The 139,483-nt window shown below is 45.3% G+C and overlaps 1 protein-coding gene across 1 annotated transcript; it reads right to left on the bottom strand.

The window, feature by feature from the left end:
* Window positions 1-62,020: 62,020 nt before the first annotated feature.
* LOC138766399 (ras-related protein Rab-38-like) lies at window positions 62,021-99,625 on the bottom strand. Its single transcript, XM_069943981.1, has 4 exons — window positions 99,424-99,625; window positions 97,308-97,582; window positions 62,958-63,065; window positions 62,021-62,065 (listed from the first exon to the last, which is right to left on the bottom strand). The coding sequence occupies exons 1-4, from the start codon at window positions 99,623-99,625 to the stop codon at window positions 62,021-62,023; spliced, it is 630 nt and encodes a 209-aa protein (XP_069800082.1).
* Between the last annotated feature and the right edge of the window lie 39,858 nt (window positions 99,626-139,483).

Consider the following 139,483-nt stretch of genomic DNA (forward strand, 5'->3'; position numbering starts at 1 on the left):
TTCTTTTAATCTCTCCTCATAACTAAGATGCTCCATTCCGATTATTAGTTTAGTTGCCCGTCTTTGTACCTTTTACAGTTCTAGAACATCCCTTCTATGAATCGGTGCCCAGAACTGAACAGCATACTCCAAATGAAGCCGCACTAAAGATTTATAAAGCGGTAATATTATATACCTGTCCTGAGAGTCCATGCCTGTTTTAATGCATGACAATATCTTTCTGGCCTTACAAGCAGCTGATTGACATTGCGTGTTGTTCTGTAGTCTATTATCTACTGTCCCTCTAGGACATATGATGCATGTGGGTTATTGGTACTAGTGATGAGCGAGTACTAAAATGCTCAAGTGCTCGTTACTCGAGACGAATATCTCCTGATACTCGAGTGCTCGTTTCAAGTAACGAATCCCATTGAAGTCAATAGGAAACTCAAGCATTTTTGCAGGGGACCCAAGTTCGGTCGAGGGAAGGTCGTGTGAAAACCTGTCAACCTCAGAAAATGATGTAAGCACCACGAAAAAGGACAGGAAACAGCAGGGCCAGCATGTATGGATGCCTAATTGTACCATTATGCCAAATTCTGGGCAACAGCCTGGTTAAAACAGAGGTAGGCATATGAACCACCCAAAAACTCAGCCTGACACAGCATGGCAGTGAGAAAACAGGAAACCATTTAAAACAGAGGTAGCATATGATAAACCACCCAAAAACTTTGCCTGGCAAAGCGTGGTGGTGAGGACACAGAGAACCATTAAAAACAGAGGTAGCATATGAACCACCCCAAAATTTAGCCTGAGACAGCATGGCGGTGAGGACACAGAGAACCATTAAAAACAGAAGTAGCATATGGACCACCCCAAAATTTAGCCTGACACAGCATGGCGGTGAGGACACAGGGAACAATTCAAACACAGGTAGCATATGAACCACCCAAAAACTTAGCCTGACACCACAGACCCAGACCAGGATGGACAATACAATCATCCAATAAAAATAGCCAGATTATGGCAAGATTTAGCCTCACACCCTCATGCAATTGTGCATAGGAGGCATATATTTGCAGGTAGGGACGAAGAATAACAATACAGTCTTCTTAAGAGGCCCCGGAATTTGATTTGATCGAATGAATACACTTTCAATCCTTTAAAGAGTCTCTAAGAGAGGGCAAGTGCGGTAGCCTGTCTATTAAAAAGACCTGGTCAATCCTGCCTTCAAAAAGGCTACAACATCCAAGGAAGGTAGATTGTACTGGTGAAATGCCTGGTCAATCCTGCCTTCAAAAAGGCTAATACAACATCCAAGGAAGGATAGAAGCTACTGTTAAAAGGCCTGGTCAATCCTGCCTTCAAAAAGGCTAATACAACATCCAAGGAAGGATAGAAGCTACTGGTGAAAGGCCTGGTAAATCCTGCCTTCAAAAAGGCTACAACAACATCCAAGGAAGGATAGAAGCTACTGGTGAAAGGCCTGGTCAATCCTGCCTTCAAAAAGGCTACAACAACATCCAAGGAAGGATAGAAGCAACTGGTGAAACGCCTGGTCAATCCTGCCTTCAAAAAGGCTACAACAACATCCAAGGAAGGATAGAAGCTACTCGTGAAAGGCCTGGTCAATCCTGCCTTCAAAACGGCTACAACATCGAAAAAAGGTAGAAGGTACTGGTGAAAGGAAGGCAGAGGACACCTGTAAGATGACATCCACAGATAATATGGTTCGAAATGGACAAGACAAGGATGCTAAATTGAATTTGACTATGAATTTGACTGTAGCAGTTGGGGTAACATTCCCTGCATTATGTGACTCCCCACTTCTCCCCCCACCGCTGTTTCGACTTTAAATTTGACTGTAGCAGTTGGGGTAACATTCCCTGCATAATGTGACTCCCCGCTTCCCCCCCCCCCCCACCGACTTTTAATTTGACTGTAGCAGTTGGGGTAACATTCCCGGCATCATGTGACTCCCCACTTCTCCCCCCACCGCTGTTTTGAGTTTGAATTTGAGTTTGAATTTGACTGTAGCAGTTGGTGTAACTTTCCCTGGTTGACTTGCGGAAATGCGCACAAATGCGGTGCACCTTGATGAGCAAGTCAGCCAAATCGGGGTAGGTTTTAAGGAACGGCAGCAACACTAGGTTGAAGACGTAGGCCAGGCATGGTACATGCGTGAGGCTGCCGAGTTGCAGAGCCACCACCAGGTTCTGCTTCTTGTCACACGCAACCAAGCTCACTGCTAATTACACAGAGTAATTAGCAGTGAGCTTGGATATGGCTTCAATAAGACATAAAGAAAAAAATTAATAAATGTCAGCCTGTCAGCGCTGTCAGTTGAAGGGCAGGTGCGCTTATTAGTGCACTGCATGTCCCAGCCAGCAGTCTGGAGTTTGACTTTGAGCATAGTAGAGGTGAAGGGGTGGGTGTAGGGTGGGAGGCGCTTGTGCCTGGGGCCTGGGCGGGGGGACTGACAGAGCCAGCATGTGACACAGGGGAAGGAGCACTAACTAAGTGAACGGCCTTGGTTCCACTAAGTGGGGTGTTTAGTACTCATATGCCTACGCATGCTGGTAGTGGTTAGCCTGGTAGTGGGGGCTCCTTTGCTGATCCTGGCGTGGCACAGGTTGCACACTACAGTCCATTACATGATTTAAGAACAGGCACTTTTACTTAAATAAAACGTTGCAATTAATATAAAAAATTTTAAAAGCAGACTTAGAAATCATGGCAGATGCCAGGCACATTTCTTAAATGGTACTGTAAACATTTTTTACACTGTAGTCCTTGAGCTACATGTAACTTGGGCAGTCCTGCCACTAAGTGGCATAACAGTATCTCAACTAACTCAGCCCAACTGCCTCTGGTAGAGGACCAAGATGGCGGCTCTGCCCTTGGCACTGGACAATGGTTGTCAGTCTTCACTTGGTGGGAGTGGTGGAAAGGCTGGAAGCCATGCCGCTGCTGCTGCTCCTGATGGTGCTGGGGTGGAGGACTCAGCCGAAACCTCCACAGGCGTTGTGGACACAGCTTTATCCACTCTGGTGGCAGTGCCGGAATGGCTGAGCAGGTTCACTCCCGGCACGAGGTGCAGATGCCAGGGGGCATTCGCCTCCGCAACAGTGGTGGTGGCGACATCCCGGACTCCTGGAGGGTTGGTGGACCAGGACACAGTGCACACTGCAGGCTCTGGCTTCTCAACCATCAGGGTGGCCTCTGCTGGTGCGGTTGGTACCTCGATGGCCGCCTCTGGAACGGCTGTGGGAACCGCTGGAACTGGTGGAGCCGCTGGGAATGGAACCGTTGGAGCTGCTTCTGCAGCTGCTGTTTGAGCCAGAGGGGAGAGAGGCACTGGGACCGGAACCGTTTGAGTTGCTTCTGCAGCTGCTTCTGGAGCCAAAGGGGACAGAGGTGCTGGTTCAGCTGTGCTGGACACAGAGGATCTCTTGTCAGAGTGGGAGGGTGGCAGTAGTAGCAAGTGCAGCCCTTCCGGAGTCTCGCAGAGGGCTACGGAGGGCCTTTATGGATCCTCAGACCAGTCGTCCTCCATACTGCTGTAAGGAGGGAGCGGTATTCTGGTCACACCCGCTGCCCACCAACCTCGCGGCCGCAGCATGGGGCTAAACTCTACTTGCTCTCCCAGGAACAGGGTATGAAGAGGCTCTGGCAGCTCACAACGCTTCACCGAGGCCCCGTTAACAAAGTACATTTTGGGTCCATTGTTGACCACTATGATACCATACCATCTGAACTCTCGTACAGTCCCCTGCAGCCGCAAGGGACAAGCGTCCTTCTCAGTGGGCTCACTTAGTCTCTTGCGGATTTCCCGCTCACGGTCCATCCGCTCTTTGTAAAATTGCTGATACTGGAACGGGTCTCCTGTACCTTACAGGCTCTGTGGATCTCCTGGAGGACCTGCTGCAGACAGTCCTCGTCCCAGAAGAAATACTGTGGTAACACAGGCCCTTCGGGGCTCGGTGGCCTGCTGTCCATCAGTCGGGCTGTATCACTGCCCCTTCCTCCCAGGGGATTACAGGGACCATTTGAGTCTCTAGCGCCCCTGCCACTTTTGGGTCAGGAGCCACAAGTGCTTCATCCCGAGGCATGCTGATGCAGACGTGCTCAGAGGAGGTGGAGACAGGCTGCGGTTTGGGCATGTCCTCTGGCTTGTCGATAATGGCAGCTGCGGGCGCTTGGGACTCATGGTGCTGCTGCCTCGCCATGCTGCCGACGTCTTAACCACCTCCTTTTCCCTGCAGTCCACGTTCCGCCCACTAACTGTGTGGGATGGAGGCACTGTTTCTCCTATCTCCAGCCACAGTGCCGTCTGCTTCAACAGGCGGCCACTTGGGGAGGGGCAGAAACTACACAGAGCTGCTGAATAGCGATTTTTACCTTATTCTATGGGAGAAAGGGGTTATTAAGAATCCCTTTCTCCCATAGAGTAAACCTATCACTGTATAGCAACATGAACAGCCGCAATCACGGCCGCCATGTTTGGCGAATTTTTGAAGCAAATCGGGTGAAATTCACTTCGCAATGCAAAACGAATTTATCCCCGGATTCGCTGCGAATCTGGCTTCTCCTGAATCGCTTCGCTCATCCCTACTGGGAATGTTACACCAACTGCGAAGAATAGTGATGGTGGAGGGGTTCATGCTGTAGTCCTGCTCAGTTTAGTAACTAAATAAAGACGCAAGTAATTGCATTATCTGCGGCTCACAGGATTAAGTCAATTCCCCTCTTCTGCTCCATCCTCTCCTACCTGGCTCGATCAATGGCGTTTCGGCATATTCAATTTTTAACCAAAAATTATAACCCTGTGTTGAGTCTTCAATAAGTCAAATTTGAGTCCCTTTAGGTTGAGTCATGTTGTTTCACCTTAATTTTTTTTTTAATAATGACCCATTAAGCCGGTGCTTGAGGAGGGGGAAATGAGCTGAACCATGTACTTTGTTGTGTTGATAGAGGTCCATTGGAATTGTCTGTCAGAGATTGAGAACACATATGGCACTTCATGTTTTGCTGCTTTCCACCCTTACAGATACAAAGTCTGGGCAAATACAGTGGCTGTTAATTTTGATAAACATCAACAGTGCCATCAACATCGGCACTGTGAGTTGACAGGTGGATGAGCTTATCCGTGATAATGCCTCCGGCTGCGCTGAATCCCGTCTCAGAGAGAGCACTGGCATCAGGGTAGGCCAGAACTTCCTAGGTGTAGAGGAACAGTTCCAGCCACGTGTCCCCCACCAAAAGGATGACTCTCCATCTCCTCCATCGCCTCTTTGCTCAATCCGTGCTGAACCAATTAAAGGGACTGATTGGAGTGATACCCTCAATAGTTTTAGATTATATAAATTTTTTGGGAAGTTCAGTTAATTTTTTTTCAAATTGTTAATTGTTTCTGTTTCTGTCTTTTTCAGGTCATTTGTGCTTGGACTCCCTTCAAAATTTTGCATGTTTGCAGCACTGGGATTTAACCAGATTACAATAGCGTCATCGCAGCTGACCACCTTGGTGCAGGCCCGCTTCTGCCATGAGGCGGAATGAGCCTTCCGCCTCAGGCGGCAGAATTTGCGGTCCGGCAGGGGGCGGCATTATGTCCCTCCTACTGTCATTTTTGTTAAGTATCACTTAACAAAAATGACAGCGGCCGCTCACCTGTCCCGTCGCCCGCGCTCTCCACATCCCGTCAGGTCCCGCGATGTCACCCTGCAGCTGTCACGGACCTCCAGGCTGTGGTGAGTGCCCGGGGTCGGTGGGGGACGCGCTGGGGTGATCGGGTCGCACGGGGCCGCCCTGCGCGACCCGATCACCCCACTCACTCACCACAGCCTGGAGGTCCGTGACAGCTGCAGGGTGACATCACGGGACCTGACGGGATGTGGAGACAGCGGAGAGCGCGCGGGGGACAGGTGAGCGGCTGTCTGGGGGGGGGGGGGGGGGTTTGCGGGGGGGATGCCGGCCATCACTCGGGGCGGCCGCCTGAGGTTTGCCTCAGGCGGCAGAAACCCCAGAATCGGCCCTGCCTTGGTGGACTCCTCAAATATGCGCAACACATTGCATATGTTCTCAAGCATAGCCAACTGCGGAAGCTGAGCAGGAGGCACACGGGGGTTTCTGAGCCAATACTCCATTAACGCTCTCTGCTGCTTGCAAATCCTGTCTAAGGGTATAAACCCACACACCGTATACACAGCGTATTTACTGCTGCGATACGCAGCGAATACGCAGCAAAAACGCAACAAATACGCAACAAAAACGCAGCAGATTAGATCTAAATAACTGAACTCAGCATTAAATCTTCACCATCAAACTGCTGCGTATTTGTTGCGTATTTGCTGCGTATTTGCTGCGTATACGGTGTGTGGGTTTGTACCCTAATATAAACTTTCTTCAGGCTAGCAGCGGCTACAGTTGACTTATAAAAGGGTGTGCACTTTTAACAGTAGCTCTGTCTGCCTGGAGGAAGTTTTATAAAGACACGGTTTAATACCAAGTTACAAAACGTGGGCCGGGCATGGTACGTGTGGGAGTTCGCAAAGCATCAGAGGCGCTAACAGGTCTGCTGCATAGCGTGCAGCACCTCAAAGGCACTATGCTTGAGTTCATTGGTTTCCATCCTGATAATTGTTTCTGTTTGTCTTTTTCAGGTCATTCCTGCTTGGACTGAATTAGAAATCTGGCATCTTGCCAGCCCAGGGATTTTAGAAGACCACAACACCACAAGGAGGAGGAGGGGTTCTCAGAGCTGTCTGTAAGGGGTTACGGAAATCCTGACAGAACTAGGGCCACCAATCTTGGGTAGGTGTTGCAGGTAGCCTTTCTCTGGGCCATTCGGTCCCACCTCCACAACATTGACCCAGTGTGCCATAAGGAAGATGTAGCATCCCTGGCCACAAGCGCTTGTCCGCGTTTTGGTGGTCAAGTGGACATGGCTAGGGCCTTTTCACTATGGACTGTCCTCTGCCTCTGGCCACACCACTGCCTCTTTTTCTGCCTTTTGCAGTGCTATGCATGCCTCAACATCTCCACAGCTTTAACCAGGTCGGGTCCCTCACTTCGACAATTTTAAAGAGGACGTGTCTGACCACATCTCACTCACACAAACACAATGACAGTTGCTGTGGGTGCTGTTTGATTACCCCCTTGCCTATGCCATCTGTGGTTGTCATAGGCAATGTGATAAAAAGGGTTGCAGGAAAGAAGGCTTCCTGATGTTTTTTCAACTTTACATAGAGGTTATATTGTGTTTAAAGTATATTGTTGAGAGGCTGTGATAGTGGGGTAATGCTGTGACTTTGGTGTGTTAGATGCACCTAGGTATGCGTCCCCTACTGTCCCTGTTGCATTCCAGAGGTATTTCATCATTTTTCAGATGTCATGGTCGACTTGGAAACCTAAATTCGACCACTCGCAGTTTACCAAGTCACGAACATTTTTTCCCATAGACTTTAATGAAATTCGATATTTGATTGAATAGTCAAACTTTGCGGTCTCCTTGAATCGAATTTTGAACTTTCTAATATTTCTCTACTCGCTCATCTCTAGTCGCAATGAAATTTAACCTAGTAAAGAACGAAGATCAATGTGCTTGATGTGGGTTTTCATCTCTTAGCTTTGTCTAAATACAGGAGATTTTTGTAGTCCATGAGAACCATTACTTGGTGCCGAGCTCCCTCCAGGAAGTGTCTCCACTCCTCAAAGGCTAACAACTCTCGATTCCCAATGTCGTAATTGGCTTTCAAAGTGGAGAACCTCCCGGAGAAGATTGCCACAGGTCTCAAATTAGTGTAGGGTTCCTTACCTTTGGACAGAATTGCCCCTTCACCAGACTCGGAGGCATATACCTCTAGCACTAATGGCATTTCTAGATCAGGGTGTACCAGCTGAGAGGCTGAGGAGAAACTCTTTTTTAAAACCTCAAATGCTTGTTCAGCTTCTGGCATCCAAGAGGAGGAGTCAGACCCTTTTTTGGGTAACTCGGTAAGGGGTTAGAGAGAAAATTTTTAATAAACTTTCTGTAAAAAATTGGCAAAACCTAGGAATCTATGGATTTCTTTCAGGGTAGTGGTTCTTGCCCACTCTATTACTGCTGAGACCTTCTTAGGGTCCATCTGCACAGAATCAGGGATTAGGATGTAATGAGAAATACCACCTCTTGAACACCAAACACAGAAAATTTTGCACATGAAGAATTTTTCCATCACCTAGACAACACTTCATGTACATGCTCTTGATGTGACCTGTATGTCAGATAAGTATGTCGACAATATACACTACCGTTCAAAAGTTTGGGGTCACCCAAACAATTTTGTGTTTTCCATGAAAAGTCACACTTCTTCACTACCATACGTTGTGAAATGAATAGAAAATAGAGTAAAGACATTGACAAGGTTAGAAATAATGATTTGTATTTGAAATAACATTGTTTTTACATCAAACTTTGATTTCGTCAAAGAATACTCCTTTTGCAGCAATTATAGCATTGCACACCTTTGGCATTCTAGCTATTAATCTGTTGAGGTAAGCTGGAGAAATTGCACCCCACGCTTCTAGAAGCAGCCCCCACAAGTTGGATTGGTTGGATGGGCACTTCTGGCGTACCATACGGTCAAGCTGCTCCCACAACAGCTCAATAGGGTTCAGATCTGGTGACTGTGCTGGCCACTCCATTACCAATAGAATACCAGCTGCCTGCTTCTGCTGTAAATAGTTCTTGCACAATTTGGAGGTGTGTTTAACGTCATTGTGATGCCTCTAGCATCTGCTGTCTACTGTACAGACTCCATCTAGTGGCTGACTTTGCCTTTATGTATTTTGACCCTCCACTTTCACCATCCCTCCTCAGTAGAAGTGATGCACCCTGGGAAAAAGAACTTCATTACCTCACAAAGCTGAAGTGAAAAGACTTATGTGTTTATCCTCCCATGTGGCAGCATTGCTGGTAAGCTCAGGGAGTCACCTGTACCATCTCCTCACAGACTTCCATGTGTAGTTGCAGCCAGCTGCACTTTGATGTAGTTTTTACCTCAGACTGGCTCCCTCATGTTATGTACATATGTGTACATGTAGTTATGTGTCAGCCATTTTGTCATTTACTGTTTTGTGTTTCTTCTTAGAAGCAAATGTTTATTCATATTTTCTCACTGTTATTTCACAGTTTCACCATTTCCTATGATTCAATAAATACTTCATCATACAGACTAGACTCATACAGTCTCATACAGTCTCCATCATTGAAGAATAGGTGATTTACCTGTATGTCAAACTGCACATAAGCCACAAGGGCAGCGTGTAGCCAGGACAGAACAGTGAAACAGCAGCTACCCAGCCAATGGGATTAGATACACAGACTACACAGAGACCTGTTACATCTTCCTGCTACAGATATACAGCAATTTCTGCATAGTCTTAAAGGTACCATGTCTCAGAAATCTTACAAAACCAGATCTGTGGCTTCAGTCTCTAGCAAGTCCTCATCCATTAGCAGTGCCGCTGCTATGGCCCGTGCAAAGGCTGAAGCAGCAAAAACACGAGCTGCCTTTGCTGAACAAGAAATGCAGCTGAAAATTGAGAAAGCACATTTAGAAGCAAAAATGGAGAAACTAGCAGTGGAAAAGGAGGCTGCAGCTGCCATAACCAAAGCAGAAGCATTGGAGATAGTCGCATCTCCTGATAGTGAGCATAGTAGACATGGCAGTATGCTTGGCTTGGATCAAGTCCCTCATAATTCACTGCAGCGCACTGCAGAATACTGTATGTCTGTGAACCCTCCATCAGCGATCATCACCCTGAACAAGAAAAAAGAGATATTGTAGAGCCAGGTGAAACACATACCTTGTCCCAGGTAGCTGACCCCAGAACACAGTTATGTAAGCAAAAGAACAGAGCTCAAGTTAACTTCCCTGCTCATCAAACCACTCAGGTTCCCTGCCATCATACTAAAAGTCTATTCATCCCAAAACAGTATGATACTAGTGGATTAAAAGAAGAGACTCTTAACAGGTATGGCTACACATCACACTCTCACCATGACAATGCTCTACAAATGGGCATCAATACTAATCAAGCTACTATAGACTTTGCCAAGTTCTTTACTCGACGTGAGCTAGTCGCTAAAGGGCTTGTAAAGTTCACTGATCGTCCTGAGAACTATAGAGCCTGGCGATCTTCCTTTTAGAATGTTATAAGAGACTTTGACTTGTCTTGCAGTGAAGAGCTGGATCTGCTAGTAAAATGGCTTGGAAATGAATCTGCTGAGCATGCTAAGAGGATCAGGGCAATTAACATACACTATCCAGAAACAGGCCTTAAAATGATCTGGGATAGACTTGATGAATGTTATGGCTCGCCAGAAGTTATAGAAAGTACTTTATTTCAAACAATTGCTGACTGCCCTAAAATAGCTGGTAGGGGCTACCAAAAATTTAGAGAACTAAGTGATCTGTTAATGGAACTACAGGTTGCAAAATCAGAAGGAGATTTGTTGGGACTTGCATTCCTAGACACAGCTAGAGGTGTCACTCCTATAGTACAAAAGCTCCCCTACAACCTGCAGGAGAAATGGGTCACACATGGCTCTACATACAAACAAATCCACAATGTACCATTTCCTCCATTCAATGTGTTTGTAGATTTTATTACTCAGCAAGCAAAGGTTAGGAATGACCCCAGCTTTGATTTTACATTGTCATGTGCTCCTTCTCCTGGTCTCAAACACCATAAAGCATCAGTAGCAGTTCACAAAACTTATGTTTCTCCTAAAGGTTATCCTTACAGGTCTGCAAACGCTTCTCAACAAGAGGATCCAAGTAAAGTGTTCCCTCTATACAGGAAGCCACATTCCCTACTGAAATGCAGAGCCTTCAGAGAGAAGTCCATAGTAGACCGCAGAGCTTTTCTCAGAGAAAACAACATCTGCTACAAATGCTGTCTATCAACATCACACTCTTCGCCAAGGACTGTAAGGTTAGTGCAAAATGTACAGAATGTGGCAGTACAGATCACAACACAGCCTTTCACCCTGAACCACCCACAAGGACTCTACCACATGTGGAAGATGTTCAAGAGCAAGGCGGGGAGGAGATAAACACTAGTACACCAGCATTTACTTCACAGTGTACTGAAGTCTGCAAAGGAGTCAGTGGTAGGTCCTGCTCAAAAATCTGCCTTGTCAAAATCTACCCAATAGACCGCAGAGACAAAGCTCTCAAAGTCTATGCCATTCTAGATGACCAAAGTAACAGGTCTCTAGCCAAATCTACCTTCTTTGAAATGTTCAATATTGAAGGGCCCAGCTGTCCTTACTCCCTAAAGACTTGTGCAGGCACCGTTGAGACGGCGGGGAGGAGAGCTATTGGTTACCAAGTAGAGTCCATAGATGGTCACACATGCTTGCCTTTACCAACTATAATTGAATGTAACCAAATTCCAGATAATAGACCTGAAATTCCTACACCTGATGCTGCAAGGTACCACCCTCATTTAAGGCATATAGCTCATCGAATACCAAAACTGGATCCTCAGGCTCAGATAATCTTGCTCCTTGGGAGAGACATCTTAAGAGTTCACAAAGCTAGAGATCAAATTAACCCCTTAACGACATCGGGCGTAAATGTACGCCCCCGCGCCCTGGTACTTAGCGCAAACGAACGTACATTTACGCCCGATGTTTCCCCGATCGCTTTGTGTCCACACACAGCGATAGGGGAAAATGGCCTGCTATAATGTATAGCAGGCCATCCCTGTTTGTCAGCACAGGGGGTGATTAACCCCCCCGTGGTGACGATCGCTGCTATATGCTGATCAATACAGATCAGCATATAGCAGCTTAATTCAGGTTTCCAGGTCCGAGACAGCACCAATCGCCATTAGTAACCTCCGAAAAGATGGCGCCGGTGCCACCCCCACGATTGCTGTGATAGGCCAGCCAGTACCGGCCGGCCCATCACGGCAATCATACTGTAAAAAAAACAGTGATGCCAGGTTCTGCACCCCTCAGCTAGGTAGTAAGTGCACTATACTCACCTGATCCCGGTGTCTGGAGCGACGATCGGCGGTCCGCAGCATCCTCGTGTCTTCGGTCGGCGCTTCTTCCGGGTTAGTTCGGGTCTTCGGAAATCCTCGGAAATGTTCGGCTCTTCGGGCTTTGGCGGGCTTCGGCGGACTCTTGCAATCTCCTCTCTACTGCCCCTAGCGGCTGATCAGTGAATATTATTCACTGATCAGTTGCTTTGGGTTAAAAAAAAAAATTTATGCGCCCTAACGCCGATGAGTACTGATCAGCTTTGCATGTAAGTGCGCCGCTGATCAGCAACTCCTCCTTTTTGGCATAGGGGCGTTTTTTCCGCCTATATCCTACCGCCACTGGCTGCTAATAAGTGCCGCACATAAGTGCAGCATTTATCAGCAGCTCCTTTCTTGGCGTAGGTTTTTTCTTCCCCTTACTGTTAAAGAAAAACTTAAAAAACACTACACTACACAAAATAAAGTTTTACACGACACCATTACACATTTACATACCCCATATGCCAATCCCCAAATAAAGTTGGCCCCCAGGGTGTTTTCGGCGTCGGACGCATACATTATTATTGCCTCCGACACCGAAACAGCCAGTGAGAATGAATGGGGGGATCCTTCTTTCCTCCATTCATCCTCATCATCATCATCATCCAGTGACGTGTCTGGGGGTAGCGTAGCGTACGCTGCCCCCCAGACACGTCTTTTCCGCCAGTATTACCCCAATAAGAGATGACGGTATGGCGTGGAATTCTACAAACTCTGTGAGAGTACACTTACAGATTTAGGGTACGTGCACACTGCGGAATGGCGAAGGATAACCCTTTGTGCACTCTGCAGCTGGCACCCGCCGGCGGACTGATGCAGGCGCGCGTCTCCACCCGTGTCACTTTCCATTCTATGCACGGGCAGATTCCGTCGTCCCTCCAAAGAATGAAGACGTTCATTCTTTGGACAGAGGGCGGAATCCGTCCGTGCATAGAATGGAGTGTGACACGAGCAGAGATGCGCGCATGCATCGGTCTGCCGGCGGGTGCCAGCTGCAGAATGCACAAAGGGTTATCTTTTGCCATTCCACAGTGTGCACGTACCCTTAGAGTGTATGAAGGAAGAGACACCTGAATTCAGCACCCAGATGCCCCCCCCTCATCCTCGGAGTTAGTGGGAAGATTGTTTGGGAACTGATCTTCCCACTGCTGGATAAAGGTTACCACCTGTACGCGGATAACTTTTATACCAACATCCCCCTCTTCCGGTTCCTCACTGCCCGAGATACTGTAGCTTGCGGCACAATCCGAACATATCAAAATCAGTAATAGAGCCCTAATATTCGGCAACCATGGAGTGGACCCAGCCAGGGCCGTATTTGTCACTAGGCACCCGTGGTCCGGTGCCTAGGGCGGCGCCCTGGGGGGGGCGGCACCCGCAGGGAAGACTTTTTTTATTATTTAAAAAAAAAAAAAAAAAAAACGTCCGTAGGCACCGGCCCACGGGTGCCTAGTCCGCGCCGGGGGGGGGGGGGAGGTGTGACGGGGCGGCCGGGAGCAGGCTGGTGGGCAGGCTGGTTCCCTCCCCCCATGCAGCGCCGAGGTCCGGGGTCCGGGGTGCGATGCAGGTGTTGAGCTTCCGGCACACACAGTGTGACAGAGGCCGGAAGCTCACAGCTGCAGCCCCGCGGTCCCTGATCTTCTCTCCTGCTCGGCGGCGCTCACGTGATGTGACGTCATCGCCTAGCAGGAGAGAAGATCCAGGAACGCGGGGCTGCAGCTGTGAGCTTCCGGCCTCTGTCACACTGTGTGTGCCGGAAGCTCAACACCTGCCTCGTACCCCGGACCCCGGACCTCGGCGCTGCATGGGGGGAGGGAACCAGCCTGCCCACCAGCCTGCTCCCGGCCGCCCCGTCTCCCCCCAGCCCCACAGCGTCTGCCCGCCCCCCGGCCCCCCTGCATCCTCAGCTGCCCCCCTGCTGGGGGGCAGCCTCTCCCCTGCCCCCCCCAGCCTCTCACCTGCCCCCCCCAGCCTCTCACCTGCCCCCCCAGCCTCTCCCCTGCCCCCCCCAGCCTCTCACCTGCCCCCCCCAGCCTCTCACCTGCCCCCCCAGCCTCTCACCTGCCCCCCCCCAGCCTCTCACCTGCCCCTCAGCCTCTCACCTGCCCCACAGCCTCTCACCTGCCCCTCAGCCTCTCCCCTGCCCCCCAGCCTCTCACCTGCCCCACAGCCTCTCACCTGCCCCTCAGCCTCTCCCCTGCCCCCCAGCCTCTCACCTGCCCCTCAGCCTCTCACCTGCCCCTCAGCCTCTCACTTGCCCCACAGCCTCTCACCTGCCCCTCAGCCTCTCCCCTGCCCCCCCAGCCTCTCACCTGCCCCTCAGCCTCTCACCTGCCCCCCAGCCTCTCACCTGCCCCCCCAGACTCTCCCCTGCCCCCCCCCAGCCTCTCACCTGCCCCCCCCAGCCTCTCCCCTGCCCCCCCAGCCTCTCACCTGCCCCCCCAGCCTCTCACCTGCCCCCCCAGCCTCTCCCCTGCCCCCCCCAGCCTCTCACCTGCCCCCCCAGCCTCTCACCTGCCCCCCCCCCCAGCCTCTCCCCTGCCCCTCAGCCTCTCACCTGCCCCCCAGCCTCTCACCTGCCCCACAGCCTCTCACCTGCCCCTCAGCCTCTCCCCTGCCCCCCAGCCTCTCACCTGCCCCACAGCCTCTCACCTGCCCCTCAGCCTCTCCCCTGCCCCCCAGCCTCTCACCTGCCCCTCAGCCTCTCACCTGCCCCTCAGCCTCTCACCTGCCCCACAGCCTCTCACCTGCCCCTCAGCCTCTCCCCTGCCCCCCCAGCCTCTCACCTGCCCCTCAGCCTCTCACCTGCCCCCCAGCCTCTCACCTGCCCCCCAGCCTCTCCCCTGCTCCCCCCAGCCTCTCCACCTAACCATCAGCCTCTCCCCCCAAACCTCAGCCTCTCCCACTGCCTCTCAGCCTCTCCCCTGCCCCCCCCAGCCTCTCCACCTAACCCTCAGCCTCTCCCCTGCCCCCCAGCCTCTCCCCTGCCCCCCAGCCTCTCCCCTGCCCCCCCCAGCCTCTCCCCTGCCCCCAGCCTTTCCCCTGCCCCCCAGCCTCTCCCCTAACCCCCCAGCCTCTCCCCTGCCCCCCCCCCCCAGACTCTCCCCCTAACCCTCAGCCTCTCCCCTGGTCCCCAGCCTCTCCCCCCTGCATTCTCAGCCTCTTCCCTGACCCCAGCCTCTCTCCCCTGGTCCCCAACCTCTCCCCCCTGCATTCTCAGCCTCTCCCCTGCCCCCCAGCCTCTCACCTGCCCCCCCAGCCTCTCACCTGCCCCTCAGCCTCTCACCTGCCCCCCAGCCTCTCACCTGCCCCTCAGCCTCTCACCTGCCCCTCAGCCTCTCACCTGCCCCTCAGCCTCTCCCCTGCCCCCCAGCCTCTCCCCTGCTCCCCCAGCCTCTCCACCTAACCCCTTAGCCTCTCCACCTAACCCTCAGCCTCTCCCCTGCCCCCCCAGCCTCTCCCCTGCCCCCAGCCTTTCCCCTGCCCCCCAGCCTCTCCCCTGACCCCCCAGCCTCTCCCCTGCCCCTCAGCCTCTCACCTGCCCCCCAGCCTCTCACCTGCCCCTCAGCCTATCACCTGCCCCCCAGCCTCTTACCTGCCCCTCAGCCTCTCACCTGCCCCCAAGCCTCTCACCTGCCCCTCAGCCTCTCACCTGCCCCCCAGCCTCTCACCTGCCCCTCAGCCTCTCACCTGCCCCCCAGCCTCTCACCTGCCCCTCAGCCTCTCCCCTGCCCCCCAGCCTCTCCCCTGCTCCCCCCAGCCTCTCCACCTAACCATCAGCCTCTCCCCCCAAACCTCAGCCTCTCCCACTGCCCCCCAGCCTCTCCCCTGCCACCCCCCCCAGCCTCTCCACCTAACCCCTTAGCCTCTCCACCTAACCCTCAGCCTCTCCCCTGCCCCCCAGCCTCTCCCCTGCCCCCCCCCAGCCTCTCCCCTGCCCCCCATTCTTTCCCCTGCCCCCCCCAGACTCTCCCCCTAACCCTCAGCCTCTCCCCTGGTCCCCGGCCTCTCCCCCCTGCATTCTCAGCCTCTTCCCTGACCCCAGCCTCTCTCCCCTGCATTCTCAGCCTCTCCCCTGCCCCCAGCCTCTCTCCCCTGCATTCTCAGCTGCTCCCCAGCCTCCCAGCCTCTCACCTGCCCCTCAGCCTCTCACCTGCCCCTCAGCCTCTCACCTGCCCCACAGCCTCTCACCTGCCCCTCAGCCTCTCACCTGCCCCCCCAGCCTCTCACCTGCCCCTCAGCCTCTCACCTGCCCCTCAGCCTCTCACCTGCCCCCCAGCCTCTCACCTGCCCCTCAGCCTCTCCCCTGCCCCCCAGCCTCTCCCCTGCTCCCCCCAGCCTCTCCACCTAACCATCGGCCTCTCCCCCCAAACCTCAGCCTCTCCCACTGCCCCCCAGCCTCTCCCCCTAACCCTCAGCCTCTCCCCTGCCCCCAGCCTCTCCCCTGCCCCCCCCCCAGCCTCTCCACCTAACCCCTTAGCCTCTCCACCTAACCCTCAGCCTCTCCCCTGCTCCCCAGCCTCTCCCCTGCCCCCCCAGCCTCTCCCCTGCCCCCCATTCTTTCCCCTGCCCCCCCCCCAGACTCTCCCCCTAACCCTCAGCCTCTCCCCTGGTCCCCAGCCTCTCCCCCCTGCATTCTCAGCCTCTTCCCTGACCCCAGCCTCTCTACGCTGGTCCCCAACCTCTCCCCCCTGCATTCTCAGCCTCTCCCCTGCCCCCAGCCTCTCTCCCCTGCATTCTCAGCTGCTCCCCAGCCTCCCAGCCCCTCCCCCTGACCCACAGCTTCTCCCTCTGACCCCCAGCCTCTCCCCCTGAATCCCAGCTTCTTCCCTGCCCCCCTACCGCTCCCCCTGACCCCCAGCCTCTCCCCCTGAGCCCCAGCCCCCCCTGAACCCCAGCTTCTCCCCTGCCACCCTAGCTGCCCCTCCCTGCTGGTCCCCTGCCCCCCAGCTGCTCTTCCTTTCCCCCAGCTGCTCTCCCTTTCCCCCAGCTGCTCTCCCTTTCCCCCAGTTGCCTCCCTTCCCCAGTCACCCCCAGTTGCCTCCCTTCCTCAGTCCCCCCCCCAGCTGCCTCCCTTGCCCTGTCACCCCTAGCTGCCTCCCTTCCCCTGTCACCCCCAGCTGCCCCCCTTCCCCAGTCCCCCTGTCGCCCCAGCTGCCTCCCTTTCCCAGTCACCCCCAGCTGCCCCTGCAGACAAGTTGTGGTCGGAGAAGTCTTCATGATGCTGCGCCAGATGGAGAAGAAAGCAAAAAGTTAGCGACGGCAATCGGAGAAGACGTCACCTGTGAGTCATTAGTAACTGCACTGTAATTACTTCTATAGTGTGCAGAGCCTGTGTACCATTGGGGTCTATAAGGGTCAGTTTATTGTTTGCGGTAGTGTACTGACACAGCCCTGCGGTCACTACAGTACACTAGTGCAAACTTTTTAACTAGGACCCAACTACAAGAGCTGCAGGCACTACAACTCCCAGCATATCCTGAGGGCTGCAGACTGTCAGTACTTGCTGGGAGTTGTAGTGCCTACAGCTGTTGTAGTTGGGTCCTAGGTGCATTATACACTGTATTCTTTGTGGCATATAAGAATACATAGATCTGTGGGGGCTCAGTGCAGGGAAGTGACCGCAGAACATCACTAATAGGGGATAGAACAAAAATATCTCCCCCTATCCCTATTAGTGATGTTCTGGGGTCACTTCCCTACACTGAGCCCCCACAGATCTATGTATTCTGATCTCCCGCAACGCCTCCAGGACCCAACTACAACAGCTGCAGGCACTACAACTCCCAGAACAGTCTGCAGCCCTCAGGATATGCTGGGAGTTGTAGTGCCTGCAGCTGCTGTAGTTGGGTCCTAGGTGCATCATACACTGGATGCTTTGTGGCATATAAGAATACATAGATCTGTGGAGGCTCAGTGTAGGGAAGTGACCCCAGAACATCACTAATAGGGATAGGGGGAGATGTTTTTGTTCTTTCCCCTATTAGTGATGTTCTGGGGTCACTTCCCTACACTGAGCCCCCACAGATCTATGTATTCTTATATGCCACAAAGCATCCAGTGTATAGGACCCAACTACAACAGCTGCAGGCACCACAACTCCCAGCATGTACTGACAGTCTGCAGCCCTCAGGATATGCTGGGAGTTGTAGTACAGTAGTACAATCCTATGATAACTGCCGCTGTAGACAGATGTATTACTGGACCTTCAGGGCTGATGGTTGTCACCCACAGATTGCAGCCACCAGGAGCCTCTGCACACAGTGATTTATTACAGGGTTGTCCTCTCAGAGACTACAACTCCCAGCATACCCTGAGAGCTGTATAAATGGAGGTTGTTCTGAGATTTGTCACAGATACAGATGAATTCAGGAAAGGAGCGGGGTCAGCATGTCGTGTCTCACTGGTTGTATATTGGTGGCTCCAGGTACCCCAGTCCGACACTGGACAGAACCAGTCCCCCGGCCTCCTTCCTTCCTCCATCACGTCTGTTTGATGAGAACAGCGGGCATCAAGCAGAGCGGCACCCAAGTGCCAGGGTATATACCATGCATGTACAGTAACGGCGCGGCGGGGGGGGGGGTGGTGGTGAGGGGGGGCGCCTCTGCGTGCAAAGTGCCTAGGGCAGCATGAACTCTAAATACAGGCCTGGACCCAGCGCTTCTGGATATGAAGGACCCCGTATTGCACCAGGGCAACATTTTCCAGGTGACGTCCCCCACACTGGAAAACAGGAGACCCCAGAAGAAGTGCAGTGTGACGTAACAGGGGGATCAGGAAGGACACCATTTTCCAGTGTGACACCTGTCCTGATCACCCCGGCCTCTGCATACTGGATTGCTTCTAGGCGTACCACACGTCATCGGAGTTCTACATTTTCTAAATCCTTTCCCTTATTCCTATTTCAGGGGTCACGTTGATCTAGGGATTATTCTGATTGCCATTTTGGAGTCGGGAAGGAATTTTTTCCCTGTGATGAGGCTACTGTCGTCTGCCTCACAAGGGTTTTTTGCCTTCCTCTGGACCAACACAGGTTGAATTTGAAGGACACCTGTCCTTTTCAACCTTATAAACTAATAATTGGCCTAATACCCCCAAATAAATAAAAAATTGTCCCTTTTCCCCAACTTAATAGGCATGGCCGCCATTCCCATTAGAGGATGCCATGATGCAATTACAAAGCCTCTGTGCGGCCAGGACAGAAGAAACCCCCCACAAGTGACCCCATTCTGGAAACTACACCCCATAAGGAATCTAACGAGGGAGGCAGCGGGGATATGCCCCCCGCCACCCCCCGCCCCCACCTCCCCGGTGACGGGCACATTTGTGCCGTGAAAATGAAAAAAAAAATTTTTTTTATTTTCACACCACATGTTCTACATATGTGCCCATCACCAGTGGGGTCCATATGCTCTCTGCACCCCTTGTTAGATTCCTTATGGGGTGTATTATCCAGAATGGGGTCACTTGTGGGGGGTTTCTACTGTCCTGGCAGCACAGGAGCTTTGTAATTGCGTCATGGCCTCCATCCTCCATTCCAGCCTCTAAATGGCGCTCTGTCCCTTTGGTGGCTTGCCCTGTGCCCATATGGCACATTATGTCCACATGTGGGGTATTTTTGTGCTTAGGGGAAACTACCCTACACGTTTTGCGTTCATTTTCTTTTTTAACCCCTTGCGGAAATGAAATAAATCAAGCCTAGACTAACATTTAGTGTAAAAAATGTTTAATTTTTACACTAAATCATTGATCTTGTCTTGATTTTTTCATTTTCACAAGGGGTTAAAAGATAAAAAAAAAACACAAAATGTGTAGAGCAATTTACCCTGAGTACGAAAATACCCCACAAGTGGACATAAAGTGCCAGGCGGGTGCAGGGTAAGCCTCCAAAGGGCCTTTCGAGGGCCTTGTTGCATTTGAAAGGCCTCTGTGTTGTCAAGACCCCCACAAGTGACCCCATTATGGAAACTACAGCCATTAGGGAATGTAACAAGGGGTGTAGTGAGCATATGGACCCCACTGGTGATGAGCACAAATGTGAAACAATGTGGCGTGAAAATGAAATATTACATTTTTTACACTATAATGTTGGTTTAGCCTTAAATTTTTCATTTTCACAAGGAGTTAAAAGATAAAAAAAACACACAAAATGTGTAGAGCAATTCCCCCTGAGTCCGTAAATACCCCACATGTGGACATAAAGTGCCATGTGGGCGCAGGGCAAGCCTCTGAAGGGAAGGAGTGCCATTTGGATTTTGGAGGCTGGATTTGGCCAAAATGGATGATGAACGCCATGTCGCATTTACAGAGCCCTCGTGCTGCCAAGACAGTGAGAACCCCCCACAAGTGACCCCATTCTGGAAACTACACCCCTCAAGGAACCTAACAAGGAGTGCAATGAGGATATGAACCCCTTGATGACGGGCACATTTGTACCGTGAAAGTGGAAAAATGAAAATTGTCCCTTTCACGTCACATTGTTCCACATTTGTGCCCGTCACCAGTGGGGTCCATATGCTCACTGCACCCCTTGTTAGATTCCTTGAGGGGTGTAGTTTCCAGAATGGGGTCACTTGTGGGGGGTTTCCAGTGTCTTGGCAGCACAAGGGCTCTGTAAATGCAACGTGGCCCTTGAAATCCTTTCCAGTGAAATCCAGCTTCCAAAAGCTAATTGACGCTCCTTTCCTTTGGAGGCTCGTCCTGCGCCCGCTTGGCACTTTATGTCCACATGTGAGGTATTTCCGTACTCGGGAGAAACTGCGCTTCACATTTGGTGTTTTTTTTTCTTTTATCCCCTTGTTAAAATGAAAAATGAAGCCTAGAACAACGTTTTAGTGTAAAAAAATAGAATTTTTCCTTTTTTACACCACATTATTCTGAAAATCTTTGAAGCACCTGTGGGGTCCAGATGCTCACCGCACCCCTTGTTACATTCCTTGAGGGGTGTAGTTTTCTAAATGATGTCCCTTTAGGGGTGTTTTTTAGGTTTTGGCACCCCAGAGCCTCTGCCAACCTGAAGTGGTACGGTCAAAAATGACCAAATATAACGGAGGCGTTGAAATTCACTAGGCGCTCCTTTATATCTGAGGCTTGTGGTTGCATCAAATAGCGCAAAAGGGCCACAAATGGGGTATTTCTATAAACTGCAGAAACGGAGCAATCAATATTGGGGTGCATTTCTATGGGAATAGGTTAAGAATTATGAAAAATATTGTCTTACAATAAAATCTCTGTCTTTTTTACACACTTTGATTTTATTTCTGTGACTCCCCTAAAGGGTTAAAAAACTTTCTGCATGTGCTTTTGCAGAGTTTGGGGGGTGCAGTTTCTGAAATGGGGTTCTTTGTGGGTCTTTTTAACATACAGTCCCCTCAAATACACTTTTGGGCCAGGTTCAGACTATATAAGTGTGCGGCTGTATTTGCGGCTGTAATTGTGCGGCGGTATTTTTGGTGGTTTATGCGAACGCTGGAAAGTATAGGATATACGGCTGCACAGTGCACACTATCTATGAATCTACGGCCCGATCGTAAACGGACCCGTAAAAAATGAACAAGACCATTGTTTGCGGCTGGACATGCGGCCGTAGATTGACAGGCGGTCCGTACGGAGTACTTCAAAAATAGCCGGCAATGATGCCGAATGCCGATGCCTCTAATAGTTAATATATTAAATTAATCAAACACATTTTCTTTGTAATAAAGACACTTTCATTGGTCAATAATTTATTTCTAACGAATCCATCATTTTGCAATTAAATATACTGTTAAAATAAATAGATATATAAATAAATGTATATTTATCTATATATTTATTTTTTGACAGTATATTTCATTGCACAATGATGGATTCGTTAGAATTAAATTATTGAACAACGAAACTGAATTTATTTCCACGAAAATGTGTTTTATTAATAAATATTAATTAGTACAGGAAGCTCCATAAACCGTTAATTCATATTCCCGGCAATAGAGCATTCTCTCCTAATCATCACTTTACATTAATTAAAACATCAAATGTTTCTTCTAATTATGTTATGACAATAGCATTATTAGAAGAAACATTTAGAATTATATGTGCGTTCAGCTGATTGGCTGATCGGCTGAGCGCACATATAATTAGCCGGTCCGCAGTACAGTCACTTCATTGTGCTGCGGACCAGCGAAGAGGATACATCGGGGTGAGTATAGAGCTCTCCCCACCCCCTCCCCAGCACTGCACCCCTCCCAGCAAGGAAGAGGGGTCACTTAACCCCTTCCTTGCTGGGATGGGTGCAGTCTGACATCAGTCTGGCCCCCAAGGGGTTAAGGGGGATGCAATACATTTTCCCTTAACCCCTTGGGGGCCAGACTGTAAGCAGCGATCTGTAAAGATGCTGCATACTGTAAGGAGCACAACACCGCTCACAATGATGGGTGTTGTGCTCCTGTTTGTGGGTTTTTTGTGTGTTTCTCCCTTTTTTTTTATAGATATTGGTATCCTGGGGATTACGTCGGATTCCGTGGACTACGTCGATGACCAGCGGTTGTGGTTTTTTTTGTTAATAAAATGGTCAATGAGGGGTGTGGGGGTGTTTTTATTTGAATAAAAACATTTTTTAACTTGTGTCTTGTCTTTATTTCTTTACTTTATAAACTTAGTAGTGGAAGCCGTCTAATAGACGGAATCCATTACTAAGTTAGGGCCTAGTGTTAGCCGGTATAAAATGGCTAACACTAACCCCCTATTATTACCCCAGTACCCAATGCCACCAGGGGTACTGGGAAAAGCCGGGTGCCAGTGGTCCCGGAGCGTCAAAATTGGCGCTCCTGGACCGGGCGGCAGCAGGCTGGTAAGATTTAGGCTGGGGAGGGCCTAAACCAATGGCTCTTCCCACCCTGGTGTTACCAGGCTGCTGTCGTTTGGTTTTCAACCCGGCTGGTTATAAAAATAGGGGGGACCCTATGCGGTTTTTTTCTTTTTTAAATAAATAAATAATTTTAAAAAACGCATAGGGTCCCCCCTATTTTTATAACCAGCCGGGTTAAAAACCAAGCGACAGCAGCCTGGTAACACCAGGGTGGGAAGAGCCATTGGTTTAGGCCCTCCCCAGCCTAAATATTACCAGCCTGCTGCCGCCCGGTCCAGGAGCGCCAATTTTGACGCTCCGAGACCACTGGCACCCGACTCTTCCCAGTACCCCTGGTGGCATTGGGTACTGGGGTAATAATAGGGGGTTAGTGTTAGCCATTTTATACCGGCTAACACTAGGCCCCAACTTAGTAATGGATTCCGTCTATTAGACGGCTTCCACTACTAAGTCTATAAAGTAAAGAAATAAAGACAAGGCACAAGTTAAAAAATGTTTTTATTCAAATAAAAACACCCCCACACCCCTCATTGACCATTTTATTGACAAAAAAAACCACAACCGCTGGTCATCGACGTAGTCCACGGAATCCGACGTAATCCCCAGGATACCGATATCTGAAAAACAAAAAGGGAGAAACACACAAAAAAACACACAAACAGGAGCACAACACCCATCATTGTGAGCGGTGTTGTGCTCCTTACAGTATGCAGCATCTTTACAGATCGCTGCTTACAGTCTGGCCCCCAAGGGGTTAAGGGAGGTTGTATTGCATCCCCCTTAACCCCTTGGGGGCCAGACTGATGTCAGACTGCACCCATCCCAGCAAGGAAGGGGTTAAGTGACCCCCCTTCCTTGCTGGGAGGGGTGCAGTGCTGGGGAGGGGGTGGGGAGAGCTCTATACTCACCCCGATGTTGTCTCTTCGCTGGTCCGCAGCACAATGAAGTGACTGTACTGCGGACTGGCTAATTATATGTGCGCTCAGCCGATCAGCCAATCAGCTGAACGCACATATAATTCTAAATGTTTCTTCTAATAATGCTATTGTCATAACATAATTAGAAGAAACATTTGATGTTTTAACCCTTTGAGTACCAGGCCCAAAATGACCCAGTGGACCGCGCAAATTTTGATCTTAGTGCTTTCGTTTTTCCCTCCTCCCCTTCTAAGAGCTCTAGCACTCTCAGTTTTCTATCTACAGGCCATGTAAGTGCTTGTTTTTTACAGGAATAGTTGTACTGTGTAATGGCGTCATTCATTTTACCATAACATGTATGATGGAATTCCAAATATATTATTTATGAAGATATAAATTGGTGAAATCGCAAAAAAGAATGCAATATGGTAACGTTTGGGGGGTTCCTGTGTCTACGTAATGCACTATATGGTAACAGCGACATGACACTATTATTCTATAGGTCAGCCCGAACACAACCATATGCAGGTTACACAGATTCTCTAATGTTATATATTTTTTTTTTAATGAAATCCGTTTTTTTGCCAATTAAATATTAATAAAATGGGCCTATTGTGACGCTTATAACGGTTTTATTTTTTCACCTATGGGGCTGTATGGGGTGTCATTTTTTCCGCCATGATCTCTAGTTTTTATTAATACCATATCTGTGAAGATCGGACGTTTTGATCACTTTTTATTGATTTTTTTTAATATATAATGTAACATAAAATCGGTAATCTGCGCACTTTTTCCCCTCTTTTCGTGTACGCCGTTTACCGGTCGCAATGACGCTTGTTATATTTTAATAGATCGGACAATTACGCACGCTACGGTATATTATATGTTTATCTATTTATTCATTTTTATATGTTTTATTTATATAATGGGAAAGGGGGGTGATTTAGACTTTTATTGGGGGAGGGGTTTTGGGGTAGTGTGTTAGTGTTTTGAACTTTTTTTTTTTTACACTTTTGAAGTCCCTTTGGGGGACTTCTACATTCACTAGTTTGATTTTTACACTGATGAATGCTATGCCATAGGCATAGCATTGATCAGTGTTATCGGCGCTCTGCTCATTGAGCCTGCCTGTGCAGGCTCAGTGTAGCAGATCGCCGATCGGACCGCATGGAGACAGGTAAGAGACCTCCAGCAGTCCGTTTTACCGATCGGGACCCCCGCAGTCACACTGCGGGGGTCCCGATCGGTAAGTGACAGGGGACTCCCCCTGTCACTTACACTTAAACGCTGCGGTCGCGCCGCGATCGCGGCGTTTAAGGGGTTAATGACACGCGGCAGCGCGATCGCTGTAGCGTGTCATTACTGGTGAGGTCCCGGCTGCTCACTGCAGCCGGCCCCCACCTCCTATGAAGCGCGCTCCGCTCCGGAGCGCGCTTCATAGCGGGAATAACACCCATGACGTAAGGTTACGTCATGGGTCGTCTGGGGACAGACTTCCATGACGTAACCCTACGTCCAGGGTCGTCTAGGGGTTAATTAAAGTAAAATGATGATTAGTACAGAATGCTCTATTGCCGGGAATATGAATTAACGGCTTATGGAGCTTCCTGTACTAATTAATATTTAATTAATAAAACACATTTTATATGCACAAGCCAAAAAGACAGAAATGGCTGCACATCGCACCCATGGCTGACACGAAAGCTTGTTCAGCTGCATTTAAAACCAACATCAGAAGTTAGTATATAATTTGGCCAAACCATATTGCCTCATGTACCACGTGCAGGTCTTCTGATACACATGAGTCCCTAACCAACCCTCATCACTGTGCCGGTCAGCGACCACAATCCCCGCAAAACGTGCGCAAGCAGAGAAGAGGGGCCACGGAATGGCCCTGCAACCCTATTGTCACAGGACCAGACCCAAAAGGGCACCCCAAACCCCGCAGGCGCTGACCGACACGGTGTGGAGTTAGCGTAGGGACCCGTGTGGACCAGAGGACCTGCGCGGTGGTACACGGGGCAATATGGTTTGATCAATTCATATACAGACACTCTGGTGTTGATTTTTAATATAGGCCTGGCGGCATTAGTATCAGCCATAGATGGGATGTGCAGCCGTTCCATTCTCTCCAGTTCGTGTTTTGCAATTCTCCCTCTCTGAACAGCTAGCACTCCTTTATAAGACCCACATGACCAAATTTAGCAGGATATGTCTGTGCTCACATGTCTGGACCCTATGTCTTCCCCATTCTGTGAGAGCAGCAATGGTAAGTGTAATACCATATCCATACTTGTGTCGTTTGGGGGCAGCCTTCCCCGCCGGTGGTGCTGGCTGGGTTTTGGTGGGGCTTTTTGGGTCTGGTCCTGTGACATTGGGGTTGCAGGGCCGTTCCATGGCCTCCCTTCCCTGCACGTGCACGCTTTGCGGGGTTGGCGGTCGCTGACCGACACGGTGTGGAGTTAGCGTAGGGACCCGTGTGGACCAGAGGACCTGCGCGGTGGTACACGGGGCAATATGGTTTGATCAATTCATATACAGACACTCTGGTGTTGATTTTTAATATAGGCCTGGCGGCATTAGTATCAGCCATAGATGGGATGTGCAGCCGTTCCATTCTCTCCAGTTCGTGTTTTGCAATTCTCCCTCTCTGAACAGCTAGCACTCCTTTATAAGACCCACATGACCAAATTTAGCAGGATATGTCTGTGCTCACATGTCTGGACCCTATGTCTTCCCCATTCTGTGAGAGCAGCAATGGTAAGTGTAATACCATATCCATACTTGTGTCGTTTGGGGGCAGCCTTCCCCGCCGGTGGTGCTGGCTGGGTTTTGGTGGGGCTTTTTGGGTCTGGTCCTGTGACATTGGGGTTGCAGGGCCGTTCCATGGCCTCCCTTCCCTGCACGTGCACGCTTTGCGGGGTTGGCGGTCGCTGACCGACACGGTGTGGAGTTAGCGTAGGGACCCGTGTGGACCAGAGGACCTGCGCGGTGGTACACGGGGCAATATGGTTTGATCAATTCATATACAGACACTCTGGTGTTGATTTTTAATATAGGCCTGGCGGCATTAGTATCAGCCATAGATGGGATGTGCAGCCGTTCCATTCTCTCCAGTTCGTGTTTTGCAATTCTCCCTCTCTGAACAGCTAGCACTCCTTTATAAGACCCACATGACCAAATTTAGCAGGATATGTCTGTGCTCACATGTCTGGACCCTATGTCTTCCCCATTCTGTGAGAGCAGCAATGGTAAGTGTAATACCATATCCATACTTGTGTCGTTTGGGGGCAGCCTTCCCCGCCGGTGGTGCTGGCTGGGTTTTGGTGGGGCTTTTTGGGTCTGGTCCTGTGACATTGGGGTTGCAGGGCCGTTCCATGGCCTCCCTTCCCTGCACGTGCACGCTTTGCGGGGTTGGCGGTCGCTGACCGACACGGTGTGGAGTTAGCGTAGGGACCCGTGTGGACCAGAGGACCTGCGCGGTGGTACACGGGGCAATATGGTTTGATCAATTCATATACAGACACTCTGGTGTTGATTTTTAATATAGGCCTGGCGGCATTAGTATCAGCCATAGATGGGATGTGCAGCCGTTCCATTCTCTCCAGTTCGTGTTTAATAAAACACATTTTGGTTGAAATAAAATCAGTTTCGTTGTTCTATAATTTAATTCTAATGAATCCATCATTATGCAATTAAATATACTGTCAAAAAATAAATATATATATAAATATACATTTATTTATATATATATATATATATATATATATTTATTTTAACAGTATATTCAATTGCAAAATGATGGAATCGTTTAAATTTAATTATTGAACAATGAAAGGGAATTTATTACAACGAAAATGTGTTTTATTAATTCAATATATTAACCATGAGAGACATCGGCATTCGGCATACTGCAGAGGATCGCAAACCCCGGTAATAGCGATTCATGTAAACTGTTTCCCTGCTTTCCCAGATGCATCCAGAGGTGTTTGCATCACTTTCTTAAGATTTTATTAGTTATTTTTAGTTGAACCAGATTTCCAAGTAAATGACCGTATGTTTTGAGCCGCATGTCTATTTTTTCCCACGGCCGCAATTTCACCCACACATTTACAGCCCCATAAAAATTACAGCCGCACACATACAGAGTGTGAACCTAGCCTAAGGCTAGGTTCACACTATGTATGTGTGCGGCTGTATTTTTTATGCGACTGGAAATGTGTGGCTAAAACTACGGCCGAGGGAAAAAATAGACATGCGGCTGAAAACATACGGTCATTTACTTGGAAATCTGGTTCAACTAAAAATAACAAATAAAATCTTTAGAAAGTGATGCAAACACCTCTGGATGCATCTGGGAAAGCAGGGAACACAGTTTACATGAGTCGCTTTTACCGGGGTTTGCGATCCTCTGCAGTAATGCCGATGCCTCTCATGGTTAATATATTTAATTAATAAAACACATTTTCTTTGTAATAAAGTCCCTTTCGTTGTTCAATAATTAAATTTAAACGAATCCATCATTTTGCAATTAAATATACTGTTAAAATAAATATATATATAAATAAATGTATATTTATATATATATTTATTTTTTGACAGTGTATTTAATTGCACAATGATGGATTCGTTTAAATTAAATTATTGAACAACAAAACTGATTTTATTACAACGAAAATGTGTTTTATTAATTAAATATTAATTAGTACAGGAAGCTCCATTAAGCCGTTAATTGATATTGCCGGCAATAGAGCATTCTGTACTAATCATCACTTTACTTTAATGAAAACATCAAATGTTTCTTCTAATTATGTTATCACAATAGCATTATTAGAAGAAACATTTTGAATTATATGTGCGCTCAGCTGATTGGCTAATCGGCTGAGCGCACATATAAAGAGCCGATCCGCAGTACAGTGACTTCATTGTGCTGCGGACCAGCGAAGAGGCAATATCAGGGTGAGTATACAGCTCTCCTCACCCCCTCCTCTGCACTGCACCCCTCCCAGCAAGGAAGGGGGGTCACTTAACCCCTTCCTTGCTGGAATGGGTGCAGTCTGACATCAGTCTGGCCCCCAAGGGGTTAAGGGGGATGCAATACATCCTCCCTTAACCCCTTGGGGGCAAGACTGTAAGCAACAATCTGTAAAGATGCTGCATACTGTAAGGTGCACAACACCGCTCACAATGATGGATGTTCTGCTCCTGTTTGTGTGTTTTTTGTGTGTTTCTCCCTTTTTGTTTTTCAGATATCGGTATCCTGGGGATTACGTCGGTGGACTACGTCGTCGATGACCAGCGGTTGTTTGGTGTTTTTTTTTTTATTAAAATGGTCAATGAGTGGTGTGGGGGTGTTTTTTTTTTTGAATAAAAATTTTTTTGCACTTGTGTGTTGTCTTTATTTCTTTACTTTATCGACTTAGTAGTGGAAGCCGTCTAATAGGCGGAATGCATTAATAAGTCGGGGCCTAGTGTTAGCCGGTATAAAATGGCTAACACTAACCCCCCATTATTACCCCAGTACCCAATGCCACCAGGGGTACTGTGAAGAGCCGGGTGCCAGTGGTCCTGGAGCATCAAAATTGGCGCTCCTGGACTGAACGGCAGCAGGCTGGTAAGATTTAGGCTGGGGAGGGCCTAAACCAATGGCTCTTCCCACCCTGGTGTTACCAGGCTGCTGTCGTTTGGTTTTTAACCCGGCTGGTTATAAAAATAGGGGGGACCCTATGCGTTTTTTTTTTTATTATTTATTTATTTCAGGCTCTGTCCTTAAACCTTTTCAGGCTCTGTCCTTAAGGGGTTAATGGTCCTTACAATGCACCATATGCCCAAAGACTTGATCTAGGATGGGTGATCATAGGGGATTTATGTCTAGGAAATGTGCACAAACCAGACTTAGTTAACAGCATGTTGACTAGCACACTAGAAAATGGACGCCCCTCTCTATTCCAACCATGTCAGAGCAAAATCCTCATCAAAGAGCTGCCTCACAGAATCCATCTACCCTGTGCCTCCATGAGCCCTCCCTGTGACAACCAAGCCTATGACAGTGACCATGACCATTTAGGATGCACAGTCTTTCATAGAACAAAGGAAGACAATCAGGTAGCAATGTCTCTTGAAGATAGACTTTTCTTAGAGATAATGGAGCAGGAAATATTCAAAGATAAATCAAATAGCTGGGTTGCGCCCCTTCCTTTAAGACCCAAAAGACAACGCTTGCCTAACAACAGGGAACAAGTTTACAAACGCTTTGTTGCCTTGAGATGCAATTTGCAGAAAAAGCCAGTTATGAGAGATCACTTTGTTACATTCATGGAGAAAATACTAGAGAATGGTCATGCAGAGATAGCCCCTACTCTTGAAGGAGTGCTGGTATCTACCCTTATTTGGGGTATACCACCCCAAAAAAACAGGTCAGCTAAGAGTGGTGTTTGACTCCAGTGCCAAACATGAAGGTGTGTCTTTAAATGATGTACTTCTGTCGGGTCCAGATCTTAATAACCGGCTCCTACGAGTACTACTTCGCTTTCGCAAGGACTCTGTTGCATTTATGGCTGACATCCAGCATATGTTCCATTGTTTCCTTGTTAAGAAAGAACACAGGAACTTCCTAAGATCTCTTTGGTTCAGAGACAACGATCCCTCCAAAGCAGTGGCGGAACTATTACCGTAGCAGCAGTAGCTGCTGCTACGGGGCCTGGCTTATCAAGGGGCCCCGCATTGGGGACTGCGGGCAGGGCCGCTTCAACCAGAGGGCACATGGTGCACATGCACCGGGCCCACTGGTTAAAGGCCCCCCCAGACGCCCTGCTTCGCTCTGGATTGTGGGACTTGCTGCTTGCCTCCATTGGCTGTACTCCTTCTGGCTCCTAGACTTGGAGATCAGCTGAGACTTCCTATCCCCCTCTTTCTGGCTCCCAGTTCAGGTCCTGGTGCGCAGTTAAGGGCATTTTTTGGTCAAGGCTATTGCTGTGACTTGGGAGAGGAATGCCGCCGAAACCAGCCCAGAGAAAAAGAGGTGGCTCGCTTACGCCTAAGACTAAATCTACCAAGCTTGACAAATTTCTGCACTCTCCCTGCTCAAGCCCTATACCTGAGCCTTCCCCCTCTCAGTCTAATGGGACTCTGTCTGGATCTCGTTTTGCAGCATTGCGGAAGGAGGGGGTGGAGGAGAAGAGAGAAGAAGGTGCAGCTGGCTCTACCAGCAAACTAGATACTATTCTTGCTGAACTTTTGATCTGCAGAAGGTCCTTAGCGGATCTGACAACGAATATGGTCTCTCTCTCATCTGATGTTAGTCTTATAAGAGCAGATTTGGGCAAAACGAGAGAGAGACTGGGCTTGCTGGAAACTACAGTACCTAAACTTGAGCTGGAGATGTCTGAGCTGAGGGGGAAGGTTAAGACACATGATACACAGCTAAATACTATGAAGGAGAAACTTGCGGACCTAGAGGACCACTCCAGGAGGTCCAATGTCAGGATTGTGGGTCTCCCGGAAGGTGTGGAGGAAGGGGATGCCCCAAAGTTCTGTCAAGCATGGATTCTGGAATTATTTGACAGGACCTCGTTCTCTACTATGTTTGGCCTGGAACGTGCTCACAGGGTCCCTCTGCGGCCGCTTCCCCCGGGGAGAAACCCCAGGGTCATGCTGCTTAAGACGATATGCTCAGGAGATCGTGACGCCATCCTGATATTGGCAAGGACTAGGAACGATATAGTTTACAATGGCTTAACACAAGCCACATCAGCTGGGTTAACACTTGCCGAACTGAAAGATCAGTGCCATTTAAATTATGAGTCAATGCTAGAAAAGCTTAAAAAGAAGGAGGTTAGTGAATCATTACATGCCTCCACATTGACCGAATATCTGAAGATACAAAGAATCCCGAGAGGGTTGAGAAGTAATCTCACCCCAATATTATTGCATGATGACCCCGTGTATCATCAAACTTGGTACGCAATGAATAATAGACACTCACTAGACCTCATGTTGTTGACTGTTAAACATCTCCAGTTGTCACTCAAAAAAACAAGAGAGACAATTAGAGACAAAAATAAATGAAAGTTTCAGCACTGAGGAATGTGAGAAAATTCAGAGTGCATTGATGGCTAGTATGGAAAAACTGAAAGCCACAATACTGCAGAATAAACTACAAAAATTTGAAAGAGATAATAAAGATTATTTGTTTAACAGAGTCTACACGTGGGCAGAGGAGAGACGCACGCGTGTGAATTACAGAGGAGATAATTTGTCTACACCTGTAGCCACTTCAACAGACGAAGACAAACCAACTAAACAAAGACAACAGAAAGGTTTTTTAGGCAACATCAAAGACAAGAAGGACAAATGGAAAAATACCAACAAAGAAGGAACAAGCTCGGAAATAAGCAGCAATGCAGAGGAAGAAAAACCACAAGCAAAGAAAAAGGATGTAAAGAAGAAAAAATAGAAGATTTGGTAGTTAACATTTTGCAACGACCTCTTACAACAATAGAACGAAGAGTACTGAATAAAGGATTAGGCTTTGTCCCATCGTATGAATTATCCAAATTCGATTTTGAAGTGGACTTTTTCAGATTCTGCAGATCGATTAGATTAAAGATGCACTTTTTTTGATGTAAAATGGAAAAATAATAAATCCCTTTCATTTATAGATAAAATACCATCTAAATTGCGAACTAAAAGCACTTTTGATCCAGCAATGGACAATGACACCCTTAACGTATTCACACAATCAGTTATAGCTGAAATTGACCAAAAATGGGACAATTATAAAAATGACAAACCAAACTTGACTAAGTCTGAACACAGAGCATTGCGACAACTGGCCAATGACCCCTCCCTTGTCATTAAGAGAGCGGACAAGGGAGGGGGGGCATTGTAGTGATGAATAAAAGTGATTATATGCTAGAAGCAAGGAGACAGCTTGCGGATCCGGTGGTGTACAAATTGCTCAGAGGAGATCCCACAGATACATTTAAGACCGAAGTAGAAGAGTATATAAACGAAGCTGTAAGAGGGGGACTGATTAGTGAAAAAAACGCTGAGTCTTTATTGATAAAGGAACCGAGGACCCCTATATTGTACCTAGCCCCAAAGATCCATAAGAGCCTGACTACACCACCCGGCCGTCCTATAGTGTCCCTGACAGGGTCACTACTCCAACCACTTGCAATATACGTGGACAGTTTTTTGCAGGACATTATCAGGACATTCCCCAGATGTTTACGTGAAACACAAGATTTTTTGGACAAAGTCCGCACATTACCTACACACAATGTGAAATTCTTATGTACGTTTAATGTGCAAAACCTATACACGAACATACCCCACGATGAGGGGATGTCGTGTATAGGAGAATTGCTCAACCAAGATCAGCACATGGACAATGCCATGATTGCCTTCATAATGGGTTTACTGGATATTACTTTATCTAAGAATTATTTTAGGTTTGACACAGAATATTTTCTCCAAACATATGGAGTTTCGATGGGGTCGTCTGTTGCCCCTAGTGTGGCAAACATCTTCATGGAAATTTTTGAGAGAATACACGTCGTGAGTCGCCCCGCCATGGACACGTCGTTCACCTGGTTCAGGTTTGTGGACGACGTGTTCATGCTGTGGTATGACTCAGAGGATAGCTTACTACAGTTTATACAAGATTTAAATCAATGCCACAATACTATTAAATTCACTATGGAATACCATCCAACTACTATACATTATTTAGATGTACAAATAACGATTCATGAAGGGAAACTACATACTACACTCTACACTAAGTCAACAGATAGAAATAACTATTTACATAAACAGAGCCATCACCCACCACAAGTATTCAGAAGCATAGTTAAAAGTCAGCTAAGAAGAGTAGAGAGAATAGTTAGTGAAGATAAAGAAAAACAAAATAACAAGGATAGGATCATACAGAAATTTATACAAAGAGGATATAACTATAAACAAATTAAACGGATACAACAGGAACCCACACAGGAGAGACAAAAAACTGGAGATAGATTGATTTTTGTCACAAAATATGATTGTCATACTAACTTGGTTAAAAGAACTGTTACTAAATATTGGGGACTGTTACAAAAAGATCCCAAGTTTGGAAAGATTTTTAAGGAGCCACCCACATTCGCCTTGAAGAAAGGTAGAACCATAGCTAATCACCTAGTGAGGGGTGACATAAGGAAAAACAGGTCAGCACACAGAGATTTCTACGTACCCGGAAAAAAGGCACATTTGCATGCTTAAATTGCCAAAATTGCTCTGCTATCATAAAGGGGGAAATTTACAACACCCCACAAGAGGACATACAATTCTACACAAGGGATATTATACATGCAATAGTCAGAACGTCATATACATGTTAAAGTGCCCCTGCTGTAAATGTTATGTAGGTCAAACGAGTAGACAAATTAAAATTAGACTAAATGAACATAGAGCATTGATAAGGAAATATGCAAAAAAAGATATTAAAGAAGATGAAAAAACATACGGAGAAACAACAGTAGCTCGGCATTTTAAACTAATGGGACATCATGTATATGAGTTTAAATGGGTGATTTTGGAACAGATTAATATGATTGGCACACAGACAGAAGTGAGGAAAAAGTTGTTACAGCGAGAATGTTATTGGATCAAGACCCTAAATAGCCTTGAACCGCAAGGCTTAAATGAAATATGCAGCTTTAAATCTTTCCTGTAACACACATGAAGATCGAGTCCCGGCAGGGCCGTTTCTAGAGGCGTGCCCCTGGACTGCCTGGACCTCCGTCTCTGGACAGCCAGTAGCTCCGCCCCCGGACCTCCCGTAGCTCCGCCCCCGGACCGCGCCGACCCAGCCGAGCACTCTGCACCTGCAGACATCTCCCTCCAGCAGCGCAATGACGTCATTTCACTGCGTTTGCTGGAGAGAGATGTGTGCAGGGGCGACAGCGGCCTGCTCCTCGCAGGCTGGAGAAGATAAGAAGAGGAGAGAGGGACCCCTATGCCAGAATAAGGTGAGTATAATGTTTTTTTTTGTTTTTTTTTTGTGTGTGTTTGGCAATGCAGGGGGAGCAGAGGGGATTATTACTATTTGGGGGGGGGGGGCAGCACAGGGAGGGGAGGGGTATGACAATGGGGACAGCAGAAGGGGGATTATTACAATGGGGGCAGCACAGGGGGGATTACAGGGGGTGGTCACCCAGCTTTCCCAGCATCCTGTATGTCAGTGTGTAATGGAGGTCACACAGCTTTCCCAGTATCCTGTATGTCAGTGTGATAGAGATCACCCAGCTTTCCCAGCATCCTGTATGTCAGTGTGTAATGGAGGTCACACAGCTTTCCCAGTATCCTGTATGTCAGTGTGATGGAGGTCACCCAGCTTTCCCAGCATCCTGTATGTCAGTGTAATGGAGGTCACACAGCTCTCCCAGCATCCTGTATGTCAGTGTAATGGAGGTCACACAGCTTTCCCAGCATCCTGTATGTCAGTGTAATGGAGGTCATCCAGCTCTCCCAGTATCCTGTATGTCAGTGTATAATGGTGGTCACCCAGCTTTCCCAGTATCCTGTATGTCAGTGTAATGGAGGTCACACAGCTCTCCCAGCATCCTGTATGTCAGTGTGATGGAGGTCATCCAGCTCTTCCAGTATCCTGTATGTCAGTGTGATGGAGGTCATCCAGCTCTCCCAGTATCCTGTATGTCAGTGTGATGGAGGTCACCCAGCTCTCCCAGTATCCTGTATGTCAGTGTAATGGAGGTCACACAGCTCTCCCAGCATCCTGTATGTCAGTGTGATGGAGGTCATCCAGCTCTCCCAGTATCCTGTATGTCAGTGTGATGGAGGTCACTCAGCTCTCCCAGTATCCTGTATGTCAGTGTGATGGAGGTCATCCAGCTCTCCCAGTATCCTGTATGTCAGTGTGATGGAGGTCACTCAGCTCTCCCAGTATCCTGTATGTCAGTGTGATGGAGGTCACACAGCTCTCCCAGCATCCTGTATGTCAGTGAGATGGAGGTCATCAAGCTCTCCCAGCATCCTGTATGTCAGTGTGATGGAAGTAACACAGCTCTCCCAGTATCCTGTATGTCAGTGTAATGGAGGTCACACAGCTTTCCCAGTATCCTGTATGTCAGTGTAATGGAGGTCATCAAGCTCTCCCAGTATCCTGTATGTCAGTGTGTAATGGAGGTCATCCAGCTCTCCCAGCATCCTGTATGTCAGTGTGATGGAGGTCACCCAGCTTTCCCAGCATCCTGTATGTCAGTGTGATGGAGGCCACACAGCTCTCCCAGTATCCTGTATGTCAGTGTAATGGAGGTCACACAGCTTTCCCAGTATCCTGTATGTCAGTGTAATGGAGGTCATCAAGCTCTCCCAGCATCCTGTATGTCAGTGTGATGGAGGTCATCCAGCTCTCCCAGTATCCTGTATGTAAGTGTAATGAAGGTCACACAGCTTTCCCAGCATCCTGTATGTCAGTGTGTAATGGAGGTCACACAGCTTTCCCAGCATCCTGTATGTCAGTGTGATGGAGGTCATCCAGCTCTCCCAGTATCCTGTATGTCAGTGTGATGGAGGTCATCCAGCTTTCCCAGCATCCTGTATGTCAGTGTGTAATGGAGGTCACACAGCTCTCCCAGTATCCTGTATGTCAGTGTAATGGAGGTCACCCAGCTCTCCCAGCATCCTGTATGTCAGTGTAATGGAGGTCACACCTTGCAGACTTTACTGCACCAAGCAGCAGAATTACTACAGTTTAGGAGCCTATAGGAGGGAAAAGGGAAGGAAGTTGCTGGATAAGTGCAGAGCCTGAGATGTTTGTCTGGAGACGAATTGTAGCTGCAAGAAATCATCATGGTGGTCCGGTTGGAGAGGAAAAGGAAAATGGTGCCGCAGATCGAAGAAAACAGCACCTGTGAGTCCCTGTATGGTGATTTTGTATTCGGCTGAACATTATCTCTTAGGGGTGCAACACCGATCTATGCCATAATTCACATACTGCTTCTTCCTAATAACCCGATTCCTGATAAAAGCCCCCCTTCCTTCTCCAGGGCTGAATTGAGTGATGTTGAGGGGGGGGGGGGGGGGCGCTTTTATCAAGATTCGCCCTGTTTCCAAAATGATCTAGAAACTGCCCTGAGTCCCGGCTTACTTTTTATATCTTAGGCATGGCCGATGTATTATAAAAAGGGTTATTGTTTACATAACTGAATGAATTTTTATTAAGCATTATGTGTATGCAATATAGTACTGTATTATTGGATAACTTAAATTGTATTACAGTCTGAATGACGACATGTAAAGGGTCGGGCTAAAGTGAATAAGAAGGAGCACGTCCCACTAGCCAGTAGGCATGAGTAAGGGGTCCGCCCCGAAACGTCGCGTCACGGCAGTAAGGAACGCCCACTCCGTTCTATGCACACCCGAGAGAGCCCACAAGCTACCGGTATGAATCCATCATGCGAATACTCTTGAAATAAAACTGATAAACTTCAGCAACTGAAACGTGAGTCTACCTCTCTTCTATTTTGAAAAGACAAGGAATTGTAAACAGTATTTTACGTGCTAATACGGCACTCCAGCACCTTTATACCTTATATTGATGTCTTTTTTCCCCGACTTCTCTAAGGCCACCCAGGTCAAAAGGCTGCAATTCAGGGACATTAAGAAAAGACTGGCGCAGGCCCAGATCTCTTTTTCACTAATTTTTCCTGCAAAATTGCGTGTTGTTTATAAGGACAATCAGCTCCATCCTGTCCTTAGACGCCACTAAGGCGTTCGACAGGGTGGAGTGGGGATTCCTCTGGAGGGTTCTGGAGAAGTTTGACTTGGGGGAGAACCTCATTGCATGGATTAAGTTGTTATATTCATCTCCCCGGGCTAGGGTGGTGGTTATGGTGGTGGTGGAGGACACTACGAACTGGTTCCCTTTATCCAGGGGCACCCGTCAAGGGTGCCCGCTTTCTCCCCTTCTTTTCATTTTTTACATAGAACCTCTGGCTGCCTGTCTCCGATCCTCAGCCAAGGTTAGGGGCTTTGGTCTGAAGGGGCTCGACGATAAGTGTCTTCTCTATGCGGACGACGTTCTCCTTTTTTACGTGGCCATGAGGAGGCGATTCATGGTGCTATGACTATTGTAAAGAGGTTCATTACTGTCTCGGGTTTTGAGGTAAATTGGGGCAAATCTTGCCTATTGCCTTTATATGACAACTTCACTGTGGAGGCACTAGGAGGATTGCCCATCCGGGTGGTAGATTCGATAGAACCTAAAATCCGTGAAGAGCTCAAGACTTTTTGGGAGGTGAATAAAGGCTCCACCCAAGCTCAGTTTGTGTGGGACGCTCTGAAGGCCTTCCTAAGGGGGTGCCTTTGCAGGGAGGTCATTTATAAGAAAAGATCCTTCCTGGCCCAAGAAAATAAATTGAGACAGGAAGTGGAGGGTGCCGAGGGGACTTTCAGCACTGATCCGTCTAGGACTAATGGGGACGCTCTTAAGGCTGCTCAGGATAAATATGCCGAATTTTCTATCTATAAGGCTTAACAGAAGATCTTTTTACAGGGCCAAAAAAGATTCACAGAGGGCGGGAGGCCTGGCAAATATATGGCCAATATTGTAAGAGCTCAGGAAGCTAGGAGGTGTATAGTTTCTTTGTACGATGGCCCACTTTGTGCTGACCCACGATGCTAAAGGGATCAAAACATTAATAGGCGAATACTTCCAGGAAGTGTATACCTCTAGTGGGAGAGGGGACAGAGGGGAAACCCAAGCATTCCTCGAGGGTCTGGATTTACCTAGAATTAATCCTGATAAGAAAGCTTTGTTGAACAGGCCACTCGGGGTGGGGGACCTCCTCAGAGCCCTTAACCCTTAGACGACCCAGGGCGTATAGTTACGCCATGGAAGTCTGTCCCCAGACGACCTAGGGCGTAACTGTACGCCCTGGGTGTTATTCCCGCTATGAAGCGCGCTCCGGAGCGGAGCGCGCTTCATAGGAGGTGGGGGCCGGCTGCAGTGAGCAGCCGGGACCTCACCGGCAATGACACGCTGCAGCGATCGCGCTGCCGCGTGTCATTAACCCCTTAAACGCCGCGATCGCGGCGCGACCGCGGCGTTTAAGTGTAAGTGACAGGGGGAGTCCCCTGTCACTTACCGATCGGGACCCCCGCAGTGTGACTGCGGGGGTCCCGATCGGTAAAACGGACTGCTGGAGGTCTCTCACCTGCCTCCATGCGGTCCGATCGGCGCTCTGCTACTCTAAGCCTGCACAGGCAGGCTCAATGAGCAGATCGCCGATAACACTGATCAATGCTATGCCTATGGCATAGCATTCATCAGTGTGGAAATCCAAGTAATGTATGTAAAAGTCCCCCAAAGGGACTTCAAATGTGTAAAAAAAAAAAAGTTAAAAACACTAACACACTACCCCAAAACCCCTCCCCCAATAAAAGTTGAAATCACCCCCCTATCCTATTATATAAATAAAACATATAAAAATAAATAAATAGATAAACATATAATATACCGTAGCGTGCGTAATTGTCCGATCTATTAAAATATAACAAGCGTCATTGCGAACGGTGAACGGCGTACACGAAAAGAGGGGAAAAAGTGCGCAGATTACCGATTTTATGTTACATTATATATATAAAAAAATTAATAAAAAGTGATCAAAACGTCCGATCTTCACAAATATGGTATTAATAAAAACTAGAGATCATGGCGGAAAAAATGACACCCCATACAGCCCCGTAGGTGAAAAAATAAAACTGTTATAAGCGTCACAATAGTCCCATTTTATTTATAATTAATTGCCAAAAAAAAGGATTTCATTAAAAAATACATATATAACATTAGAGAATCTGTGTAAACCTGCATATGGTTGTGTTCGGACTGACCTATAGAATAATTGTATCATGTCGCTGTTACCATATAGTGCATAACGTAGACACAGGAACCCCCCAAACGTTACCATATTGCATTCTTTTTTGCGATTTCACCAATTTATATCTTCATAAATAATATATTTGGAATTCCATCATACATGTTATGGTAAAATGAATGACGCCATTACAAAGTACAACTATTCCTGTAACAAATAAGCCCTTACATGGCCTGTAGATAAAAAACTGAAAGTGCTAGAGCTCTTAGAAGGGGAGGAGGGAAAAACGGAAACACTAAGATCAAAATTTGCGCGGTCCACTGGGTCATTTTGGGCCTGGTCCTCAAAGGGTTAAAAGTTTCCGGGGAGAATCAGCCCTGGGGACCGATGGGCTCCCCTTTGAGCTTTATAAGGAGTATTCTGACATCCTACTTCCATGGCTTCTGGAGACTTTCCGGGCCTCTCTCTTGGAGGGCTTTCTTCCTCCCTCCATGAGAGAGGCCTGCATTGTTCTCATTGTCAAGAAAAATAAAGATCTTGACAGAATTGAGTCATACCGCCCTATATCATTATTGAATACAGATGGTAAGATTATCGCAAAGGCTATTGCTTTGCGTCTGGCGGAGGTAGTGACGGACCTTATCGGAGAGGAGCAGACAGGGTTTGTACCCGGTAGGATCATACACGATAACATCACTAGGGTTTTTGCCAATATTCAGCTGGATCGGGAGGCTCCCCGCTCCATCCTGTCCTTAGACGCCACTAAGGCGTTCGACAGGGTGGAGTGGGGATTCCTCTGGAGGGTTCTGGAGAAGTTTGACTTGGGGGAGAACCTCATTGCATGGATTAAGTTGTTATATTCATCTCCCCGGGCTAGGATGGTGGTTAATGAGGACACTACGAACTGGTTCCCTTTATCCAGGGGCACCCGTCAAGGGTGCCCGCTTTCTCCCCTTCTTTTCATTTTTTACATAGAACCTCTGGCTGCCTGTCTCCGATCCTCAGCCAAGGTTAGGGGCTTTGGTCTGAAGGGGCTCGACGATAAGTGTCTTCTCTATGCGGACGACGTTCTCCTTTTTTTACGTGGCCATGAGGAGGCGATTCATGGTGCTATGACTATTGTAAAGAGGTTCGTTACTGTCTCGGGTTTTTAGGTAAATTGGGGCAAATCTTGCCTGTTGCCTTTATATGACAACTTCACTGTGGAGGCACTAGGAGGATTGCCCATCCGGGTGGTGGATTCGATAGAATATCTGGGTATCCATATCTCCCCCTCTATCGGTAGATTTGCCGAACTTAAACTTACTCCTTTATTAAACAAGATTCAGAAGAAAGTGGACTTCTGGTCCAGACTCCCTATAGATATGTCAGATAAAATGGCTATTATAAAAATGATTATTCTCCCTCAGGTGCTGTACCTTCTTTTCTCCTCTCCGATGTGGATCTCCGACCAATGGTTCGGGAAGTTAACTTCTCTCATCAACTCCTTCATTTGGGGGGGATATTTCCTGACAATGGGAGCCCAGGACCTTAAGCGATGGCGGACCTCTCAGGTGCTCAAATATATTATGGATTACTGTGGTTGAAAATATGCAGACGCCCTGGTTGGGGTGGACGCTGGATTTGGGGGTTACAGGTTAATAAATATGTGAAAATGTGGCGGAAGATGAAAAAAATTTTTAACTGTAAGGGATGTTTTGGATTTTCTTCACTTTGGAGGAATCAACTATTAGAGGCATTTCTTAAAATTCAAGATTTTCATTTTTGGTCTAATACCTCACGTATATACATCAGTTGGTCACAGATGGAAACATCATTAGTTTTGAGGAATGTAAGGCCATATTTAGCCTCACAAATGCACAAGTATTATGGTATGCACAGATTAAAGGGGCTTTTAAAGACACACATAATAAGGAGATTTGGCACTATGAATCTCACTCCTTCTTTGAGCACCTGGGAGGCCCTCCACAGGGTAAGAAATTGCTGTCAGGCATCTATAGATGCCTTGTTCAGGCCTGGGATAATCCATATGTTGAGAAAGTCAGGCAAAAGTGGGGACTTAGAATTGGGGTAATTCCACAGGATAGATGGGAGGCAGCGCTTCATAACAATAAAGTTGTGGCTCTGAATCCACCCCATAGACTTACCCAACTAAAAATTTTATATCGGGTTTATTACTCCCCACAGAAACTTTGTATGATGGGTTGCTGGAAGTCCTCTCGGTGCCCTAAGTGCAATTCTGAAAATGCCAATTTCTTCCACCTGATTTGGGACTGTTCCAAGAAACAGGAATTCTGGAGGGAGATTGGGGAGTATATGACAAATTGCCTCTCCCTTGCGGTTCGGGAGGACCCCTTTTTGATTTTGTTTGCTGGGCATGATAATGATGGTTCAGATGGCTCTTTGCTGAATAAACTTTGGACACTGGGTAGGGTTGTAGTGTCCCGTATATGGCTGGGGGAAGCCCCTCCAACCTTGGCAGAATGGAGAGCTTTAGTGGATAGAACATGCAGCTATGAGAGGTGCCTCGCTAGAACCAATTCCAATAAAGCCTTGCGAAAGTACGACAGATTATGGTTTAAATGGATCAGTAACCGAATGTGAAGAAAGGTTTGGTGTTCCCCCCTCCCCCCCTTCTTTTTTTTTTTTTTATCTCTCTCTCTCTGCCTTGGTCTTTCTTCCTTTCGCCTGGTTGGGTTGGGTGGGTCTGGTTGGGTTGGGTGGGTTGGGTGGGTCTGGTTGGGTTGGGTGGGTTGGGTGGGTCGGGTGGGTCGGGTGGGTCAGGTGGGGTGGGTGGGGGGGAGGGGAATTATTGCTTTATTGGTTGTTTTTTATCGATTTGTGTTTAGAGCTAGCTATTGGAGGGGTAGGTGGAGGAATTTTTTTTATGGCTTCCACTGATCCTACTTGTGCTGATTCTATTTTTTCAATGTTGTTGATTTGTGATATAAATTAAAAGAATTAAAAAAAAAAAAAGCCCCCCCCCCCCAGCAGTGACTGACAGGGAGGGAGCCAATGGCTTTCTCTCTGTCAGTATCGCTGCTGCTGAAGTGCCGCAGCAGCGGGAAAGCGGGGGCAGCGGCGGACGAGGGGGGGGGGGGGGCCCTGCTGGGGGCGCCATGGAGGGGTAAGTAGATTATCCATGGCGCTCCCCCCTGACAGGCTGGTGGCTGGAGCCCTGTGCGACCGCACTGGTTGCACATAGCAACGGCCGGCCTGCTCGGGGGGGCCACAGTGCGGCCACAAGAGGGAAGAGAAGAGGAACGCGTGGACCTAGGTGAGTAAAAGTGTTTGTTTTTTTCAATGTTATATGGGAGGGGAAGCGCATATGCTATTGGGGAGCACAGGGGGCTATATACTATGGGGGAGCACAGGGGGCTATATACTATGGGGGAGCACAGGGGAGCTATATACTATGGGGGAGCACAGGGGGGCTATATACTATGGGGGAGCACAGGGGGCTATATACTATGGGGGAGCACAGGGGGCTATATACTACTGGGGAGCACAGGGGAGCTATATACTATGGGGGAGCACAGGGGGCTATATACTATTGGGGAGCACAGTGGGCTATATACTATTGGGGAGCACAGGGGGCTATATACTATGGGGGGCACAGGGGGCTATATACTATGGGGGAGCACAGGGCAGCTATATACTATGGGGGAGCACAGGGGGCTATATACTATGCGGGAGCACAGGGGGCTATATACTATGGGGGAGCACAGGGGAGCTATATACTATTGGGGAGCACAGGGGCTATATACTATTGGGGAGCACAATGGGCTATATACTATTAGGAGGAGAGCACAGGGGGCTATATACTATTGGGGAGCACAGGGGGCTATATACTATGGGGGAGCACAGGGGGCTATATACTATGAGGGAGCACAGGGGAGCTATATACTATGGGGGAGCACAGGGGGCTATATACTATGCGGGAGCACAGGGGGCTATATACTATGGGGGAGCACAGGGGGCTAAATACTATGAAGGAGCACAGGGGAGCTATATACTATGGGGGAGCACAGGGGGCTATATACTAAGGGGGGGGGCACAGGGGGCTATATACTATGGGGGAGCACAGGGGAGCTATATACTACTGGGGAGCACAGGGGGCTATTTACTATTGGGGAGCACAGGGGGCTATATACTATGGGGGAGCACAGGGGGCTATATACTATGGGGGAGCACAGGGGGCTATATACTATAGGGGAGCACAGGGGAGCTATATACTACTGGGGAGCACAGGGGGCTATATACTATTGGGGAGCACAGGGGGCTATACACTATTGGGGAGCACAGGGGAGCTATATACTATTGGGGAGCACAGGGGAGCTATATACTATTGGGGAGCACAGGGGAGCTATATACTATGGGGAGCACAGGGGAGCTATATACTATTGGGGAGCTATATACTATTGGGGAGCAAAGGGAGCTGTATACTATTGGGGAGCACAGGGGTCTATATACTATTGGGGAGCACAGGAGGCTATATACTATTGGGGAGCACAGGGGGCTATATACTATGGGGGGGAGCTCAGGGGGGCTATATACTATTGGGGAGAGCACAGGGGTGCTATATACTATTGGGGGAGAGCTCAGGGGGGCTATATACTATTGTGGGAGAGCATAGGGGGGCTATATACTATTGGAGAGCACAGGGGGGCTATATACTATTGGGGGAGAGCACAGGGGGGCTATATACTATTGTGGGAGAGCACAGGGGGGGGCAATATACTACTGGTGAGAGTGCACAGGGGGGCTATATACTATTGGGGAGAGCACAGGGGGGCTATATACTATTGGGGGAGAGCACAGAGGGGCTATATACTATTGGGGGGAAGCACAGGGGGGCTATATACAATTGTGGGAGAGCACAGGGGGGCTATATACTATTGTGGGAGAGCATAGGGGGGCTATATACTTTTGGAGAGCACAGGGGGGGCTATATACTATTGTGGGAGAGCACAGGGGGGCTATATACTATTGTGGGAGAGCACAGGGGGGCAATATACTACTGGGGAGAGTGCACAGGGGGGCTATATACTAATGGGGGAGCGCACAGGAGGGCTGTATATAACTGGAGGAGCACATGAGGGTCTATATACTACAGGGACACCTTAAAACTATGGAGGCACAGAGAGGTGTAGCTATGTAGGGGTACAGAGGGGTACAAGGGACCTAGCTACTGTATGTGTTGGAGCCTAAAATATTTGTCTGGCAGATTCTGGAGAGAAGATTCACAGCCAGGAGAAGACTTCAAGGTGGCCCAGGCTGGATGGAGAGAAAAAGAAAAGGTGACAGACTCTGATCGGAGAAGACGCCCCCGGTGAGTCACTGGATGTAACTACACTCTGCTATAGGGTTGTAGTGTTAAAGGTCATGATGTGGCGGTATTATATAATGGTATCATTGGTGATATCTTTCTGTTTTGTTTAGTGCAGTTTTTATGTAATATGTAATCACTGTATGGTGGAAATAGTGTTATAAGGTAACTACTGTATGTATTGGGGCTCTTGATACAGTGTGGGAGCAAATTCAGTACATTATACAATGTGGGGGGGGGGGGGCACTCTTGAGGGCTGTGCACTGGGCCCACCAATGTATTAAAACGGCCCTGACTGCGGGGACTGCCTGTGTGATGTCCCCTGGTTAGCTCTGCAGGACGTTTGTCCTGACACTATGGACAAACGATGGGAGAACGATGTTTGTAGAACTGCAGGGCAAACACTCAGCAGCAGGGGGCGGCATCACAAAGTACAGGGGATAGAGGGAGACTGGCCTGTCAGCTGCTGCTCGGAGCATCCTGTGAGGTAGGATAACCTCTGACCCCTAGCCCTCTCCCGCCCGGACCTCGGAGAGATAGTGACAGCTCCCTCCTCCTCCTCATGTAAGTGTAAACTGTCTCTGATAAGAGGTGTGTGTGTGTGCGTGTGTTTTATTTCTACAGGAGCGGTGACATTATAGGACTACAACTCCCAATGTGGTCTGTCTGCTGTCTGTGCCCCCCTCCCCCCAAAGACACAGACAGACCACACTGGGAGTTGTAGTCCAACACTGTCTATATAGAAAGCAGCCCTGTGACTGCAGCTCTTGTGGGACTAAAAAAACTCATTATGCATAGTAAGCAGGCAGTTACAGAATGGAGGTGTCTGGTATGGCAGCGCTATATAGTCACAGTGTGGCGGTATTGTTCAGGTCTGGTGTGGCGGTGTTCTCCAGTCACAGTGTGGCGGTATTGTTCAGGTCTGGTATGGCAGTGTTATCCAGTCACAGTATGGCGGTATTGGTCAGGTCTGGTATGGGAGTATTATCCAGTCACAATATGGTGGTATTGGTCAGGTCTGGTATGGGAGTATTATCCAGTCCCAATATGGCGGTATAGGTCAGGTCCGCTGTGGCGGTGTTACGCAGTCACTGTATGGTGGTATTGGTCAGGTCTGGTGTGGTGGTGTTATCCAGTCACAGTGTGGGGGGGAGGGGGGGGCCCATTGGAAAGTTTGCTATGGGGCCCAACCATTTCTAGTTACGCCCCTGCTCCAAAGAATCTATAGAGTACCGCATGCGAGTACACATCTTTGGTAACAGTCCTTCCCCTGCAGTAGCTATTTATGGACTTAAACATTCAGCTAAGGAGGGTGAGCCAGAATATGGGTCAGATGTTAGACACTTTGTGGAAAAGGACTTTTATGTGGATGATTGTTTAAAATCACTGCCTACTAATGAAGCTGCAATTAGCCTTCTTAAGAGAGCTCAAGAAATGCTAGCCAGTTCAAACTTAAGACTCCATAAAATCGCCTCCAATAGTAAGGAGTTAATGGAAGCCTTTCCTTCTCATGACCACTCAAATGATTTAAAGGACTTAGATTTGGGCACTGATGCTCTTCCTATGCAACGTATCCTTGGTCTGCTCTGGGACTTGAAGTGTGACATCTTGACCTTCCAAGTCAGCAAGGAGGAAAAGCCTTTCACCCGGAGGGGAGTTTTGTCTGCTGTAAACAGTGTGTATGACCCTTTAGGATTTGCAGCTCCTGTTACTATCCAAGGCAAAGCAATACTAAGAGACTTGACTCATGACACTGCAGACTGGGACGATCCACTTCCCATTGGAGAGAGAGATCTGTGGGTAGAGTGGAAGAACTCATTAGCTGAATTATCTAATCTCTATGTTGCACGTCCATGTGCTCCTGTGCCATCTACAGAAGTTCCATCACAAAAAATTTGTGTGTTCTCTGATGCATCCGTTAAAGCCATTGCTGCTGTAGCCTATTTGAAAACAGTAGACATCCAAGGGCAATGCCATATAGGGTTTATAATGGGCAAAGCAAAACTCACTCCACTTCCTGAGCACACAATACCCAGACTAGAACTGTGTGCTGCAGTATTAGCAGTTGAGCTGGCTGAGCTGATCACAATAGAAATGAACATTGAGATCAGAGACACTGAGTTTTACACAGACAGCAAAGTAGTCTTGGGCTATATATACAATGAAACCAGATGTTTCTATGTTTATGTCAACAACAGGGTTCTAAGAATCCGGAGGTCAACCTGCCCAAAACAATGGCATTTCGTACCCACTGATCATAATCCTGCAGACTTAGCAACTAGATCAGTTCCTGCTAATCTCCTTAAAGAAACAATATGGTTTCTTAGGTTCTTGTACAACTCATTACACAGCACTACCGATCCAGATATGTTTGAACTATTGAATGCAGACATAGATGCAGAAATACGTCCTCAAATATCAACACTATGTACAATGATGACAGATAACCACCTCGAATCTCACAGATTCAGGAGATTCTCGACCTGGAAGTCTCTTGTTCGTGCTATCACTTCTTTAACCCACATAGCTCACTCTTTTAAAGATGCCTCAGCTTCTCATGTTAATGGATGCAAAGGCTGTATACAAGATAGACTGTAGATAGCTGATATAGCCTCGACGCAGGACTTGCAAGATGTTCTCTAAAGTATTATTCATAAAATTGGTTTAAAGAGCAAAGCGTTTCGGCAACGTACTGCCGCCTTTATCAAGGAGCTTGATAAAGGCGGCAGTACGTCGCCGAAACGCGTTGCTCATTAAACCAATTTTATGAATAATACTGGAGAGTACGTCTTGCAAGTCCTGCGCCGAGGCTATATCAGCTATCTACAGTCTATCTTGTATACACATTTGGCAAGTATCGGCATCTAGACGGGGGCCGACCACTACCACTGTTTGCCTGGCTGCGGACTTCTGTGTTATATTGGGCTTTGCTAGTGTTGTGCCTATTGTACGCACAACACGAGAAGGTTAGTCTACAACTTGCTTTTTATATTGGAAATTCCACTCCATTGAGCTACTACACTATATGAGCACCCCTCTCTGTTCATGTTTGTCCGTTCTTCTATGGATGCAAAGGCTGGCACCGCTGTGAAAATGTCTACACAGTAGCTGAACTAGATAAGTCTAAGAGTATGATAATTCAGATTGTTAAGCAGGAAACCTATACTAAGGAAATTGACAACATCATCAACAAGAGACCTATCCCTACAGACAGTGCCTTAAAGAAACTTGATCCATTTATCGATGGAAATGGCCTGCTAAGAGTTGGAGGCCACCTTAAAATGGCCAGAATAGACTTTACAGAGAAATATCCAGTAATAATTCGTAGTCATAATCACATTGCTAGTTTGTTAGTGCAGCATTACCATGCTCAGGTAAGACATCAGGGCCGACTGTTCACAGAAGGTGCTTTACGAACTGCTGGTTTCTGGAAAGTTGGAGCAAAGAGATGTGCGAGCAAATTTATTTTCAAATGTGTTACTTGTTGCAAACTCAGAGGTATTTTTCAAACACAGAAGATGGCTAATCTTCCAGCCAACAGGCTTAGTGCAAACCCCCCGTTCACCAACATTGGTCTTGATGTATTTGGTCCATGGTCTGTAGCCACCCTGTACACCAGAGGAAACCAAGCAAACAGTAAGCGCTGGGCAGTAATGTTCACCTGTATGTCGATCCGCGCTGTTCACATAGAGGTAATCGAATCTAAGTTTCATAAATGCATTCAGGCGTTATTCAGGCGTTTCATTGCCATCAGAGGACCTGTGAAAAATGTTCGGTCTGACAGAGGCACAAACTTTATTGGGGCAGTCAAAGAGCTACAAATTCCTACAAAACTGGATTTTAGCAGTGTCCAAAGATACCTAAGTGAACAAGGCTGTACTTGGACATTTAATCCACCACACTCTTCTCACATGGGTGGAAGTTGGAAGAGGATGGTCTTTATAGCACGTAGAATCCTTGACTCCATATTCCTACAAATGGGTACAGCAAGACTTACTCATGAGTGCTTAACTACTTTCATGGCAGAAGTCTCAGCCATCATTAATGCCAGACCTTTGACTTTAGTCTCAAACTTCTACCTTCAGAAAACTGAGATGGTGGCATCCATGGATACCAGGCGGGGAATGTGATGCCTCCAGCATCTGCTGTCTACTGTACAGACTCCATCTAGTGGCTGACTTTGCCTTTATGTATTTTGACCCTCCACTTTCACCATCCCTCCTCAGTAGAAGTGATGCACCCTGGGAAAAAGAACCCCATTACCTCACAAAGCTGAAGTGAAAAGACTTATGTGTTCATCCTCCCATGTGGCAGCATTGCTGGTAAGCTCAGGGAGTCACCTGTACCATCTCCTTACCGATCCTCACAGACTTCCATGTGTTGTTGCAGCCAGCTGCACTTTGATGTAGTTTTTACCTCAGACTGGCTCCCTCATGTTATGTACATATGTGTACATGTAGTTATGTGTCAGCCATTTTGTCATTTATTGTTTTGTGTTTCTTCTTAGAAGCAAATGTTTATTCATATTTTCTCACTGTTATTTCACAGTTTCACCATCTCCTATGATTCAATAAATACTTCATCATACAGACTAGACTCATACAGTCTCCATCATTGAAGAATAGGTGGTTTACCTGTATGTCAAACTGAACATTCGCCTCAAGGGCAGCGTGTAGCCAGGACAGAACAGTCATTGTCCTGTTGTAGGATGAAATTGGCTCCAATCAAGTGCTGTCCACTGGGTATGGCATGGCGTTGCAAAATTGAGTGATAACCTTCCTTATTCAGAATCCCTTTTACCCTGTACAAATCTCCCATCTTACCAGCACCAAAGCAACCCCAGACCATCACATTACCTCCACCATGCTTAACAAATGGCGTCAGGCATTCTTCCAGCATCTTTTCATTTGTTCTGTGTCTCACAAACATTCTTCTTTGTGATCCAAACACCTCAAACTTGGATTCATCCGTCCACAACATTTTTTTCCAGTCTTCCTCTGTCCAATGTCTGTGTTCTTTTGCCCATCTTAATCTTTTTCTTTTATTGGACAGTCTCAGATATGGCTTTTTCTTTGCCACTCTGCCCTGAATCAAAATCCCTAAGCCGCCTTTTCACTGTAGATGTTGACACTGGTGTTTTGCGGGTACTATTTAATGAAGATGCCAGTTGGGGACCTGTGAGGCGTCTGTTTCTCAAACTAGAGACTCTAATGTGCTTATCTTCTTGCTTAGTTGTGCAACGCGGACTCCCACTTCTTTTTCTACTCTGGTTAGAGCCTGTTTGTGCTGTCCTCTGAAGGGAGTAGTACACACTGTTGTAGGAAATCTTCAATTTCTTAGCAATTTCTTGCATGGAACAGCCTTCATGTCTAAGAACAAGAATAGACTGTCTAGTTTCAGATGAAAATTGTCTTTTTCTGTCCATTTTGAGCGTTTAATTGACCCCACAAATGTGATGCTCCAGAAACTCAATCTGCTCAAAGGAAGGTCAGTTTTGTAGCTTCTGTAACGAGCTAGACTGTTTTCAGATGTGTGAACATGATTGCACAAGGGTTTTCTAATCATCAATTAGCCTTCTGAGCCAATGAGCAAACACATTGTACCATTAGAACACTGGAGTGCTAGTTGCTGGAAATGGGCCTCTATACACCTATGTAGATATTGCACCAAAAAACAGACATTTGCAGCTAGAATAGTCATTTACCACATTAGCAATGTATAGAGTGTATTTCTTTAAAGTAAGGACTAGTTTAAAGTTATCTTCATTGAAAAGTACAGTGCTTTTCCTGAAAAAATAAGGACATTTCAATGTGACCCCAAACTTTTGAACGGTAGTGTATATAACCACGTAACGACTGAACAAACCATGGAAAATATCATTAACAACACGCTGTTAAACGGCAGGGCATTACTCAGCCCAAAAGGCATCAGCAAGTACTTAACCCCTTAACGACAAAGTGCGTATATTTACGCCCTATTGCCGGTAAGGGGCTTCAGAACGGGGCCGCGTGGCGACCCCGCTCTGAACCGCCACGATCCCAGGTGCCGTCCGGGACCGCGGCTATTAGCGGGCATGGTCCGATTGCCATGCCCGCTAATCAGGTAAGTGGATGCAGCTGTCAAAGTTGACAGCTGCATCCGATTACCGGATGCAGCATTTCCCTGGTGTCTAGTGGCGGAGATTGATCCCCCGGGACGTTGTCCGTGACCCCGACTCAGCAATTATTTGATTTTGGCTGCAGCAGCCAAAAGCAAACGAGTGCCGATCTCATTGATCTTTGCTGTATAAGTATACAGCAAAGATCTCAATGAGAGATCAAAGTGTATATACTAGAAGTCCCCCAGGGGGGCTTCTAGTATAAGTGTAAAAAAATAAAAATAAAGTGTTGTTGTCAATAAAAAGCCCCCTCCTCTAAAAAAAGTTTGAATCACCCCCCTTTTCCCAGGTAAAAATAAATAAATAAACATGTTTGCTATCGCCGCGTGCGTAATTGCCCGAACTATTACATTCTAGATCTTGTACGGTAAACAGCGTAAGTGCCAAAAAATCCCAAAGTGCAAAATTGCGCATTTTTGGTCGCATCAAATCCAGAAAAATTTTAATAAAAAGCGATCAAAAAGTCGCATATGCGCAATCAAGGTATCGATAGAAAGTAAACATTATGTTGCAAAAAATTACACCTCACACAGCCCCATAGACCAAAGGATAAAAGCGCTATAAGCATGGGAATGGAGCAATTTTAAGGAACATATATTTGTTATCAATGGTTTGAATTTTTTACAGGCCATCAAATAAAAGAAAAGTTATACATGTTCTATATCGTTTTAATGTAACGACTTGAGGAACATATATAACAAGTCAGTTTTACCCCAGGGCGAATGGCGTAAAAACAAATACCCCCCAAATAAACAAAATGCAGGGTTTTTTTTTTCAATTTCACCAAATTTTTTTTTTTTTGTCATTGCAAAGTACAATTAGTGGCGCAAAAAATAAGGGCTCATATGGCCTTTTAAGCACAAGGAGGAAAAAACGAAAATGTAAAAATCGAAATTGGCTCTGTCCTTAAGGGGTTAAAATGCCCCTCGGGGGTGTTAACCTCTTAACGACGCATGACGGGTATACCCGTCATGCGGCCGTTAAGAGTAAACAGAGAGGGCTCCCGGCGTGAGCTCTCTCTGCAGCGCGCGGCCCCCGGTTGCTAAGTGCAGCCAGGGACCACGTGTATTAGCCGGCGCGGCCGATCGCCGCGGCCGGCTAATTAACTATTCAAATGCCACTGTCAAAGCTGACAGCTGCATTTGAATAGCAGCTGTGCCCCCTCTCCCTGGTGTCCAGTGGGGGATCTCCCCCCCGCGATGCGTTCGCGGAGGGGAGATCCGTTCTAATGAGTCGGCCGGGGCTCAGCGTCGGAATGACGCTGATCCCGGCTCGGCAATCTATTCAGATGGTCTGCAGCAGACCATTATAATAGAGCACCGATCTGATGGATCATTGCTCTATTATATACACAGGATTGATCTCAATGGGAGATTAGTTCTGTGTATATAGAAGTCCCCCAGGGGGCTTCATATTACTGTAAGGGAAAGTTAAAAAAAGTGTTTTTATTAATAAAAAATCCCCTCCACTAATAAAAGTCTGAATCACCCCCCTTTTCCCATTTTACAAATAAAAATAAATAAATAAATAAATAAATAAACATGTTTTTTATCACCGCGTGCGTAATTGCCCGAACTATTAATTAATCACATTCCTGATCTCGCACGGTAAACGGTGTAAGCGCAAAAAAATCCCAAAGTGCAAAATTGCGCATTTTTGGTCACATCAAATCCTGAAAAAATGTACTATAAAGCGATCAAAAAGTCGCATATGCGCAATCAAGGTACCGATAGAAAGAACACATCATGGCGCAAAAAATGACACCTGACACAGCCCCATAGACCAAAGGATAAAAGCGCTATTAGCCTGGGAATAGAGTGATTTTAAGGAACGTATATTTGTTAACAATGGTTTTAATTTTTTACAGGCCATCAGATACAATAAAAGTTATATATGTTGTATATCGTTTTAATCGTAATGACTTGAGGAACATAAATAACAACTAAGTTTTTCCATAGGACACACGGCATAAAAATGAAGCCCCCCCAAAGAAAAATAATTGCCGTTTTTTTTCAATTTCACTGCGCATATAATTTTTTTCTGGTTTCGCAGTAGTACAATTAGTGACGCAAAAAATAAGGGCTCATGTGGGTCTGTAGGTGTAAAATGCAAGTGCTATGGCCTTTTAAGCACATGGAGGAAAAAACGAAAACGCAAAAACGAAAGTTAGCACGGTCCTTAAAGGGTTAAAGGCCATTTTCCATCCGTCATCCTCCCTGATCCTGATCAAATTGTATGCACCTCGAAGGTCGATTTTGGAATATCAACGGGCACCTATCACCTTTTTCAGGAGATCTGAAATCAGGGGGAGTGGATGCTGGTCTTTTAGGGTACAAACACACACAGCATATACGCTGCGTATTTACTGCTGCGATACGCAGCAGATTAGATCTAAATAACTGAACACAACATCAAATCTGCACCACCAAATCTGCTGCGTATACGCTGTGTGTGTTTGTACCCTTATAGTGATTTTATCTAGTTCCCTGTTATCAATACAGGGACGCAGACCTCCGTCCTTCTTTTCAATGAAGAAGAAGCCAGCACTGAGTACCATAGGTGACACAGACAGGCAAATGTGACCCTTCCTCAGACTGTCTTGTGTGTACTGGCGCATCGACTCTCGTACTGGGGGGAACAAGTTACGGCCTTAGGGAAACTTGGCCCCAGGCACGAGATTTATGGCACAGTCATAAGGACAGTGGGGAGGCAAGGCGTCAGCAACAGCTTCATCAAAAACATCTCTAAAATCTGAGAGATATCTCGGGAGATTTACAGTATCGCTAACCGTACACACTGATGGACTAACGTGGGTTAGATGAGAAGCACAGGAACTTCCCCACTTGACCAGTTTTGTGGTTCTATAAATTAAGATCGGTCATGTAGACGTAACCAAGGAAGACCAAGGATAATATCTGCAGCCAGCTTGTCCATAACAGAAAATGACATGTCTTCACGGTGAAGACATCCGACCTTCATAGTCACTTCTAGGGTACGGAACTTAAAGAATACAGTGCACTGTGTGGTGTTACAGGTAGAGAATACAGAGTACTGTGTGGTGTTAAAGGTAGAGAATACAGCGTGCTGTGTGGTGTTACAGGTAGAGAATACAGCGTGCTGTGTGGGTGTGACCACAATGAAATCATAAATTACTGCAAATAATTCAGTAACACAATGAAACTGAAATGTGTGAACACAGCCTAGATGTTCTGTAACAGCTTTGGGTGGGGAATAGGCAGGGTGGAGGACTATGATGAGCTGAGGCAAAGCATTGCAGTCTGGAACCTGTAGTACTGTGAACTAGAACTGATAAACCAGGAAGTGCAGAAACACAAAACAGAACAAAACCCCCCAAAACAAATGGATTTTTGGTAGTTTCAAAAATGGAATAGAGAGGTAAGTAATGCTTTATGCTTCTGCAGAAGTTTCATTTTTTTTAACCTCTACCTGGAGTTCCCCTTTAAGGAGTGCTTGCTTTTATGTCTGGAAGTCTTTTTTAAAATGGGTTTTCTTACAGCGTTGCTCAGCAGCCCTGGATACTCAATTTAGTTGTTTGTTTAGGTCAGTAATCCAGGGCTTTCTGTCGATGTGTCATATTCTGTTATCCTTGAGAGGAGTAATTGTAGAGTTGTAAGGTAATTGTGGAGTTATAAAAGGTATAGAAGGTATGGTGGAGAGTCAGAGAGTGTTTGAATGTTAAAGTGGCTAAGCTTCCTACGAAGGTGAGCAAGGTCCTTGTCTGGGTGGCAGTTAAGGAAATGAGAGAAAATAATGTTAGAAGGTTGTGCTTATAGATGTGGAGAGGTGTGCTAGTGAGGTCAGATATCGGACAGAGGCGGGTAAAATTAAGTCCAGTGTGTGGCCTTTTTGTGCCATAGAAGAACACTGTGTGATGCCAAAGGAAGTCAGCTGAAGGGTTTGGTGGCAGCTGTTTGGGATGTGTTGATGGGGATGCTGAAGTTTCCCATGGTGATGACGGGAATGTCTGTAGAGAGGAAGTAGCCAAATGGTGAATTGCTCCAGGAAGGTGGCTGCAGAGCCTGGTAGTCAGTAAATGATGGCCACTTGGAGGTTTAAGAGAAAGTTTGCAGAACCTTGGCCTTTACCCACCCTGCTACATACTAAATTACCAGAACTCCCCCCAGAAATTCAGAGAAGTGTTATCTTTAAAGACACCATTGCCACATGGAAGGCGATACGAAAATTATATTGTTTACCCTTTTGCCTATCGAAATTATTTCCTCTGTGGCATTCACCACTTTACCCACCTGACTAAGACAAATTGGATTACTTAGAATGGCAGAGTGCACATGTTTCTTCTGTTGGGGATCTGCTGGATACTAATTCCAACACTTTCTTTTCATGGGATATTGTCAGAACACGATTTAAATTGTCTTCTTTTCATTTACCTCAATATGATTCTATAATTGAATTTCTTACTTTCAGAGTACGGGACATAGCAGAAGCAGAAAGTGATATGGAATTTGATAATCTATTCCCAACGCCACCGGTACATAATTCTTTATCACATACATATGGAGAACTTAGATCACGGTCTCAAAAGAATTTATCTAGAAACATTTTTTTTTTTAAATGGTCCTCCGTAATTTTTTCAGAGGATCTGACCCAACAAATATTGAGAGGATCTCAACTAGTGCATTCTCCCACTCCTAATGTGGTTCTACGTAAAATACATTTCCGCTTTATACACAAGGCTATATATGCCTTTAATATTCCTTTTTCTAACTCCAACACTCCTCACATAAACAGTTGCCCGAAATGTTCACTTCCTAAAGCAGACTTGTTTCACTGTGCCTGGGCCTTTACGTGAGTGCAGGAATTTTGGGACTCTGTGCGGCTCTATCTTTTATCCACTTGGGGCAATGCCATACCACTTCTCCTTCTTAAAATATGGAATGAATCCCGGCACTCGCTGGTGTAGATTGCTACAATAGATGTTTATTACATCAACGCTGCACGCGTATCGACCATATCGGTCTTTATCAACAGCATGCTTCACAGTGATACAATGGACATTTAAATACACGTAGTCTGGCGCCAAACTGTGACGTCATGGGTATCATAGTAACTTCTCCTTCTTAGTTATCTTTTTAATTTTTTTTTAAATAGACTCTACTACTTCCTCTCCTAAATCACTTACTTCTAAAGGAATTCATTTAACACTATTAGTTTCCCTGAAATATGTATAGTGAGAAAAAGATCAGGCACTCACCCATCAACGTGTCGAATATCATCTTTATTTATTCATAGAAAAGTCATAAAAACGCAGGGAGAGGGAGCATGGCAAGCAGGTCTCAGCGATGCACGTTTCGTATCAAACAAACACTTCCTCTAGCTAGAGGAGCTAGAGGAAGTGTTTGTTTGACACGAAATGTGCGTCGCTGAGACCTGCTCTTGGGGGGAATACCCCTTTAAGTTCCATCAGGAGCGGCTGATACAAGCTATGGGAGAGCAAGTGCTCTTCCCTTTGTTTATCTTAGAGCGGGCGCATCCCCCCTCCTGGCAGTACCCCTAGGACCATGATTGTGAAAATCTTATGCTCAAATGATCATGATGCAATTCTAAAACGTGCGCGTGCTCTAGATGATATTAGATACAACGACTCTAGAATTGCCCTTTACCCCGACTTTTCAAGGATGACACAGATCAGAAGTAGCTCTTTTAGGGAAGTTACAAAACGGCTTAAAAATCTGGGTATTTCTTTCTCACTCATTTCCAGTAAAGCTCTGAGTGGTGTATAAAAACTCTCTCCATTTTTTTGATAACCCTGGTGAGGTCAGGAATTGGTTGGATCCATCCAGAGGGTTTAGAATAGGACTACTGATGTTATTAAAGCTTAATGGAATATTCTGTAATTTGTAATATACGGCTTAGGTGGGGGATGGGGGAGGGAGCGGGCAGGATGCGTGGCTTAGGTGAGAGTTGTAAGGCTTTTCCCTCGCAACAGTAGAGGTAGGGTTGGTGGGGTTGAGGGGCGGGGAGGTGGGGACTTGTGTCTGACCCCAAGGGGCAACATGTGGATGGGAGGGGCCCTTTCCCCCCCCCCCCTCTTCTCTCTTCTCTTCTCTCTTTAGCATTAATGGCTGGCAATATTAGGGTGGTAAGCTAGAATGTCAGAGGAATGTCAGATAGACGAGGAATTATCTATGGGGTTATAAACAAACATCTCCCTGCAATAATTATATTGTTAGAAACCCATGCAACGAAAGAAACTATTATCTCTATTAAAAGGAGTGGGCTAAAGTGGAATTCCATTCGTTTGACATCTCCTACTCTTCTGGCATCTCGGTTTTCATCCATGGTAAAATCAACTTTAATATTCTGCAAAGTAAGGTAGATGACAGGGGCTGGTATGTTTTTTTGTATGGTAATCTAAATGGGAAGAACATTGCTCTGGCGGGTATTTATATCCCTCCCCATATAGGAATGAGGTACTTTTGATCTTGGTGCAATTTTTAAAGAACATTTCTTACTATGCTTTGTTCATTATACGGGACTTCAATTGTTTAATGGACATGGCTCGTGACAGAAAGCTCTCTGGTTTGGGACAATGCACAGGTGGCTCTCCTCTGCAAAACCTCCTCCTGCTCCAAAAAATTGTGCAAATGATGCAGTGATTTCAGTTCAATGTAAGCACTGTACTGTATTTCCCAACAAGAGGAAGCAGCTGTGTGTCTGAGTATGATTAAAAAAAAAAAAAAAATCTGAGAACTTTTCAACAAATTAGAGATAAAGTGAGAAAACCAGTAAAGTGATAACATTATGACCTGCAGGGATATATTCTGGCTTAGGCTATTTTACACCCCCCAGTATAGAATATATCCCCTGGTTAATACTGTGGCCTGGGCCAGAACTGAGAAAACCAGTGACATGATAACTTGGAGGGATATAGTCTGGCCTAGACTGTTTTACACCCCCAAATATAGAGCTTATCCTCCGGGCTAGACTACACCCAGGTTTATAATATTGCCTAGGCTATATTACACCGTAAACTCGTTAATCTGGTTTATGGACCAACTTTGAAATTTACTCTAATGCGAGCAATGTATCCGGATACAACCAATTCCCACTTCCTTGGTTCATACAACTTCATATATAATGTATCCTAAACTGACTTGACATATGTCCATGTTCATGTGAGTATATGATATTTAGAAAAGCAACAACTCACGTTTAGTAGTCTTCACTTCGACTTGGATTTATTTTTGCAAATAAGCAAAAATAAATCCAAGTCGAAGTGAAGACTACTAAACGTGAGTTGTTGCTTTTCTAAATATCATATACTCACATGAACATGGACATATGTCAAGTCAGTTTAGGATACATTATATATGAAGTAGGCTATATTACACCCCTGTGTATGAAAATATATCTCATGGGGTTTACTGTGGCCTGGGTAAGGGGTGAGAAAACCAGTGCATACCTCCCAACTTTGCGGGGAGAAGAGAGGGACAGTCACGGCAATGTGCCACGCCCCCATAGCCACCCCCCTCATAACCGCATCACCTATTACCATTACATAAGAAACAAATATTATCACCAGGTCTTCACTACATAGTGACTTACTGTATACCCCCATATAATTACTACATAACATCCACTATGCAAAGAGCAGTACTCTCCCTTAGCAGTGACCATATAGCGGTAGATGAGGCTGTACACAGGCTCTGCAGACCTTATAGGTGATTGTATTGCAGGTATTCGGTGACTCACAGGGGACATCTTCTCTGCTTCAGTTTTGTGTTTCTTGCCATCTTTCCCCTCCCCTGTGCAGCAGTCCCCAAAGAGTATAGACCTCCCCCGTAGCAGCCCCTATATAGTATAGGCCCCATTCCTGTACATGAGCCCCCAAAAAGCACATAGTATAGCCCCCTTTGTAGCACCCACATAATATAACCCCTCCTTTTTAGCCCCCACATGGTATATAGTATGCCCCTATGTTGTATGCCTTTTAGTATCCCCTTAGTATGCCCCTTAGTATGCCTCTTAGTACCCCCTTAGTATGCCCCTTAGTATACCTCTTAGTACCCCCTTAGTATGCCCCTTAGTATACCTCTTAGTACCCCCTTAGTATACCCCTTAGTATGCCTCTTAGTACCCTTTTAGTATGCCCCTTAGTACGCCCTTTAGTACCCCCTTAGTATGCCTCTTAGTACTTAGTCTCTTGGAGCTGCTGGTGCAGGCTTCCTCTTTCGAGCGCAGCGGGGCTGGAAGAGGAAGCCTGCACCAGAAACGTGTGCATCTCCCCCGCGGCCCTTCAGTGTCGGGAGCGGCGTCAGGAGCTGCAAACACCTGGCCAGTAGGTGTCGCTGTGGGCGCTTATTAGGAGCGCTCACAGTGAAAGGGCTGCAGTTTGCACCTGGCAGCTGCAGATGCCGATGCGAACCCCAGGGCCTGTCCGGGGTGGGGGACAGCAGGACACATGGGGGCCGTCCCGGGAAGGCAGGACATCACCCTAAAACCGGGACTGTCCCGTCGGATCCAGGACAGTTGGAAGGTATGGCAATGAAGTAATAACATTATCATGCCTTCCAACTTTTTGGAAAGCCAAAGAGGGACACTTGTGATTCACTCTAGGAAAATTTTACAGAGATTTCTGTACTTTTTAATTCAAGGATACATTCACACATACGGGATCTGCTGCAGATTGATGCATTTAGTTCAATTGATATCTGCAGCAGATCCTGTATGTGTGATTGCATCCTTAGGTCCCATTCATACATTAGTAACCCTGTCTGTAATTGCGGACCTGCAGACAGGATTACAAATGTGTTTCTGTTACTGTCCCCATTTGCAGGGACCCACTGTCATATAGGTGATATGGACGCAAAATGGCTTAATCATTGTTTTGTGGCCAAATGGATCAGTAACACCTACAGATGTGTGTGTAGGGCCATATGATCTGCATGGGTGAAATGATGTGTGAAAAGGGCCATAATATCACATGAGTCATCTGAATATGACAATTTTTAGGATCCAACTTGGACAACATGATAAAATAATATGCAAGTTTGGGTCTATTATACAGTAAGAAACCAGACACTTTCTAGGGCAACTTAGAAAGTTTATCAATGCAAGTCTCATTCCTAGGTCAAAGAGATTGACATGTAATGGGCAAAGAGGGACAAAGGGATGTGGGTCAGAAAAAGGGACTGTCCCTCCAAAAGAGTAAGGTGTGACATTATGGCCCGGAGGGATATAATCTGGCCTAGGCTGTTTTACACCCCCAGATATATAGTTTATCCCTTGGGGTATACTGTGGCCTGGGTCGACATTAGATGGATATATTCTGGCTTGGATGGGAATTCTCTGGCCTAGGCTATGTTATGTTACACTCTGGGGTTATTGTTTGGTCTAGGCTATTTTATACTCCTGGGTATAGTTTGGTCCAGGCTATTTTAAACACCAAGTATAATTTGGCCTAGGCTATTTTATACCCCAGGGTATACTCTGGCCTGGGCCATTTTGTACCCCGGGGTATACTCTGGCCTAGGCTATTTTATACCCTGGGGTATATTGTGGCCTGGAGGGGTATAGTTTGACCTAGGCTATTTTATACCCTGGGGTTGCATAAAATCCAGAAAAATTGTAATAAATCAAGGTAACAATAGAAAGAACACATCACGCAAAAAATGACACCTCACACAGGCCCTACACCAAAGGATAAAAGCGCTATAAGTATGGAAATAGAGCGATTTTAAGGAACATATATTTGTTAAAAATGGTTTGAATTTTTTAAAAGCCATCAAATTAAATAAGAGTTACACATGTTACATATCGTTGTAATAGTAATGACTTGAATAGAGATGAGCGAACCTCGAGCATGCTCGAGTCGATCCGAACCTGAACTTTCGGCATTTGATTAGTGGTGGCTGCTGAAGTTGGATAAAGCCCTAAGGCTATGTGGAAAACATGGATATAGTTATTGGCTGTATCCATGTTTTCCAGACAACCTTAGAGCTTTATCCAAGTTCAGCAGCCCCAGCTAATCAAATACCGAACGTTCGGGTTCGGATCAACTCGAACCCGAACCTGGTTCGCTCGTCTCCAGACTTGAGGAACATATATAAAAAGACAGTTTTACCCCAGGGCAAATGGCGTAAAAAGAAAAAAAATAATGCTTTTTTTTTGTTTGTTTGTTTTTTTCCAATTTCACCACACATTGAATTTTTTTTTCAGGTTATGCAAAAAGTCAGCCTGTCATTGCAAAGTACAATTAGTTACACAAAAAATTCAAAAATTGAAATTGGCCCGGTCCTCTAAGGGTTAAACTGGGTCACACACCTCCCAACATTTTGGACAACCAAAGAGGGACACTTGTGGTTCACGCTAGGAAAATTTTACAGACATTTCTATAATTTTTAATTCAAGGATACAATCTCACATACAGGATCTGCTGCAGACTGATGCATTTAGTTACATTGATATCTGCAAATCTGCAGCAGATCCTGTATACAGTATGTGGATGCCTCCTTTGGTCCTATTCACACATGAACCCTGTATGTAGTTGTAGAACCATGGACAGGATTACGAATGTGTTTCAGTAGCTGTCCGCATTTGCAGGGACCCACTGTCATATAGGTGACATGGACGCGCAATGGCTTACTAATTTTTTTGTGGCATAGAACATGTCCCCAAAATGAATCTGTAACACCTACAGATGTGTTTATGGGGCCATATGATCTGCATGTGTGAGATGTTATCTAGAAAGCCATAATGTCACATGATTTATCTGAATATAACAATTTGTTGGATCCAGTTTGCACCACATGATAGAATAATATGCAAGTTTGGATCTATTATACAGAATCAGACACTTTCTAGAGCATCATAAAAAGGTTTATTAATGCAGATCTAAAAAAGAGCAGGTCAAAAAGAGGGGCATGTAAGGGGCAAAGAGGGACGGAGGGACATGGGTCAAAAGTAGGGACTGTCCCTCCAAAAGAGAGACACTTGAGAGGTATGTGGTCCCCCTGTATCCCCCTGCCCCCACCCCAGACTGGTCACCCTGTATCCTCCTGCCCCATCCCAGACTGGTCACCCTGTATGTCTCCTGCCCCCACCACAGACTGGTCACCCTGTATCCCCCTGCCCCCACCCCAGACTGGTCATCCTGTATCTTCCTGCTCCCATCCTAGACTGGTGATCCTGTATCTTCCTGCTCCCATCCCAGACTGGTCATCTCTTTACTGATTGTCCTCCCTGTCCCTTTTCATTACAATATGTTTTCAGTACAGTATATTAAACACTTATACATTTGCATACATCTGCACAGTGCAGTTTATCTCTATCCTTTTTTTATATTTTTAACATTTCGTATGTGTATGTGACAAGAAAGATTTTGTAAAACCTCTACCATTCATAACAATATGTTTTCAGTAAAGTATACAAAACACATATACATTAGTATATGTATAATTAGTATTATATATCTGCACAGTGCAGTTTATCCCTTTCCTTTTTTATATTTTAAATTAAAAAATTTTTTAGTTATTTAAAATAACCTTTTCTTCTATTCACTTGGGATGTGGTTTCTCATTCTTCGGCAGGTCCTGTCAATGATCCATGTTTTTTTTTTCCTGAACTGCAGTTACATGCACAGATACAATTTTCTCACATATACACCCCTTTTACATACACAATCTATAAACAAACACACCAGTCAGTGTTTTCTTTAACACTTATATCGTCCCATGACTCAGAGCCGACAGCATTCTGAGCAGCCTTTTGTATAATGAAAATTCACATGAGACGGCTTAACAATGTTGGGATCCATTGTTGGTTCACTGTCCTCCTTGTTTGCAATCATTTCTTTAATTAAACACGACATTGCTTCATGGATGTTCACATTATCCTGCAGGAAAAATACAGAATGGTCAATGCCCTGGATTGTACTGAACAGCATACTCCCTAAGCACTGATACCTCTTTAAAAAAAAATAATAAATAAATAAAAAAGTAATTAAAAAGAACTAAAACACAGTCACGCTCCTGATATAGTACACTCGTAACAGAACTATATGTTTACTAGTGTATGTACTGCTGCGAGCTACAACTAGTGGTACTGCTTCCACTCATAAAAATAATAAATATAAAAAATCTGTGTTGTGCCGCGCTAAGTACTCAAACTCCAACTGATTTTACTTATAATGAGCAGTGTATAGCGTTAAAAAACATAAATAGCATCTGAAACAAAGCTCACCAGTTTCCGTGCATGGGCTGGCTTGGATGTGTAGTTCTATAAGTCCGTACTTCTGCACGTCCGTAGATTGGCTGGATTATATATAATATTGGTCCGTGATCTTGCACATCCGTAATGTAGCTATATTGGCATATCATCGGGATCCAAAGCACTTGAATGAAAATAGAGGAATCCTGTCTTCTTGCAAGACGCGCGCCCCGGCCGGTGATTCTACAGATTCTACAAGTCGCTTCGTAAGGCAAAAACTACCTCAACGCGTTTTAAAGGATACGTCCTTCTTTCTCAAGAGGATCTTGCACTTCTCCGCGATTCCCCTATATAGGTACGTGTTCTCTTCTCAGGTATTAACCCTTTCAAGTAACTTTTACAGGAATGCAAATAGTTCAAACTCCGCATTGAGTCCTACCGGTTGCATACTATTAATTAGGAAGATATATTCACTTTCTTTTCTAGACATTTTGTGAATATAATTACCTCCCCGTCGATCTGCTTTCACTAGTTCCAGTGCCCCGAACATGGAGCCACCTATTTGGCCATTATGATGTTCTCTAAAATGCCGTGATAGTGGATGACCATCAAATTGTCTTTTGATATTATACATGTGTTCAGATATTCTTTTCTATAATGTTCTTTTCGTTCTCCCTATGTATATTTTATTGCAAGGGCATTTTAAAAAATAAATTACCCCTTTAGTTTTGCATGTGATGTGACCTTTGATGTTGTGAGTTACATTGTGATGGACAAATTTCTTCATTCGTTTAACATTTGTCATACTGGTGCAGCAATTGCACTTCCTACAGGGGTAAAAACCTTCTTCATATGATATTCCCCCCTTAATACCATTATTACGGGAATCCCTCATTTGTAAAACAGTGGGGGCTATTTTATTTATAAATCATTCTAGGTTTGTCTGGGATAAATTCCCCTATGATTTTATCCTGTTTGAGGATATCCCAATGATTTTGTATAATTTGTTTTACGTTCTTTGCTTGATTGGAATAAGTTGTAATGAGTGGGATGTCAAACAGATTTTTTGAGTCATCTTTTTCATCATTTTTCTTCTTCTTTTCCTTATTTATTATTAGATTAACTCTGTCCATCTCTCCCACTTCTTTTCTAGTTTTTTCAAATTTTTCTAACTGGTATCCTTTCTGGTTGGAGTACCCTGGCGCGAACCTGGTCCCCATGGCCGTATCCCACGTTTGAAGATAAAAAACATTGTCGTATAAGAAAAAATTATGCGTTACCATATACCCACGGGAGGACCTTGGTGCGGGCCTGGTCCTATGGAAAAGGTTTATCGATGATGTTTGGGAGGGGGATCAGAGTTCACTGGATATATTTTTAATAAATATCAATAAAAATTATTTTTATTTAAATTTTACACCAACATCGAGTACCACCAGCATCAAATTTTTAGATCTTATTATTTATATACATGATGGCCAACTATGCACTAAAGAAGCCCACTGATAGCAATAGTTTTATCTCCCTTGATAGTTGCCACCTTCCGATGTGGCTTTTGAATATTCCACGCAGTCAATTCCTACGATTAAGAAGAAATTGCACATATAAAGAAAAATATGAAGAAGAAGCTCATATATTACAAACAAAATTCTTGCAGAAAGGATACCAGTTAGAAAAATTAGAAAAAACTAGAAAAGAAGTGGGAGAGATGGACAGAGATCATCTAATAATAAATAAGGAAAAGAAGAAGAAAAATGATGAAAAAGATGTCTGTTTGACATCCCACTCATTACAACTTATTCCACTCAAGCAAAGAACGTAAAACAAATTATACAAAATCATTGGGATATCCTCAAACAGGATAAAATCATAGGGGAATTTATCCCAGACAAACCTAGAATGATTTATAAATAAAATAGCCCCCACTGTTTTACAAATGAGGGATTCCCGTAATAATGGTATTAAGGGGGGAATATCATATGAAGAAGGTTTTTACCCCTGTAGGAAGTGCAATTGCTGCACCAGTATGACAAATGTTAAACGAATGAAGAAATTTGTCCATCACAATGTAACTCACAACATCAAAGGTCACATCACATGCAAAACTAAAGGGGTAATTTATTTTTTAAAATGCCCTTGCAATAAAATATACATAGGGAGAACGAAAAGAACATTATAGAAAAGAATATCTGAACACATGTATAATATCAAAAGACAATTTGATGGTCATCCACTATCACGGCATTTTAGAGAACATCATAATGGCCAAATAGGTGGCTCCATGTTCGGGGCACTGGAACTAGTGAAAGCAGATCGACGGGGAGGTAATTATATTTACAAAATGTAAAAAAAAGAAAGTGAATATATCTTCCTATTTAATAGTATGCAACTCAATGCGGAGTTTGAACCATTTGCATTCCTGTAAAAGTTACTTGAAAGGGTTAATACCTGAGAAGAGAACACGTACCTATATAGGGGAATCGCGGAGAAGTGCAAGATCCTCTTGAGAAAGAAGGACGTATCCTTTGAAACGCGTTGAGGTAGTTTTTGCCTTACGAAGCGACCCGTAGAATCTGTGATGTCACAGAAAGACTCTCGCTCAGGTTTTCTCCCAGCAAGTGCCTACACGCCACCGGCCGGGGCGCGCCTTGCAAGAAGACAGGATTCCTCTATTTTCATTCAAGTGCTTTGGATCTCGAGGATATGCCAATATAGCTACATTACGGATGTGCAAGATCACGGATCACGGATGCCCTTATCTATGTAATTAAAGTGTACTTGTCCTTATAACTTTCAAAATCTATATCAAGAGAAGATTTTATGACTTAAGTTGGTTTAAAATAACAGACTTAGGGTGCCTTCACACACACCAGATCAGCAGCGGATTTTACAATGCGGATTAGCAGCGTGAAATCCGCTGCAGAGCCGGTGTGCGTGAAGGCACCCTAAACACAGGAATTCCGGTACAGTACAGTAAGTCACGGCTCAATGTGTCCATCAATCACATGACTGCCTTCACTTTGAGCGCTCAGATGACCTGGGAAACACCAGACTTCCTGTTTTCTGACTCTTTTGGTTTTACAAAGAGTCAGAAAACAGGAAGTGCTGTGTTTTCCATGATAGCTAATAAAAAAAAAAATAATGAATGTAAATTGCAAACTTGCTTTATATCACATCTACTTTTGTTTTAAATTTTGAAAATTGTAATGCCAGGTGCACTTTAAGCCCCATAATGCCCTTATCAATGTAGTCAATCCCCATGATGCCACTAGCAGTGTAGAAAGCCCCTGTGATGCCCCCAGCAATGTAGTAAACCCCCTTATAATACTCCTAGCAGTGTAGTAAACCCCCATGATTCCCAGAGCAGGGTAGTTAACCTATGATACGAAAAACAATGTAGTTAACCCCCCATAATGCACATCAGTAAACCATGATTAGCAATGTAGCAATCCACCATGATGCTCTTACCAGTGTAGTAAACCCCATGATTCCCATAGCAGTGTAGTTAACCCATGATACCCCTAACAATATAGTCACACCCATGATGACCCTATAAATGTAGTAAACCCACCATAATGCCCCTGGCAATGTAGTTAACACCCCCCCCCCCCCCATTATGCTAAGCAATAAAAAAAAAATATATATAAAACAAGGCTGCGGAGAAACTAAATCACAGACACCAAACTAGGTAAACTCTGTGTATAGGGGGGCACAAATGACCTGAGATTTTTTATTAAATTGCTCACAAGTAGTGCTGAGCAGCCCCATGGATATTCAGGCTCACTTGGTTTTATCAAATTCGAATAAAAAAAGTTCACTAATCACAGACACCAAACTAGGTAAACTCTGTGTATAGGGGGGCACAAATGACCTGAGATTTTTTATTAAATTGCTCACAAGTAGTGCTGAGCAGCCCCATGGATATTCAGGCTCACTTGGTTTTATCAAATTCGAATAAAAAAAGTTCACCAACTCTGACTTTTACCCAAACTTCTGCATGGCCCTCACACCTATTGAAGTCAATGGACCAAAACTTTGGGCCACTAAAATGGTTGTAAAATGGAGGTAGAAGGGGGTAGAAGGCTACAAAAGCAACCAAAATGTCATTAAGAACAAAGCAATTGCCCTGGCAATAATAGGGTTGGGAAAGTATTTAAAATAATAAGGAAAAATAAATATAAAAGCATTAAAATAAAAAATAAATAAATATAATTTAATTAACGGAATAAATAAATTAAATTGAAAAAGTTGGAGGAGTAGGAGAAGGAGTAAACAGAGGTGGTGGTGGAAGGTAGAGGCCGTGGAGGAGGCAACAATGCACATGGCTCATACGCTCCTTAATCAGGCAGCAGACCTGTCAAGTTGTCTGGGATCCACGTCTCGTTCACTTTTAGGAATGTCAGTTTGTCTATGATGGCTCTGAATAGGTGGACCCGCTTGTTGGTGATGACACTTCTTGCAGCGCTAGATACCCTTTCGGAGAGCACACTTGCTGCAGGGCAGGCCAGCAACTCTAAGGCATAGATGGTGAGCTCTGGCCAGGTGTCCATTTTGGAAAGCCTGAAATTGAATGGGGAGGAGCCATCATTCAGCACCAAGAGATGTGTTGATCTGCTGCATTGCCGTATATAAGTTGTATCTGCCAATGATGTTTGTGCATTTTGCAGAGCTCTGAGGAAGGTGTTCCACATAGTGATCATCCTCACTCTCCCTTTTGAGGTAACATTCCTCACAGTGCTTACTGGTCCACGTAAGGATGAGTGGCATTGATTGCCACTGCTATAAGGTTCCCTGTCGCTTGGCAGGCAGATGTAGAGGCCGAGAATACAGAATAGTGAGCGCAACACTTTTGCAGGCTTTTCTGGTGTTTGACCCACTGCAGCTTATGCTTGAAATTTAGGTGCTTTATCATACATGTGGTGCTGAAGTTATTGACATTACCACCTAAGCTGAGGGCCTGGTGGAACTCATTGTCTTTGTCCATTTTAGAGAAAAAATGCCAAGCTGCAGAATTCCTATTAACTGTTTTGGGCGTGCTCAGTCCTTTGTTCGTGCCGCCACCAGCCAGGGTAGCTCTGCTGAGCTTTTCCCCCTGCTGTTTCTGGAGTTGGGTCACCACCAATTCTTCATGAGGACTGTCATGGCCATGTCATGTCATAGTCCATGTGGGTTCTATCACTTTGTCATAACTCATCAGGCCATCTTCCACCTACTCCTTGATGCTGCCCTTCGCAATTGTCTCCACACAGCTGAAAGTGTTTCATCATCATCTGACACTTCAGGTGCCAGTCCCCTGTCCATTTGCACCACCTCCTCATCCTCCATCATCAGTGGTTGGGTATTGGTGCATTGCAGGTGTTCAACTGGGTCAGGGGGATGGGCCACTATATTAATGGGAGCAGAATCCTCACAGAGCATTAGCGATTGCTCCATCACCTGGGGCTCATGGTGTTTAGATGATTTGCAAGGGGGTGAAGTGGAGCGGTTGATGGTTTAAACAGCAGAGGAGATGGTGGAAGAAAATCCTATCAAACTGGAGGCACACTTAAAGGGGAACTCCAGGTAGAGGTTAAAAAAAAATGAAACTTCTGCAGAAGCATAGAGCATTACTTACCTATCTATTCCAGTTTTGAAACTACCAAAATCCATTTATTTTGGGGGGTTTTGTTCTGTTTTGTGTTTTTGCACTTCCAGGTTGAGCAGTTGTACACAGTACTACAGGTTCCAGAATGCAATGCTTTCCCTCAGCTGTTCATCATAGTCCCCCACCCTGCCCATTCCCTGCCCTAATCTGTTGCAGAAAATCTAGGCTGTGTTCACACATCGCGGTTTCATTGTGTTACTGAATTATTTACAGTACTTTATGATTTCATTGTTTTCCCACCCACCCACACAGCTCTGTATTCTCTACCTGTAACGCTGATATTGAAATAAAGTAAAGAACTTTAAAAAAAAAAATTCTTTTCATTTCCATGCACATTATGATCAAGCATCTTTTATCTTTGAAGTTGAGCCCCACAATAAGGCTCTGATCCTCTCTGCCGTTTAGCATCATTTACTTGTGTTACTGCATCATTTTTGTGAATACGCTGCAGTACTGCAATGACACTCCAACATGTGTGAACACAGCCCTAATTTCACTGCACACTTCTGCACAATTAGTAAAATCAGCGCAATACCTGCTTCTGGCTGGTCAGAGATGGTGAATCACTCAGCCAACCAAGCCTCCTGAAACATCACGCCCTGCCCCCTGTCTGCATCATCAACCTGATCTCAGCAAACACACACAATGTGAGACAGAGGCATGGAATATTTGCCTCCTAAGGGGGGGGATAGCAAAAGGAGCAGGAGACAATGTGGATTGGCATAGAGGCCATTTTTCTTCACTTCCTGGATTTTTATCAGCTACCAGTGTGGCAGAACCGTACAGATATGGTAATACATTATATAGACACATCTATATAACTTTAATGTACTTTCAATAGAAAACAAGTTTTCCTTATCCGGAGTTCCCCTTTAAGCCTCCACTTGATGTTTACTGGCCATTCACTGGCCTATATGGGGGCCTAGGAAGTAATGCTGTAATCCCTGCTGCCTGCTTGCACTTGAGGCAGGCACAGATCTCTCCTGTCCGCTCCCTACAATAGCAGCAGCAGCTCTTATCAACATCACCAGCAGCACCATGGTCTCGTCCCATGTTTGTAGGAGGGTTTCCATGTTTTGATCAAAAGAACTGCGCTTGTGGCCCAATTTAAAGTAGAAAATTTTTTAGGAGGAAATACAGTAGACACAACTATGTCAGGGCCACTTCACACTTCCGGAAAATCTGTCTGCATTTCCCACCACAACCCATATGCTTACATTTGTGACGTATAATCACCAAACCCTCAGGCACAAAGGCCCGGGGTACAAAACCCCTTTATTGCAATCTAAACTCCCCTTCTAATTGATAAAATATAACTTTTAATGACTCAAGTCTAAAATAATAATGAAATAAAATCTAAAAACACATATCCTCTAGGACTAGTATACAAATTCCCTGATGGTCAGATAAAGGAGATACACTTATCTTCCTGTGATCCTGCCTATATTTCAGTACAGCCTGGAGCAACTGTACCTGTGCCCCCCCCCCCCCTCTACATGTTTCGTTGCGTCAGCAACGTCATTAGGAGAGAGAAAAAAAAAAGGAACGGTATCCTTTTTTCTACAAAATAAATTGCTGTATATAAACCTGGCTTGTATCCACAACCAGAAAAATTGTGGCACCACTACTCCCAGCAATCCTCTTGCTCACAGTCCATGAACAGCAATAAAACCAGGTGGTGCTAGCTTCAAAGTATCTAGGCACATGTAGAATTATGCAAGCATAGAAGGAAGATGAAACTGCACTCACCAGTTTAAAAATTCTTCATCTTTATTGGCACATCGTAGTAAAATTCGGACAAGGTGCAGACGATGCGGCGGCAGACGCCACGGAGATTACAGGGGTAGTCCGTAGAAGCGCCGTAAGGGCATGAAACAGCCTGTAACCTAATCTCTGTGGCGTCTGCCGCCGCATCGTCTGCACCTTTTCCGAATTTTACTACGATGTGCCAATAAAGATGAAGAACTTTTAAACTGGTGAGTGCAGTTTCATCTTCCTTCTAGGCTTGCATAATATAAACCTGGCTTGTGTTACTGTCTGCTGAGCTATACTTGCTCTCTGACATGACCGCACCACGCAGTGTGTAGAGGGAGAGATAGAGAGGAAGCAAGCTGCTGTGGTTTACTACAGACTACTGAGAAAATATTGTGGGAAAGGAAAGGAAAGATTAGGAAAGCGGAGAGGAGAAACATCTAGTGATTGAGAGAGAAATACAGAGAGGGCAAAAGTTAGATAGATTAGGCATTGGACAGAAAAGGGTGCACGGAACCAAAACGTGCAGTACAGATATACAAGTCCTATACTTAGTGCATAGTGTGCATATCACATCTGTCTTATCCTGAGAGACAAAAATACCTGGTTCAGGTGTATAGCATGGTGTCTTTAAAACAGTGCTATAATATATATATATATATATATATATATATATATATATATATATATTTATATATACCCAATTTCCATACTTGGACCCTTCTGACTGAAAGTGTGTATATCACATCCGTCTTTTCCTGAAAGACTAAAATACCTGGTTCAGGTGTATAGCATGGTGTCTTTAAAACAGTGCTATAATATATATATATTTATTTATATATACCCAATTTCCATACTTGGACCCTTCTGATTGAAAGTGTGTATATCGGGTGAGAGGGGAGGAGCATGAGGCGTGAGTGAGCGTCACGCCGGCTAGTAGGGCCGTGGTGTATGCAGACCCTATCCCGCGGCTGATGGCGTGCTGAAACTCCACAAGGGTAAACTGACCTTGGAGCACATGGAAGCTGCATTTTAGAGATCACCCTTCCTGTGACGCTCTCCTGGAAAGCCGTGCCGGGAGCTGCGGACCGCGAGGCGGATCGTCTTCTGGTGGCAGTGGAGGGCGTGTCTGCGTGCAAGGCCCGGAGCTTGTGATGCGGAGAGTCCTGGGAGCACTCACTGAGGTGGCGGGGGTGACGCTGCCCCGAAGAGACAGTCGGGTCCGCGAATCAATAGCTGGTGGCTTAGGGGACCAGGCAGACATGGTGGGTGAAGCAGGTACAGAGCGGCGGACTTCATCTGGTCGCAGCCGGCATCAGTCAGAGCGGTGTTCGGCGGCGGCTGAGGGGAGTCGGCCTGGAGTGTGTATTGGCGTGCCTGCATAGCTGCTGCTCCAAAAGCGGCTGGTCCTGGGATAAGAGCCTAAAGGGGTGAGCTGAGCCCCAATCAGCGCAGCAGCAGAGAACTTAAGAGGATCTCCAGACTTCTAGGCAACGGCCTGCAGGAGGGTAACAGTTTTGGTGTGCTGAAATTCATACTGCCCCTTGTGCGTTTTCTTTGCTTCTTTTTTCCTCCCTTCTCTTTTGCCCCGAGAGAATTAAGACGTACATATAATTGACTCATTTTACCCAGTGCTACTTATTGGGGCGAGTGTGTGAACTGATCATACTAACCCCTCTGATTGAAAGGCTATCTGCTGCAATTTGCTTTATGGAACTTACTAACTCATACAGGATTTGTGGGCGAAGAAACGATGGAAGGCTGGTCTATGTAATATTTGAATAGACCTTTACGAACTTACTAACTGTGCTAAGTGTCTGAAGACTGCGCCGGGTGACAAAAAAAAATTACTAATTCACCCCATTAGAGGGTCCTAGGCTTGTGACCTGGTGATATATATTATTTAACAGGACATTTGTTCCAAGAAGGACTTCCTGTGGATACTGTCGACACACAATCTTTATTGATATATACTGTATTTCAGTTATTGGGACACGTTTTAAATCTGTGGGGCTGTGTGTAGTGGTTTGGGGTGTTTTGTTCGATTGATTATAAGAAACCACTTCTGTGCAGCAGGATCCCTTATAGAGTTTGACGATGCAGAGAAGAATTCGTGATTCTCTAACATACTAGCTTAAATTTGAGATATTGTGATTATTATTGCTGGGTTGCTGAAGTAGGGGGCTTGTCTGGCAAGTTAGGATAAGTAAAGAGAAGAAGAGAGATAGGAAAAAGAAAGAAAATGAAAAAAGCCGCCAAAAATACTAAAGGGGGAAGTCCAGCTAAGGATGGTAAAGAACAGAAAGTGGTAGAGAAATTGGACAAGCTGTTCTGTTCTCCCACAATGGCGAATAAGAGACGGCTATCACTTAAGGGAAGCAGTGAGGAAAATCAGGAGCTGGTTGCGAAGAAGGTAATGGAGGGGAAGGAAGCGCAGGAGCCACCAGAATGGTTAGGGGAGGTACTTGCAGCCATTTGAAAAAAGTGATAGCCCAATTGCAGGGTTAACGGTACAGGTAGGAGGTATCGGGACAGAGATTTCAGCAATTTGGAGGATGAGGTGAAGGTTATGAGGAATGAAGTGAGTACAGTGGTTGCAGAAAATGTACAACTGAAAACCAGAGTAATCTGCCTTTTTTTTTTCTCATCACTATCCATTGTTGTTTTAAGGATAAGGAATAAGGAATGAATGATAAGGGTTATTGCATGGAACATTAGGGGACTGTCGGATAGAGTTAACAGGGTCGCAATGTTCAATTACTTGAAAGTTTTTCTCCCGGCGATAGTCTGTTTAACGGAGACACACCTTATGGAGGATAGCACTAAAGTCCTAAGTAGGTTGTGGTGTGCACATCAGTACCATGCGGTCTATTCTAATTATGGGCTCAAAAAAAATGGGAATTTCGGTCTCCAGCTTCTTAAAATGTAAATAAACTTTATTCAGGCATCACATCTAAAATCTAACGGTTAAAAACACGCCGACGCGTTGCAAGGTAAACACCTCTTAATCATGGCTACATAAGCTTGGTTAAACACTAGAATAAATACCTTGTGTATGCAGTGACGCCCAACTGGAAGGAACTCCCACTAACCGTGGGTAACACCTGTTCCACCCAAAGCTCGTGATCTGTCTAGTCGAGGAAAAACGTGAAGTGGATTAATAGACATAGAATAAATCATTTCTATAGTTTAAACCATTAGGAAATCTTGTATTAAATTTAAGAATCCAGTAGGCTTCACGCTTCCTCAATAGACTTTCACGATCGCCCCCTCTATTTGGTTTATTAACCTGTTCCAGGGCACTGATTTGTAAAGTCGTTGTATTGCCGTAGTGATGGTCTATGAAATGTTTGGAAAAACCTGAAACGGAACTTCGGGGATTGTCAGAGAAGCCCTTTCTTATATCCCCCAAGTGTTCACTTATACGGATTTTTAGTTTTCTGATGCTCGAACCTATATATTGTAATTTACACTCTGTACATTGGGCTATGTAAACTGTATGAGTAGTTGAGCAATTAATAAACGATCTTATAGTATGTCTAAAACCCGTATGATATGATGTAACGTACGATTGTTTTTCCACAAACGCACACATGCCGCATCGTGGCTGTGCGCACCTGAAAAAACCTGTAGTGGAAAGCCAATTCTGCTCAATGTTATATTTATTATCCGGGGTCAGGACACTTGGGGACAAAAGGTTTCCTATGGTCCTGCCTCTTCGGGCTACGCACCTCACTCCAGAGGTGAGTACTTGTTCACATTGATGATCTTGGTAGAGCATGGGTAGGTATCTCTGTACTATGTTACATATGTCTTTGTATTGAGGGCTGTAAGTGGTAGAGAAAGTGAGGGGATGTTTTGCTTTGTTGTTGTTGTTCTGTGGTTCATCTGTATTATTGCCCCGATTTTTGTCTCTTAAGTGAAAAGTCCTGTTTTGTCTTTCTGCTATACGTTTGGCTCGTTCTATAACTCCATCACTGTACCCTCTCACTCTCAGCCTAGCTGTCAGATCTTGTACTCCTTTCATGTAACTTTCAGTAGTTGAGCAGTTACGACGTGTCCTAATAAATTCCCCTATAGGGAGATTACGTGTCACGTGTGGGGGATGGCTACTCTTTGCATGCAGTAAACCATTCCCTGAGCTGGGCTTACGATATAGACTAGTGTGAATAATGCCATTCTCCCAGCTGAGGGTAAGGTCCAGAAAAGAAATAGTCTCTGGTTTAAACTCAAAAGTAAATTTGAGATTTAGTGTGTTAGCGTTAATGTAACGTAGGAAATCTGCCGCTTGTGTTTCCGTGCCCAACCATACCAGGAGGAGGTCGTCAATGTACCTCCCGTACCACCCAATAACCCCCAGATATGGGTTATGGGCGCTGTGGAGGACGACCTCCTCCTAGTATGCCATATAGATGTTGGCCAGGGAGGGAGAGAAACTAGCTCCCATCGGGCAGCCCACCAACTGTAAATAAAAATTTTCCATGAATTGAAAAAAATTGTTTGAAAGTAAAAAGTGTGTCACTTCCAATATGTAATTTTGTAAGGTTACATTGTAGTTGCTGTATTTATGGAGATGGAATTTTAAGGCTTGTAAGGCTTTGTCGTGGGGTATGCTGGGGTACAAGGCCACCACATCACATGACAGCCAAGTTCCCCCAACAAACCGAGGTAGCTTCTCTATATTGGCGGCCAGACTTTTGCTGTCTCTAATGTAGCCTATTGTTCTCTTGGCTAATGGCTGCAGCAGGTTATCCAGCCATATGCATAGCCGTTCCTGCAGTGAGCCAATTCCAGAGACAATCGGGCGAAATGGTGGGGGAAAAGCATTTTTATGAACTTTTGGTAAAGCGTGAAACACCGGGACCACCGGAAACTCAGGTAGTAAGTAGTCCCGCTGCTTCACGCTTAAGAATCCCAGTTCTACCCCCGTGTCCAAAATATTAAACAATGAAGTTTTCACACTACTTGTAGGGTTATTACGTAACCTCCTGTAGGTGGAAGGATCCTCCAAGATATCAAGGACCTCCCGAACATAGAGTGTTTTATCTAGAACTACCACTGAACCCCCCTTGTCGGACTTGCGGATAACTATATTGGGGTTCTCACGTAGCTCTTTTAACGCTTGTCTTTCCCCTGGTTTTAGATTATCTCTGGTGTTATTTTTGTTTAAGCCATTAATTAGGGCGGTAAGTTCGGCTTCCACTTTCTGTTGAAAGATATCCATAATCGGGGCTCTAGAATTTATAGGATAGAAGCCCGGATTAGGGATATCCAACCTATTGGTTGTAGTGTGTATTTGTCCTGTATCCCCATGATTGACACTCTGTAGATCTAACAGTGAGTGCATAGACACCTGCTCTGGAAATGCTAGACTTAAGGGTATTTTATCTGCACCAATCACATTTAAATCATTCAAAGTATTATCTGTCCTTGGAAACAAATCCTCTGGCTCTGGTGTGGACTCTGGTGACTCTGCTAGAAAATGTCTTTTTACCGTCAGTGTCCGCATAAAGCGGTTAACATCTTGTAGAGTACTATATAAATCAAAGTTATTTGAGGGGACAAAAGTCAACCCTTTTGACAGTACCTTATTCTGGTCCACGGACAGGAGACAAGCTGAGAGGTTGTAGACATCCAAATCGTTCCGGGTGTTTATTTCCTCCATTTGCCTCTTCTTCCTCCCCGAGTGGTGTTTCCTCCCCGCTCTGCGGGGCCTTGGATGTTTTTTGGCAAGGTATCCACTGTGTTGTTGTTCCTCGAGCGGGTATTGGGGGGATCCTGACTGTTATGACTTCTGCGGTTTTTGGCTCGTGTAGACTTGGCAGGTTGGTAGCCTCTTGTACTTACTTCTCCATGTTGTTCCTCCGGTTCAGAGAAATCGGTCTGCGTATCTGAAGACTCCACATCAGTGGTATCAAAGGTAACGTTGCGTTTGGTGTTTGTGGCATTCCTAGGGCCTCCTTCTTTATTATGTTGGGTCCTTTGTTTTCTGCGGTGTTCCCACCACGTATATACTTGGTCGGAAGAGTAGTCTTTTAGATCTCGAGTAAACTTGGACTTTTTTTCTTCCACAATCTCATTTTCGAAATCCAGAAGAATTTTGTTTGTGGAGTCCAGGGTAGAGGAGAAATCTGGTAAGTCTTTAAAGGTTTGTAATGTAATCTCCAACTCTGATATGGTCTTATTTATCTCCTCAAGTTTTTGTTCTCCTTTTTTAATGATGATATTTATTAAGGTGAAGGAACATATTGACAGCGCCTCATTCCATTCAGTGGTATACTCTTCATCTTCCTGGGGGTTGGGGGGTTTGCGTACTCGCAGACCACGGGGGATCATTTTCTTTTCTGCATATTTTTTCAGCGTACTGATATGCCACCAGAGCTTTAGTTGCTTCTTTTTTAGTTTTTCAAAGGTCCATATTACTTTGTGCATATCTAGATTGCTTTCATGTGTTCTATTCACACCCCCTGAAAAAATGTCTGCGATTTTTTGGCGTCGTTCCATGTTATCCAGTGTTTCTGGTGCTTGATTCATTGTGGTTGAGGGAGTAGCCATGAAATATATAGATTTAAACTTATGAGTATAGGTAGAGCACGACTGACGGCTTCGGTCAACAAGTCGGAAAAAAAAACAATTATGTCAGCTCACCTTTCCTCAGTAAAGTTCATGATTTTGGCTCTCCGGTGATGAAGCACGTGAGACCTGTATTGCGGGCCGTGTCCCGTATAAATTGGCTCAAAAAAAATGGGAATTTCGGTCTCCAGCTTCTTAAAATGTAAATAAACTTTATTCAGGCATCACATCTAAAATCTAACGGTTAAAAACACGCCGACGCGTTGCAAGGTAAACACCTCTTAATCATGGCTACATAAGCTTGGTTAAACACTAGAATAAATACCTTGTGTATGCAGTGACGCCCAACTGGAAGGAACTCCCACTAACCGTGGGTAACACCTGTTCCACCCAAAGCTCGTGATCTGTCTAGTCGAGGAAAAACGTGAAGTGGATTAATAGACATAGAATAAATCATTTCTATAGTTTAAACCATTAGGAAATCTTGTATTAAATTTAAGAATCCAGAATAGAAATGATTTATTCTATGTCTATTAATCCACTTCACGTTTTTCCTCGACTAGACAGATCACGAGCTTTGGGTGGAACAGGTGTTACCCACGGTTAGTGGGAGTTCCTTCCAGTTGGGCGTCACTGCATACACAAGGTATTTATTCTAGTGTTTAACCAAGCTTATGTAGCCATGATTAAGAGGTGTTTACCTTGCAACGCGTCGGCGTGTTTTTAACCGTTAGATTTTAGATGTGATGCCTGAATAAAGTTTATTTACATTTTAAGAAGCTGGAGACCGAAATTCCCATTTTTTTTGAGCCAATTTATACGGGACACGGCCCGCAATACAGGTCTCACGTGCTTCATCACCGGAGAGCCAAAATCATGAACTTTACTGAGGAAAGGTGAGCTGACATAATTGTTTTTTTTTCCGACTTGTTGACCGAAGCCGTCAGTCGTGCTCTACCTATACTCATAAGTTTAAATCTATATATTTCATGGCTACTCCCTCAACCACAATGAATCAAGCACCAGAAACACTGGATAACATGGAACGACGCCAAAAAATCGCAGACATTTTTTCAGGGGGTGTGAATAGAACACATGAAAGCAATCTAGATATGCACAAAGTAATATGGACCTTTGAAAAACTAAAAAAGAAGCAACTAAAGCTCTGGTGGCATATCAGTACGCTGAAAAAATATGCAGAAAAGAAAATGATCCCCCGTGGTCTGCGAGTACGCAAACCCCCCAACCCCCAGGAAGATGAAGAGTATACCACTGAATGGAATGAGGCGCTGTCAATATGTTCCTTCACCTTAATAAATATCATCATTAAAAAAGGAGAACAAAAACTTGAGGAGATAAATAAGACCATATCAGAGTTGGAGATTACATTACAAACCTTTAAAGACTTACCAGATTTCTCCTCTACCCTGGACTCCACAAACAAAATTCTTCTGGATTTCGAAAATGAGATTGTGGAAGAAAAAAAGTCCAAGTTTACTCGAGATCTAAAAGACTACTCTTCCGACCAAGTATATACGTGGTGGGAACACCGCAGAAAACAAAGGACCCAACATAATAAAGAAGGAGGCCCTAGGAATGCCACAAACACCAAACGCAACGTTACCTTTGATACCACTGATGTGGAGTCTTCAGATACGCAGACCGATTTCTCTGAACCGGAGGAACAACATGGAGAAGTAAGTACAAGAGGCTACCAACCTGCCAAGTCTACACGAGCCAAAAACCGCAGAAGTCATAACAGTCAGGATCCCCCCAATACCCGCTCGAGGAACAACAACACAGTGGATACCTTGCCAAAAAACATCTAAGGCCCCGCAGAGCGGGGAGGAAACACCACTCGGGGAGGAAGAAGAGGCAAATGGAGGAAATAAACACCCGGAACGATTTGGATGTCTACAACCTCTCAGCTTGTCTCCTGTCCGTGGACCAGAATAAGGTACTGTCAAAAGGGTTGACTTTTGTCCCCTCAAATAACTTTGATTTATATAGTACTCTACAAGATGTTAACCGCTTTATGCGGACACTGACGGTAAAAAGACATTTTCTAGCAGAGTCACCAGAGTCCACACCAGAGCCAGAGGATTTGTTTCCAAGGACAGATAATACTTTGAATGATTTAAATGTGATTGGTGCAGATAAAATACCCTTAAGTCTAGCATTTCCAGAGCAGGTGTCTATGCACTCACTGTTAGATCTACAGAGTGTCAATCATGGGGATACAGGACAAATACACACTACAACCAATAGGTTGGATATCCCTAATCCGGGCTTCTATCCTATAAATTCTAGAGCCCCGATTATGGATATCTTTCAACAGAAAGTGGAAGCCGAACTTACCGCCCTAAACAATGGCTTAAACAAAAATAACACCAGAGATAATCTAAAACCAGGGGAAAGACAAGCGTTAAAAGAGCTACGTGAGAACCCCAATATAGTTATCCGCAAGTCCGACAAGGGGGGTTCAGTGGTAGTTCTAGATAAAACACTCTATGTTCGGGAGGTCCTTGATATCTTGGAGGATCCTTCCACCTACAGGAGGTTACGTAATAACCCTACAAGTAGTGTGAAAACTTCATTGTTTAATATTTTGGACACGGGGGTAGAACTGGGATTCTTAAGCGTGAAGCAGCGGGACTACTTACTACCTGAGTTTCCGGTGGTCCCGGTGTTTCACGCTTTACCAAAAGTTCATAAAAATGCTTTTCCCCCACCATTTCGCCCGATTGTCTCTGGAATTGGCTCACTGCAGGAACGGCTATGCATATGGCTGGATAACCTGCTGCAGCCATTAGCCAAGAGAACAATAGGCTACATTAGAGACAGCAAAAGTCTGGCCGCCAATATAGAGAAGCTACCTCGGTTTGTTGGGGGAACTTGGCTGTCATGTGATGTGGTGGCCTTGTACCCCAGCATACCCCACGACAAAGCCTTACAAGCCTTAAAATTCCATCTCCATAAATACAGCAACTACAATGTAACCTTACAAAATTACATATTGGAAGTGACACACTTTTTACTTTCAAACAATTTTTTTCAATTCATGGAAAATTTTTATTTACAGTTGGTGGGCTGCCCGATGGGAGCTAGTTTCTCTCCCTCCCTGGCCAACATCTATATGGCATACTGGGAGGAGGTCGTCCTCCACAGCGCCCATAACCCATATCTGGGGGTTATTGGGTGGTACGGGAGGTACATTGACGACCTCCTCCTGGTATGGTTGGGCACGGAAACACAAGCGGCAGATTTCCTACGTTACATTAACGCTAACACACTAAATCTCAAATTTACTTTTGAGTTTAAACCAGAGACTATTTCTTTTCTGGACCTTACCCTCAGCTGGGAGAATGGCATTATTCACACTAGTCTATATCGTAAGCCCAGCTCAGGGAATGGTTTACTGTATGCAAAGAGTAGCCATCCCCCACACGTGACACGTAATCTCCCTATAGGGGAATTTATTAGGACACGTCGTAACTGCTCAACTACTGAAAGTTACATGAAAGGAGTACAAGATCTGACAGCTAGGCTGAGAGTGAGAGGGTACAGTGATGGAGTTATAGAACGAGCCAAACGTATAGCAGAAAGACAAAACAGGACTTTTCACTTAAGAGACAAAAATCGGGGCAATAATACAGATGAACCACAGAACAACAACAACAAAGCAAAACATCCCCTCACTTTCTCTACCACTTACAGCCCTCAATACAAAGACATATGTAACATAGTACAGAGATACCTACCCATGCTCTACCAAGATCATCAATGTGAACAAGTACTCACCTCTGGAGTGAGGTGCGTAGCCCGAAGAGGCAGGACCATAAGAAACCTTTTATCCCCAAGTGTCCTGACCCCGGATAATAAATATAACATTGAGCAGAATTGGCTTTCCACTACAGGTTTTTTCAGGTGCGCACAGCCACGATGCGGCATGTGTGCGTTTGTGGAAAAACAATCGTACGTTACATCATATCATACGGGTTTTAGACATACTATAAGATCGTTTATTAATTGCTCAACTACTCATACAGTTTACATAGCCCAATGTACAGAGTGTAAATTACAATATATAGGTTCGAGCATCAGAAAACTAAAAATCCGTATAAGTGAACACTTGGGGGATATAAGAAAGGGCTTCTCTGACAATCCCCGAAGTTCCGTTTCAGGTTTTTCCAAACATTTCATAGACCATCACTACGGCAATACAACGACTTTACAAATCAGTGCCCTGGAACAGGTTAATAAACCAAATAGAGGGGGCGATCGTGAAAGTCTATTGAGGAAGCGTGAAGCCTACTGGATTCTTAAATTTAATACAAGATTTCCTAATGGTTTAAACTATAGAAATGATTTATTCTATGTCTATTAATCCACTTCACGTTTTTCCTCGACTAGACAGATCACGAGCTTTGGGTGGAACAGGTGTTACCCACGGTTAGTGGGAGTTCCTTCCAGTTGGGCGTCACTGCATACACAAGGTATTTATTCTAGTGTTTAACCAAGCTTATGTAGCCATGATTAAGAGGTGTTTACCTTGCAACGCGTCGGTGTGTTTTTAACCGTTAGATTTTAGATGTGATGCCTGAATAAAGTTTATTTACATTTTAAGAAGCTGGAGACCGAAATTCCCATTTTTTTTGAGCCAATTTATACGGGACACGGCCCGCAATACAGGTCTCACGTGCTTCATCACCGGAGAGCCAAAATCATGAACTTTACTGAGGAAAGGTGAGCTGACATAATTGTTTTTTTTTCCGACCTATTCTAATTATGCCAGGGGGATATCAGTGTTGATTCACCGTAAGATCGAATGGAATATATTAGATAAAAAAAATGGACCCAGAGGGACGCTATGTGTTTCTTCATTGTAAGGTAGAAGGTATAATTTGTATATTAGCTTTTATTTATATACCTCCCCCATTTAAATCATTAGTTCTAGAGAAATTGTTTGAGTATTGTAGGATGAAGGAGGAATGCCCAACCCTGGTGATAGGACATTTCCATATGGTTTTGAATGAAAATTTGGACAGATTTGGGATGGTAAAGGTGGAAATACGACCCTTTTTAGGTTAGTGAGAGAACTAGGGTGGATAGATATTTGGAGGGAAAGAAACCCAGGCAAAATTGAATTTACATGCTGGAACAAATCTGCAGGGACAATGTCTAGGATTGACTTGGCAATCTATAATGGTTTAATGGCACAAAAAATATAGAAAGTTGAGCACTTGAGTAGATGCGTTTTAGATTATGCACCTATATTAGTGGAGTTTGGGAAAAGGAGGGATGTAGCACTTAGACAGATACAAATCAACGCACATTGGTTAAGTTTAGTTAAAGTGTCACTGTCGTGAATTTTTTTTTTGCAGAAATCAATAGTCCAGGCGATTTTAAGAAACTTTGTAATTGGGTTTATTATCCGAAAAATGCATTTTTATCATGAAAAAGCTGTTTGAAGCTCTCCCCCCTGTCTTCATTGTTCTCCTATGGAGAGAGCTAAACAAAAGACCAAAACAGGACAACAAAGAGTTAATCTACAAATATCTCACCCGTTATCTTCTGTGACAGCCACCAGTGACCTGTCTGAGCTCGGATTACAGCTGTCACCCAGCTCCGTGCCTGTAATCCTCTGTTATCTGCTTTCTGCTGCCGGCTAACTCCCTCCTTCCTCCTCCCCCCTCCCCTCTCCCTAGAGCAGACAGGGGACGTCTCCTGCAACAAGTCACAATTTTCAGATTTTTCAGAGTGGATGAAAAAGAGGAAGGAGGGGGGACCTGGGAAAAGGCTTTTTACATGCAGATAATGGCAGATTTGGCTAATAAACCCAATTACAAAGTTTCTTAAAATCGCCTGGACTATTGATTTCTGCAAAAAAAAAAAAAAATACGACAGTGACTCTTTAAAGATAAGGAGGGAATAGAGAATGAATTTAAGGATTTGTGGAGATTAATTGGGGCACTGCATCGGAATTCACAGTATGGGAGACAATGAAATTACTTGTAAAAGGGAAATATTATGGGATTATATGTAAAATGAAAAAGGGTTTCACAGAGGAGGAGAAGAAGTTGCGGGAACAGGTTAGTAATATTGAAATTGAGTTTAAAACTAATCGCACAGTAGAAAGGGAAGATAGGTTAAAAAGAGCACAAGAGGAGTTAGAGTTGTTTCTTTTAGAAAAAGCCAGAAATCAGCTGTCTTTTACGAAGGAGAGGAGATTTCTGGGTGCTGGAAAGCCAAATAAGGGTTTAATGTCACTTATAAGGAATCAAACAGATAATAAGGGTATTTCCGCAATTAGAGGGAGGGATGGGAAAATCACTAATCAACCATTACAGATTGTCAAGGAATTTAGAGATTACTTAAGTATTTTATATACATCTGAGAATAAAAAGAGTCTAGCAAGTTTACAAGCCTTCCTGAAGGATATAGACTTACCGCAGTTAAAAGAAGAGTTAAAAGAGGAGTTGGATGTCCCGATAGTATTGAGAGAACTATATGAGGCCCTGGATAGAGTTAAGGTGGGTTCCGCCCCTGGGGGGGATGGCATCCCTTATGAGATGTATAAGACACATAGGCATGTATTAGTGTCAGGACTGTATAAAGTCATTATGAAATCTATCGAAGTAGGGGAATTACCAAGCTCTATGGGGGAAGCTGTTAGAAGTTTAATACCTAAACCCGATAAAGATATCTTAGAGTTAGAATCATTCAGACCTATTTCCCTCCTCAACGCTGACGCAAAATTATATGCAAAAGTATTGGCCTTGAGGCTCGGGAAAGTAATTGGAACACTAATCCATGAGGACCAAACAGGGTTTGTCCCGGGTAGAATGTCTAGGTTTAACATAAGACAGTTATATGAGAATATGCAGTCTGTTGTGGTACCGGGATCCCACTCCATCCTATTATTAGATGCAGTTAAGGCGTTTGATAGGGTGGAGTGGGATTATCTATGGGAAATAATGAGAAGATTTGGTATTGGTGATAAGTTCATAAACATGGTGAAGTTATTATATAAAGATCCAAGAGCCGCAGTTAGTGTAAATGGGGTGTTGTCGGGATTTTTTAGGCTGAGTAGGGGTACAAGGTTGTCCCCTCTCTCCTCTGCTCTTCGCCCTAGGGATTGAGCCACTAGCTATCAATATAATATCTGACTTGTTTATAGAAGGCTTTGGGGCGAGGGGTGGAGGAGACAGGATTTCGTTATATGCTGACAAGCTGTTGCTGTTTTTGAAAAATCCGGTAGAAGCAGTCCCAAAAATTATAAGTTTTATTGAAGAGTTGCGTGGGTACTCTGGTCTTTCAATTAATTGGAAAAAGAGTGTTAATGCCTCTGAATTATGATTTTCTGATGTCCACTGATTTGTTACATGTGTTAGGGAAGGATGAGAGTTTTCGTTATTTAGGGATTCAAATTTCTAGAAATATTAAACAATTTAAAATGTTTTAAAAAGAGTTAAATGTAAAAAAGACGATAAATATTATGGAGAAAAAGATTAGCATTTGGCAAAGATTGCCACTATCTAGAGCTGATAGAGTTATTTTGCTGAAATCTGTGGTTCTCCCAAGGTTGTTATATCTGTTTACGGTAGCCCCAATTTGGTTAGAGGATAAAGATGCTAGGAGGATAAGAGCGATTTTTAACGCTCTCATTTGGGGACGCAGAAGGGTAAGGCTAAAATTGGAGAAACTCTGTCCTCCCTGGGAAAAGGGTTGAATTGGAGTTCCTGACATAAAAAAGTATTTCTTGGCATCACAGGCCTACTGGCTTATCAGGTCAGAACATAAAATCACCTTCTAAATGTGTAGAGGGGGAAAACTGGCATAAACAGATGGATATCTTCCAGATCCTAGAATCAGGGTGGTTGGAGGGAAGTGCGGCCCAGAAAAAATGTAATGATAAAATCTTTAGTAAAAACATGGGTCGAACTTCGAAGATTCTGAAGTTGGACGGGGTGTTGGATTTAGGGCCTATTTGGGGAAATTATAAGCTTACAGAGGTGGTAAAATTAGGGAAGTTGAGTTCATTACAAATAGCAGGGATAAACACAGTGGAGAATATCAGGAAAGGAAAAGGGGGAATTAAATCTTGGGATGAGGTCAAATTGGAATTTAATCTAAGGTAACAGAGTTGGTATGATTATTACAGACTAAGAAACGCTTTAATGACCACTATGAGGGATAACGGTAAAGTTTTTTCTGGTACACATGTATTGGTGGAGAAGTTAAGGAAAAATTTAATAAAAAGAAAAGAGCTTAGGCAGTATATGTGTATCTGATTAATAAAGGGGATGTAGGGTTAAAATATAGGGATAAATGGCATGGAGAAATAGGAGTATTAGAAGACGCTCAGTGGCTGGATATTATACGAAATACTAAGTTAGTTTCAAAATCAGGAGACCATAGAATAATCCAATTTAACCTTATTAATCGTATATACTATACCCTCTGCTTTTTGTTTAAAATAAAGAGAAGAAGTGATGATAAGTGTCCAAGGTGTGGGGGGATGGGAGCTGGTTTTATACATATGCTGTGGGCCTGTGATGCCTTGAATCAATTTTGGCAGCGAGTAATATCTCAAATCGCAAAGAAGGTGAACTATGTTTTGGAACCGTCTCCAGAGTTGGCAAAATTGGGACATACCACAGGGATAAGAAGGGAGAAGAGAGTAAAAAATAAGATCATTAGAAGTTTGTTTTATGTGAGATTGTTAATCGTTAGAAATTGAATGACATCACAAGTACCAACATATAGGATGTGGGTCTCATGTAGTGATAAATATGAGAAATTACAAAAAATGGGGTAGTGAGGTTTCTTTTCTTTCTTTTTTTTTTTTTTTTGTTTGGCAGATTGGGATGGGGGGCGGGGGGAATAGAGATATTGTGTTTAAAATTTTGGTCTTCCTCATATATATAGGGGGAAGTAAAGAATTTGTAAAATGTGAACAATATTTTCTACAAGTTGTAGTATTTGTTATCTGAGTTGTTAATTTTTTTTTGAAGAATGAAAAATAAAGTGAAAAAAAAAAGTGTGTATATCACATCCATCTTATCCTGAGAGACTAAAATACCTGGTTCAGGTGTATAGCATTGTATCTTAAAAAAAAGTGCTATATACCCAATTTCTATACTTGGACCCTTCTGATTGAAAGTGTGTGTATCACATCCGTCTTATCCTGAGAGACTTAAAGGAGAAGTCCGGCGAAAATTATTTTTTTATATGTTATTACTGATGGAAAGTTATACAATTTTCTAATGTACATTAATTATGGGAAATGCTCCTATACTGCTATTTCCCTTAAATTAGTGTACAAGGAAGTGTTAGAATTCTCTCAGAAGCAGTGACATCACGACGAAAGGTGTAATTCCTATGGAGTGTCCAGCAGGGGGCGCACTATATATAGAAGTCAATGAGTACCATTGACTTCTATATATTGTGCGCCCCTGCTGGACACTCCATTGGAATTACAATGGATGTGTACATTGAATACATTTATGAAATACTTTGGGGAGCAAGTGTCCTTGCTCCCCAAAGTATTCCATAAATGTAAGCAATCAGTACATCACAGTAAGCCCGCCGCCCACCGCTACCGAACGCCCGCCACTGCCGCTGCTGTGGACTACTCTCAACTACTACTCTCCCCACCTGCTCATAGCATGTGCAGGTGATGGGAGAGTAGTAGCCGGGTTATATGGCTGAGATCGCCGCCGCGATGCAGCGCAGGGGAGCCGCTCATCACTGCAGCTATCATCCCCCTCCGCTCCCCCCTCCTGCTGCTTCCTTACTCTATGTGATAGCTGACTTCCTGCCCGGCCGTCGGCACGTGTGAACGGAGAGCGACGGCCGGGCAGGAAGTCAGCTATCACATAGAGTAAGGAAGCAGCAGGAGGGGGGAGCGGAGGGGGAGGATAGCTGCAGTGATGAGCGGCTCCCCCTGCGCGGCATCGCGGCGGCGATCTCAGCCATATAACCCGGCTACTACTCTCCCATCACCTGCACATGCTATGAGCAGGTGGGGAGAGTAGTAGTTGAGAGTAGTCCACAGCGGCGGCAGTGGCGGGCGGCGGGCTTACTGTGATGTACTGATTGCTTACATTTATGGAATACTTTGGGGAGCAAGGACACTTGCTCCACAAAGTATTTCATAAATGTATTCAATCAAAAACACTGTATATTACATTACATACACATCCATTGTAATTCCAATGGAGTGTCCAGCAGGGGCGCACTATATATAGAAGTCAATGGTACTCATTGACTTCTATATATAGTGCGCCCCCTGCTGGACACTCCATAGGAATTATACCTTTCGTCGTGACGTCACTGCTTCTGAGAGAATTCTAACACTTCCTGGTACACTAAATTAAGGTAAATAGCAGTATAGGAGCATTTCCCATAATTAATGTACATTAGAAAATTGTATAACTTTCCATCAGTAATAACATATAAAAAAATAATTTTCGCCGGACTTCTCCTTTAAATACCTTGTTCAGGTGTATAGCATTGTGTCTTTAAAAAAGTGCTATATATATATATATATATATATATATATATATATATATATATATATTAGTGATGAGCGAGTACTAAAATGCTAGAGTGCTTGTTACTCGAGCCGAGTATTTCCCGATAACAAACCCCATTGAAGTCAATGGGAGACTCGAGCATTTTTTGAGGGGACCCAAGTTCGGTAGAGGGAAGGTCGTGTGAAAACCTGTCAACCTCAGAAATTGATGGAAACACAATGAAAATGGGCAGGAAACAGCAGGGGCAGCATGTATGCATGCCTCTGAGGCTGCCTAATGGCACTATTATGCCTAATTCTGTGCAACAGCCTGGTTAAAACAGAGGTAGGCATAGGGACCACCCAAAAACTCCTGACACAAGCCTGACACTGAAAAAAGCCTGAAAGAAAGGATTCCTGCAGCATCCAAATGCAAACGATTCGATGTGATTTATTCACATGTCCGGGTACACAGAAACAACGTTTCGACCCTAACACCAGGTCTTTGTCAAGCAAAAAGCCTGACACAGCATGGCATTGAGAACATAGGGAACCATTAAAACAGAGGTAGCTTATCATGAACCACCCAAAAACTCAGCCTGACACAGCATAGCGGTGAGGACAGAGTGAACAAGGTAGAAGCGATAGCCATTCAGCCTTCCAAAAATTATAGCAGACCTATCATGGCAGTGAGCTCACAGAAAACCATTAAAAGTGAGTGAGGAAGAAAGTGAGTTTCCCCAAAATTAGGCCAAACACTGCATGGCATTGAGCACACAGAAAACTGCCGGGATCAGCCGTAGCCAACATGGAGGCCAGGCAGGAGCAACAGTAACCAACATGGAGGCCAGGCAGGAGCAACAGTAGTTAAAATGGAGGCCAGGCAGGATCCGCAGTAGCTAACATGGAGGCAAGGGCAGGCACACCAGTACTCAGCAGAAGTCAACATAGATGCCAGTTAAGGCCCAGCAGTAGCCAACATGGATGCCAGTAAAAGCCCAGCAATATTCAACATGGATGCCAGTTAAGGCCCAGCAAAAAGGAGGCAAGGGCTGGCCCAGCAGTAGTAAACATGAATGCCATGTAAAGGCCCAGCAGTAGTCAACATGGATGCCAGTTAAGGCCCAGCAGTAGCCAAAATGGATGTCAGTTAAGGCCCAGCAGTAGTCAACATGAATGCCAGTTAAGACCCAGCAGTAGCCAACATAGATGTCAGTTAAGGCCCAGCAGTAGTCAACATGGATGCAAGTTAAGGCCCAGCAGTAGTCAACATGGATGCCAGTTAAGGCCCAGCAACAAGGATGCAAGGGCAGGCACACCAGTAGTCAACATGGATGTCAGTTAAGGCCCAGCAGTAGTAAACATGGATGCCAGTTAAGGCCCAGCAACAAGGATGCAAGGGCAGGCCCAGCAGTAGTCAACATGAATGCCAGTTAAGGCCCAGCAGTAGTCAACATGGATGCCAGTTAAGGCCCAGCAGTAGCCAACATGGATGTCAGTTAAGGCCCAGAGGTAGTCAACATGGATGCCAGTTAAGGCCCAGCAACAAGGATGCAAGGGCAGGCACACCAGTAGTCAATATGGATGTCAGTTAAGGCCCAGCAGTAGTCAACATGGATGCCAGTTAAGGCCCAGCAGTAGCCAACATGGATGTCAGTTAAGGTGCAGCAGTAGTCAACATGGATGCCAGTTAAGGCCCAGCAGTAGTCAACATGGATGCCAGTTAAGGGCCAGCAGTAGCCAACATGGATGTCAGTTAAGGCCAAGCAGTGGCCAACATGGAGGCAAGGGCAGGCACACCAGTAGTCAGCAGTAGTCAACATGGATGCCAGTTGACTTGCGGAAATGCGCACAGATGCGGTGCACCTTGTTGAGCAAGTCAGCCACATTGGGGTATGTTTTAAAGCGTAACTGTCATTTCAGGGTCATTTTTCTGAAAACATTAAATATCAACAGTACAAGCGATTTTAAGAAACTCTGTAATAGGTTTTATGTACTAAAAGAGTTTCCTTCTGTACTGAAAAAGCAATCTCCCAGCCTCCCCCCTCACATCAAATGAAGCAGGATTTCTGTCTCCATTATGTGGCTATGGAGAGGGGAGGGGCTGTTAGGAGTGACTGAGCACGGAGGATTTCTGCACAGCACAACACCCTGCAATCTTCTCTCAGTAAGTTCATAGATAAGCACTGACCTTTCTGACCCCTGAATCCTGCGGTTTAGGTGCCCAGAGAGTCTACAAACAGCTGACCTTCATGTCACCTCTTCCTGCTCCCTCATCTCCCTCGGCCCCTCCCCCCTCCATAAGGATAGAATGGAGAGAGCAGAGCCCGTCTTCACTGGCTTCTCTGTAATGAAGAAGTGTTTGCCTGATAATGCACAGATAAGTCAGGGGGGGAGGCTGGGAAATTGCTTCTTGAGTACAGAAGGAGGCTTTTTTGGCTGATGAAACCTATTACAGAGTTTCTTAAAATCGCTTATACTACCGATTTCTGCAATAAAAAAAACATGACAGTTACGCTTTAAGGAACCGCAGCAACATTAGGTTGAAGACGTGGGCCAGGCATGGTACATGTGTGAGGCTGCCGAGTTGCAGAGCTGCCACCAGGTTCCGCCCCTTGTAACACGCAACCAAGCTCACTGCTTATTACACGTGCTGACAGCTAACTGGCTAGGCCAGCTGCTACTCACCATCAAGGGTACACCTGATGCCTCTCGACCGGGGGTGGTGAGGCCCTGACCACGGCTAGACCAAAAAAACTAATAAAATAAAACAAATAAAACAGCTGGTTGGTTGGTGGGGGCGCGATCGTCGGGCCCCCGGCAACCAGTCTCGCTCCTCCGCAGACGTAGTGTGACGTCAGAGCATGGCAGTGAGGACACAGAGAATAATACAGTCTGCTTAAGAGGCCACGGAATTTGATCAAATACACTTTCAATCCTTTAAAGAGTCTCTAAGAGACGGCAAGTGCGGTAGCCTGTGTATTAAAAAGACCTGGTCAATCCTGCCTTTAAAAAGGCTACTACAACATCCAAGGAAAGAAAGAAGCTACTGGTAAAAGGCCTGGTCAATCCTGCCTTCAAAACGGCTAACACATCCAAGGAAGGTAGAAGGTGCTGTTTAGCAGTTTGAGCACTGCCTGTTGGCGCTTACCCCTGGCAGTGCTGCTGCGCCTAAAACTAAAATAGCCGTATTATGGCTAGATTTAGCCTCACACCCTCATGCAGTTGTGCGTGATAGGCATCTCTTTGGAGGTAGGGACGAAGAACAACAATACAGTCTTCTTAAGAGGCCCCAAGCTAAAAAATTAAACGAGGGCAGAGAACCCCCGCAAGTTGACATCCACAGATTATATGGTTTGAAATGGATAACACAAGAATGTAAATTAGGATCCACCATTATCACTGTCTGTTCCTTTGAACAGTGGCGTGTATCTTGGAGATACAATAGATGACCAGACAGCCCTGTAAAATTGCACTTGAATTGAAGTCGATTTGATTTTAAAATTTAAATTGAAGGTTACAAAATAAGAAAACAAAGTGGCCATTACCGGCCTTTAGATGAGGCAGGAGTGGAACCTCACAAAAATTAGGCCTGACACAGTAGAGTAAGAGTAAAAAAACGTCAGAGCATGGCAGTGAGGACACAGAGAACAACGAGGCAAGGGCAGGCACACCAGTAGTCTACATGGATGCCAGCTAAGGCCCAGCAACAACGAGGCAAGGGCAGGCACACCAGTAGTCTACATGGATGCCAGTTAAGGCCCAGCAACAACGAGGCAAGGGCAGGCACCACAGTAGTCTACATGGATGCCAGTTAAGGCCCAGCAACAACGAGACAAGAGCAGGCAAACCAGTAGTCTACATGGATGCCAGTTAAGGCCCAGCAACAACCAGGAGAGGGCGGGCACACCAGTAGTCTACATGGATGCAAGTTAAGGCCCAGCAACAACGAAGTAAGGGCAGGCACACCAGTAGTCTACATGGATGCCAGAGGTAGGCATATGGACCACAAATCATTTGGTACGAAATGAACAAAACAATGAGGCAAAATTAGGGTCGCCAGTAAACTATAGGCCCAGCAGTAGTCGACATGGATGCCAGTTAAGGCCCAGCCAAAAGGAGGCAAGGGCATGCACACCAGTAGTCAACATGGATGGCAGAGGTAGGCATATGAACCACAAATTATTTGGTTTGAAATGGACAAAACCGAGGTTGACATCTGGCATTCCACAATGGCTCTGCGTTGCTGGTAAACCCTGGCTACCATCTGGAAGGTGGAATTCCACCTCGTGTTGCAAGCACCTTTGCACTGCCCTAAGGGTGGCAGCATCCGTGGTTGACTTGCGGAAATGCGCACAGATGCGCCGCACCTTGGTGAGCAAGTCAGCCAAATTGGGGTAGGTCTTAAGAAACAGCTACAACACTAGGTTGAACATGTGGGCCAGCAGTGAAGTTCTATGCAGGATGTACTACAAATCCCAGCAATACAATGTAGTACCCACTAGTTTGGGGGGGGGGGGGGTGTACGGTACAATCCAGCTAGGCCAGCTGTCAGTCACCATCAAGGGTACACTTGATGCCTCTCGACCGGGGGTGGTGAGGCCCCGGCCACGGCTAGACAAGAAAAAAATAAAATAAAAAAGCCAGTCCCGCTCCTGTAGCAGTTGAGGTAACATTCCCTGCATCACGTGACTCCCCACTCTAACCCCCACCTCCCTTTCGATTTTTAATTTGAATGTAGCAGTTGGGGTAACATTCCCTGCATAATGTGACTCACCACTTCTCCCCCCACCGCTTTTTTGGTTTTGAAATTGACTTTGATCCTTGAGGATCTAGCAATTGTCTCATCATTACAAGTGAGTGAGGAAGAAAGTGAGGCTCCCAAAACTAGGCCAGACACTGCATGGCATTCAGCACACAGAGGGCCATTACAAGTGAGTGAGGAAGCAAGTGAGCCCACCCAAAAATTGGAGTGAGTCCAGGGGCTGGGATATGTAGTGGACATGAACCCGGGTGCTGACAGCTAACTGGCTAGGCCTGCTCTCACTCACCGCTCACCATCAAGAGTACACTTGATGCCTCTCGACCGGGGGTGGTGAGGCCCCGGCCACGGCTAGACCAAAAAAAGAAAATAAAATAGCTGGCTGGTTGGTGGGGGCGCGATCGGCGGGCCCCCGGCAACCAGTCCTGCTCCTCCGCATACGTAGTGTGACGTCAGAGCATGGCAGTGAGGACACAGAGAACCATTAGAAGGGATACAGAAGCAATACAGTGTAGTGCCAACTAGTTTAGGGGGGGCTTGACGGTGCTAACTGTACACACTTTGTCACCCCAATACAATGAGCAGTGAAGTAAGTTCTCTGCAGGATGCACTTCAAATCCCAGCTATACAGTGCAGTACACACTAGTTTAGGGGGGGCTTGATGGTGCTATCTGGTATGGGCAACAACTGTACACATTTTGTCACCCTAATACAATGAGCAGTGAAGTTCTATGCAGAATGCACTACAAATCCCAGCTATACAGTGCAGTACACACTAGTTTAGGGGGGGCATGACGGTGCTATCTGGTATGGGCAACAACTGTACACATTTTGTCGCCCCAATACAATGAGCAGTAAAGTAAGTTCTATGCAGGATGCCCTACATATCCCAGCTATACAGTGCAGTACACACTAGTTTGGGGGGGGGGGGGGGGGTTGACAGTGCTATCTGGTATGGGCAACAACTGTACACACTTTGTCACCCCCAATACTATGAGCAGTGAAGTTCTATGCAGGATGCACTACAAATCCCAGCTATACAGTGCAGTACACACTAGTTTAGGGGGGCTTGACAGTGCTATCTGGTATGGGCAACAACTGTACACACTTTGTCACCCCAATACAATGAGCAGTGAAGTTCTATGCAGGATGCACTACAAATCCCAGCTATACAGTGCAGTACACCAGGACCACCAGCCCCAAAATCAAAAAGGAGTACTACACTGAACACTACTCAGGGGTGTGTATGCAACACCTAATGCCCCCTCTCTGCCAGCAGCCTGTCACCACAGTATGCTGGTTAAATCGTGGTAGCAGCATTGCAAGTCCCAGCCAGCAGTCTGTAGTAATACTATTAAACGCTTTGAAGCACTGAAAAGGGCTGTTTGTTTATATTGCTAGTCTATACCCTGCCTACTGGACCGCTAAATCCTACAGACACTCTCCCTGACCAGCAGCAGCTCTGTCCCTGATCTCTCACAGCATGCGTCTGAAGCACCGAGTTTTATATGGCAGGGTCATCTGATCTGGCCAACCAATCGCTGCTATCGGCATGTATGGGTCCCACGTCATCGCAGGATGTACCAAAGAGTCTCCTGCATGTTTATTGGCTGCAAAAAAGCGCACAAACTTACAGGAAACGGATGATGAGATTTCCTCGAGTATCGAGAGAAGCTCGTCCGATTAACGAGTACCATCAAGTACCCTAATACTCGATCGAGTACCAAGCTCGGGGTAACATGTTCGCTCATCTCTAGTCTAGAACTATAGGACTGTGGGAATTTAATACCCACAATATAATCTTTGGTTTTCTTGACCCAACTGTTGGATCACTTGTCACAGTAGCCTAGAGTGGCAATGGTACTCACCCCCTAACATCCTGGCTAGTGTGTTAAGAAGTTGTTTCAATATCTCTACACAATTTTCTCTCCTTAAAACTAAAGGTGAACCCAGGTTCGTTTCAAACTTTGCCAAAGTTGCTCAGCCAGACTCTTTTAGCAGAGCACTGATCTGAGTGATCTATGCAATGTTATAGCAATAATATAGCATTGCACAGATCAGTCTATTAATTGATTAAAAAAAAGGTCCATAGAGAGGACTTAAAGTGTTAAAAAAAAACATGGACACTTTCTTCCAGAGACAACACAACTCTAGTCTCCAGTTTGGGTCCCCCAACCATTTGCAACGCAGCTTCATTCAAGTGAATGGAGCTTAATTGCAAACCACACCTGAAGTGGAGATAAGCATTGTGTGGTCTCTAGAAGAAAGTGGCCATTTTTTTTTTTTTTTAAGTTTTTTTAAAATGATATATAACAAAGTTTAAAAAAAAATAAAAAGTCCATAGTAAAAGTTAATAACCCCCTTTTCCTATTCAAAAACAAGCATATTTGTCATAGATGCATTCATAATTGCATAATAATTTTTTGTGATCTTTTGCAAAGCCCTACAGGTCAAAAGATAGAAAAAATTATAGGAGTCAGACTAGGGCAATTTTAAGTACATTTATTTTATAAAATTAAAGTAAAATGAAAAGAACATAAATTGCATCACTGTAAGGCTATATTTTCACATAGTATTTCTGTCACTTTTTTCAACCAAAATCAGGAGTGGAACGGACAGGGCAAAATTATAATGGAAATATTTGCACAGTTTCCGTGTTTTCAACACACTCCTGGTTATGGTTGAAAAATGACCAAAAGACTGACAGAAATACTATGTGTGAACATAATAGTACAGACCTAAATAATATAAAAATAATATAAACAACATGTCAAATTTATTACACGGTTAACGGCGAAAAAACATTATATGCACGGTTTTGAGGGGGGGAGCATTATATACGCAGTTTGGGGGGGCATTATATCCACTGTCTGGGGAGGCATCATATCCGCAGTCTGGGGGGCCATTATATCCACAGTCTGGGGGGCATCATATATCCGCACAGGGCTGTCATCATGGCCGTACTGGCAGTACAGCTGTCAGGGGCCCAGACTCAAACTAGAATCTAGTGGGCCTGCCCAACCCAGCCTCCCTGCACAGGGCTGCACACAACTGGTGGGAGGAGTTCGTTAATCAGTTCTGTTAGAGAGAGCAACACAAGAGCTGCAGTAAAGTCAGGGCCTAGCTCAGGCCAGGATCCTTGGGAGTTTTTTAATCAGGAGTGTTGGAGAGAGCAAGACACATAGGGGGAGATTTATCAAACAGGTGTAAAGTGAAATTGACTTATTTGCCTCTAGCAACCAATCAGATTCCACCTTTAATTTTCCAAAGAATCTGTGAGGAATAAAAAGTGGAATAAAAAGAGTAATCTGATTGGTTGCTAGGGGCAACTAAAACAATTCTACTTTACACCACTTTGATAACTCTCCCCCATTGTGAGAGATTTCTTCTATGCTGTTCATCAACACTAGCATGCAGTGCTAGACCCCTCAGGAGGAAGGACGTCCTCTTAGGATAACCTTGTCCAAGCCAGCAATATTCTCAACAAGATACAGGGCAGTATACCTGAGCCTAGGTACTGACCCTTAGTAGGACAAAGCTGCAGTTCAAGCCTATGTATCTTACTGTAATGCACAGCTATTCTGGGAAACCCTGGGAAGTCTGTTCAACCCAGCACAGGGACCTGAGACCTTGTACTACTCTAGCAGGATGGGTAACCCGACACTATAGGGAAAAAGGCTGTCAGATTAAAGATATCTATACGTGAGTCGAAGTATCTTCTTTTTCTTCTTCTGTTCTTCACTATGCTATTCCGGAATAGTACATAGCTACATTGGACAGGGCCCTAAAGACGCTCCTCTAGTTCACTTTCCTCTTGTCTACAAACTACTACTATAACCTCTTGCCTGCACCTGCAGTTGCCAAAGTATTATTGTATTGCACTGAACATTTTAAGTTAACAAACGTTATTCTGGTTAAGCTATTGGACTCTGGTCTATTCTTCCTGCACTTGCACCAGCACACCAGGTTTACACTTGGGTTATCCTAACCTCGAACTCAGAGCCTATTTGTGACAAGTTACCGGGACAAGTGCCCAAGTGACCCAACACCCACAGAGCTGCCACAACACCGCACAAGCTACCCAGGCATAGGGCAGATTCATAGGAAATGACAGGACAGAGCATTGCAGTGGATTTCGCTGCAGAACTCACAGCGTAGGAAGATATCAAAACGTAGATATATCTACAAAAAACAGCTCTTGAATGTGGTGGCAAAAAAGGTTTTTTTTTTCCATGAAGTCTGCCATATTTGTGCAAGAGTAGTAAAACATAAACTACTGTTTATATTTGGTATCATCATGATCTCGCTCGCTTGAAGAATAAAAGCACAAAAAAGAAGCATAATGTGTTCCTTTTTTCCACGGGAAAGGGGGCCATTCACATACATAACATACATTACAAAGTTGTATAACTTTCCAATGTGTGTTATTTTGTGAATAATTGCTTAGCGCCGCACTACCCCTTTAATAAAAGTTATGTTATATGTACGCCAAAATATTACCAGTGATGAACCCTCATTACATCTGTGTCTACAGAAATGCAGACAAGGTTATGGCTCTTGAGCTCGTAAACAGGAGAAAAAAAAATTTAAGACTAAAATAGGCCTGGATGTGAAATGATTAAAACTTGTTTGACTGAAGGCAGCATACTAGACAACCAAGTCACCAATGTGTTGTTACCTTGGCGGAAGTCATATGGCAGTCTGTAAATTCCAGCTCAAGGCCCAAGTCCTCTACATTCTGAATTTTTGTTCCATGGGGAAGCAGATCACTTTTGTTTCCAATTAGAATTGTTGGGATCAGTTTTCCATTTTTTAGCATAACCTTAGAGTCCAGGTCATCTTTCCAACGCTGAACTGATTGTAGTGTGACAGCCCGGCCCAAGTCACACACCACAAATGCACCAGCTGCTTCACGATAGTATAGACGAGTCATGTGACCAAATCGCTCCTGACCTTAATAAAAACATATTTCTTTATTGTAGATTTATTATCTTTGCTTTAAAGTGCAGATGTTATAAATAAATATTACAAAAAAAGATCCATATGAGCTCCTATTTTTGCAACACCAATTGTACTTTGTAATGACATGCTTAATTTCCATAAAATATGATGTGAAACTGGAAAAAAATATTTCAGTGATTTAAACCTTTATTATGAGCTGGAATAATTTATATAAAAAAAAACCTTTTGTTATTTATTTACACATTTTTATAATAAGGGGGCACTAAGCACTTTATTACATGTGATGCTGCAGTGATAAAATGTATTCTTGAATTGATTATTTCCATAGGTATAACCCAAGCAGTATGGTCTTCTGCCTGCCCAAGTCTTGTCTTTAGTTGTTCTGTGTGATGGTATTAAAGAAAGATTTTTCATGATTTTTCGAATTAATTCAATATTATTGTTGATCTTGGGTACTAGGTATTTTCTGTAGGTGTAGCTCAATAGGTTGGCATATAATTTTTACTAACTTTTTAGTGATTGGATAAAAAGAGTTCCTTAGGGAAGTGTAGGTGTTTCAGTACCATGATTGCTCAAAGGAATCCATGTAGCTACCATAAAGGTAGGGAAGGCGGTTGCTATGGGGCCCGTGGAGGGAGGGGGCCCAGGGAAGATAAGAGCCTCCTGTGTCCTTTTGCTTAACCCCTTATGTACTGCAGTGTGTAAGTGACCCAGTGTTCTCTTACATGCTGCAACACAAAAAAGGGTTAACAATTAGCTCTCTGCCTCACTACCCTGATAACCTTTTACCTCTATTCTCTGAGCTCCTGCAGAGGTCAGGAGTTATCAGTGCAGGAGTAGTGAAGGAGAGAGAGAGTTAATTGTCTTCTGTATTAACCCTTTGTTTGTGTTGCAGCATGTAAGAGAACACTGGGTCACTTACACACTGCAGTAAATAAAGGGTTAAGCAAAAGGTAGTCTGCTTCTGCACCTATGTATATAACCATGAGGCTCCTAATAGGCTGTTATAGGTAAATACAGTGGATGGACAGAACAAGCAGACATTGGTTCTCTCCTCTGCCAGTCACTGTTGTAGTTGCACACAGGATTCTGCCTCTGGCCACAAGAGATTTATTTCTTTTGCCACATCACCGAATACATATTATATATATATATATATATATATATATATATATATATATATATATATATATATTTTAGTGTGTAGGGGGGCCCCATAAACTTTTTTGCTATGGGGCCCCATGAATCCTAGCTACGCCCCTGACTCAAATTCTAGGGACTGCTAAAGACAATTGCTTAATACAATCTAACAATTGCTTAATACAAGCTGCCCAGGAGGCATAGCAGAGGACCTGGTCTGCCTGTAGAATGTATTGTCTACCCATGATCTCTTTGTGGGGAGCCAATCCTGCAACAGGATCGACAATGACAGGTTTAAAAAGCCATTTAAATGCCTCTGTCAATTTTGGCAGCAGCAGTTAAATGGTTAAGCAATACCGGGGCACCCAGTATAGGGAGGGGTCATGTCACCTCTCTCTATACTTGCTTGCTGGATCCACAACCCCACTGTACATTGTTGTGTGGAAAGGGAATAATGTACCAAATGCATTATAAAAGTTAATTATAGAAAATATCACCATTATTTTTTAACTGCTCTTTATATTTTAACCTGAATGAACATTTTCACATAATGCAATCACAGTCAAGTGAAAAAAATTTGTGCTGCAGCACCAGGTAAACCACTAAGGATGGTTCTACAAAAAAACATTATAAAAAATTTCCATATAACAATCTATATTATTTAGACAATCTCAGTAATTCATCAAACTTACCAGCAATGTCCCAAAGCTGAAGTCTCACTACAGTGTCCTTTTCCCAGTTAAGGATCTTTAGAGCAAAATCCACACCAATAGTAGCTCTGTAGCAGTGAGAATAGATGTTGTGTACATATCTCTGTATGATAGAGGTTTTGCCTACTCCGAGGTCACCAACTACTAGCACTTTAAAGAGGAACTCTTTCTTTGGGGAGCTCATGGTTCTGTATACTAGACAGCTTTAAGATCTGACTGACCTCTGAACTGTTGGTTCTGCATATAAGCTCGCTACTTTGTGTACTTAACATGGTGTGCAGTAGAATTCCACACAGAAGTGAATTCTAGAGGGCAGGCTTCACACACATGTGATGACCAATAGCTGTTGGATGTCGAAGCAACATAAGCATCATTGTGCAACTATTAACATCATGTGTGGGCATGGTTTTGCTAGCATGCAATGATCATGATACACCCGCCCCCTCACATCTTAAAAGGTACAATTCCCAGATGGGGAAATCTAGAAAGTAAGCCCTGAGAAGAAGAATATGGACAAGCTTTTTAACCCCTCAAGGAAAGAGCCTAAAATGGCCTTAAAGACAGAGACAAATTTTATTAATATGACCTGTGTCACTTTATTAATTAATAACTTCGGGATGCTTTTACCTATCCACCTAATTCTGAGATTGTTTTCTCGTGACATATGGTACTTTACATTTCTGGTAAATTGGAGTCGATACTTATAACAAATCTTTATGGGGAAAAAAACAAAGTAACGTGAAAATTTGTGAAAAAAAGCATTTTTCCAACTTTGAAACTTTTCTGCTTATACAGAAAATGGTTATGCCACATAAATTATATATTAAATAGCATTAGCAACATGTCTACTTTATGTTGGCGGCATTTATTAAACTATCTTTCTTTTTTTTAGACAATAGAAAGCCTAAAACATTAGCAGCAATTTTCCAAATTTTCTGTAAAATTTCAAAATCAGATATTTTTAGGGACCTGTTCAGGTTCAACGTGTATTTGAGGGGACTGTATGTTAGAAAGCCCCACAAAGCACCCCATTTAAGAAACTGCACCCCTCAAACTCTGCAAAAGCACATCCAGAAAGTGTTTTAACCCTTTAGGGGAGTCACAGAAAAGCTAAGTGTGTAAGAAATTTTAACATTTTAATTTTCTGTGAAGAGATTTTATTGTAATCCAATATTTTTCATAATTATAAACCTATTACCAGAGAAATGCACCCCAATATTTATTGCCCCGTTTCTGCAGTTTATAGAAATACCCCATATGTGGCCCTATTGCGTTATTTGATGCAACCACAAGCCTCAGATATAAAGGAGCGCCTAGTGAATTTAAACGCCTCCGTTATATTTTTGATTGTGCCACTTCAGTTTGGCAGAGGCTCTGGGGGGCCAAAACATAAAAAACACCCCTAAAGGTACACCATTTAGAAAACTACACCCCTCGAGGAATGTAACAAGGGGTGCGGTGAGCATTTGGCCCCACAGGTGTTTCACAGATTTTCAGAACAATGTGGCGTGGAAAAAGAAAAAAAAAATTTTACACATAAACTTTGTTCTAGCCTTTAATTTTTCATTTTCACAATGGGATAAAAGGGCAAAAAACACAAAAAGTGTAGCGCAGTTTCTCCCGAGTACGGAAATACCCCACATGTGGACATAAAGTGCCAAGCGGGCGCAAGACGAGCCTCCAAAGGGAAGGAGCGCTAATTGGCTTTTGGAAGCTGGATTTCACTGGAATGGATTTAAAGGCCATGTCGCATTTACAAAGAAATTTCTCTACATGTTTTGTTCTGTTTCTTCTCTTTTAACTCCTTGTGCAAATGAGAAATGTCAAGACTAGATTAATGTTGTTGTGTAAAAATAAAAATTTTAACACTTAAACATTGGCCTAGCAGTGAATTTTTCATTTTCAGAAGGGTTTAAAAGGGAAAAAAACACAAAACGTGTAGAGCAGTTTGTCCCGAGTACAGAATTACCCCACTTGTGGACATAAAGCGCCATGCGGCCGCAAGACGGGCCTCCAAAGGGAAGGAGCGCCATTTGGCTTTTGGAGACTGGATTTGGCTGGAATGAATTTCAAGGGCCATGTTGCATTTACAAAGACCCTATGCTGCCAGGACAGTGAAAAACCCTTACAAGTGACCCCATTTTGGAAACTACACCCCTCAAGAAATCTAACAAGGGGTGCAGTGAGCATATGGAACCCACTGGTAATGGGCACAAATGTGGAACAATGTGACGTCAAAGTGAAAATTTTAAATTTTTCATTTTCATAGCACAAATGTGCCAGTCATCAAGTACTTATCCTCACTGCACCCCTTGTTGGATTCCTTGAGGGGTGCAGTTTCCAGAATGGGGTCACTTTTGGGGGGCTTCCACTGTCTTAGCAACACAGGGCCTTTGTAAATGGGACATGGCATTCACCATCCATTCTAGCCAAATGGCGCTCCCTCCCTGCAGAGGCTTACCCTGCCCCACATGGCGCTTTATGTCCACAGGTGGGGTATTTCCATACTTGAGGGAAATTGCGCTACACATTTTGGTTTGATTTTTATCTTTTAACCCCTTGTGAAAATGAAAAAATAAAGACTAGATCAATGATTTAGTGTAAAAATTTACATACATTATTTTTTTTTTACACTAAATGTTGGTCTAGCCTTGATTTTTTTTCATTTCCACAAGGGGTTAAAAGAGAAAATAAATGCAAACCGTGTAGGGTAATTTCTCTTGAGTACGAAAATACCCCACATGTGGACATAATGTGCCATATGGGCACAGAGCAAGCCACCAAATTGACAGAGCGCCATTTAGAGGCTGGAATGGAGGATGGAGGCCATGTCACATTTACAAAGCTCCTGTGCTGCCAGGACAGTGGGAACCCCCCACAAGTGACCCCTGAAAACTGCACCCCTCAAGAAAACTAACAAGGGGTGCAGTAAGCATATGGACCCCACTGGTGACGGGCACATGTGTAGAACATGTGCTGTGAAGATGAGGGAGGTTTCTACTGTCTTGGAAGCACAGAGGCTTTGTAAATGCAACATGGCAAGCCTTTAATGGGAATGGGGGCCATGCCTAGTCAGTTGGGGAAAGAGGACAATTTTAATTTATTTGGGGGTATTAGGCCAATTATTAGTTTATATGGTTGAAATGGACAAGAGTCCATCAAATTCAACCTGTGTTGATCCAGAGGGAGGCAAAAAAACACAGACAACAGTAGCCTCATCACAGGGGAAAAATTCCTTCCCGACCCCATAATGGCAATCAGAATAATCCCTGGATCAACGTGACCCCTGAAATAGGAAAGAGGGAAAGAATTTAGAAAATTTAGAACTCCAATGACGTGTGGTATGCCTTGAAGCAATCCTTTATGCAGAGGCCGGGGTGATCAGGACAGGTGTCACACTGGTAAATGGTGTCCTTCCTGATCCCCTTTTGTGGCACACTCTGCACTTCTTTTGGGATCTCCCCTTTATTCCAGTGTGCGGGACTTCCTGTAAAATGTTGTCCCTGTACGATGCGGAGTCCTTCATATCCAGAAGCGCTGGGGCTCGCTCCGTGGCTGCCGAATATCAGGGCTTTGATCACTGCTTTCTGGAATTCAAGGAATTTCCCCGGGTGGCCGGCACATCGGTACAGCACAAAAGCGTTGTATATCGCTGTCTATACCAGATATACAGCCACCTTTTTATACCACCATCTGGTTTTTCTCGTGGCTTTATATGGTTTGATGACTTGATCTGAAAGATCAACTCCCATATACTGATTGTAGTCTAGAACACAATCAGGTTTGTTCACCACGTTTGTGGTACCACGTACAGGGACAGGGGAGGCGCTATTCCTGTGAATTGTGGTCAAAATAAGGACATCACGTTTGTCCTTATATTTGACCAACAAGATATTTTCACAGGCATAGGCCTTGCTCGCACCCCTTGCCATCTGTTGCCTAACCAAATGACTTGGAAGGCCTCTTTTATTTTTTCAGACCATGCCGCAAGCTACAGTAGCTCGGGCAGCGAGGGACCGAAACAGGGGGATGCTGGTATAAAAGTTCAACATATAGGCTATCAACATATATACATACATACATACATATATTTCAGTCAGTATTGTGGTCTTCATATTGCAACCAAAACCAGGAGTGGATTAAAAACACAGAAAGGATCTGTTCACACAATGTTGAAATGAAGTGGATGGCCGCCATTTAACCTCTTAAGGACCCATGACGTACCGGCACGTCATGGATCACTGTCACTTAAGGACCCATGACGTGCCGGTACGTCATCCCTTTAAACGGGCGCCGCGGCCGGCCGGGTCCCGATCGGGGGAGATAGCCTGCTATAATACATAGCAGGCCATCTCTCCCTGTCGGCATGGAGGGTTGTTAACCCCCCCCATGCCGACGATCGCCGCTATTGGCTGATAAGCCCATAGCGGCGTTCGGAACCTTTCCGGGCCATCGGTGGCCCGATGACCCGGAAAAAAATGGCGGTCGGTGCTGTCCGAGGACGGCACCGACCGCCATTACTGTAAAAAGTAATGGTGGTCACGGTACCACCGTCCCGATCGCCGTGAACGGCCGGCCAGCCGGCCGGCCGTTCACGGCGATCAAAGTCCCCACAAGTAATAAATACCTGCTCCGGACCCCTCAGCTAGGTAGCCGAGGGGTCCAGAGCAGGTATTTGTACATTACTCACCTGTCCCGGGGTCCTGATCGGCGTCTTCCGGGTTCCCGGCGTCCTCTCCATCTTGTCGGGACTTCGGCTTCTTCCGTGAGTCCCGATCGGCTTCTTCCGGCTCCAGCGTCGTCTTTTTTCGTCTTTTTCCGGCTCCAGCGTCGTCTATTTTCGGATCTTGCGCTCTGCTGCCCCCTAGCGGCTGATAAGTGTAATACACGTATCAGCCACTACAGGGATGTTCAGAATGTAGTAAAAAAAAAAATTTTTTTCCCAATTTTTTTTTTTCTATTTTCCGCACCCTATCGCCGCTGAGTGTTGATCAGCATCGCACGAAAGTGCGCTGCTAATCAGCAACTCCTCCTTTTTGGCGTAGGGTGTTTTTTTTTTATATCCTACTGCCACGGTCTGCTGATAAGTGCCGAACATAAGTGCGGCATTTGTCAGCAACACCATTTTTGGCGTAGGTTTTTTTTGTATACTTACTGTAAAAAACACGTAAAAAAACACTACATTACACCACACTACATTGAATAAAGTTTTACACTACACCACTACATACCCCATATACCAATCCCCATATAAAGATGGCCCCCAGGGTGTTTTCGGTATCGGACGCATACGTTATTATTACCTCCGACACCGAAACAGCCAGTGAGGATGAATGGGGGGATCATTTGTTCCTCCATTCATCCTCATCATCCAGTGACGTGTCTGGGAGTAGCGTAGCGTACGCTGCCCCCCAGACACGTCTTTTCCGCCAGTACCGTCCCAATAAGAGATGACGGTATGGCGTGAAATTCTACAAACTCTGTGAGAGTACCTCAGGGTACACTTACAGACTTAGGGTACGTGCACACTGCGGAATGGAGAAGGATAACCCTTCGTGCATTCCGCAGCAAGCACCCGCTGGCGGACTGATGCAGGGGCGCGTCTCCGCCCGTGTCATAGACTCTATCCTATGCATGGGCGGATTCCATCATCCGTCATTCCATCAACACGTTGGACGCAGAGCGGAATCCGCCCGTGCATAGAATGGAGTCTACGACACGGACGGAGACGTGCGCCTGCATCAGTCCGCCAGCGGGTGCCAACTGCGGAATGCACAAAGGGTTATCCTTCGCCATTCCGCAGTGTGCACGTGCACTTAGAGTGTATGTAGGAAGGGACACCCGAATCCAGCCCCCAGATGCCCCCCCCCCCCCCCATCCTCGGAGTTAGTGGGAAGATCATTCAGGAACTGATCTTCCCACTGCTGGATAAAGGTCACGACCTGTACGGGGATAACTTTTATACCAGCACCCCCTCTTCCGGTCCCTCGCTGCCCTGTAGCTTGCGGCACGATCCGAACTTATCAGAAGCAGTAATAAAGCCCTAATATTTAGCAGCCATGGAGCGGACCCAGCGCTTCTGGATATGAGGGACCCCGTATCGCACCAGGACAACATTCTCCAGGTGACGTCCCCCACACTGGAGAACGGGAGACCCCAGAAGAAGTGCAGAGTGTGGGGTAACAGGGGGATCAGGAAGGACAACATTTTCCAGTGTGACGCCTGTCCTGATCCCCCCGACCTCTGCATACTGGATCGCTCCAAGGCGCACCACACGTCACTGGGGTTCTACATTATCTAAATTCTGTCCCTTATTCCTATTTCAGGGGTCACGTTGATCCAGGGATTATTCTGATCGCCATTATGGAGTCGGGAAGGAATTTTTCCCCTGTGATGAGGCTACTGTCGTCTGCCTTACGAGGGGTTTTTGCCTTCCTCTGGATCAACACAGATTGAGTTTGATGGACACCTGTCATTTTCAACCTTATAAAATAATAATTGGCCTAATACCCCCAAATAAATTAGAATTGTCCCTTTTCCCCAGCTAAGTAGGTATGGCCGCCATTCCCATTAGAGGATGCCATGATGCAATTACAAAGCCTCTGTGCGGCCAGGACAGTAGAAACCCCCCACAAGTGACCCCATTCTGGAAACTACACCCCATAAGGAATCTAACAAGGGGGGCAGCAGGGATATGGCCCCCTGGTGACGGCCACATTTGGGACGTGAAAATGAAAAAAATGGTATTTTTTATTTTCACGGCACATGTTCTACACATGTGCCCATCACTAGTGGGGTCCATATGCTCACTGCACCCCTTGTTAGATTCCTTATGGGGTGTAGTTTCCAGAATGGGGTCACTTGTCGGGGGTTTCTACTGTCCTGGCAGCACAGGAGCTTTGTAATTGCGACATGGCCTCCATCCCCCATTCCAGCCTCTAAATGGCGCTCTGTCCTTTTAGTGACTTGCCCTGTGCCCATATGGCAAATTATGTCCACATGTGGGGTATTTTCGTACTCAGGGGAAACTACCCTACACGTTTTGTGTTCATTTTCTTTTTTAACCCCTGGTGGAAATGGAAAAAAATCAAGGCTAGACCAACATTTAGTGTAATTTTTTTTTAATTTTTACTCTAAATCATTGATCTTGTCTTGATTTTTTCATTTTCACAAGGGGTTAAAAGATATAAAAAAAACACAATGTGTAGAGCAATTTCCCCTGAGTACGTAAATACCCCACATGTGGACATAAAGCGCCATGCGGGTGCAGGGTAAGCCTCCGAAGGGAAGGTGCGCCATTTGGTTTTTGAAGGCTGGATTTGGATGGAATGGATTTTGAGGGGCCATGTTGCATTCAAAAGGCCTCTGTGTTGCCAAGACAGTTAAACCCCCCACAAGTGACCCTATTATGGAAACTACACCCCTCAAGGAATGTAACAAGGGGTGTAGTGAGCATATGGACCCCACTGGTGACGGGCACAAATGTGGAACAATGTGGCGTGAAAATTAAATATTAAATTTTTTACACTATAATGTTGGTCTAGCCTTGAATTTATCATTTTCACAAGGGGTTAAAAGAGAAAAAAACACACAAAATGTGTAGAGCAATTTCCCCCGAGTCCGTAAATACCCCACATGTGGACATAAAGCGCCATGTGGGCGCAGGGCAAGCCTCCGAAGGGAAGGAGCGCCATTTGGATTTTAGAGGTTGGATTTGGCTAGAATGGATGATGAACGCCATGTCGCATTTACAGAGCCCTTGTGCTGCCAAAACACTGTAAACCCCCCACAAGTGACCCCATTCTGGAAACTACACCCCTCAAGGAATCTAACAAGGGGTGCAGTGAGGATATGGACCCCTTGATGACGGGCACATTTGTGCCATGAAAGTGAAAAAATGAAAATTTTCACTTTCACGTCACATTTTTCCACATTTGTGCCCGTCACCAGTGGGGTCCATATGCTCACTGCCCCCCTTGTTAGATTCCTTGAGGGGTGTAGGTTCCAGAATGGGGTCACTTGTGGGGGGTTTCCAGTGTCTTGGCAGCACGAGGGCTCTGTAAATGCGACATGGCCCTTGAAATCCATTCCAGTGAAATCCAGCTTCCAAAAGCCAATTGGCGCTCCTTCCCTTTGGAGGCTCGTCCTGCGCCTGCTTGGCACTTTATGTCCACATGTGGGGTATTTCCGTACTCGGGAGAAACTGCGCTACATGTTTTGTGTTTTTTTTTTCCTTTTATCCCTTTGTGAAAATGAAAAATTGAAGGCTAGAACAACATTTTAGTGTAAAAAATACTTTAGTCTTTTTTCAAGCCATATTGTTTGGAAAATCTGTGAAGCACCTGTGGGGTCCAGATGCTCACCGCACCCCTTGTTACATTCCTTGAGGGGTGTAGTTTTCTAAATGGTGTCCCTTTAGGGGTGTTTTTTATGTTTTGGCACCCCAGAGCCTCTGCCAACCTGAAGTGGTACAGTCAAAAATGACCAAAAATAACGGAGCCATTGAAATTCACTAGGCGCTCCCTTATATCTGAGGCTTGTGGTTGTGTCAAATAGCGCAATAGGGCCACATATGGGGTATTTCTATAAACTGCAGAAACGGGGCAATCAATATTGGGGTGCATTTCTCTGGTAATAGGTTTATAATTATGAAAAATATTGGATTACAATAAAATCTCTGCACAGAAAATTAAAATTTTCAAATTTCTTACACACTTAGCTTTTATTTCTGTGACTCCCCTAAAGGGTTAAAAAACTTTCTGGATGTGCTTTTGCAGAGTTTAGGGGGTGCAGTTTCTGAAATGGGGTGCTTCGTGGGGCTTTCTAACACACAGTCCCCTCAAATACACTTTAAACCTGAACAGTTCCCTAAAAATATCATGATTTTGAAATTTTACTGAAAATTTGGAAATTTGCTGCTAATGTTTTAAGCTTCCTATTGTCTAAAAAAAATGAAAGATAGTTTAATAAATGCCGCCAACATAAAGTAGACATGTTGCTAATGCTATTTAATATATAATTTATGTGGTATAACCATTTTCTGTATAAGCAGAAAAGTTTTAAAGTTGGAAAAATGCATTTTTTCACAATTTTTCACGCTATTTTGGGTTTTTTCATAAAGATTCGTTATAAGTATCGACTCCAATTTACAAGAAATGTGAAGTACAATATGTCACGAGAAAACAATCTCAGAATCAGCCGGATAGGTAAAAGCATCCCGAAGTTATTAATGAATAAAGTGACACTGGTCAAATTCATAAAATTTGCTCCGGTCCTTAAGGCCATTTCAGGCCCGGTCCTTAAGGGGTTAATGGCAAATATTTGCTGTTATTTTAAAACAACGGCTGTTATATTGAAATAATGGCAGTTATTTACTGTTATATGGCGGCCATCCACTCAATTTCAACATTGTGTGAACAGATCCTTTGTGTTTTTAATCCACTCCTGGTTTTGGTTGCAATATGAGGACCACAATACTGACTGAAATATACGTAGTGTGAACCCAGCCTCAGGCTGGGTTCACACGCTGTAACTGTGCGGCTGTATTTTTTATGCGGCTGTAAATGTGCGGGTGAAACTCCGGCCGTGGGAAAAAATAGACATGCGGCTCAAAACATACGGTCATTTACTTGGAAATCTGGTTCAACTAAAAATAACAAATAAAATGTTAAGAAAGTGATGCAAACACCTCTGGATGCATCTGGGAAAGCAGGGAACACAGTTTACATGAATCGCTATTACCGGGGTTTGCGATCCTCTGCACTATAGCCGATGTCTCTCATGGTTAATATATTGAATTAATAAAACACATTTTCTGTCTAATAAAGTCCCTTTTATTGTTCAATAATTAAATGTAAACGATTCCATCATTTTGCAATTAAATATACTGTTAAAATAAATATATATATAAATAAATGTATATTTATCTATATATTTATTTTTTGACAGTATATTTAATTGCACAATGATGGATTCGTTAGAATTAAATTATTGAACAAAGAAACTGTATTTATTTCAAGGAAAATGTGTTTTATTAATTAAATATTAATTAGTACAGGAAGCTTTATAAGCCGTTAAAGGGAACCAATCACACACAAATTGGCCATAAAGATAAGGAAACGTGCTGGTACATCAGCCAGCACGCTTCCTAACCATCCCCCTGTCCCCTCCGTCCCATGAACATTCAGCCCGCAAAGTTAGTTTAATAGTGTCCCGCGCTGTATGCAAATTACCATCTAAGTAGTCAAGGTGGGCGGGCGGCTGGTCAAGTAGTCCCGGTGGGCGGGGGCTTCCTCATGTAGTCACAGGCTCCTGGGCCGCCTCCGTTGCTGTAATCACGCCCCTCCGGGCGTGTTGTAAAGCGGCTCCTGGTGACGTCACTCGGGGGGGCCGGCATTGCACGTCGGCCACGCCGACGTCTTTACTAAGCTGCGCATGCGCAGTGCAGCCTGAGAAGACGCTGCTGTACTGCGCTTGCGCGGCGTAGTACAGCAGCGGCTTCACCCACTGTACTGCGCACGCGCAGCTTAGTAAAGACGTCGGCGCGGCCGACGTGCAATGCCGGCCCCCCCGAGTGATGTCACCAGGAGCCGCTTTACAGCACGCCCGGAGGGGCGTGATTACAGCAACGGAGGCGGCCCAGGAGCCTGTGACTACATGAGGAAGCCCCCGCCCACCGGGACTACTTGACCAGCCGCCCGCCCACCTTGACTACTTAGATGGTAATTTGCATACAGCGCGGGACACTATTAAACTAACTTTGCGGGCTGAATGTTCATGGGACGGAGGGGACAGGGGGATGGTTAGGAAGCGTGCTGGCTGATGTACCAGCACGTTTCCTTATCTTTATGGCCAATTTGTGTGTGATTGGTTCCCTTTAATTCATATGCCGGCAATAGAGCATTCTGTACTAATCATCACTTTACTTTAATGAAAACATCAAATGTTTCTTCTAATTATGTTATCACAATAGCATTGTTAGAAGAAACATTTAGAATTATATGTGCGCTCAGCTGATTGGCTGATCGGCTGAGCGCACATATAATGAGCCGGTCCGCAGTACAGTCACTTCATTGTGCTGTGGACCAGCGAAGAGGACACATCGGGGTGAGTATAGAGCTCTCCCCACCCCCTCCCCGGCACTGCACCCCTCCCAGCAAGGAAGGGGGGTCACTTAACCCCTTCCTTGCTGGGATGGGGGCAGTCTGACATCAGTCTGGCCCCCAGGGGGTTAAGGGGGATGCAATACATCCTCCCTTAACCCCTTGGGGGTCAGACTGTAAGCAGCGATCTGTAAAGATGCTGCATACTGTAAGGAGCACAACACCGCTCACAATGATGGGTGTTGTGCTCCTGTTTGTGTGTTTTTTGTGTGTTTCTCCCTTTTTGTTTTTCAGATATCGGTATCCTGGGGATTATGTCAGATTCCATGGACTACGTCGATGACCAGCGGTTGTTCTTTGAATTTTTTTAATAAAATGGTCAATGAGGGGTGTGGGGGTGTTTTTATTTGAATAAAAATATTTTAAACTTGTGTGTTGTCTTTATTTCTTTACTTTATAGACTTAGCAGTGGAAGCCGTCTAATAGACGGAATCCATTACTAAGTTGGGGCCTAGTGTTAGCCGGTATAAAATGGCTAACACTAACCCCCTATTATTACCCCAGTACCCAATGCCACCAGGGGTACTGGGAAGAGCCGGGTGCCAGTGGTCCCGGAGCGTCAATATTGGCGCTCCTGGACCGGGCGGCAGCAGGCTGGTAAGATTTAGGCTGGGGAGGGCCTAAAACAATGGCTCTTCCCACCCTGGTGTTACCAGGCTGCTGTCGTTTGGTTTTTAACCCGGCTGGTTATAAAAATAGGGGGGACCCTAAGCGTTTTTTTTTTAAATAAATAAATAATTAAAAAAAAATTAAATCTTACCAGCCTGCTGCCGCCCGGTCTAGGAGCGCCAATTTTGACGCTCCGGGACCACTGGCACCCGGCTCTTCCCAGTACCCCTGGTGGCATTGGGTACTGGGGTAATAATAGGGGGTTAGTGTTAGCCATTTTATACCGGCTAACACTAGGGCCCAACTTAGTAATGGATTCCGTCTATTAGACGGCTTCCACTACTAAGTCTATAAAGTAAAGAAATAAAGACAAGACACAAGTTTAAAAAATTTTTTATTAATTCAAATAAAAACACCCCCACACCCCTCATTGACCATTTTAATAAAAAAAAATTCAAAGAACAACCGCTGGTCATCGACGCAGTCCATGGAATCCGACGTAATCCCCAGGATACCGATATCTGAAAAACAAAAAGGGAGAAACACACAAAAAACACACAAACAGGAGCACAACACCCATCATTGTGAGCGGTGTTGTGCTCCTTACAGTATGCAGCATCTTTACAGATCGCTGCTTACAGTCTGACCCCCAAGGGGTTAAGGGAGGATGTATTGCATCCCCCTTAACCCCCGGGGGCCAGACTGATGTCAGACTGCACCCATCCCAGCAAGGAAGGGGTTAAGTGACCCCCCCTTCCTTGCTGGGAGGGGTGCAGTGCTGGGGAGGGGGTGGGGAGAGCTCTATACTCACCATCCGATGTCCCGATGTTGTCTCTTCGCTGGTCCGCAGCACAATGAAGTGACTGTACTGCGGACCGGCTCATTATATGTGCGCTCAGCCGAACAGCCAATCAGCTGAGTGCACATATAATTCTAAATGGTTCTTCTAATAATGCTATTGTCATAACATAATTAGAAGAAACATTTGATGTTTTAATTAAAGTAAAGTGATGATTAGTACAGAATGCTCTATTGCCGGGAATATGAATTAACGGCTTATAGAGCTTCCTGTACTAATTAATATTTAATGAATAAAACACATTTTCGTGGAAATAAATTCAGTTTCGTGGGTCAATAATTTAATTATAACGAATCCATCATTGTGCAATTCAATATACTGTCAAAAAATAAATATATAGATAAATATATCTATTTTTTTTAACAGTATATTTAATTGCAAAATGATGGATTCGTTAGAAATAAATTATTGACCAACGAAAGTGTCTTGATTACAAAGAAAATGTGTTTTAGTAATTTAATATATTAACTATTAGAGGCATCGGCATTCGGCATCATTGCCGGCTATTTTTGAAGTACTCCGTACGGACCGCCTGTCAATCCTCGGCCGCATGTCCAGCCGCAAACAATGGTCTTGTTCATTTTTTAAGGGTCCGTTTACGATAGGGCCGTAGATTCAGACATAGTGTGCACTGTGCAGCCGCATATCCTATACTTCCAAGCATACACACGAACCACCAAAAATACCGCCGCACAATTACAGCCGCAAATACAGCCGCACTGTTACAACGTGTGAACCGAGCCTCAATCTGTAAGTGTACCCTGAGGTACTTTCACAGAGTTTGTATAGTTTCACGCCATATCGCGATATTTTATTGGGAAGTTACTGGCGGAAATGGAGTCTTCCTTTAAAGCTCAGGAGGGACTGGGATATACATCTCAGTAAATTTGGCTGAGAAATGCTCTATGACAGGCCGTACTTTGTACAGGCGGTCATATGAGGGATCATCTCATGGGGGGCAACTTGCATTGTCGTTATAATGCAAGAATTTTAGGAGGGCATCAAATCGAAACCGTCCCATGGCCATAGTGTAAAGTGGGGTATTATACATAATATCCCCACTCCAGTATTGCCAAATTGTCGGGTTTTTTCCCAGGCCCATGTGCAGCAGGAGCTCCCAAAATGATTTTCATTTCGGCTGCATCACAAGGGGTCCACGCCATGGGCCTAAGAGAAGAGGGGGGGTTCTGGGCTATAAATTGGTGCGCATACAGGTTTGTTTGCGCCACCATCAAATTTACTAGGTTACTAGAGAAATAGAGCTTGAAAAAGTCTATTTCTCTGACACCTGTGGGGTTAATTTGGATTCCCGACATTGCCACAAAGCCAGGAATCTGGGGCTGATAATTTTGGGGGTCTTGGGTCCAGATGGGGTCACCTGTCTGGGGGGCAGGGGGCGGAATGGGATGACTTGTCTGGAAGGCAGCCCGAGGCATCCTCCTTGGACGCGTAGGTGGATAGTCATCATCACTGGATAATGATGATGATAATGATGATGAGGATGAATGGAGGAAAGAAGGATCCCCCCATTAATCCTCACTGGCTGTTTCGGTGTTGGAGGCAATAGGAGCGTATTCCTCCTCCACCGAAAACACTCTGTGGAACATTTTTATACGGGAATTGGTATATGGGGGTATGTAAATGTAATGTAGTAAAACTTGATTTCAAGTAAAGTAATGTGTAATGTGGGCTAGTATAGTGTAATGTAGTGTTTTATACGTGTTTTTAACTGTAAGGGTGCGTGCACACTACAGAATTGCCGCGCATAACCCGCGGTGTATTCCGTCGCTCGTCCCCGCACGCAACGGCGCGCATTTCCGTCCGTGCCATAGACACTATTCTGTGCACGGGCGGATTCCGCGTTCCGTCAAAAGAATTGACATGTCAATTCTTTCGACGGAACGCAGAATCCGCCCGTGCACAAAACAGTGTCTATGGCACGGGCGGAAATGCGCGGGTTATACGCGGCAATTCCGTAGTGTGCACGCAGCCTAAGGGGGGGGACCTACGCCAAAAAAGGCGTTGCTGATAAATGCTGCATTTATGTGCGGTACTTATCAGCAGACAGTGGCGGTAGGATATAGAAAAAAAGGGAGGGTGGGAGGGGGAAAAAAGCCCCTTCGCCAAAAAAGAGGAGTTGCTGATCAGTAGCGCACTTACATGCAATGCTGATCAGCACTCAGTGGCGGAAGGGCGAGAAAAAAAAAAAAAGCTTCCTCTTCACCCCAAAGCCACTGATTAGCCACTAGGAGGCAGTACAACGTACCTGGACGAAGATAGCCGAAGATCGACGGAAAAATCCGTCGTGTGTGTTTGGGTTAGTTTAGCGCCTCCAGGGAGTCCCTAGCTCCCCAAGATAGTTCTTAGTTAGGGTCTAGGTCTATGCTATTGGTTCTAGTGTTTTAGTGTTATACAGGGCGTTGGGTATTTAGTTATCGTTAGGATGTATATGTGTTTTGCTGTATGTGTCTTTGTGTTGTATGTAAGGGAGTGTATGGTTGGCTGCACCCTCCTCCCCCCCGCTTGCTAACTGTAGGGTCCTCCTCAATGCTTCCCCCCCCCCCTCTGGATCACTGATGGCATCACTTAAAATATTAAGTTGGAATGTTAGGGGGTTGAATTTAAAATTTAAAAGGGCCCTGTTCCTTTATTACGTTAAAAAACATTCCCCCCACATTGTTACAGGAAACGCATATAGTTGGCCAAAAACTCCTGGCCTTGAAAAGGGCCTGGATCGCTAATGGTTACCATGCCACCTACTCTACCAGCTCTAGGGGTGTCTCTGTGCTAGTTGCTAAATTTCTGCCAATTGCGGTCACCCAGGTTGAATGTGATCACTTTGGCAGATATGTGATTGTCCATTGCACGTATAACTTACTATCCTTCACCTTCATTTCTGTGTATGTCCCTCCTCCCTTTTCTACTTTGATCCTGGACACACTCTCCACTTAAATCTCTGCTTTTCCTTCAGGTCCGCTGCTTTTTATAGGGGATTTCAATGCTGTTCCCGACCCTATCCTGGACAGGACTAGTGGTGTGGACCCTGCATCCCCCCACGTTCAATCCTGGTGTGCTGCCTTGAACCTGACTGATGTTTGGCGCTGGAAATTCCCTGGGGCTGTTAAGTATTCCTACTTCTCTACAGCTCATAACACTTTTTCTAGGTGTGTAAGAGAAATATAGCTAGGCACTGCCTCTCCGTCTGCGTATAGCGGGTACCGGGTGAGTGCGATCAAGCCCGGGCGGGCTAGGATGTGGTGCTTGTAGTGAGGCACTATAGGGTGGTGCTCTGCCCAAAAACAGTCCAATGCAAACAAACAGAATAACGAGAAGGCGGCCACTCACCATGCAAGTGCTGGGTTTATTGTCTCATCACCATAATAGGTTACAGGCAGTCATGCTTTGTGCGTCCCACTAAGGCTACGATCGTTTCGCGTTTGCACGCTTCCACTGGCCTCGTAGTACGTAATGACGTGGGCATGTCTAGGTTATATGCCCTGCGTGCCTCACAAGTATAAACGTGGCGAGATATTTAAAGTGACAGTAACAACTGAAATGTATATGCATAAAAACCTTATCACCAAACTCATATAAACACACTCAGATCATTACGATCGTTCAATCCAAGGGGGCCCAGGGCGCCGGTTTTTAAAATCCACATTGCTTCCCGTTGCAGCAATAATTTTTGACGGTCGCCGCCTCTCTTCGAGGTGTGGACAATCTCTAGACCTGCAAACCGTAATACACTAGGGTCACTATTATGTTGTTGGATGACATGCTCTATCAATTTGGGCGAACCTACACCTGTTCTCACAGATTTGTAGTGTTCCCTGAACCTCACATATAGATGACTGATGGTTTTCCCCACATAGAAGAAACCGCAAGGACACATCACTGCATACACGACATATTTACTTCTGCATGTAATCATTTGGTTCACGCAGTGTTCATACCCTCCTAAATAGAGGACCCTTGTGCTCATGTTGAACTGGCAAAACCTGCAATGTCTACACTTAAAATTTCCTTTGGGTGCACTGTCCTGTAGCCAATTAGTCCTTCTCTCCGGGAGCATGCTGCTAGTCTGATTATCCCCTAGAGTCCTGCCCCTTCGGTAAGCTATAACTGGTTTCTGACATGTGATGCCTGCAAGATCGGAGTCTGTCTGTAGTATGTGCCAATGTCGCATGATCGCGGCTCTAATGCGATTATCCATGCTGGTGTGTTTGAAGGAGAAACAGAATCTATCCTATTTGTGGCAGTAGTTTTTCTGTAGCCCTCAGTGAGTAAGTAACCCTCCTTCACTTTGACTAATGTGTCCAAAAATTCCAGCTGATCCCCACCATAATTAGAGGTAAGTACCATATTGTAAGTGTTAATGTTATTAAGATACTGTATAAACTCTGAATAGGTCTCTGGGGTCCCCATCCACACAATAAAAAGGTCATCCACATATCTGTGGAGCGTTTTTATATATTTTATGTATGGATTTTTGGGTGTGAACACGTACTGTTTTTCAAAGACAGTCAGGAATATATTAGCATATGTGCACGAAACAGGGGTGCCCTTCGCGGTGCCGGTTATCTGGCACCGCGTTACTGAACATAAAAGTGTTGTTAGTTAAGATTAGCTCCAAGGCCTTGCAAACAAATTTAACGTACCTCTCAGATTTCCCGGCATCTATGAGGGCACCCCTGATGGCATAGATGCCTGCATCGTGCGGTATCCGCGTGTATAAACTTTCCACATCTGCGGATGCAAGAACATCTCCTTCCTGCCAAACTATATTTTTGATCATTTCAAGAAACTCGCTCCTATCCTTTATATAGGAAGGGGACGCTACAAGTAGGGGGTCTCAGAATCCAGTCCAAGTATCTTGACAAAGGTTCTAGCACTGAGCCGATCCCCGCCACGATGGGACGGCCGGGGGGTCGGGTCAGTGTTTTATGGACCTTTGGCAGAAAGTACCACGTCGGTTTTTTCAAGAAATTCAACAAAAAGTTTTTTGGCTGTGCTGACAATACTTTGTTTTCAACGTTTTTTTCTTAGGAGGGATCTGAGTTTGTTCTGGATTTTAACTGTGGGATCAGAAGTAAGTTTTTTGTATACCTTTTCGTCTTACCTCTCTGCCTCTCTGCCTCTGCAATGTAATATTCACGTGTCATTACAACGGTATTCCCACCTTTATCCGCCCTTTTAATTACCAGGTCCTTTTGGGACCTCAGCCATTTTAGGGCTCTTGTTTCTCTGGTGGTTAGATTCTGAGGATCACGTGGATACACACTAGGGACTTAACTTCTTGGAGGACTGCTTTTTGGAACATATCTAGTGGGGTACCGGTTTGTAAAGGAGGGGTGAAGGAGGACTTGACCCCCCCCTTTAAATTCTGTTATGGGGGTGCTGTCTGTCCCCTCCGTTCCCGTATTCATGGGGCTATCTAGTAGTGCTTCTAAGACTACACAATCCGATGGGCTGGCATCTATAAAGGCTGAAAAACCCAGATTACCTATTGTACACGGTATCTCGCCTTCTTTTCTATCTGGTACTAGTGTAGTATTTTTGTTAGAAAACCATTTTTTGAGATTAAGCCTCCTAACAGATTTATACAAGTCCACTTCAAAGTCCATTTGGTTAAAGTCCTCTGTAACACAGAAATTAAGTCCCTTGTTAAGAAGGTTAATGCAGTCATTGCTCAGGTAGACATCAGACAGGTTAATGACATGGTTATCAGACATGTCTCCATCATTGTCTCCACGACACATGTTTCCTTTTCTGACCCCTCCATTGACCTCTTCCTCTTCTTCCTCCGTCCCCTTCTGGGGTGTTTCGCTGTATTGATTCGCAGTTGTCGCTGTATTGATTTGTCCTCTTGTCGCCGCTTGTCCTCTTTCCTCTGATGTACTTGAATCCGAGTCTGTTGTCCAAAAGTCAGATACTCTCTTGTTCTTCCTTTGTCTGAATTTCTTTTGTTTTTTTCGGTGCCCAGTTGAAAACTTTCCCTTTGTCATAATCCATCCGATCTCTCAGGTATTTATCTCTTTTAGTCTCCTTTATGTCTGTTTGCATTGTCACCAGCTTCTTCTCCAGTTTATTGAGGAATGTATTGGCATGTTCGGATTGCACTCTTACTCTTAATTCATGTTTGGCTCTACATAGTTCTCCTGTTACTTTCTCATACTCCTCATTGTTTCTTTCTAAGACCAGTCGCATGAGGGTTAATGCATGATCGTGATGCGCTTAGATCCCTCCTAAGAAAAAACGTTGAAAACAAAGTATTGTCAGAAGGCACAGCCCAAAAACTTTTTGTTGAATTTCCTCAAAAACCGACGTGGTACTTTCTGCCAAAGGTCCATAAAACACTGACCCGACCCCCCGGCCGTCCCATCGTGGCGGGGATCGGCTAAGTGCTAGATCCTTTGTCAAGATACTTGGACTGGATTCTGAGACCCCTACTTGTAGCGTCCCCTATATAAAGGATACGAGCGAGTTTCTTGAAATCATTAAAAATATAGTTTGGCAGGAAGGAGATGCTCTCGCATCCGCAGATGTGGAAAGTTTATACACGCGGATACCGCACGATGCAGGCATCTATGCCATCAGGGGTGCCCTCATAGATGCCGGGAAATCTGAGAGGTACGTTCAATTTGTTTGCGAGGCCTTGGAGCTAATCTTAACTAACAACGCTTTTATGTTCAGTAACGAATGGTACCTCCAGATAACCGGCACCGCGATGGGCACCCCTGTATCGTGCACATATGCTAATATATTCCTGACTGCCTTTGAAAAACAGTACGTGTTCACACCCAAAAATCCATACATAAAATATATAAAAACGCTCCACAGATATGTGGATGACGTTTTTATTGTGTGGATGGGGACCCCAGAGATCTATTCAGAGTTTATACAGTATCTTAATAACATTAACACTTACAATATGGTACTTACCTCTAATTATGGTGGGGGATCAGCTGGAATTTTTGGACACATTAGTCAAAGTGAAGGAGGGTTACTTACTCACTGAGGGCTACAGAAAAACTACTGCCACAAATGCCCTACTCCACTATAAGAGCTACCACCCGGAGCATATGAAGAGAGCTATCCCCATAGGTCAGTTCACCAGGTTAAAGCGTATCAACACCAGTCAAGAGTCATACCTACGTCAGGCAGACGAACTAAAGGTCAGATTGGGTAATAGGGAATACCCCAAGGACATCATAGAAGAAGCAAAGAGGCAGAATAAGAGAAGAGGAGGATAGATTCTGTTTCTCCTTCAAACACACCAGCATGGATAATCGCATTAGAGCCGCGATCATGCGACATTGGCACATACTACAGACAGACTCCGATCTTGCAGGCATCACATGTCAGAAACCAGTTATAGCTTACCGAAGGGGCAGGACTCTAGGGGATTATCTGACTAGCAGCATGCTCCCGGAGAGAAGGACTAATTGGCTACAGGACAGTGCACCCAAAGGAAATTTTAAGTGTAGACATTGCAGGTTTTGCCAGTTCAACATGAGCACAAGGGTCCTCTATTTAGGAGGGTATGAACACTGCGTGAACCAAATGTTTACATGCAGAAGTAAATATGTCGTGTATGCAGTGATGTGTCCTTGCGGTTTCTTCTATGTGGGGAAAACCATCAGGCATCTATATGTGAGGTTCAGGGAACACTACAAATCTGTGAGAACAGGTGTAGGTTCGTCCAAATTGATAGAGCATGTCATCCAACAACATAATAGTGACCCTAGTGTATTACGGTTTGCAGGTCTAGAGATTGTCCACACCCCGAAGAGAGGCGGCGACCGTCAAAAATTATTGCTGCAACGGGAAGCAATGTGGATTTTAAAAAACGGCGCCCTGGGCCCCCTTGGATTGAACGATCGTAATGATCTGAGTGTGTTTATATGAGTTTGGTGATAAGGTTTTTATGCATATACATTTCAGTTGTTACTGTCACTTTAAATATCTCGCCATGTTTATACTTGTGAGGCACGCAGGGCATATAACCTAGACGAGACGTGCCCACGTCATTACTTACTACAAGGCCAGTGGAAGCGTGCAAACGCGAAACGATCGTAGCCTTAGTGGGACGCACAAAGCATGACTGCCTGTAACCTATTATGGTGATGAGACAATAAACCCAGCACTTGCATGGTGAGTGGCCGCCTTCTCGTTATTCTGTTTGTTTACACTTTTTCTAGGATTGACCTTGCCTTTGCCTCACCTGATCTGTTGCCCCTGGTAGGGGACATTCAGTATACTAATAGGGGGATCTCAGACCACTCCGCACTTGTAATTTTCCTGAGGTTAGCTCCACCAACTCCCTCTAGACTGTGGCGTATGCACCCTGGTTGGCTGTCCTCCGAGGTGGTTCAGGGAGCCTTATCTGAGGCAAACAAGGTATATTGGGAGCATAACGCCTCACACCCAGACCCCCTAATTAAATGGGATGCATACAAGGCGACTATTCGGGGGGCGTTCGTCACCGGGGTGGCGGGGCAGAGGGCCATTCACTCACAGCAGGAATCTCACCTCTCATCCCGAATTAGTACGTTGGAGGCTGAATATTCGGTAAGCCGCTCTGAGGATAAAAGGAGGGAGTTAGCCAGGGCACAGAGGGACTTGCTACTCTTGCAAAAGGAACGCACTCTGAAGAAACTCTTTGGCAAAGAAGCCTCACTCATTGAGTTTGGCGATAAAAACGGCAAGCTTCTGGCGTACCTGGCAAGGGCGGACCATCCTCCTGTTTCTATCCCTGGTGCCTACAACACCTCTGGGACTCTGGTGTCGGATCCGCAGGCTATTAACACTGTTTTTCGGGACTTCTATGCGGATCTATATTCCCCCCACTGTCCTGTACACCCTGCCGAATATACAGCTTTTTTTTTACGCCGTCCCTCTCACACCCCTTGGGGCTTCTCAGTCGGAAACCCTGGACTCCCCTATCACTACTGAGGAAATCCTGGAAGCCATTAAAACTATGCCGGTTGGGAAAACCCCTGGAATAGATGGGCTGACCATAGAATGGTATAAGAACAATGCAGACTCGCTGGCCCCACTTCTCCTCAGCATGTATAATGACTCCTTGCAGTCTCGGGTTGTACCGGATTCCCTCAGAGAAGCCTTAATTATCCTATTACTGAAGCCCAACAAAGACCCGCTCCTTCCATCCTTATATAGACCCATCTCACTCCTGAATATAGACGTGAAAATCCGGGCCAAAGTCCTTGCCACTAGACTTAATGGGGTGATTCAATCAATTGTCCACCTGGACCAGACGGGTTTCATGCCGGGGAGGACCACAGATATTAATTTGTCTCGGCCGTACCTGAATATTGCGGCCATTAAAAATGATCCTGTTCCCGGCTGTGTGCTCAGGCTGGACATACAAAAAGCCTTCGACTCGGTTGAATGGCAGTATCTCTGGTCCCTCCTTGGTAGACTCCGCTTTGGGCCGGTCTTTCGGGCCTGGGTCTTCTTCACACTGCTCCTACTGCTAAAATCCGTACTAATGTGGACATATTTAAATTTTTGGGGGCATCAGTGGAGACTCTTGATTGAGTACTTCATTGGAATTTTTTTCGCTGTTCTCCTTGAGTTCAGTGATTACTGTGTTTTGTTGGTTGATTTTTCATTGCCCCAACTAGCCAGAATCCTACCCCACACTGACGAGGGGCAAAAACCCCGAAACGGCTGTCTGTGGGTGGAAGCCTGCCTTTGCAAGCCCTTGTCATGATCGCAATACTCGCACCTTGAGTTAGACATTGACAAAAGGGGCCACCCTGTTGTTTCCCTGTCTATGTTCCAATACTCGCAACCGAGTGGGACTTAAGGGGTTATTTATCAGGGTGGTGTGGTGCTCTCCCCATCATGGAGGCACCCCGTTGGCAACAGGCTAGAGATATCTGGCTATCCCGTGTTTTGAGACTCGTAACTGAGGCTCCACGGACTCTTGTTTTGCATATTTAAATTTTTGGGGGCATCAGTGGAGACTCTTGATTGAGTACTTCATTGGAATTTTTTTCGCTGTTCTCCTTGAGTTCAGTGATTACTGTGTTTTGTTGGTTAATGTGGACATATCAGCCTCCTTTCCGCTTGGTAGGGGAATGAGGCAGGGGTGTCCGCTTTCACCCCTCCTCTTTGCCCTCGCCATTGAACCGCTGGCGGCGGCCGTGCGTGCCTCCTCCTCAGTGGTGGGTATCTCCAGAGGGTCCCTGGTGGAGAAAGTTTCTTTATACGCTGATGACACCCTGGTCTACCTGGCTGATGCTGGCCCCTCCCTCCAGTCCCTTATGGAGCTTATAGACCGTTTTGGGGCTCTATCAGGATTGGTGGTCAATTGGTCTAAATCTGTTTTGATGCCCCTGGACTCCTCCCTCCCCCTGCCATGTAACCTGCCCGGGCAAGTGTCAGCGGCACGGCAATTTAGATACTTGGGTGCTCAGGTCACAGCCTCCTCGAATAGGTCTTATCTCTCTTCAGGCGCCCAAGCTTCGGGGAGGCCTGGCAGCCCCAAACAAGTACCAATATTTTTTGGCCTCCCAGTTAGTGTATGCGCACTGGTGGCTTGACCTGGACCTGGGTAACACTGCGGTTGCTCTGGCGGGAGCCTTGCTGGGGTCTTACGAAGGCCTTGTCAATGCCCTGTACAGATTTACACCTTTCTCTCGTTGGCTAACTCCCATCCGTACAGTTCTCAGAGTTTGGTCGGTGGTGCACAGGCTTCTCCCTTCCCCTCTACCCTCCCCTAGAACTCCCCTGTGGCTTAACCCGTGTCTTCCCCATCTGTTGAATTTACCAGGTGCGGTGCTGTGGGGTAAGCATGGTGTCAGTTACCTAGCTCATCTTTTTTCCCCTGATTTTGAGTTTTATTCCTTTGATATGTTATGGGACAAATATGACATCCCCCGTACAGCCCAATTTGGGAACCTAAATGTCCCGCTAAAATTTTCCCCTGCTGAGGAGCTCCTGGGCACCACTGACCTCTCTAAGCCCCTGACCGAGGGTTATTTATTGTTAAACCCGCAGGAAGGTTCTCCTTTCCAAAAGGCATTCCTCCAGTGGACATCCTATCTCTCTATCGGAGGAAAGATGGAAGGAGGTGATTCACACGTATTACCCGTAGTGCCAGAGACCGCCTTATCCAATTTAGGTATCTGCAAAGAACCTATTACACCCCAGAACGGCTCAAGAAAATGGGTGTGTTGCCTTCGGACTCTTGCTTTAGGTGCCAGGAAGCGGTGGGAACATTTATGCACGCCGTCTGGGATTGCCCTAGGATTCAGCCCTTTTGGCGTTCAGTTCTCCGCTTCCTATCTGACAAGTTTGACTTCCCATCAGTTTATACCCCGGCAGTGTGCCTGTTAGGCCTAATCAATGACATTACACAGAATAAGTATTATAGGATGTTTACATGACTCCTGTGTTGATTTGATGTTCCCGGTACAATGTCACTTGTTTACCTTCCCAGCTTGTGGATGTATATGGTTTTTGTTCTTTCTATGCAAAAGTTGAAAAATAAATTCTTTAAAAAAAAAAAGTCTAAGGTTGTAGAGTTTCATATAGAAATAAATGTATAGTAAGATTATAGTTGTGTATGAGACAAGATGGCTCACTAAAGTAGGCAGTAAACGAATCTACAACAAAATTATATTTCACACAGAAGCACATTGAGGATTTTCCTTCAGTTTCATAAAAAATCTGTAAGGAAAAATAAAATCTAATTCTAATGAATTAATGAAATCTAATTAGGGGAGCCTTCACACGTACTGGATTCGCAGTGGATTTCACGCTGCGAGTTTGCAGCGAAATCCGCTGCAAATCCATGTGGTGTGAATTTCAATGGGGTTACATACCCGCAGCGGAATTTTCATTCCACTGTGAGTAGTAGCCCGGCCCCTTTTCTGTAGCAAGGGCAGGACGTGTACTCAGCCTGCGTTGTCTAGGATACATATACAGGAGAACTACTAGTCACAGTATGTTGCTGTGTATATACACATGCAGGGGCTAGAAATGGCCTTATAGCAAACTTTTGATTGGGCGCCCCCATCGACCGACCTGTATGCCATCAACACACCCAGCTCTACACACGCTCTGTACACCATACCATATACCATATAAATTACACTGCAGTTTAGGGATGAGCGAACTTTTGAAAAGTTTGGTTCGGTTCGATTCGGCAAACTTTTGTGAAGTTTGGATTCGTACGAACCGAACCTAAAACAAACCTTGCTAATAGTGATGAGCGAATAGTGAAATATTCGAATATTCGTACGCACATCTCCTGATATTCGAATATTCGATCCCATTAAAGTCTATGGGAAGAATTATTTGATTATTGAAAAACATCTATTCAACCACTTGATGCTAACACCACTGGAATGCAACTTGGACAGCAGGGGAAGCATCTGACACCCCAAAATCGCCGGTAATAAAGTCACAAGTTGATGTTATACAGGTGAATTACCTGGTTATTAGAGATGAGTGAATAGTGAAATATTCGATTCGATTAGATTCAAATAGCTCCCGATATTCGACTATTCGAACGAATATCGAATCCCATTATAGTCTATGGGAGAAAAATCCTTGGGACCTAAAAAAACAATATTCGACGAATTGGAGGTCACCAATCCTGCTTCTAAGGCCAGCAGGATATTGTCATGCATGTCATGCACTCTCGGGACAGGGATATAATATTACCGCTTTATAAAGCTTTGGTGCGGCCTCATCTGGAGTGTGCTGTGCAGTTTTGGAATCCGATTCATAAAAAGGATGTTCTAGAGCTGAAGAGGGTACAAAGACGGGCAACTAAACTAAAAAGGGGAATGGAGCATCTTAGTTATGAGGAGAGATTAAAAGAATTAAATATGTTTAGTCTGGAGAAGAGACGTTTAAGGGGAGATATGATTAATTTATTTAAATATATAAATGGCCCCTACAAGAAATATGGGGAAAAGATGTTCCAGGTAAAACCCCCTCAAAGGACAAGAGGGCACTGCCTCCGACTGGAGAAAAAAAGGTTCAACCTTCGGAGGCGACAAGCCTTCTTTGCCATGAGAACTGTGAATCTGTGGAACAGTCTACCACAGGATCTGGTCACAACAAAAACAGTAGAGGGCTTCAAAACAGGCCTAGACATGTTCTTAAACCAAAATAATATAAATGCATATGTATAGAACCTATCACCCCTCCCCCTTCACTGTATCCATCCCCTCCTTGGTTGAACTTGATGGACATGTGTCTTTTTTCAACCGTATTAACTATGTAACTATGTAAGTACACAATGAAACCTCAGGAAATGATGCCAACACCTCTGGATGCATATGGGATAGGAGTGGAAGCATGCATGGATGCCTCTGAGGCTGCCTAATCGCACCATTACGCCAAATTCTGGGCAACAGCATGGTAGTGATCACACAGTGAACCATTAAAACAGAGGTAGCATATATGCCATCCCAAAATTGGTGACAGCAAGCAAGGTTACTGGGTGTTTGCATTCAGTGACAGTAAACAAGAGTACTGGGTGTTTCCATTCATTGCAGCAAACAAGGACACTGGGTGTTTCCATTCAATGACAGCAAACAAGGTCGCTGGGTGTTTCCACTCAGTAACAGCAAACAAGGTCGCTGGGTGTTTCCACTCAGTGACAGCAAACAATGTTACTGGGTGTTTGCATTCAGTGACAGCAAACAAGGCTACTGGGTGTTTCCATTCATTGACAGAAAACAAGAATACTGGGTGTTTCCATTCCTTGACAGCAAACAAGGTTACTGGGTGTTTCCATTCAGTGACAGCAAACAAGGCTACTGGGTGTTTTCAATCAGTGACAGCAAACAAGGTCGCTGGGTGTTTCCATTTATTGACAGCAAACAAGAGTACTGGCTGTTTCCATTCATTGACAGCAAACAAGGTTACTGGGTGTTTCCATTCAGTGACAGCAAACAAGGTCGCTGGGTGTTTTCATTCAGTGACAGCAAACAAGGTCACTGGGTGGTTCCACTCAGTGACAGCAAACAAGGTTACTGGGTGTTTCCCTTCATTGACAGCAAACAAGAGTACTGGGTGTTTCCATTCAAATATGTAGTAGCAAATCTACAAAGGGTAGTTCAAGCACTCTGCTCACCAAGTGCTTTGTGCTGCTGATACGTGGTAGACTGCTCGATCTAAAAAACAGAGTAGTATGTGTGTTCATCATGTGCTACGTGCTGTACGTGCTATGTACGTCATACATAAATACACCAGGTGGAACAAGCAGGCCGCTGTGCTACTATAAGGCACTCTGTTTACCAAGTGCTACGTGCTACATAATACAGCCGACCAGCTGTACCTATAAAGTATTCATACACCCTTTAATAACCAGGTAATTCACCAGTATAACATCGACTTGAGACTTTATTACCGGCGATTTTGGGGTGTCAGATGCTTCCCCTGCTGTCCCAGTTGCATTCCAGTGGTGTTGGCATCATTTCCTGAGGTGTCATTGTGGCCTTCCAAGACCTCCAAGTGGTCGAATAGATGTTTTTCAATAATCGAATACTTGTTCCCATAGACTTTAATGGGACTTTAACTTGAATATTCGATCAAATATTCGAATATCAGGAGATGTGCGTACGAATATCGAATATTCCCGATTCGTTACGAACTTTCTCAAAGTTTTTGCGAAGTTCGTAACGAATCTGGTTTGTTACGGTTCGGTTCGCTCATCCCTACTGCAGTTATATTAAGTGACTCACAGGGGACGTCTTCTCTCATCAGATTCTGGTAGTAAAGGACCGTGGAAATCCCGGCTTGTGACGGGCGCTGGTGCAGAGTAAACCACAGATTTAGAATCTGTGGTTTACTCTGCACCAGCGCCCGTCACAAGCCGGGATTTCCACGGTCCTTTACTACCTCATCCTTCGTACGACTCTTTTGACGTACCCCGGTAGGAGCTGCGGTGCTTCTCTACTGCCTATGTTCTACATAGAGTTGTGCCTATCACTTAGCACAACTCTAATAGGTGAGTGTCACTCATCCCCTCCCCCCTGCATACCATTTGCCACCTCTTATTGCACCAGGAGGCGCCCCTCGCTTTCTCTTTTTTATTTCTCCTCATCAGATTCTGTGGATTCATGACTCAAAGCAGTTCTCATAATGGGGCAGATGGAGAAGACAATAAAAGGGAAACAACCTTTTCATTTTCTTCTTCATCTGCCCTGGGCCATTATGAGAACTGCTTTGAGCCATGAATCCACAGAATCTGCCAGACAGACATACATTACGCTCCTCACTCTGGCACCATCCTCATCTCTCTACAAATTGCACATCTGTATTGGCCCCTTTACTACCTTTTTAGTGGGTAGGCTGACTCTATGTAACCCCCCCCCCCCTTGTAGCCACCTTATAGATAGCTTCTTGTTTAGTCCTCCATATGAACAGTCCCATGTGCATCTCCTAGAGAGCCTCCCTCTGTGTAGTCCCCCTATAGTAGATGAAATCCTCTGTGCATCCCCTATAGTATATGGCCCCCCTCTCTGTAGCCCCTCCTTATAAATGGCCCCTCTGTGTAGTCCACTATAGTAGTGGTAGGCCCACTGTGCATCCTCTATTGTATATGCAACCCCTGTGTAGTCCCCCTTATAGATGGCCCCTTTGTTGCTCCCCTTACAGATGGTTCCCCTCTGTGTATCCCCTATAGTATACGCCTCCCTGTGTAGTCCCACTTATAAATGCCCGCCTCTGTGTTGTGCCCCTTATATTTGGCCCCCTGTGTGTAGTCTCTTATATACAGCTTCCCCCTCTGTGTTGTCTCCCTTACAGATGGCCCCCATCTGTGTATTCCCCCTTACAGATGCCCCCCATGTTGTCCTCCTCTTCCCCCTTATAGATGCCCCCCCCAGGTTTCTCCCCTTATAAATTACCCCCCTGTGTTGGCCATCCCCCTTATAGATGGTCCTCCGTGTTGTCCAACTTATAAATGACCCTCCCCCTGTGTTGTCCATCCCCTTTATAGATGGCCCCACATTGTTGACAATTCCCCTTATAGATGGTCCCCCTGTTGTTTCCCTTATGTTTTCCTACTATAGATACCCCATTATGTTGTCCCCATATAGTTACATAGTTACATAGTTAATACGGTTGAAAAAAGACACATGTCCATCAAGTTCAACCAAGGAGGGGATGGATACAGGGAAGGGGGAGGGGTGATAGGTTCTATACATATGCATTTATATTATTTTGCTCTAAGAACTTGTCTAGCCCTGTTTTGAAGCCCTCTACTGTTTTTGCTGTGACCAGATCCTGTGGTAGACTGTTCCACAGATTCACAGTTCTCATGGTAAAGAAGGCTTGTCGCCTCCGGAGATTGAACCTTTTTTTCTCCAGGCGGAGGCAGTGCCCTCTTGTCCTTTGAGGGGGTTTTACCTGGAACATCTTTTCCCCATATCTCTTGTAGGGGCCATTTATATATTTAAATAAGTTAATCATATATCCCCTTAAACGTCTCTTCTCCAGACTAAACAAATGTAATTCTTTTAATCTCTCCTCATAACTAAGATGCTCCATTCCCCTTATTAGTTTAGTTGCCCGTCTTTGTACCCTCTCCAGCTCTAGAACATCCTTTTTATGAATCGGGTTCCAAAACTGGACGGCATACTCCAGATGAGGCCGCACCAAAGCTTTATAAAGCGGTAATATTATATCCCTGTCCCGAGAGTCCATGCCTGTTTTAATGCATGACAATATCCTGCTGGCCTTAGAAGCAGCTGACTGACATTGTGTGCTGTTCTGTAGTCTATTATCTACAAGTACACCCAGATCCTTCTCTATCAGTGACTCTCCCAGAGTAACTCCCCCCAGGACATATGATGCATGCGGGTTATTAGTACCCAGGTGCATAACTTTACATTTATCCACATTGAACCTCATTTGCCAAGTGGACGCCCAAACACTCAGCGTGTCTAAGTCATCCTGTAACATCTGCACATCCTCCATAGACTGTACTGTACTACAAAGCTTGGTGTCATCTGCAAAGATAGAAACATTGCTGTTAATTCCATTCTCAATATCATTAATAAACAAGTTAAACAGAAGAGGGCCCAGTACTGACCCTTGGGGTACACCACTTATTACCGGGGACCATTGGGAGTAGGAATCATTGACCACCACTCTCTGGGTACGATTATTAAGCCAGTTTTCAATCCAGTTACACATTAAATTTTCCAAACCGATAGACTTTAACTTACCCATCAGACGTCCATGAGGAACTGTGTCAAACGCTTTTGCAAAATCCAGGTACACTATATCCACAGCCGCGCCGCCATCCAGGCTTCTACTTACCTCTTCATAGAAACATATTAGGTTGGTTTGACAGCTTCTGTCCTTAGTAAAACCATGCTGGTTATCACTTATAATACTATTAGCCACTACATATTCCTGGATGCAGTCCCTTATAAGCCCCTCAAATAGTTTCCCCACAATGGACGTTAAGCTTACGGGTCTATAGTTACCTGGGGAAGTTCGAGAGCCCTTTTTGAAGATCGGCATTACATTTGCCTTACGCCAGTCCCTCGGCACAACACCAGTAAGCAAAGAATCACAGAATATTTCATACAAGGGTAGTGAAATTACAGAACTGAGTTCCCTAAGAACTCTGGGGTGCAATCCATCAGGCCCTGGAGCTTTGGTTACATTGAGTTTGTTTAATTTATCTTGGACCATATCTATAGTAAACCAGTTCAGTACATTACATGTGTTAGCAGCACTGGCCCCACCCACCTCAGTACTGGCCCCACCCACCACAGCTCCATCCTCTTTTGTATATACAGAACTGAAGAACCCATTAAGTAACTCAGCTTTCTCCTGATCCCCAGTTATTAATTCCCCGTCGCCATTATTTAGGGGTCCTACATGCTCTGACCTTGGTTTTTTTGCATTAATATATTTGAAGAATTTTTTGGGGTTTCTTTTGCTTTCTATAGCTACCTGCCTTTCATTGTGAATTTTTGCTGCTTTTATTACATTTTTACAGGTTTTGTTGACTTCTTTGTAATGTTTAAATGCTACAGCTGACCCCTCTGATTTATATTTTTTGAATGCCCCTTTTTTCTCATTTATAGCCCTTCTAACCTCGGTTGTAAGCCATGTGGGATTGGATTTTAACCGTTTATATTTGTTACCCATAGGAATATATTTGGCAGTACAGTTATTTAATGTGGATTTGAAGATTTCCCATTTATTAGCTGTATCCGTATGTGACAGCAGCCGCTCCCAGTCTATGCCCTGAAGCTCTGCCCTTAACCCAGGAAAATTGGCCCTTTTAAAATTAAGAGTTTTTGCCCTCCCAACATGTTTTTCTTTTCTACACTTTAAGCTAAAAGTCACTATATTGTGGTCACTATTTCCCAGGTGTTCATGGACAGTGACATCCCCAACCAGCTCAGCGTTGTTAGAAATAACCAGATCCAACAAGGCATCACTTCTAGTTGGCTCCTCCACAAACTGGCCCAGAAAATTATCCTGCAGGAAGTTAAGAAATTCCCTCCCCTTTGTGGTTTTAGCTGAACCGTGACCCCAATCTATATCTGGGTAGTTGAGGTCCCCCATTATCACTACTGTTCCCTCCCGGGCAGCCCGCTCTATTTGTCTATTCAACTGGCCATCTACCTCCTCAGTAATGTTGGGGGGTCTATAGATTACACCAAGAATAATTTTTTCACTCTTTACCTCCTTCTGTAGTTCTACCCATAATGCTTCCACATCATCACAGTCATCTCCCACTATTGCATCTTTTACACTCACTTTAATATCATTTCTGACATACAGACATACTCCTCCTCCCCTTCTGCCCACCCGGTCCCTTCTGAACAACGTAAATCCCTGAATATTGACAGCCCAGTCATGTGAGGAGTCCAGCCATGTCTCAGTCACACCAACCACATCAATGGACTCCTCCAGAACCAAGGCCTCTAGCTCCCCCATCTTGCTGGCTAGGCTTCTGGCATTAGTAACCATACACTTTATATTACCATCGAGTTTAACCGCTTCTTTATAAGAAATGGGATTTATTACTGTGCTGTGGCTACAATCATCCCCACTGTTCATCCGCAACATATGGATTTCCCTATCCACTATATAGATGCCCTCCTGTGTTATCCCCCTATAGATGGGCCCCTGATGTTGTCCCCCATAGATGGCCCCCTGTATAATCTCCCTATAGATGGCCCCCTGTATAATCCCCCTATAGATGCCCCCTGTATTATCTCCCTATAGATGACCCTGTATAATCCCCTATAGATGCCCCCTGTATTATGCCCCTATAAATGGCCCCTGTATTATCCCCCTATAGATGGCCCCCTGTATTATCCCTCTATAGATGGCCCCTGTATTATACCCCTATAGATGACCCCTTTTGCAAATTAGATAAAAAAAATCACAACTCACCTAACAACATGCTCCCACATCGGCTGTCTTCTCCTCTTCTCCCCCGGCTGCTCCCTAGGGGTGTCCCAAGATTCCCGGGCAGCACAGTGTCCTCCAGGGCTGGTACTTCCGGTACAGGTAGCGTCTCTAACACGTGCTCCTTGTGCCGGAAGTACAGTCCGGGGGCGAATACTGAGCTCACTGATACCTGTGCTGCCCCCTCCCGTATCCCGTCCTATCCTTAGGCAGCACACATGTACCAGTGAGCTCATTGTCTGTACCTCTGGCACAAGGAGCGCGTGTTAGACGCTCCCTTTGCCGGAAGTACCCGCCTCGGCGGACACTGAGCCTGTGCTACCTGAGATCCCTAGGACACCCTTAGGGGACACCCCTACCCCCGGAGCCCAAACAGCTGCAGCACCCGGGAGGCCCGCTCGGCCGTCGAGTACTGCAGGCTATGTTAGCTCCAGGGGCCCGGGCCACGGGCCCCCTGAAGGGGTGGGGCCCCATAGCAGCTGCTACGCCTGCTATGCCAGTAGTTCCACCTCTGAACACATGCAGTGTGTCAGACTAACACAGACACAACCAGACAGTGGGCCCTATCTGAACCACCCACTGTCCCTGCCTAATTGCCTCAGCCGACCCTAGGCGGTCGCGGACAACCACGGAGACGTTCCCTGCGCTATATACGTGATACACAAAACAATACGGACAGACGAACACAATAAGGAATAGTAAACCAGGCCGGGTCAAATCACACGGGCAACGTAGTACAAAATCAGTAATCCAAAAGAGTAGTCACAAGTCAGGCAGGAGGTCAGAAAAACGAGTCGAGCAGTAGAAGGGATAGGACGGGGAGCGCAGGAATATACAAGGGAGAGCTGGGACCAGGAATACACCTAATTAGCCAGCGCTGGGCTTAGCTTTTATGCTGACCAAGAGCCCGGTCTGGATCCTCATTGGACCGGCGCTCTGATCTTCCAGGTACAGACAGGCAGAGAAACCTGTCAATCACAGCAACAACACAGGTGTAAAATCAAGACCAGGAGCTTCTCAGCTTAACTCCTGCATAGCCAGAAGCTGAGAAGCAATCGGGTGTGGCACACAAAGGAAAAACACCAGGTCCAGTTCACACAGGCTACTGCAGATTCCTGACAGTACCCCTCCTCTTATGAGGGGCCTCAGGACCCTTATTGAACGGACCTGGCTTAGACGGATTACGTGCATGAAATTGTCGAACCAGACGTGGGGCATGCATGTCTTTCCCAGAAACCCACGTCCGTTCTTCTGGGCCAAAACCCTTCCAGTGGACCAAGTACTGCAAAGACCCTTGTACCCAGCGAGAATTTAGAATTTTTTCTACCTCATACTCCAACTCCCCCTGGATGACCAGGGGAGCAGGAGGAGAAGACGGCGCAACCGGAGGAACATACTTTTTCAGAAGTGCTTTATGGAACACATTATGTATGCGAAATGATGCAGGCAGTTTTAATCTAAAGGTAACAGGGTTAAACACTTCCACAATAGTGTATGGTCCAACATATTTAGGTGCCAGTTTACCGGATTGTACCTTTAACCTCAGATTTCTCGTAGAAAACCAGACCTTTTCCCCTACTATGTATTGATGGCCAGGTATGCGTCTTTTATTAGCATGTTTTTTGTATTGCTCTTGGGCTTTAACCAAGCTCTGATGAGCTTGGGCCCAAACTGTGCACAGTTTAGAGAATATGGCTTCAGCGGAAGGGTTAACTGATTCAGCAGCATGAGTAGAGGAATACCTAGGATTAAAACCAAAAATTACAAAAGAATGGCGACATACCAAGTGAGCGCTGTTCATGATTATTTAAGGCAAATTCAGCTAGAGATATAAAGTCTCTCCATTTGTCCTGGGCATCAGTCACGAAACACCTCAGAAATTGCTCTAGGGACTGGTTAATTCTCTCGGTCTGACCATTCGTCTGCGGATGGAAGGCAGACGAGAAAGATAACGAGATACCCAACTTTTCACAGAATTCTCTCCGAAACTTTGCCACAAACTGAACACCCCTATCGGAAACAACATTCTCAGGGATGCCATGCAAACTTAGAATATGATTAATAAATAGCGTAGCTAAAGTACGAGCATTTGGTAGCTTAGACAGAGGAATAAGATGGCACATCTTGGAAAATCTATCCACAACTACCCAAATGACAGTTTTTCCCCTGGACAGGGGCAGCTCAGTAATGAAATCCATCGATATATGTGTCCATGGTCTCGTAGGCACCGGTAGCGGATGTAATAATCCTTCAGGTGGCCTTCGAGGGACCTTGGACCTAGCACAAGTCTCACATGCCTCAACAAAAGCTTTCACATCTCGGGCCCAGGAAGGCCACCAGTAGTGGCGCGAGAGCAAGAACCTGGTTCCTGCCACCCCTGGGTGTCCAGCCAACACAGAGCTATGAATCTCCTCCAAGACCCGGAGACGAAGATCCGGAGGTACAAACAAGCAGGAGTCCGGAGTATTTCGGGGTGCCAAGGACTGAGACTCAGCGATCTGGGTCACCAGGTCCTGTTGTAGGACAGACACCACCACACCGGGTTTTAAAATCGTATCGGGCTGGTTCATGGGAGAATTTTTTATGTCAAAACTACGAGACAGGGCGTCAGCCTTGACATTTTTGGAACCAGGCCGGTACGTGAACTCAAAGTTAAACCTTGAGAAAAACAGGGCCCACCTGGCTTGATGTGGGGTGAGACGTTTAGCACTGTCTAAGTACATCAAGTTCTTATGGTCAGTAAGCACGACCACCTTATTTTTGGCACCCTCCAGGAAGTGTCTCCACTCATCAAACGCCAACTTGATAGCCAATAATTCTCTATTGCCAATATCATAATTACATTCGGCCTGGGAGAACTTCCTGGAGAAGTAGGCAACAGGACGAAGGTTGGTAAAAGTGCTAGATCCCTGGGATAACACTGCTCCCACACCCACCTCAGATGCGTCCACCTCCACTATGAAGGGTCGCTCAAAATCAGGCTGAGCCAGCACTGGAGCTTCTGTAAAACATCGCTGAAGTTTATCGAATGCCATGATTGCTTCTGGGAACCAGTTAACTAAGTCCGCCCCCTTCCTAGTCAAATCCGTAAGGGGTTTGGCTACCAGTGTGAAGTTTTTAATAAATTTTCGATAGTAATTTGCAAATCCCAAGAACCTTTGCAGGGCCTTCAGGTTATTGGGTCGCTCCCAGTTTTCAATGGCAGTAACTTTAAGGGGGTCCATACCAAACGAATTAGGGGTAATGTAGTAACCAAGAAACGAGACTTCCTGGATACCAAACTGGCATTTCGATAACTTGGCATACAGATTATTCTGCCTCAGAAGGTCCATTACTGTACGTACATGTAATATGTGAGAAGCCCAATCAGGTGAAAAAATCAGAATATCATCCAAATAGACAACAAGGAATCGTCCCAAATGTTCACGAAATACATCGTTCACAAAGTGTTGGAAGACCACCGGAGCATTACATAACCCAAAGGGCATAACAAGATACTCGAAATGGCCCTCTGGGGTATTAAAGGCGGTCTTCCACTCATCCCCCTCCCGGATCCTTATAAGATTATAAGCTCCACGTAGATCCACCTTAGAAAACCATTTGGCACCAACAATTTGGTTAAACAAATCCGGAATAAGGGGTAACGGGTGTTGATTTTTTAACCATAATTTTGTTCAACTCCCGGTAGTCAATGTAAGGCCGAAGCCCACCGTCTTTTTTGCCGACAAAAAAGAAGCCCGCCCCCAAAGGAGAGGAGGAAGGACGAATATGGCCTTTACGTAAACTATCCCTTATGTACTCTCGCATGGCCTCCCTCTCAGGACATGATAAATTAAAAATACGACCTCTAGGATATTTTACACCAGGAATTAAATCGATAGGACAATCATACGGTCTATGAGGAGGCAATACTTCTACTGCCTTTTCATCGAACACATCCGCGTAGTCAGACAGGAATTCTGGAATCTCTCCCTCCCCAGGGGAACATTCTGCCAGCGACACCGGGATACAATGGGAACTACATTCAGGACCCCACCGAGTAAGTTCCCTACTAGACCAATCAAAAACAGGGTTATGCAGTTTCAACCAAGGCAATCCCAGAATCACATCTGATGACAAATTATGCATAAGGAGAAAATCAAGATGCTCCACATGAACAGATCCCACCTTGACTTCCAAGCGTGGGGTTATGTATCGTACGTCCCCCTGGGCAAAAGGAGCCGAGTCAGCCCCAGTAACATTCACTGGGCACCTGAGCCGGAGGGGACATACCTCTAAACCGGAAAAAAACATGGGGTTAACAAAGTTCGCTGACGACCCAGAATCGATCTGGGCGTAACCTGAAACACTCCTATTCCCTATTACCAAAGAAATAGGTAACAACAATTTATTCTTGAAGGTTACCTGTGCGCCTGAGAGACCCCCTCGATAGTCTCTCAGGCGCTGAAGTTTTCCGGCGGTGATCCGGGCCAGGACGGACACTGCCGCACCCGATGTCCTGCCTTCCCACAATACAGACATAGGTTGTTCTGTAACCGATGTGTTTGTCTGGCCTTGGCGCCAGTAGAGTCCACCTGCATCGGTTTTTCTGGTGTGGGCGTAACAGGAGGGGAAGGTTTAGGGTAGGAGCCTGGAGTCACTGGGGTTCTGGGAAGGTCTGGGGTACCTCTCTCTCTCTGCCTGTCTCTCAGACGTCGGTCAACCCTGATGGCTAACGTCATCAGGAGTGGGGTAAGCTACCAGCATGTCCTTTAGTCGGTCACTTAACCCTGCCCGGAACTGGAATCGGAGGGCTGAGTCATTCCAAGTGGAGAGGACGCTCCACTGTCTGAACTCAGAACAATATTCTTCTACGGGTCGTCTGCCCTGCCTTAACCCTGTCAGCTGACGCTCAGCATTGGCGGCACTGTCAGGGTCATCATATAGTAAACCCAAAGCCCCAAAAAACTGGTCAACTGAGTAATTCTGGTGAAGCAGGTGGTAAGGAAAATGCCCACTCTTGAGGTACCCCTTGGAGAAGGGATATGATAATGCCGACCCTCTGAGACTCGTCTCCCGATGAGCGAGGGCGTAATCTAAAGAACAGCTTGCACCCCTCCTTGAACACACGGAACCTCCTCCTGTCCCCCGAGAACTTATCCGGGAGCTGAACGGGTGGCTCAGGAGGTGGCGGAGGGGTCACCGTGATTTGTCGGGGTGTCGTCTCCTGATCCTGAACCCTTACAGCAAGCTCCTGCGCCATGGTGTTGAGCCGCTGCATTTGGTCCTTGATGTTCGACATGGCGGTCCTATTGTCCATGGGGCAATGGCAGTATATATGGCTGGCTAATATGTCAGACTAACACAGACACAACCAGACAGTGGGCCCTATCTGAACCACCCACTGTCCCTGCCTAATTGCCTCAGCCAACCCTAGGCGGTCGCGGACAACCACGGAGACGTTCCCTGCGCTATATACGTGATACACAAAACAATACGGACAGACGAACACAATAAGGAATAGTAAACCAGGCCGGGTCAAACCACACGGGCAACGTAGTACAAAATCAGTAATCCAAAAGAGTAGTCACAAGTCAGGCAGGAGGTCAGAAAAACGAGTCGAGCAGTAGAAGGGATAGGACGGGGAGCGCAGGAATATACAAGGGAGAGCTGGGACCAGGAATACACCTAATTAGCCAGCGCTGGGACTCAGTCTGTGCTTAGCTTTTATGCTGACCAAGAGCCCGGTCTGGATCCTCATTGGACCGGCGCTCTGATCTTCCAGGTACAGACAGGCAGAGAAACCTGTCAATCACAGCAACAACACAGGTGTAAAATCAAGACCAGGAGCTTCTCAGCTTAACTCCTGCATAGCCAGAAGCTGAGAAGCAATCGGGTGTGGCACACAAAGGAAAAACACCAGGTCCAGTTCACACAGGCTACTGCAGATTCCTGACACAGTGTACCAGAGTTGGTGTCCATTGCTGTTTATAGCAACAAGTGTAGGTCGGCAACTATGTGCTTATATGCTCTTGGACTGAAGCCTGTAATATGCTACTCCTACCACTAGGTGCCATTGTATTTTTTCTCTAGCACACTGAAGCAAAGTAATAAAGGGTTAACTATGTTCCTGATTGATTGTCTACCTTATCCTGTGATATGCTACTGTTTTGTATGATTTTACTGTTTAGCCATTCCTTGGGCTGAGTACTGTACCTCATGCAGTCCAGACCTATCAATCCCTTGCAGTATATATACTGAGGTAACAGTAGTTTTGGCAGTATTTTAGTTCAGGAGTTCTCCATAGTTTCTAGTCAGAGTGTGTTACAGAGAGAGAGGGTGTTACAGTTGCTGCTGCAGTTTACTCTAGGGCCTGGCCTAAAGACCAGGTCTCCTAAGTGGTACTTTATGCAAATAACTATATCTCTTCCTAGCTATGTCAGGCCAGTGCCAACAGGAGTGAGACTGAGGTGAAAGGGGGACGAAAGGGACAACCCTATCTATGGTGGGCAGCTACTCTCTTTATTATCCTGATGATCACTCCGTGATTAAGTCAGTAGTTAGGTAAGTGCTTATAACCAAAAACTCTACTACCCCAACAGCTAAGTACCTTAGGCTTCATTACCATCAGTGCTTCCTTACCTTAAATTAGCCGTCATGTGACCACACAGACCTCTGACAGCAACCCTGCTTCTCTATTCTCGCCTGCAGTTCTATCCTGTATCTACAAACTGCTGCTGTTTTTTTAGGTTTATGCACATACCATACATTATGCTACACATGCTGATTGCTGTACTGTACAGTAACTTATAATAGGACATATAAAGCTATTTCTAAATGTTTTTGTGGTTTTTTTTCATTTGTTTTACATGTTATTTAGAATATAAAATCATTATTTTTGGTGTGGATTTGGATTATAAGCATGGTCCCAGAACGAATTATGCCCGTAATCCAAGGCACCACTGTATATTCAAGCATTACAGTTACCCCGCTCAAGTGATCTCAGAAGTAGTGATGAACGAACAGTAAAATGTTCGAGTCGTACTTCGAACAGTAGTGAAGTTTGGTTTGAAGTTCGACTCGAACTCGAAATTGAACTCGAACCCCGTTAAGGTCAATGAGAGATGTTGGGGTTATTTTGACACCTAAATGTAGTAGGAGAAGCTGTAATTATCATCCAGAAGAGTAAACTGGAAACATTGAACAATTTATAGCCTGAAATTTGGCTTTAAAGCGACTCTATACGCACAATCTGACCCCCCAAACCACTTGTACCTTCGGATAGCTGCTTTTAATCCAAGATCTGTCCTGGGGTCCGTTCGGCAGGGGATGCAGTTATTGTCATAAAAACAATTTTTAATCTTGCAGCGCTGTGTCTAACGGCCAGGGCTAAGATTTGTATATGGATTAGGCTGGCACACCCTCTCTGTCCTTCCTCCCCACCCTCCTCAGCATTAGGAATGATCCAGGAACATTTACTGCTGTTTAAGCATTGCACAGGTGTATTAACGATCCAGCCCATGTTCATTATGCACGCAGCTGAGGAGTAGGAAGCAATCAGCCTGGATCATTCCTAATGCTGAGGAGGGTGGCGAGGAGGGACAGAGAGGGTGTGCCAGCCTAAGGCCCCGCGGACAGGGCAGCAGCGCGTGCCTCCCATAGACTCCCATTATGAGCGGGAGGCTAACGGAATTCCGCTAGTTTTGCTCAGTGGGAACGGGGCCTAATGCATATACAAGTCTAATGGTGCGTTTACACGTAACGATTATCGTGTGAATTCGAACGATAATCGTATGTGTAAACGCAGCGAACGTTCAAACGACGAACGAGACATCGTTCATTTTGATCTTTCAACATGTCATCAAATCGCCAATCGCCAAAAAATTCGCCGATCGTTCCGTGTAAACAGTCGTCGCGCGATAGTCTCGCCGCCCGCAGCCTCGCCCGCCGCCCGGCCCCCCGCTCGCAGCCCGGCCTCCCACTCATTCGCAGCCCCCTG

Source organism: Dendropsophus ebraccatus, chromosome 10 (assembly GCF_027789765.1).
Source record: "Dendropsophus ebraccatus isolate aDenEbr1 chromosome 10, aDenEbr1.pat, whole genome shotgun sequence".
In the NCBI taxonomy this organism is placed as follows: Eukaryota; Metazoa; Chordata; class Amphibia; order Anura; family Hylidae; genus Dendropsophus; species Dendropsophus ebraccatus.

Bases quoted from the DNA above. Each gene is read 5' to 3' on its own strand.
- LOC138766399 (XM_069943981.1), bottom strand. From the start codon at position 99,625: ATGAGCTCCCCAAAGAAAGAGTTCCTCTTTAAAGTGCTAGTAGTTGGT. The intron at 97,583-99,423 runs GTAAGTTTGATG...GTTTTTATTAAG, and splicing joins TCAGCTTTGGGACATTGCTG to GTCAGGAGCGATTTGGTCAC. The intron at 62,066-62,957 runs GTGAATTTTCAT...GCTCTTTTTTAG, and splicing joins ACATTGTTAAGCCGTCTCAT to ATCTGCATTAATAAACCTTT.